The sequence below is a fragment of the Pseudopipra pipra genome, chromosome 2 (genome assembly GCF_036250125.1).
Source record: "Pseudopipra pipra isolate bDixPip1 chromosome 2, bDixPip1.hap1, whole genome shotgun sequence".
In the NCBI taxonomy this organism is placed as follows: Eukaryota; Metazoa; Chordata; class Aves; order Passeriformes; family Pipridae; genus Pseudopipra; species Pseudopipra pipra.
Window position 1 is genome coordinate 90,761,173 of NC_087550.1, and position 104,924 is coordinate 90,866,096.

General features: G+C 39.0%; 1 protein-coding gene across 3 annotated transcripts; it reads left to right on the plus strand.

Moving 5' to 3' along the window:
- Window positions 1-7,141: 7,141 nt before the first annotated feature.
- NCK2 (NCK adaptor protein 2) lies at window positions 7,142-91,144 on the plus strand. 3 transcript variants are annotated; one of them, XM_064646373.1, is made up of 6 exons: window positions 7,142-7,456; window positions 21,305-21,449; window positions 39,058-39,129; window positions 58,947-59,188; window positions 79,683-80,404; window positions 89,762-91,144. In XM_064646373.1, exons 4-6 carry the CDS (start codon window positions 58,963-58,965, stop codon window positions 89,954-89,956), a joined length of 1,143 nt encoding a protein of 380 aa, XP_064502443.1. In that variant the 5' UTR covers window positions 7,142-7,456; window positions 21,305-21,449; window positions 39,058-39,129; window positions 58,947-58,962; the 3' UTR covers window positions 89,957-91,144. The 3 variants fall into 3 exon arrangements, with proteins under 3 accessions (XP_064502443.1, XP_064502441.1, XP_064502444.1); XM_064646371.1 differs by lacking the exon at window positions 21,305-21,449; XM_064646374.1 differs by lacking the exons at window positions 21,305-21,449; window positions 39,058-39,129.
- Window positions 91,145-104,924: the final 13,780 nt, after the last annotated feature.

The window sequence follows — 104,924 nt, forward strand, 5'->3', positions numbered from 1 at the left end:
GTCTCTATACAATACTTGTATGTAATAGAGATCAGCTAAACAAATGGTAGTGAAGCACATCTGAGGTTACATATGCTCTGCCATTTGTTACTGCCATGTTGCTGTCTTTGCAATAGATGCTTAAAAAGGGACTGCTTTAAAGCTAAAAAGCCCCACCCAAACCCAAGAAATACCTAACTGTATTTTGAAACCTGATTGTTTTTTCCTAGCTTCTTTGTCACTACTAAAAAGTAAGTTTGTTCCTTCAAATACCTGATTGTAATACAATCAATATTTAAAATAAATTTTACTTTACCTTTTTTTCAGTTAACAACTCATATTTATAATTTTGTATAGTCAAAATTTTCTCCATCTCTGATTTAAGAACTCAGTGTTTCCAGATTCTTTTATGTAATATTTGTATTTGACCAGTAATTTTTATATTGTTGTCTGGTATTCAGTTTTTCTGTTATGTATAATCATTCAGCAATTTCAATTATAAATGATGGAGTCACAGGAAAATTTCTCTTTTACCATATTAGTTCTTCACACTATTTTTCTCTCAGCTAATTCTAATTTTAATTAGTTTGAGCAGCAATTGATTGTACTGATGTACTATTCAATTAATTCCACAATGGTGACTGAGGTTATTTGCTGAGTGACCGCAAAATACCAGAGTACACCGTATTTTACAATAATTACATATCAGTTCTACTGGAAACAGTGGTCCATCTTCTTGTATATCCAAATGTTGATTTTAAAGTCACACCTATTTACATCTTTTTTAACCTATTTCCCATTAGAAAACAAGGATGACTTCATTTGTTAAGTGTAGAGATCATAAGATCTGTAACATTAAGAAGGAACTTTAAAAACTGACCATACAAAACATTTTGAAGTGAATTTTTTCATCAGGAGCAGGTGGAGTCTTGGTTTGTTATTGCGTGTCCATTGTTTTTTGCCTCCCGTTATTGTAGATCATGCAGATACAGGAAAAACATCTAGTGATCACACTATTGTTATGGTCTTTTTTGTCTTTTAATTCTGGATTGAAATGTAAAACACAGACTACACTTCTGTATTTTCTGAACCAGAAAAAAGCAGATCTGGCTATGACCTATTTAGACTGTAGATGATGTTTGATCTGCATGGATTGTACATCTGTCTAGACTGAAGCCTAAAACCTTGTGTACTGATCGGTAAGAGTCTGCATTACCCATTCAAATAGGAAATGTTGCATGAAGGTAAAATTCATGCCAGCAGATAATAGCAGAAAATTACTTACACTTTCTGACCTAATTCAGAATTGTCAACCTCAAACATTCAAAAATTCAATCAGGACACCAATCATGAAACTAATGTAAAATCCTGATTTAAAAGCACATTGATTTTTCTTTTATCTACAGATTTTTAAGTTCACAGGGATCACGCTTCCAGACTTTCCCTGGCAGTCATGAAGGATGAAAACACTGTTTTGAAGGTTGCGCTTTTCACATAATCTTATGCCCCTTGGAATCAGTGCTCTAAGAAATACAAAATATTTTGTATAACGATTACGATAATTGGCAATACAGTTTTCAAAGGCAGGGCCTTTGACTAATAACTGATTAGTCATCAGTTATTAGAAAAGAATTGGGAAGGCTAACAGGGAGCATTTGTTTTCTTCTCTGCAGTAAACTACAGTACTGTTAGGTTGTGTAACTCTGACACCAGCTAAACCTCTAAAAATTGAAGTTGACTATTATATATGAAGTTGGTAACTAAGGCTATAGACACATAGTACAGAGCCAAGGAGGAACTTAAATCCAAGTCAGCATGATGTTACAGGATCGTTGTGTTTTCCCAACATCTTGGCCCAAATCAGTACCACCATCCCTCTTCTCCATTTACCCAGGCTCTTGGGTTGACAGGATCCACTAAGGCATCTATGGATTTGCAGCAAGTCACTTCGCCCATATTTCCAGACCATGACTGCCATGGGATAGGCCAGAGAAGATGTCTTGCCCATGCACACAAATGCTGCAAGGTTGTGGCTGGTGGGTCCCCAAGCAAGCTGCCATGGAGCTTGGCCAGTCTGAGGGCCCACAGGATGAGCTTTCCTCCATCAATAAACAACTACATACACTGGAAGACTGTTCCTCCCAAGCAAAGAAAGCACTGGCCCCTGGGCTTATGCAATCCATAAATTGGTGATGCAGCCTATGGGATCTCCAAGTAAGAGATAACTTCCTCTGTTTCTCTTCTGTTGCCTCTCCCTGTGTGTTTTTTTGCCCCTGAGAGGGGATGTAACCTACTGCTGATGTAACCTACCACAGCAGTGGGATGCTATATCCTGCACCACTGGCTCTGAACTGTTGCACAACCCTGACACATGTCAGGGAGTTCTCCTCCTCCCTTGAAATGGCTGCACCTCGTGGCGGGAAGATGCAATGCCTGTGTCTCTGCAGTGTGCAGAACAGCCAGCTCTGGACGGAATTTGGTATTTAAGTGCAAAATGGAGATTACACAGCAGAGTCAAAACATTTAACAGCAGTATTTTGAATTTCAAAACTGTATGAAAGATCAGTTTTAACCTTTGAACAGAGTTCAAAAGATGTCCCTCAGCACACTTCCACTTTTAAATAAACAGGAGAATCAAGGGCCCTGACATTTCCAAAGCCCAAAACACCAGTTTGTTTTCCTTACATAAATACTTTGAATCTCAGAAACTGTCTACAAAAGATAATGATAGAATTTGTCCTAGTAAAATGCAATCTGCTGAAAGATTTAGCTTGCAGTTTTACAGCACCTTTGGGGAGCTTTGGTCCATTGAATAGAAGAATTTGGATGTATTTTGAGCTCTAAGGACATGTTCTTCCCCTCAACGTTTTTCATAAATGTCACTGAAGATGCAGCAGCCATGCAGTAAGTGAGAAAAGCAGCTGCCTTACCGTCAGGCTGAATTAGAATCATAGTGCAAGTATACTTAAGTGACTCAGCAGTAACTAAGTATTTGGGATCTATTCTCCCTAGTAGTGGTCATGTAATTCCCCTTCATCTACATGGGAATTGAGCACATGTTTTAAGCAGAAACTAGATGTGTAGTGATGTAAATCCTTTGAGAAGGAGATTTTTTTTTTTTGAGAGAAAAAACACAGATGCTGCTTAACTGAGTTGTAAGCTGGGAAGTTTTCTGGAAGGTGTTATTAAAATCAACATTTTTTTCAGATTAGAGAGAATTAAAAATCACCTTTTTTTTCCCCGGAATACCCAGGGTTTCTTTACCTTTCCATTTGTTATGGCACAGTATTAACAATCCTATGTTTATAAATGGAATTTATTAGAATATCGATACCTTTAAAAGGCAGTTTTGAAATGCAGGAGTAGTGATTTTTAAAACAGGTTAATCACAGAATGACAAAATCAATTATGTTGGAAAAGACCTCTCAGATCATCGAGTCAAACCTATATTAATTTAGATTTAGGTATATTTTCTCCCCAGTGGGCTAACACAGAGTGACCAAACACCTTTACTGTCTACCTCTGAACTGGACAATGCTGTTTTCCAGATTTACAAACAACTTACCAGTCCTTCTGTCTCACATTCCTACTAAAATGTCTCCCAGTGTCCTATGGGAGCAGGTATTAGCTCATACTCTAGATAGAGCAGCTGGTGATAAAACCTGGAGCATCTGGAGAAAAGATCAGGTATTTGTGCAGAGGGTGGATGGAGCTGCATCCAGGAGGTGGTAGTCATCTTGCCACAACACGTGCAAATACATTAGTGTGGTTTGGGTCTGTAAGGCTGGAATCTGTGCTAGAGATTATGGTCATGTGTCCATCCTGTGGAAGACACCGCTCTGCCAGGTGGGTGGCAAAGCACAAGCAGCATCATATGGGGGGGTCAGAAAATGGGTAGTCATATAAAAAGAAAGGCAAACAAAAATAAAGAAATTTAAGCCAAAAGATATGATTTTTTTAGCCTCTTGTGCAAGATATGAACATCAAGATGAATTGACTGCCGTTATGTAATTGCAAAATAGGTCTGTCACACAACCTCTGGGTTTGGTGTTTACAAGTAACCCTGTTTGAAACAGCAGTATGAGGTAGGCTGTTTCTCTGCCAAAGACACAGTTGCATATTTTTATTGCTTAACAATTTTTTCTTTTATTTTTTTGTTATACAGTTATGGCCTTAGGCTGGGAAAAATATTCCTGTTCTTCTCTCCTGTGTATATATTTTCTAAGGACTGCACCACTCTTATGCATATGCAAAAGTGCATGCTTTGCATATTTACTTTCTTTATACAAAACAGTGTGCCTGCCACATCATGTAATGCTTTCACTTCTGTACAGATTCCCCCAAATTTATCATCTTCTCATATTTAGAATGTAATTCTCACTCAAATCACAAGCAGTTAGCTCTCCTTAATAACAGTTATTCCAGAGATAACAGCTAATTATGACATTTCAAAAGCCGTACATTAATATTTCAGTAGGCTCAATGTTTTGAAATACTATTCAGGGCAACATCTTGGTCACTTTTGCTGGGAAGGATGTGTTCAGCAGATAGGCAGTTAAAATATCTTTCAACATACAAACTCTTGGAAACCCTTTCTATGGTGTCTTCTGCTCATCATAAGCCACAGTGTGTGAAAAAAACAGCTTTAATGGATCGCTTTGTAATATTATATTTACATATAACATATATATATTTAACAACAGTATGCTTCAGAGTCCTTAAATTAGTCCTTTGCCTGAAGACAATGTATTAATCCAAATCCCTCCCTGAAACATTCTTCTTCTGTAAATCCTATTAGCATTAATCTGCTGAAGTTAGGTGCGCTTTATCATTTTTTTTCAGATATCTGGAAAGCTTTGAGATCTACTGCTCACTCAGTGGCTTATGGTTTCAAACACTTTTGGAGGTCTAACTTAGCCTGGGAACCTTGCAGGGTTCATGTCACCTTTCCTTGGACATCCTCAACTCAACAGCACTGTATGGAAAACAACAAAGTGGAGGGTTTACTGTTCGCAAGGGTGTGGTAAGAAGGGACAAAACTGAGACTGAAATCTGTGTATTATGAATGCAAAGGAGAGCGGGATAATTCACCTCTCCTTTATCACTCCCACAGTGCATTATGTTCCAGAAACAACAGAGACTTTTATCTGAAAGTCCTTGGATGACCGATTCCATTTAAATTCAGCCTAAGCCTCTGCAGGCTGGAGTGAGGCCTGACCATGCTGTGAGGCAGAGCCAGCAGGGACCCCAGATATTTTCCAGCTCTAAAAAATCATGGTCAGATTATTGTTTCAAAAGGAAGATTAACACCTCTTTCAGTCGAAGTCAAATGCATGCACAAAAAAGACAGGAAAGGGGCTTTCTGTTCCTCCTTGAGGTACATGCAAGTCTTTTTTGGAAGTAAAAAGTGGCCGCATTTCCCTTTCAGGTTTATCTCACAGGCATGTGGAAGGTGCTTGGGGCTTCCCAAACCATCATCTAAATGCTGCAAGAATTCGTAAAAGTTAACATAGGGAAGAGGGAGTTATTTGAGGATTTCTAAGCTATTTTAAGCAGGAGCATGGAAAGACTGCCAAGCACACATTTTTTACTCATCATATTTAGAGAGTATAAAGTCTTTGTCCCAAGATCTCCCTGATAGCTTTGGCTTGGTCAGAGAAAATAAGACAGTGGGGCTGCTGACTTTATTTTGGATTTGGAAAAGGTGGTGTTGCTTAGCCTTGGCACCCAAGCCAGGAAATGTCTCCTGAGGAGAGGCTGAAGCAATATGGGTAACGTGCCAGCCTACTCTTCCGGGAAGCTGCCAGGCTGTGAAGGGTTAATGGTTTTACAACGTTTCTGAGCAGTTTCCCGTCACCACCCCCACAGCACAGGCACTGGTTTATAATTCGAACTCTCCAGGTTACTCCAGAGGGATAATCCTTCCCTTTTCCCACAGCCCAGGGACACTCCTGGAGGGGGTAGTGTGCCCTGGGGAAGGCACGGGGGCCGGCAGGCCCAAGGTCAATGGCTTGGCTGGCACAGTGGCCATTCAACTGGAGACTAGGGTGACCATGGGGTCTCCTGCCTGCCATGTTTATCCATTCATGGAGGGGTGCAGGGGGCTGCCTGGACCAGCCATAAGCCCAGGTATGAGGCTCTATTTTGGAAGAAAAGGGTTGCTTACCCGAGGGAATGACCTCAAGTTGTGTCAGGGGAGGTTTAGGTTAGATAGTAGAAAAAGGTTCTCCACCCAGAAGGTGGTTGGGCACAGGAAGAGGCTCCCCAGGGAAGTGGTCACAGCACCAAGCCTGATAAGAGTTCAAGCGACATTTGGACAACGCTCTCAGGCACATGGTATGTACTCTTTAAGATGGTCCCGTGCTGGGCTAAAAGTTGGACTCGATGATCCTTGTGGGTCCCTTCCAACTCAGGATATTCTGTGATTCTGTGGCTTGGGGTGGCTGCCGTCCCCGCCGCCCTTTCACGGGGGCACAACACCTGAGCAGGTACATACCGAGCACCCGGATTACCAACCACTGACCGACCCCGTTGATACGCGGGGCGCTGAGGCTGAAACTTCGTCCCGGGGCGGGAGCGGAGAGAGGAGCCGGGAACAGCGGGGGTTGCGGGCGCCCCGCGGCCGAGGGGCGGTGGAGGCGCCCCGATACCGCGGCTGGAAATTCCCCAGAGGCAGCGGCTCCGCGCCCTGGTCCGTGGCAGCTCGGGGGCCATCCCTGGCGCGGCCCCGCCCCGGGGCGCTCCCCCGGCCCGGCCAGGGGCGCGCACGCCCCCCCATCCCCAGTTCTTCAAGCGCTCGCCAGTACTTTCCGTGGGCGCTCCCGCTCCCAGCGGGGCAGCTTCCCCGGGAGTGCCGGGTCTCACGCGGCTGGAAGGGGACCGTGAAGGGACAGAGGAGGTGGCAGGGCGCTCCTGCCGGGCAGGGCCCCCTTTGCCCCGCCCCGCGGTCCCGGAGCGGTCCTGCCGCAGAGGGGAAGGAGCCGCCCGGGCCGTCCCTACCCGTCCTTCCTGCGGTGGGGCGGGGAGCAGCGGCCCTCCCGCCGCGCGAGGGAGAACCCGGGGAGCTCCTCCCGCGCGATCCCGGCAGCGGCAGCGGCAGGAAGGGCAGGGCGAGGGCGGGGGCTGTGCCTGTGCCGGGGGGGCGGGCGGTTCGCGGGGGAGGGGCTGCCGCCGCCGCCGGGCGCAGCAGGCAGAGGGAAGGCAGGGAGCGGAGCTGCCGCCGTCGCTGCCCCTGCCGAGGGCCAGGGCCTTGGACGCGTCCGGCGAAGAGCGCAGGAGGAGGAGGAGGAACGGGAAGGGGGGGAGCCAGCCGGCCCCTCTCGGAGGACGCGGCCCGCATCCGCCCGGGGAAGGGCAGAGGGAAGCGGAGGGGGGAGCGAGCGGGCGCCACCGAGGAGACAAAGAAGCGGAGCCCGCCTGGGCTGGGAGCCTCCCCGCCACCGCCCGCCCCGCTCCGCTCCCCGCCGGCCGGCAGGAGGTGAGCGCGGCCTCGGGCGGGACGGGGATGGGGCCGGGGCGGGGGCCGGGGCCCGCCGCAAACTTGTGGCGGCCACGGGGGGCGACGCGGGGAAGGGACGCCGCGAGCGGGGGAGGGCGGGTGTCACCTGGGCGGCCGAGGCTCCGCGGCCACCTCGCGGACGGGGGGGCCGGTACCTGCCGGGGGCGTCACGGGGGGCCCGGAGCGGGAGGAGGTGTTTGTGTGCCACGTCCAGCTGCGGGGGGGGCTCGGGGGCGGCTCCTCCTCATCCTCCCGAGTTGCTGCTCCTGTGTGTGTGTGACAGCCGCTGCTTTGTGCCGCCCGCCGCTCGGCTGGGGGGCAGCGCCGGGCCGGGATACCCCCCCACCCCACCCCCTGTGGGACTCTGGAGAATGGAGACGGCGTATCCGGCGACCGCGGGGGCAGCGGCGGAGGAAGGCGGGCAGCGCCTCCCGGCCGGAGCGCGGCGCAACCGGAAAGTTTCCCGGGCGAGAGCGGGAGCGCCGCCGCCCCGCACGGGGACCGGCGGGCGGGCACCCTGGGCTGCGGAGGGGACGCGGACTGGTTCTTTTTTCTTTCCATCCCCGACTTGCGACTTTAGTAGAGCTAAGGCCGGGGGTGTTCTCGAGGAGCGCAGTGCGCTATGGCCCCGGTCGATGGCAGAAAGGCTATGAAGGTAAAATTACACTTTGTAGGGCAAAATTACACCTTTGGTACTGACTGTTCAGTGAAGCGCATCCCTGGGTGTTTTGGGAAGAAAATTACTGGAGTTCGTCCTGGTTTTTAATTAAAAATGTGCCCAGGCTAACAGCTACCCCTCGGTGGCAGGGTAGGCGCTGTGGCCCACCTCAGATGAGGTTGTCAGATCGGGATTCAGATTTGTAATTCAGGTCTGACCTGCGACTGGCTATTCGTGAGTGCCTCTCGGCTCTAGTTCCCATGTTAACATCACCCACGGTTGTTTTTTTTGCAGTGAATGTGTCCCTCTGCGTGCGTCAGGGTTATTCCGTGAATTCCGTGCAGCGTTTAACTCGGATTTGCCTTGTTTTTGTTACACGAAGTGAAACCTTTTGTTACTTTAAAAGTTGAATGGTGACTTAACGTCGGGAAGAATTTAAAACGTTTCTAGCTTGAACAATGTTTCTTCTCCTTCCCGTGAAGCAATTTTTGTTTCTGAGGAACATACTGCTACTGTTCTAGACGCTCAACGTGGGAGAATTAGACTTGCTTTTATGAAACGCGGTAGTGGCCTTTGTAAAAACAAATTTTCATGGCCTAACCACGCGTGGTTTGTATCATCGGGAGTTTGGACTGGGAACTTAATATGGAGGAATTTGAAAGGGCTCACTGGGTAGGAGATTATGAAGAATTTCTGTTTGAAAGTACTTGTTTTACCACTGCTTTTTAGGAATCTGAAGCAGTCAGCACCATATAGATGATGTTAATGGCACTGTGTTTTAATTTTTAGGATTTTAACCTCTGAAGTAAAGTAATGTTGTTGCCTGATTTCACAACTCTGGAAATTGAAATCCTCTATCTCACCAATGTCAGTTTAAGGAGTTAAGCAGATCGCTTTGTCTTTGTAATTGACTTTCTTCTTACGACTTTGACAAAAGATGTCACTTTTGGGAACAGTGAATAAATGTAGCGATAGAAGACACCTGTACCACGAAGAGCAAGGCTGTAATTAGCAAATATTTTTATATAGGCCATGAAACAGATACAGATTCACTATAATGTTAGCTCTTATTGCTGTTGTTCTGTCATTACAACATTAGCTATTGCATTTGCCTCCTACTTCTACCAGGTGACATTTCTAATTGCTGTTGTGATACCATGATACACAAACTCTTTTTTGCTATATTTTTCTGAAACCAACAGCAGGGTTAGTCCTTGATTGTCTGGATGATCCTTGTTATTACATCTTTATTACTGTATTATGATAAATTTAAAACTTCAACCTTTGCCTTCTTAACACAGTGGAAAGGGTATTTGTTATCTCCTCTTCCTCTCTTTTCTTTAGCTTTCTGGCTAGCAATCTGTAAGCATAAGGAAAGTGTTTGTTCTCTTATGTGTCACCTCGCATCTTCTATTAGCTAAAGAGAGACGAGGCCAGTGACGTCTGCTTCTTTTCCAGCCTTTGTTTCTTATGCCTTGTGTTGCTGTTGGTATGTTAATCCTTTGCAGCGCTCATGGCTTTCCTGTTATAGTAGAAACTATAACAGGAATGACTCAAAAAGTGATACCCAGATAGCTTTGTTTGCTGGTTGTGGTCTTGAGCAGCAGTAAAACTACGTGGAGTATCTGCATTTTTCATGCTCCTTGAGCATAAAAGCTGCTTCCAGACTCATGGAGACAGGTGCTGTATCAACTTACTTGCCGCAGGTTTGAAATCCAAACCAAGGCAACTTTGAATCCAAAGCGATTGTTCTAGAAAAATATTTTCTGTTTGTATCAAGAGACTGATGGTTTCTAAGACGCGGGTATTCCCAACCTCCCATCCCCACTGTGTTTTGAGGAAGGAGGATTGCTGGTGTGGATTTATTAGAGGTGTTCAAAGGAGTTTTTAGATAGCTGAAAGCTGTGAAACCGGATGCTGCCCTGTTTTGGTTAGTTTAGTCAGACCGGGCCTAAGGTGCTGGGTGCTCATCTCTGGACACACTGCTCCCCCAAAGTAGGTCATCTGGTGTGTTGAAGAGGCAGAGAGTTGAGGCACTCTGCAGGAGAGCTGCTTTCTGCTTCTAATGAAATAATAAACTTACAGGCAATATGCCTTTATTCGTGTATTTACTAGGTATACAGAAGTGTTGCAGAACAATAGTTTTGATGGAGTGAAAGTCAAGAATTCTTATTAGTTCCTGAAGTAGAAGACCTTCAGAGAGAGCTGGGATGGTGTTTGTAATCTGGAAAATAGCATTGTGTCTTCCTCCTTAAGCACAGAAGTGAGGCCTGCACTAATCATTTAACCTGTGCACTAATGTCCAGTCTTTTGAAAAAGCTAATACATGAGATCCCGATACGTTTCGAAAAATTACTTTTCTGTTTGTTTTGCTTTGCAAACTTATGAATGTTGGTGCAGGAGTCTTAGGCTTTTTTCAGTTTAAGCTAGTTCCAATTTAAATTTTTCTTGCAAATTAATCAGGCCCAATAGTTTTCTCATAGTAATGTAGTCATCAGTGTCCTGCCAATTAAACCGTTGCTCCATTCAGTGGTGGGTAAAGTAATTCTTCCAAGTGTTAAGTTTGGTGTGGGTTTTTTTGTTTGTTTTGTTTTTTGTTTGTTTGTTTGGTGTTTTTGTTTGGTTGGTTTTTGGTTGTTTTTTTGTTTGTTTGTTTTGAGTTTGGTTTTTTTTCCTGGAATAATCTTTTTTCCCCTATCATAAGGATTCTTAATTGTTTCATAAATGCTAATGACATGAGTAAATTGGATGTGCATTGAAATATGAAATACATATTTTTATATTCCATTAAATATATGTGACACAACAAATTAATTTGTTTCTCACCTTTATTGAAGTGAGTTCATATTTTAAACCCAGCACAAATAATAATTTTGTGTGCAGTGAGGTGGCCTGTCAGTGTATGTTTTTAAGCTTTAATAGAGTATTGTAAATTTTAAGAATTCAGGTGCAGAGGAATAAATCTTGATTAGAGAATAGCAGCCTATTGCATTTTAAATTAATGCAGCTATGGACAAAACCCTGGTGTCAGTAAAGTTTTAGAAATACTCATGCTAAGAAAAACGTCTGTTACAGTGGAAGCTCAGGCATGCTGGTATAGCCAGCATTTGATCACAGTTGTAGAAACAAAGTAGAAAAAAGCTTAGAGGCTTTTTCACTCTGTAGATTTGTTGTACTGGTTTTGGTCCTGATCTCTTGAACAAGTATTAATACGGTGATATGTAACTGCTATTGATTATTCAGTGGAACAGGCAGTGTGGTGAACATGCTGAGACTCTTGGCAGATCCCCGAATTCTCAAAAGTGTTGCTTCTCTCTTACAGTCATGACAAAATACAGATGCAAAATTAAATGCCATACAGGTGTGTTTTTAATCTAGACTGAAGAAACTTGATCCAGTTTTCCTCAGCTCATCTAAGATAGTGTCTGCAGAGTACACACAACCATGGAAATAGACACGAAAACAGATAGTGAGATATACCACAGATAGAATATAGCTGCAAATTCATTAGACAAAAATTATATGTGTGGTGTATTTACAAAATCAGGTAGTAACTTAGGCAATCTCCTTTTTTTTTTTATATTAATGAAATGCAAACTTTATTTCAAAGAAGATTTTTAATTAAAAATTGGAGAAATATAGTTAGATAGTAACTCTTGACTGTTGTGTTTCAGCAGGTTGTGCCATTTGGATAGGTGGGGTGCTGGTTTCCTCTGTCGCTTCAGAGATATCTATTGTGTGGTGCTTGGAGGTGATGTGGATGGTGTTTGCTGTACCAGAGCTGTGCTGATTAACTGAGATGGATCAACTACTAAAAATAAATGAGCAGGCTCCAGTTTATTACTTATTTAGTAATAAACTAAAAACAGTTTTTAGACTTCTGAGACATTTGGAGTTTCTGCATTTTAGAAGTGGTACAGTATTTATAAGGGCCTTAGTAAAGAGAAGTGACAGGAGTGTGAAAGCAGGTACTGAAGTTTAGCAAGAAGATAGAGGCTGCAGACACTCCTCCTGACACAGGGTCATGTCCTCTTACAGAGTGAGAAGCTGCTTTTAGCTGATTGCTGTCTCTTGGCTGTCTTTCCCTGCAAGTTAGACCAGATCAGCTCTGTGTAAATATGGAGGAGCCATCAGACCCTCTAGGAGAATGGGAGGAGGGTTAGCAAAAACAGGTGCTTTTTGCTCATGCTGGGGTGGGATTCTTGGTTCTGCTAGCAGAGCAGCATTTAAAAAACCTGTTTTATTTTTAAGAAAATAGAAGTAAGCTTTTGAAAAAAAAATTAGTTCATTTCTCTTTGGATTTGACTATATTGTCCTTATATATATTATTTTCAAAAAAATCATTGAACAGCATCTAAAGGGGAGCCATGAGGATGGTGAAGGGTCTGGAGGGGAAGCCTTTTGAGGAGCGACTGAGGTCACTTGGTTTGTGACCAAGTTTGTGACAGCCTGGAGAAGAGAAGATTGAGGGGAGACCTCATTGCGGTCTTCAACATCTTCATGAGGGGAAATGGAGTCCCCCTGGTCGTGTGACCAGTGACAGGCCCCAAGGAAACAGCAGGAAGCTGAGTCAGGGGAGGTTTACGTTAGATGTCAGGAAAAAGATTCTTCACCCAGAGGGTGGTTCAGGAACAGGCTCCCCAGGGAAGTGGTCACAGCACCAAGCTTGTCTTAGTTCAAGTAGTGTTTGGACAACACTCTCAGGCACATGGTGTGATTCTTGCAGTGTCCTGCATAGGACTTGATGATCCTTGTGGGTCCTTTCCAACTCAGCATATTCTATGACTCTGTGACTGTTTTAGAACCTTTTCTTCAAAATAAGATTAGACCTTTGCAGAGTGGGAAGCTTTAGAAAGGAGTGGTGGTGTTCTTTAAGCATACAAACTATAAATGAAACATACTGGGATTTTATAACTCATCCTGCCTGAAATAATTCTTCTTGTATATCAATTAAGTTAACTATATAGTAAAATAAAGTAATTCATGAGTGGTCCCTTGTATTGGGTCTGGCTGAGATGGAGTTCATTTCCCCATAGTAGCCCTCACAGTGCTGTGCTTTGCATTGGTGGCTAGCAGGGTGTTGATAACACACTAGTGTTTTGGCTGCTACTGAGCACAGCATCAGTGCTGTAACGTTCCTTCCCCAATTGAGGGCAAGATCCTGGGAGGGGACCCAAGTAGACCAGCTGACCCAAACTAACCAAAGGGATATTCCATACCATATGATGTCAGCTCAGATCTAAAAGCTAAGGCAAGGAGCAGGAAGGCAGGCGTTCACTGTCTCCAATGGCTGCCTGCTGAGGACCCGTCACCCATGCTGAAGCCCTGCTTCTTGGGAGTAGCCGACCATCGCTGCTGATGGGAAGTAGAGAATAAACCCTGCTATCTTTCGCTTTTGCACACACAAGCTTTTGCTGTAGTAAACTGCCTTATCCCAACCTACAAGTTGTTTTCCATCTTACTGTCTCCCCTGTCTGGGTGGGAAGGGGAGTGATAGAGCAGCTGGGTGGGCACCTGGCGTCCAGCCAAGGTCAACCCACCACATCCCTTCACAGTTTTAGGAGAGAACAGGAACACTAAATCCTGTTAAAACTTACTCTGTATGTGGAGAGTAAAACTGGTGTATTACTCTGAATTTTTTAGGGCATTCTGGGCTAATAAAACATTTCAAGGAACAGCAATAAATTAAGCCTCCTGTTTAGCAAACCCTGGCACCAATACCAGAGGAGGGGAGTCCCAAGCATCGATCGTACTGACCTCTTGGTTTTAATGCAATAGGAACATGCTCAGCGTACCTTGGCTGCAAGGTTTTTCCTTCCTGTTCTTACAGTAGCAGTGTGTCCATCGCACTTGGTTTCTCCCACATCTGTTGTGTGTTGGACTTGGCTCCCAGTGCCGTCCTGGGCTACCACTGTTCCAAGGGAGCTGAATTCTTGGTTGACATCCTAATGATGTTTCAGATGAAGACAAGGAAAGTATTTTTCAACCTTTTAATGCCGAATGAGAGATATGTGGCTCTATGATATGCTCTCGGGCTGAATTTTGATAGCTGTCATGACAACAAACGACACGTTCATTTCCCTGAATCGATGGTGTCCCTCCAGTCACACACAGAGTGTTATCAAATTTGACAGGTCTTGAATGATGACATGTCAAGGATTCTGGATTCCACCACAGAAGACTTGGGCTGCTGCAAATGCATGCTGCCACCTGTCTTAGCAAAACTTAATGCAGACTTTTTCTGGGGTTTGAGTTCAGGGTTTTTTTTCATTTTGTTTTTACAAGTATCCTTTGGGTTTTCATTTTAAATACATTTAGTGTTGGTTGAAAATTTAATTGATAATTTTAGATTGAAAAATTGTTTGCCAAATGGTAGCAATAAAAAGAAAAGGTATTTGGACTTTGTCTGGTCACTTAAAGGTGTATATGTTTTAGATGCTTTCAGTGTTTTTAGAAAAAAAATCAGCAAAATCAGAAGGATAGGTTTTGAGTATTTTTTAGGTTGAAAGCAAGCCCTTTATTCACTGATTTATTTTTTTTTTCATTTCGTTTTAGCACTATCAGTCAGTGATGATACAAACACCCCATGGTAGTTCAGCTGTGGAGTGCAGGGACAGGAGCTGACACCTGTGTAATTGGGCTGTGAACAGGGGCAATGAGTGGCAGATGGTTTCTTCAGTTTCTTTGTAACCTCGGCTGTTGTAACTTTAAAAATAAACAGTCTTAGTTGGCCAGCTGTTTCTGGTTTAACTAGACTGAATAAGTCCTGCAAAGTTGGGCAAAAACCTGTATATACTGATTTTTGCATGTTTTGTACTCGACTATTATGCTATATTGTGGTCTGTCAATATCTAGTGCTCTGGTAACTGACTCAAATGATCTGCAAAGAACAGTTTTTCATGACTGGTGTTGTATTTATTTATAGTTGTGAATTACTTTTGTTAACAATACTGTCTGGCTATACCTGTAACATAAGTGAATTAAAAATTCGTACCATTTAGGTGCTGGAAAAAACATACCATGTTTGTATCTTTAATTAGTCCTTCCTACCAGAACTTGAAATCCTGTGGATGTAGCAACTTTAGAAATGTAAGCTAAGAAGTATTTTTTAAAGTCCCTGCTATTTTTACAGCTTTGTGGTTTTAATTAAGAATGTTTTTGTTTGAATTGTAAAAGAGGTTGGCTACGGTATATCTTGCTTAAGTGTGCTTTCCTTTAATCATTGCATGTTGAATACAAAAATATGTAGGTTGCATTTATAGGTATAAAGATGTGTATTTTTACCTCAAAAAGGAGTGTAAGCCATTTAGAGTATAAACATACTGAGCTTCACCTTTTCTGTCTTTCAGAAAAAAGAGTAAAAGAGATATTGATGATCAATCTTCTTCCTTTACATTTTCAGGTCTGTAGGCAGTCTTACTGCTGGTGCTGCAGGGATAATATAGAAATAATTATATTGTGGACTATTCATAAATTCACACTGTTTTGAATTCCATTTAATTCCGCCAGAGAAAGAAATTAATGCTAATATCCCAAATAATTAATGCTATAATAAAGAATCTGCCTTCCACTTGGCACTAAATGACTTATGTTCCATTACGTCAAAAGATTTAAATCATTTTGAGCATTCAATATTAAAATTTTAGTTCATGAATATTAGAAATTTAATCAGATATCTCAGTAAGAACTGTGTGGATTGTATTGGGTTTAAATGCTGGCAATAACAAAGCTCGTGTTTAGCAGAAGTATCAAAATATGACACATCATTTTTATGAGCTTTGAGGCTCTTAAGGGATGCATGGGGAATCGTAATGAACTGAAATGTTATAGACTTCCTATGGCACAAAACTGTTAAAGTCTGTGTAATGTTGTTACTGTGGCAATGTGTGTCTTCCTCTGTTAGTCCTGTCTTGTAATACTCTTGGTTGTATTCCTTAAGGATATTTTCTGTTTTGCTGACAGGAGATCCTGGATGTTTATTTTATTCAGATATTCCTTTCTCCTCTCTGCAATGTGAGGAAGATAGAATGTCATAGCTTTGCCAAAATTTCATTCTTTGTTTTGTATCCCAGCTTTTCCCAGTGTTGCTGTGGCCCTGTGGAAATGCAAGCACATGTTTAGTACAGCTAGTGTTCCTATCAGAGTGGATGTCTTACTTATAAAACATGAAGTTGAGCCCTAAGTACATCTTTTCCAAGACAAGAACCACAGGTACTTTGGAGATCAACTCTTTTAGTTACACATTCTTTACTTGTCACGACATGTATATAGAATTATATGTTGAATTTCTTCTGTACTGACTCAAAGCCAGCTTATTTTTAGGGACAGACTTTGTGTCTGTACATTGTGTATTACACTACTCTGTTGGCAGTCCCATAAAGTCCGTGGGACTGCTAATAGTTTAGCATTGTTTAATGAATGATAATACTGAGATGTTACAGAGCAGGATTGGATTCGGCAGTGCTTGATATAATGCCTGCTTAAGTTGATGGGAAAAGAGGTTAGTCCCTCATGGAGAAAACAAGGAATTATTTAATTTGGTGCTTAATTTTAAAATGTGAAAACCTAGAATTTAAAACAGAAAACCAAATTTTATGAAAAAAAGGAAAAACTAAAATGCAATGCAAGAAAATCCCTTAAATGCATTGAGGGTTATAGTGCCTGTTTTGGAGGAACCAGGGTTTGAAGGTAAGTATATCAATGCAGATCATAGAAATTAACAATTTTTAAAACTCTTTACCCCCCATGTTTTAACTATAATAGATTGTTTAATGGTGCAGCTAGACCTAGTTTCAATATTCTGTGATAAAAGTCTTTGCTTGCCCTTGTGATTTGACTGTTGTGTTCTTTGAATTATTTTATTTTTTGCTTCTTTCCGGGTGGATAATTTTAGTGGTTAAGTAGTTGGTCATTTGGATTCCTTTGAGTTAATATAAGTGATGTACTTGTGGTTAAAAGAAGATACCATACATAACTGCAATCTGAATTAATGGCCATTGACTTACTCTTCTGCAGCAATGGCATACATACCATTACTGAGCGTACATAGCATTAGAAGAAGCTTAGTGTTTAGTACATTATACTATGCTTGCTAAGCAGGTAGTAAAATTTCAAATGCTTTGTTCTTCAAAAATAGCAATTCTGAATCTGATGTCCGTGAGTCATAAATGCAGGTGAGTCAAGGTAGAGAGCACCTTTTGCTGTATGATAAAGTCACTTCAGTGACAGAAAAACCTGGGAGGAGTCTCTTTCTCTCTAGACCATAGATCAACAAGATAATCATCAGTTAACTGCCCTTCTGTGTCTGCCTGGGCAGTGCTGACAGAGGAGAGCAGTGACCTCCTGCAGCCACCCCCCAGATCAGCTCTGCCTGCCTGCTGCCCACCTGCTGCCACCAAGGGCCTGACTGGAGCCCTTGGCTTGTGTTTCTGTCCCATTTTCTTGCCACTGGTATTTTGTACTTGAGGGGTGTGCCTAGCTAGCAAGATGCCATGCCTAGTGTTAAGCAGCTGGATTTCAATGGATTGTTTAAATTGCTGATGCTGTCCTTCTAAAATTGTGATGCCTACTAGATGCAAGAAAACCTCAACAAACACAACCCCAAAAAACCCAACAACAGTCAAAACTCCAAACCCCAGTAAGAATACTTGCACCTGGTATCAATATAATTCACAATTTTGGTGGTTGTGTAAATGCACCTTTAGATTTTATTATACAGAGTCTATAAATACTTACTCTTCATTCAAGAAAACCTTTGATTTAGTTGGTGCATACCTTGATTGTTGTGCTTTCTCAACTGATGGTGATCACCTCTGTTTCGGCTTTGTTAATCTTTTCCCTCGTCCTTTTCCATGTGCGGTATTTTGTAGATAGTTAGGACACAACTTGATTGTGAGTGGACATGTTTTTGCGTTGGCTGTAACCTATTCATATGGCAGAAATATTTCTGCAAAGAAAGTAAAATACATAAAACTAGAAAAAAATGTATCCTGTCTAATGTGACAAGATTTTTGTATAATTGTTTTTAACTTTCTTCTTCCACGAATATGTTCTAGAATGGTATTAGGGTATTGGAGCAGGCTCCCTCATGTTTCACTCAATAAATGCCTTGCCTTAAATAAAAAAAAAATGCTTTTACATTGAGAAATGTAATGAATGAATGTTTAGCATTGGTTTTGTATCATTTTCAGTGCAGTTGTTTTAAAATACTGTAAATTTATGGAAGGCTAAAATAAATGTAACTGTCTTGTGGAGAAATCTGTACATTCCTGCAGCTTCTGTGTGTGACTGATCATCGTACGTTGTCTTACATTGTGCAGCCCTCTGCTCTAATACCTCTTTCAAAGCGTTCGAATCTGCCTCCTTACTCCCATCCCCCTTCAGCTCTCTTTGCAGTACCAGAGGGCACTGGTCATTGCCTCAGAGATTCATGTCTTCTGGTTAATGCACTCTTTCCAAGCAGTGCAGGGTCTGTCAGGTAGCTGAATGGCATCCAGCTGCTGTGTTATGAAGCCCTTTGTCTAACGATCTGCTATTAAAGTTCCCGTGGAGGCTATTACTCATGTATTCTTCATGCTGGAAGAGTCTTTCCATTAAATTAACAGCTGTGAATAGGATTTGGATGGAGGTATTTTTTCGTTATTGTTTTTTTGACTCACTATTCTAAACATGTAGTTGCACAGAAATAGGGTTGTCTGTTTGCTTGTATCTGTTCAGAGTGGGAGTAAGTACAGGGTGCCTTACAGGTTATTCTGTTGAATATCATGTTCTCATTTTCTACCTTCATATGTATATACCTGCAACCTGGTATTTGAGAAATCTTAATTTTGAACTTAAAATACTTAATTGAACTGAATTTATGAATACTACTGTGGTCCAAATTGGGGTAGGATTTACCAGTTGAACTGGCTTTGGACTAAGATGAATTATATGAAATTAACACTGTACTTTCCTTCACTATGCCACATCCTCCTTCTGCTTGTCCACTCTTCTGTGTGGGAGAGCTGCTGTAGCGAGAATTGTGTGATGAGGTTCAGCACTGGATCCCAGTGTGATAGGGTGTTGGGGGAATAGCAGTAGCAATATTATTTAGGTTTTTCTGTTTTCCGATAGCTGGATAGTATCTTTTTTGTAATATTTCTCCAGAACATTGCTGTTATGAAAAGTCTTTGTTCTTCTGTACTGAGATGTAGCCTGGGGTTTTCAGCTTGTAGATGTGCCGTAATATACTTACTGACAGTTGCTGATTTTGGGGCTTTTGTATGCATCACCAATCTGAAACTTTTACAGTTTTAGGGGTAGGTAAAGGAAAGGGAGTGGGAAAGTAGAAGTCTTGAGTTTAGGGAGAATTAGACAACAGATCATGATTTATAGTTCGTAGTCATAAATGTACATTTTAAAAAAAAGTTTCATTTGGGCATACTTCCAAGATTGTTTTTTAAAGTCATTTTTTGTGCATATCAGCTTTTGCTGCAAAGTGGGCATAATGCAGATTGCTGAGTCATTGACCCTTATAACCAACAATTTATGGATCTTTAGCTTCCTACCAGGAAGCAGTAGAAAAGTGATTTTTATATGAAATCACTAGGTGAATAAACTTGTTCATGAAGGAAGAGCTTTAATTTTTCTCTGGTATGTCTAATTTTTTATCATTATGTATGGACTTACAGAATGTGCTTGGCTGAGATTGATCATTGGTGTGTGAAATGACCAAATTATAACAATGGAGAGTTTTCTGAGGTGGGTAATATATTTTCATATGTAGCTTCCAGCGATGAGTTTAATACACTGAAGGCCACACTTTCAATGCTTCTGTTATTGAAATGTAGTGCTCTGATCGTTTTTCTGCTGAACTTCAATTTAGAGCTTCATCTGGAAAACATCCAAGCATCAAAGCAAAATAATAAGAATTTTCTTGGAATGCAGGAAGATCTTTAAGTATAGAATTAAAATATGCATCAAGAGCTTGAAAAAGTGCACAGAACACCTTAAAGGCTAAATCTGTAAGTTAGAAAGGAAAAGAGATTTAGTGGCGTGTACATTGATGTTGTAATAGTTTGCTAACTTTGGGTACAAGAAGTAAACTTTTGCACTCTTCCTGTTTATAGCTTCATTTCCCATCTTGAATCTTTTGGCTTTGCTTTAGCTAAAGGATTGTTACCATTTTACTGATAGATCCTCAAGGAGTATAATACTACTTGCAGAGGCCTGAATTGGTCCTCTGCTCCACTTCAAAGCCACCAGGTGAACTCTTCCAAATATTTAATCAACTGAGTTATGATACTCAAGCCACTTATGAATATGTTTAGTTAACTTTTCTGAGGTTTGGACTTGGGACTTTGTCAAGAAAAGCACATATGTGGAAAAAAAAAGTATGATTAAAAGAAGTTTATGCACAGTTGAGAATCAGTTCTGGCTCCTTGGCATTTTAGGTATGACAGTGTAAGGACTGCTTTTCTAGATACTGTTGTCTATCTAGAATAGTTTTTTTGCCAGTGTAGTAGTAGTTGTGGGAGGACAGTAGAGTGCATGTGGTTTCAATAGCATCTTTTCTGTTTTTTGCACCTACAATTAAGGATAGTGTAAAAGTTGAATTTCAAACTGATTTTATTGAAAGAATAATGAAAGAAATTTCATCTATATTACCCAGGAACACCTCCATATATCATGCTGAAGTAATTATCTTTTTTAGGCTTCCCATGTCAGATTTTCCTTCTTTTGCAGTAGGTCTGAACCTGTCAAACACAGATTTGGGTAGTTCTTGAATTGTTCTGGCAGCATCAGCACGTGGTTTCAGTGCAATCTGCAAAATATATAGGAAGTTCTGTAAAGTGTAGACTTTCTAGGGCTTTTATTTGGCTTTATTCTGCCTTCCATGAATATTAAAATGTTCAGGAAATTTAGCATACTTTATTTGTCTCCTAGGCACAGTAAATTTTAACTGTAGCATGTGGAAGCTGTGTTTGATCCTACCCGCAAGCTCAGTCAGTATACCTGAAAAACCTGGTTACTGGCTGCGGGGGGGAAGGGAAAGAGATCTGCTCGTCAACTTAAATCTTAGCAGACATGGGGATTTCCTCCACCTCTTGTATTACAGAGGACTCTTCTGCTTGCTTTAATTTCTCCTCTGTCTTTTCAGCTCAGCCCACACATTTTTCTCGCTTTTCTAGGAATAGCTTCCCTAGATGGCAACACCAGCGGCTGACAGCTCTGTGCTTGTTACGCCTGGGGAAAAAGCCCTGGCTTTCTCAAAGCCCACTGCCTCTAGCAGCAATGAGCAGATACACTGTCATCGTTAGGAGATGTGAGTGGCAGGTATGTGGTAGTCTTGTCTCTGCATGGCTGAAACACTCATCAGCTGGAGCAGCTGAATGGATCCTGGTCTTGGATGAACATGATTTATTAGTACAGTGGAACAGTGTTTGTGCTATGTGACGTATCCTAGTTGATGCTGCCATGAATTGTTTTAGGTGCTTGCAAGTATTCTCTCTCAGTTAGGGAGGAAATGCTCTTGATTTTCTTCCTTATACACAGAAATTTTGCAGAAGGTCTGGATTGCAGAAGATCTGGTTGCAGAATCCTCTGTACTTCCTTGCCATCTTTTCCAAGTCACAACCCCATTATGGATGAATGGTGTATGTACACTGTCTCCTAAACAAATTTCGCTATGGAATATGCACATGTGAAGTTTGTTAGAGACTATAGGATCCACCCCTCTTGAGTAAAATTACTTTCCTGATTTCTATGTGTGTTTAAAAACACAATATCATGCGTTAGTTTTCATCCTAGGGGTAAGAAGGTGTGTGTTAGGATAACTTAGTTTCAAGAGGCGATATGAGGTTAAAAGACAATAAGGTAAAGCTGAGTGTACCAGCAAAAAAGGTAAATGGTTCTCTGTATCTAAGTCAGAAAATAACACGATCTGGGGTTCCATCCTTGAAAGGAAAAAGAAAGGAGGAAATTCATTCTGGTCATGTAATGTTGTTTGATTTCAGTTTGCTAATCTGAGTTTTCTGTCTTAGAGAAGAAAGATCATTTCATCTCAGATTGCAAATAGTAGAAAATAGACATCTCTGGAAAGTAAAAACTATCATAGAAGGATGAATTAGTTGCTTTCTACCTACGGCACAGGACTCATTCATTTTGGCAACAGCAAGATGTTTAGTTCAGCTCCGCCAATTTTTTTTGAAATTTCACTCTAATTTGCTGAGCTTAGAGAGACCGTGATTATTTCGACCAGCAGGAGAGCCTTATTTCTTTTTCAGGTTTAAAAGAAATCTGTTTGCTAATTCTTCTGTTATTTTTTTGAATGTTACTTCATCATGTGCACCATTAAATTTTGTATGCAGGAATGGTAATAAGTAATTATTTCTTCTTCAGTTGGTTCACACTGGAATAGCCATAAAATTCTTGATCCTGATTCTTTGCTGTTTTGCAGCTTGTAAATCATGCACTTTGTGCTCCAAGTGCAACGTGTTTGTAAAATTCTACTATTGATGTTGATGTATCATTTCTACTTCAGTCTCACTTAAGGCAAGTGTAAATAACTTTACGGAGTTGCAAAACAGTAGGGAAATAAGCCTGCACAAGCAAATGCATCAGATTTATTTTCTGAGGCAAATGAAGAGGTTCTTTGAAGCCTGATCAAAGCCCAGGCTCTCCAGTTGTGCGCAGTATAAAGCTAGTGGTGTTTGAGGAGAATTTGTTGGCTTCAGGAGTTTTGGTTTTGTTTTGTTTTTCTTTATTTTTTATTAGGGCTTTATATCTCTGGAACCCATATTCAACATATTTCTGGAAATGACAAGTGTACTGCCATATGGTATGCCAGATTTCAAGCCACTCTGAGGTGCATGTGTGAATTTTAGAGTGCCTGGAAGAAATGAATGAAAACCACATTCTCAATTTTATCTATTGCCGAGCTCTGTAGGCAGAGGAGGGGGGAAGCTTTGAAGTACATTCTGCTGGAGGGATTGTGTGCTTACTTCTGAGCCACCATCCTAATGCAGCAAGGTGTAGGTGTAATTTATGTTTCAAAATATGCACTAATTTCAGCTGGACTGTCAGTTTATTCTGGGAGATAAGAAATTCATGGCTAGGCTTCGCGAATGAAGATTTGGGAAGGGCTCTACCCACATTTGTTACAAGCGCGATTAGGGCAGAGTGACGCTCAGGACATCCACTATCTGCAGTATCAAGCATGGTTCTGATTATCAAGCATGGTTCTGATTATCAAGCATGGTTCTGATGTTCCAGCACCTTTCACCTGCTGTTTCGACCCTTACCCATCGCTACAGGGCTTTACAAATGTGGGTAAAACCTTCAAGCCTGCGCAGTGGATTTGTTAGGTGAGACACAGTATGCGCGGAACTGGACCCACCCTTTAATCTTAAGGTTCATCTGCCAGGGCCAAGCGAGCTTGAACGGTGGCAGTGAGGTCCTCAGGACGTAGGTTTAATTAGAGTATCCTTTGGTAAGAAATACTGAGCATCCTTTTGCTACTGGCAAGTGTTATCATTTTCAATTCTTCATTTCCAACCCTTTTTGTGCCTAAACCTCTCTTTCAGACTAATGCCTGAACTTAATTCTTATGTATTGTTTAACTGTTTTTTTATATGTATGCTGTGTCTCCTTAAAAGGTTCTGTATTGATCGTACTTCGAGTAGATTTTTTTAAGCTTTTGTTGGTTAGTAAAAGCTGAGGAAGCATTACTGAAGGTATTTGTACCAGGGTTATTTTTAATCCTGGAGACTTTATGAAAACTTTTTAAATGCAGAAAAGATGTTTGGGGAAATTGTGTCAGGTTTTAGTTAGAAAAAGCATCTCCTCCTTGCAGAGGGCAAACTAATAAGGTAGTTCCTTATTACGATCAGTTGTGTTCATGTAAGCTTACACAAATTCTGTGAATTTTCTCCAGAATCAAAGACAATTAATTTTGAAATTTTCTTTACATAGAAAGAGGGGGGGACCTACTTGTGAGGTAATTTGAATGATTAGTATTTTGCCACAGTATTTGCTTTGCTGGTAGAATTTGTTAAAATTAATTCTGTCTTCCTGTAGCAATAAGAGAGTGTTCACAGGGGAAATCATATTACTCTACTAAATCCTTTCCCCAGTTTTTTCTTTTAAAAAGTGTTGTACCTGGATACAGTAATTGTTCATAACCACTTCCAACCCACAGCCTTTATGCTCTTGTATGAAACCCCAAGGCTTTTGATAAGATTCTGTGTTTCTTCCTTGTTAGATCATCTCCATGGTTCGATTTAACTTGCTGTGTGCCAGTTAATTGCCATTTCTGACCTTGAATGAAAGCATATGTTGTGTACTCCACTTGTAACAAAAATGTGATGGCGAAGGAGTTGTCTTCAGTGATGTAAAGCAGCAGTTTTTACATGTGTTTATAATTACCAACATTTCTGATGTTCTCACATAGCCTTCTGGTGGAAAAATGTTTTCATTCTTACTGGAAAATACTGATACATTAGGTCTGTGTTAATTGATTAATTAGTTTGACAAGGATGAATCTTCTTGTGAGAGTCAAGGAGCAGGAACTCTGGTTCTTGCAGGTGGCAGGCAGGAGGGCCAGGAGCTGCACTTGGGATCTGTGTGTGTGCCACCCTGCTCCAGGCCATGGGGCAGCTCTTTGGTGAAAGGACATGGTCAGCGGCATGAATGGATACAGGATGGGAGCTTTGTGATGCTGATAGCATGTCCTTTTGTGGGGGACAGTGGGCAGCTGTTGGGAAATTCATGGAGTTTTGAAGGAGGTGAAAACTATATCCTTTCTTTCTGAATGTTAGTTTTGGGTTTTTTTCTTGGTGCGTGAAATATTTCCAAATGACCTTATTCTTTCTGAGACAAAGGATTCTTTCAAAATAATGTCAGCAAACTTTTTTTATACAAAACCTCAGTTCATATATGTATTCCACTTTAAGAGTTCGAGAGTATAAATAAAACAGCCACAATAATAATAATAATAAGTCATTGTTCTTTGCTTTTGAAATTCGGTAACACTGTATGTAACATTAAGCATGTATTCAGTGTAATGTTTATTCGAGATCAGGAATTTGGCACTTCTGAAATGCAATTTCTGTGTGTTTTGGTAGGAATAAAATAAAAAGACATTTTAGAGTTTTTAGCTTTACCTGCTTTACACACAAAACAATCTCAAAGCGTAAGGTTCTGTGTCAGAATGGTAATACGCTTCTCAAATTGCCATCCATATAGAAACTGATTTTGAAATGGTTTAAGAGGAGTATTACTACACTTTATTTGTTAGTCCTCTTTCTTCATACATTTGTTTGGAATCTCTTCTTCCACTTTTTTTAGAAATCCTGTGTATATTCATATAAAGAAACCTAAATAAGAGACAGTCACAAAATGGAACACATAGCGAACCATTTGAAGAATCCCTGTATGCTAAACCTTTTCATCGTGTGTCTCTGACTTGGATCTAAATTAGCAACAAACATTTCCCCAGTTCTTCCCTTCTGAAAGACTGGCTCTAATTCATTAGTATTTTATCTTTCAGGATTACAGTTTAAGCTGTCAAAGGCAAAACCCTAGCTAAAACCTGAGATCTTCTAGTGTAAAACTCAGTGTAGATGGACTGTGTTTCCTTTATTGTGTATAAATTTTCTTGAATGTATTATCTCTGAAATTTCAGTGTATCAAAAGCAATGTCTGCACCGAAGCTATTACTACCTAACCCTTATTTTCTGTCAAATTGTTCTGAATACTGTAATAATTGATGGTTGTTTGTCATCAGCTTGAGAAAACTAAACTCTGCATAGCTCTTCTGTTCGTATTTTTCCTTCCCTGTCTGTGCAGGGAATTGCTAATTGCTTAAAAACTTTCTGCATCGGTTTCAATTTTGTTAGTTTTATGTTTCAGCTGTTCTTGTCCTGCTTCTTTCTCTGCTTTTGACTGCTCAACCTTCTCATGTGAGTTGTCACACCAGTCTCCCAATCTGTATTGTACACAAGGCATGGAGTCTTTGCCAGACCCTTTCTAAAAGACTACATCTGCTATCCAAGCTCTCGCTTTGAAGACACCAGCAAGGAGCAATGTGGCAGATCCCTCTGAAATGAAATTAAGTTGTGATTGCATGTTCATCAAAGCTTTAAGCTAGATATTGCAGGTAATGACACTAATGAAGATGTGATAGCATGGTCTAGCAATCAAAATATATCCGTGGTAGATTCGTACTCTCATTTACATGTTGGTACTGTTTGGAGAAGCTCTGTAGACCTGAAGCAGAACTCTTGCTGCCCTTAGGCCATCAATTTACACATACTTCTAGTTCTGCAAGTTTTCTTTGAAATGATAGATGCATGTGGTTGGATTTTTTTGTTTTGGGTTGGTTCTTTTTTAGTGAAGAACTGTTTCATAACATTTGGCGGTAATTAGCCTGACTCAGTCATTGGAGCTGTGGGGAAAATCCTGCCCTGCTGAGAATCACAGAAGTCTTATGATTGATTTTTGAGGCTCTCATTCCATTTTTCAGTAAAGTTTTTGTATAGGTATACAAGATGTCTTTCAAAGTTTGTGGATGTGTGTGTATTAGTCTGATGGCTTATTCTTTAATTTGACGTCATAAACTTGACTAACGTGTGCCAGTGACTTTTTAAAGGTGGTGTTTATGTTGGGATTACCTACTCTTCTGCTTGCCTGCGTAAGTTGTCTTCAAGTAGCAGGTCCAGACAGTCTTCCTTCCTCTCCGCTCCAAGGAGAACATTGAAAGGAAAGAGAAGGTTTTTTTGCCTGTGGGTACATTGAAAGGCTGGACAAAGAAACAATTCTGCCCTCCTTTGAGGTGATTCTTCCTTCGAGAATCTGAAGCTTTATTCAAACAGGAGGTGTTTTTGCTCTGTGACAGCTTTGAGTTTGGTTCTCAGGCCCAGTGTGCTAATTTGAAGCTCTCATCGCATTGTATTCTGCAGAAAAGGGGAGTCATGTTTCTCTGGTGAAGCCAGTCAGTTTTTTTAGGTGGCAAAGCTGAAACAAAGTGTGTAACATTTATTCTTACGGTTTGTAAGTGTGACACTATCTTGTTTAAAACTTTGTTACTGATCAGCAATAAGTGTAAAAACACATGATAGGAATTTCTGTGGGTGTGTACTCTGGAGGGTGGGGGTTTTTCTGTCCTTTCTTACCTTTGCATTTCAAAAAGCGAGATAGTAACATGTCTTTAAGAAAAATAAACAGGCCTGAATTGCTTTGTTTCAGGTATATTTTGGGATGTTGAATATTGATTGACCTTGCCTGAGCTCATTAAGGCCTGTCATCAGCAGGAAGCATAAGGGTAATTCTAGTTGAACAACTAAGTTTGCACATGTAAAGTTACTACAAGTTAATAAAGCATAAGGTGAGAATAATTTTTTTTGGCAAAGAAATGAGTGGTACACCCATTTATGGGGACAGAACCAGTACTAGATGATGCATCAGGCTTTCTGTCCTTGATATTGTTTCACTGGGGTATGTTTACTTCTGACTGTTGGACCATCACCAGAATTTTGAATCCTGTTTGAACAGGATGTCTTCCTGGAGTGATTTTTTTTTTCCACCATATGTCAAATGTGCTAAGAATGTGAAGCTTGTTGTACTGCTTTCTTAAGGTACCTAGTGCTTCTAAAAATACAGTAGCTATAATTTAAGCACTTGCTATGTTCATAGTCTGTATATAGGTTCTATTTTTGAAAACACTTAATTTTACTGGGAACTGTTACTTTATATTTCTCAAGAAGAAAACACTTGTGGCATCTGTGATATCACTGACCTAAATGAAAGGTTGCTATAACTGATTTGTTTGAAGAAAAATTGTGTGTATGCTTTAGCAATTGACAGTGAGTTTCTGAGATTGTTACTCTTAGGCTTCACGGCAATAGACTTTGGGTTCTCAAGCAATGTGGGGTGTTTGTGCTCTTTTGCAGTTTGAGAGGTGTAACTTCTCTAGAGGATGTGTTCTTGTTAAAGGACCCATATTTGCCATCGTAGCCTATTGAAAGGAATGTTAGATTACAAAGAAAACAAATCTAATTAAAATCCCGCAGAAAGGAGATATCCTTCCACCTCCTTTAAAGTTAACTATGATTTAGAAGTACAATTTTCAGATCTTTATTAGTTTTAAAAAACTCAGAGATGATATTCTTAGCTTCGTTTCTGGGCAAAGACGTTTGGATCATGAAGCTGGTATCTTCATGTTTCTGTTAGTGAGATTTCTGTTCCTTAAGGTCCTTAAAGGCATTTTAAAGAGCATGCAGAAAAAACCCTATGGAAATACACTAGAAAAGCCCATGTGAGTAATATGCATGGGAAAATACCTCCCTCTTTTGTTTCCTTTTCTAGCAGAAAGAAAAAAACCAACCATCAATGCTGTTGTCTTTATGATCTCCTCCACACAGAGAAAGCTCTTGCCTAGATCTTCGGATTTTAATTGTGGAATTGGAGTATGAACCTTGGAATTGCTTAATTGCCCTCCTTTCCTCAATCAGTATCCTCTCTCCCTCAGCCTGGAACTTACCTGTTTCTCAGGTTGTCAGTAGGCATGTAAAGGACAAAATTTAATAAAATTGTAACTAAAATTGCTTAATGAAATGACTGAAATATTTAAAAGTCTGTTCTTGACACTTTGAACCTATCTGTCCTAGAAACAGTGTTTGGGGAGTATGTTTGAAAGTGGACAGCATATGTTTTTCTGGCTTTTGATTTTTAACAACAGATCATGTGTTTAAATGTCATCATGACATTTTGATTTCTAGCCTGAATGAGGAAGATGATTTAGTCAGGTCAGCTATTAAGAAAGAACTGTTCAGCAAGGCTTTTGCGTATCCTTCAAGGAGAGCTTTGACTGTGATGAGTGCTAACTACAAATGAGGGATTATTTATTTGTTTTCTTTGGGTTATCTATTCCCATAATGAAGGACAGACCTGGACATCTATAAACATCAGTTTTTGGGTAGTGGGATGAGATTTGTAAAGACTGTAATGAAGGTAGAGGGGCACGTTAATATATATCCATAAATGAAGTGCACTGAAGTGGTGAAGCATTCAGAGCTTCTGAAAGTTGTGCAAATTTACTTTGCAATATTTAGCAATGATAGTTTTTTACATCCAGATAGGATAGGAGCTTGTTTTTAAAAATACCATCATTTTTTCAGTATCCTTCAGATTAGTGGGGTTTTTGTTTTGATCTCCCCTCGCTGCTTTCCAGCCTGGTGTCACCCTGTGTCAAAGGATTCCTTACCCAGGAAATCTTTGGAAAACAACAAACAAAAGAAAACAGCACCTAACAAACAAGAATTCAACAACTGGGACACCATTTGAGTAAATGTTGAATTTGCTTGGTGGTTATTAGTAGGGTCTACATATGTTTTGAGCATTGAGACAGGAACACTTCTGTGCCACAGGCAGAAGGCACTGGTGTTTGAGAAGCATGAAATAGCAATGGCCAACCAGCTTCTTCAAGGGATGGTGGGAAGAAGAGGCATTTCCCAAGTCTTTCTGAAATGCCTGGCAGACAAAGAAAATTCAGAGCTACCTTTCTTGTAAATGAAATTTTATTAAGCTGTGATTGCTAGCTATGTCATACTGTAAAGGTGGTTGAAAAATGTGCCGATACTCATTTTGTTCAGTTTATTTTCCTACGGTAGGGATTTAAATGAGACCTAATAGAGTAATAATTGGATTTGCAGTGCCTGTGTGACATGAAGGAGGATTCATGGTACTGTGCTCAGTGTGTTCTAGAGAGTAAATGCAAAAATGAAGTCTCGTATAATAAAGAACTGGAAACAAATAGATTCCTTGTATATATCCTTAAACTTTAAAAAAGTGCAAAATTGTAGCTCAAGAATTTTTTTCTAGGCTTTGTCAAAATGTTTCTGACAGCCTCATTGACTGCATGAATCAGTTGGAAACTATTTTAAATAAACTATTATTTTCATTGTAAGTAAATACAGTAAAGTATATTAATAACAAGTTTGGTTAAAATTATTGTGTTTGATATTGAAAGTTATGCTTTAACAGCAGAAAAACACTGTGGGTTACTGATTTGAATTTGGTCCAAACTGATAATATCCAAAACTACTGCCTTGCAAAGGGGTCTCTGTGAATACCTCTAAAAAGGATTTTGAAATTAAGTGCCCTGAGCAGATGAAGATGTTAGCTGCTCTTCGTTGGCACTGATTTTGAATTAAGGATATCTTGAGTTCTGGAGTGCAACCCTGCATTTGTGTATTATCTGGGGGCTTTTAAGTTTCTTTTTGAATTAGCTGTACATTCTAGAACATACCACATTTTGACCAAAAAGAGTTCTTATTTTCAGACTTTTCTGAGTATCCTTTATGACTGTGATCAGGAAAAAAACCCAATCAAACAGGAACAGGAAACACTCACCTCTAACTATGTGAGTCTTGGTGAAAGAAGCACAAGCCTGGAGTAATCCTAAATATGGGCTAATTCATAATGAATGCTTGACATTCTCTTGAATTTTATATCATGTTGATAGCAGAAGCACTTATGATATATGTGAAGTGAGTTATATCCTCACTTTTGAAAGCATTCTCCATTCTGCAGACATATCAGGATTAGAAGCTTTGTCTAATCAGTCTGCTATTATTCATCATCATTCATTTATAATATATTTATATTTACTTAAAGGTTTACTCATAATAGAGATATGTTTCTAGGTAGAATGTATATACCAGTATATATTGCTCCAGTTACTTGGGATGTGCAGTTTTTATTTTAATTTCATAATATCTTTATTATTATTTAATTAAAATAATATCTATTTTAATTTCATATCTTGAGTAGTTTAATTTAAAAACCAGATAAACTTATGTTCATCTGTAGTTTCAAGAACAGTTATTTTAATATGCCTGGAAAGAAAGAAAAAAAAAATCCTTGTATTTTTTTCTTAGTTGAATTAAAAGACTGTTTCTGACCCCCTTCTACGTTGATCCTTGTCTGTTTTAAAACAACAAATAAACAGAATCCTATGGCACGGTTCAGCAAACTGAATTTGCCACATAATTAAGCACTAAGACAGACACTTGCAAGGTGAAAGGAAAATCAGCAGTTGAAACGGCTTAAGGAAAGCAGCAAAGTCAGTGACATATTGTACTCTTGAATTAAAAGCCCTGAATACCCTTTGTCAAAATGAGGGAGAATATTATTTTCTTTTATGTATATTTTAGATAAATTTATTTCCTGCTTCTGAGGAGTTGGCATGTTATACTACTGCTGTTAATGTTTTATTGGGAAAAAGAAGTTTTGAAACAAACAAAATGATAGTGGAGGATGTCGAAGTAAGCAGAAATATTTGTAATTACTTTGAGTCAATGTGTCTTTTTTCAAAGAAGTGAACCTAGAAGCTATTATCTTGGGGGGAAAATTTGGACAAGGTAATTGGCTTTGACCTTTTGCCAGATGTCTAACAGTTCTTTTTTTCCTCTCCCTTGTGTCCAGATAAATGTCATGCCTTTAGGTTTTTGGTCCCTTGTTCTGGTTTCAAGAGTGGAGCTGCTTATGTAGCTAATCTGCACTTAAAATTATTTCTACTTCTAACCCCAATAGGACTGTCTTTTGGAGTATTCAGACAGAATTGACATAATTGGATTTCTGCCCAGATACTGTACTTAGATAGCTTTGGAGATGTCATTAATTTGACAGCTGCCATAGGAAATCTTTGTTTTGACTACTGTTACAGGGCCTTCAATGTTTCTATTGCATTTTCATTTGTAATCTGGCACTGAATTGGCATGATTAAAATAAGTAGAATAAGGCACCATCAAATGGATATGAGACATGAAAGGAAGAAAATCACTGCTAAAAACCTCAGAAGGTAGGCTGTTGCCAAATTTTATTTGGGTATGATGAGATTTTGGAATACCTAGTTATCTTTCTAACAGCAGTAATAGCAGAGCCTGCAGCTAGAGCTGCTGTGTGCTGTGGTGGAACCAAAGATGTGTTAACGTTTCTCTTCTTGTTGTCAACCTAAAGCAAAATTTCTGGTGGTTCAGGCAAAAACTGCTTCAACTGCTTTTCTGATGGTTAACTTGGAATTAAAAATCAGGTGGTTTGGGGAACTGTGTTCTTGGGAAGTAGTGATCCTATCAACTCAGACATTTCTTCAGACTAAGGAAGAATGAATAATTTACCAGAACAGGAACTCTAATAAGGATTGCAGTCAGCCTTTAACTTTGAATTGCCAGTGGGCTAAGTCTGCCTTACCTGACTGTCTGTAGCCCCTGCTACAGTCCATTTTCTGTTACATCTCGCCCCAAAGCAAGTCTTCTCAAACTGTTTAACTGTGAGATTTATTTGCTTATTTTAAACTTAGTTGTCTTAGCTACGAGTGGTAACCAGCTGTCTCTCCCTAGTGTTTCTCTGATACTGAGTTAGTGTTACATCCTTCTGTGGCAGTTAATTCATTGGAGTATGTGGTTTTCACTTCTCCAAAAGGCATCTGTGAATGGCTTTTTGCAGTGGGGGTGTGCATTCTCAGTAATTTACATGTGCAGATTACTAGATTACTGTAAAGAGTATATTAAGATGCTTTCTGTTGTCATTTTTCACAGTTGTAAAATCCACAAGTATTAAATAAAAAGCTCAGACTTGAGTAAAGAGGTTTGGAAGAACTGGTATGATTCGGTGGATCATATATGTCTTTGCCATTAAAATGTTTTACATAAAGATGCAATAGGAAAAATAAATTTGGGAAGGAGCTGCTTGGGCTGATGAGTTGTTAACCACTGAGGTCATCCTCAAAGACTCTGAGCTGATTTTATATTTAATGGAAAAGACTGTTGTTGTGCAGTTTTTACAAACAAAACATTAAATTATCAATCAGAAAAAGGCTGAAGTTCAAATGGAACCAATTATTAGAATGTATGTACAAAATACTAGTTTATAAAATTCTGAAGAAAAGTAATTAGCTATAGATGCTAAGATGTTTCTAAAAATGAAATCTATAATTTGAATAATAAAGTATCCTATTAAGGAAACCAAAATAATTATCTCATGCTCAAACCATGGCCTGAGAAGCATGCTTAGTTAAGTATTACCTAAGGCTGAAGCCTAATCCTTACCTTTCCCTAGAGATACTTAGAGTTTATGAACAACCTTGGTACATATAGTTTGGTTTCTGCTTGTCTATTGGCAGTTATAATTGGTAATGCAGGTCTTTCAGGATACATTTGTAAGAGTTTTTGAGCTGGTTAGAGCTGTCCTAAGCATAAATCAGGACCTTTGTTGCTTCTCCTATGTGGGATTTAGGGATATTTATACATATACTTACATAGCCAGCTTCTAAACCCTTAAATAAAGAGAACAAGAAAGATTATGAGATCCATTTCCTTGCTGTAATGCAAAAGGAAAAATCAGGGAATTGGTATAAAACAGAGTTTGAATACTTCACCTTTCACACATGGTTCTTGAATAGGAATGCTTAAAAAAACTGGGGCTATCTTGGTGGTATGGTACCTTTGTTGTGAGCCTCTTTCAGCTAGCAGAGTGTGATTGGACACAGCTTGCACTTATTTTGGTGCTTAATTATCAGTCTGAACAACAGATACGTGTGGGTTTTTGGGTAGGGGGTGGGGGTTGTTTGATTTTGAGACTGCAGTATTACATGTCCTCTCAAAGAGTTTGTAGCCTTCCTGGGCAGGAAGCTTCCTGGCCTCCTATTCGTGATTTATCCACTCTGCTTTGTCGGTTTTTTCTTTTTCTCGTGCAGGGGTTGCCCTGGAAGTTTGCAGCTCGGCATAATCAAATATGAATTAGATCAATATCAACAAGTATCAAGATAGAAAATCCTGCTTAATCCAGGAATTAAAAAAATTGCATATTACAGTGAGTTTAGGTAGTAATTTGGTATCAGCATCAGCTGTTTTAATACCTTTTAATAGCTCAGACTTTTAGGGGAGAGCTGAAAGAATGTAAGAAGTATGTGATTCCTCTTAAAATAATGTGGATTTTTACAATATATGTTGTAGAATTCTTAGCAGATGCAGTCACTAACTGATGTAACCCTCCTCATTTCTTTCCAGTTTAAAAAGGTGCTGGTCATTCATGTATTTGGAGGATATACATATAAGGCATCTGGCACTGGTAGTGTTTATTTTAAATACTGATATTATTTAGACAACCAGCTACTTGTGTTTCATGAGTAGATCAGGAGTTGGTGGTTGTGCAAGCAGGTGTAAAAAATAGTCTTGTTTTTTGAAAACATCTTGTGTATACACCAGTCTGTAGAGAATATGCATTTGACTGCAGGAGTTAAATGAAAATATAGGTCAGCGTAGTCTCTTTGGTTGTATGTGATGAATGTGAGACAAGCATGTTTTCTCTGGCTGCATTTCTCTTCCTACCTGCCCCCCCCCCCCAAATAAAATAGTTATTTGAATGACCAATGATACGTGTCCAACTGCTTCCTCTTTGATACAAACAGCACAGCCGGGAGGTGTACTGCAGCTCTGGCATGGCAGATAGGAGCACAGAGAAGATGCACGTGTCAGAATTCTGAGACATGAATTTCTCAGGCTAAACTGTGCAGCCTCTGGTGATGGCTCCAAACCTGGACTGCTTAAAAAAGCCCATTTAAACACAGAAATTTGTCTTTGCTTGAAGGGCTAGTCTCATTTTTACAGCTGGCATACAAGTTCAAATATTTTCCAGTGTTTTAAGTATCTGGCAGTCTTTTCTGCATGCAAGGCAGTGAACCTCTTCTCGTGCCTCATTTCACTTGCTTCTTTGCTGTTAAAGAACCACAATCTTAAGAGGAGAAAAGCTTAGTTGTGTAGAGTACATAGCATAAAAGGATTTTAACTTGGTTGTTTCTTTTACGTGTATTATAATGCAGCATTGCAATTTGCTGCCTTTCTGAAACCTTAAATGTGATGTGAATCCAGTCCTCCTTTCTGTTTTCTCCATGTATTTCATACTGAGTCTGAAAGTGTAGTATTATTTTAATATTACCATTTTCTTAGCTTTAGAAGAAGGTAATAGTGAGTTTTGAGCGGACATATATGACAAAGAGGTTTAAAATACTGAGCATATAGTAGAGTCTTAAATAAGTGTGGTGGGTTTCTTTTCCCTTTAAGCAAATTCAGGCAAATTTGAGCTTTTGAGTACTTAGGCTGATCTGTTTGCTGCTCCATGAAACTGGATTGTGCTTGCCCAATTGTCTGCATAGTTAAAATATTTTGAACATAGCCTATTTTGATGTAACTTCGTTTGAAATATCTGCCTAATGGAGAAGTCTTAATGGAATGCTTTAATAGCCCAAAGTGGTTACCTGCAATTGCTCCAGTGTATTTCAGTCAATTACAAAGAAAGGCAATATTTAATGTTGGAGTGAAGCTAGATGGTGTAATGAACTGGCAGATTGCCAGCTTGATCTTCTCCACAGGAGAATTTGTATTAATGTGATGCTTTTCATTTGTTCTCCAGAAGGTCACCAGTAATACGTCAGTTGGAGTTAAAATTTCCACTCTATGTGGTACAGGTTTATGGTCAGATCATTCTTGTGTATTAGCATATTAAGTATCAAAGAGATTATTTTAGCTATTTCATGTCAGGAATAAATAGGAGGTGGTTGGGTATTGGGAAGAGAGCCTGAGAGAATTGTCATCGAAATAGGTGCTATAAGGTTGAATCTGGATTTTAACCATGGAGATAAAGAAAATGGGGCACATTAGAGCTATTAGTGAAAGGAGAGGCTGTTAATAACTGTGGGTGTTACTTGTAGCGCAATCATTACAAGGGCCCTAGTTTATTCTTTGAGGTTGTCATCTTTAAAGATTACACAGTGAAATATAAGGTGCTTAGATGTTATTGATATTTACCTTTTGGTGCTTGTTTTCAAGCCTCAAGGTCAAACTTTTATTTCTGGCTGTTGAAAAGGGCTTTTTACAGTGGGATTTGTATAGTTCTTGTGTTTGGAAGACCTTGGTCTAGAAAACAAATGAGTCATTGAGGATACTGTTAAGGTGTGGACAAATTTGTCTTTCTGCCTTGCATGTTTGTAATCATGTGTTCTGTTCCTTATCGTTGTCTTCTGTTCCTCTGCTGTGGGCCTCAAGTAAAGTGAGACTGTGAAGACTGTCATGAATGGTAAGGAACTGTGGCATTTTACATGCAGTAGGGCTGACATTACTGCAGTAGTATGTGTACTGAGTGAGATGTGACAAATGGGCATCATGCTAAAGGATACAGAATTGATGGGCCCTGGGGATGCCATGGGACATGACTGCCCAGCTCTGTGCCTCTGTTTGCTTTGCTGCCATTCAAAAAAAGTTGTTGATTTGATTTCCCAAGGTTTCTGATGGTGTGCCACTTTGTCTTTCGGGTGGACAGTGTTTGCCCCATAGGCTGCAAGGCTTTTGAAGGTGGTTGAAAATGATTATGTATTCTCCAAGTTTAACAGTTCGTCCCCCAGCAATCCCAATTTGCTATCAAATATTTCTGTCTGTAGTCCTGGCTGGTAGGACACAGCAGAAGAATCAGAAAACCCCATTTTTGGTGCAAACTCTGCCTGGCGGCAGGTAGTCCCAGACCCTAACAACTGTTTCCATTTATTGCTCTGTGAGAAGAAAGGTCCTGAACTTCTGTAACTGAAAGATTGTTTCAAGGAACATATTTTAAATATAAGTGAATATTTGAGGTCCAAGTTTCCATCCTGAATTTGAGTCACTTGGTAAGTCACAATGTTTTAGGTGAAGTTTTGGTCTGTTTTGATTAGTTTTTCAAGTATTGGTGATGAACATTATTGTTTTTGGCTCACTTTCAAACACACATTCAGTATGCAAGTGTGCATTTGTGAAGATGGAAGTAGTAATTGAGAGTGTGTTGGGTTTTTCTTTAAGGAACAAAACCAACCAAACAAAAAAAATTAGAGGCTTGGTATAGCTTTTCAGTAATAGATAGTACTGGGCTGTAGATAATTTGTGAGGTAGGAAAAAGAAAGCTAGTACTATTCAGAAGATTTTGTACCAAAAAATGAAGACTTTTATTTTCCTACTTTTCCCCATTAATATTAAAAAAGTCCTTGTATTATTGACAGGAGAAAAACACGTACTACAAAACATCCAGCCAGCAGGAAAATATATCTGCTCTGCCTCAGGGTTTTAGTGTTGCTTCATTTATTAAAGTATCTTTCCAAGTTACTTGATATCTGCCCTGTAATTTCAATAGAGCCGTTTTCAGTGAGAACACAGGTAAGGTCTATAATTGGTTAGGAAAACTGATATAGCAAAATGTGGTTGCCTGCAGTCTGTGTCTGCAGAAAGCTGAAAACACAGGTGAGGTGGCAGGTATTCCAGCCACCACCTGGCAGAGGAGAAGGGATTGGTCACCCTGCAGTCCTGTCTGCTTTCTGCTGTCACGGGCATATCTTCATTCAGGTGCTGAACTGGATCAGGAGGCTTTTCTGCTGGAATAACACTTCCTCATTATTTGCTACCCTCCCTCTTTTGTTGTTTGGGGTTTTTTTAATCTTGTGTGTTTTTCAGGAGGGCTGGAAATGTTTTGTCTCCCCTCGCAGGTGCTGGGGAGCAAGGGGTGAGCTGCCAGGAGCTGAGAGGCAGAGAGTCTTTCGTGCTTTACCCCCTAACAATATGTTTATGCTTAAATATCTGTCAATCTGGGGCTTTAATAGTTCTCTTACTCCACTTATTAGTGAGTGGAAGTCTCAATCTCCCTTTTAAACATCTGTGTAAGGTATTTATAATACCTTTGTTAATACTTTTTATTCTTCCCTTGCTTTGCTATGATGCATGGGATCATTGGATGAATTGCTCTTTTAAGTTTAATTTCTTCATAGGATGCTTTTGTAGAGTGACAACTGGTTGGAATCTGTTCAGAAAAGACTTTGAACAGAAATATTTGTGCATGAGTGCCCTCAGGTTGCGTAGGAGTTGTAACACATCCTCCTTTTGAGGTAGAGGCTGCAGCACAGGAAGTTGCTCAGAATTGTTTTCTTCTTTTTGAATTGGATCTTAATGGGTTTATGCTGCCTAATTTGTCAGACATCCTATGAAGTTAGAAGGGTCATTAAAAAGCAGAAAAAAAATGTTTAAATACTCTTAAGTCTCTTCTGAACAGTAACTTCTGTGGCTAGAAATACTTAACAGAACAATGGAGGCCAGGAGGGACCTCTGGAGGCTTGTACCGTCCAGCTCCTGGCAGAGCTGAGGCTGCAGCTGGGGCCATGTCCAGTAGAATTCGAGGCATGGGAAGAAGGCCCATCACTTCTCGGGGGGCATGTGGCTGTGCTTAGTGACCCTCATGGCTTCTTTACATCCAGCCAGAATTTCCCTCAACAAAGTTCTTAAACCCTACGAGCAGCTTCACCCCCTCTGTCAGAGCTCACTTTTGTTGGGTCGCTATCTCTTGTGCCAGGGGGCCCCAAGCCCCAAGGTGTGGTACTAATCCATCCAAATTACACATCCCAATGGGTGTGAGTGCCTCCTGGGTGGAAATACTCAGATGCCCCACAAAATTGCTGGCTGTGCTTTTGCTGGTGTACGTTCTTTCCACATGCAATGGCGTTTCCTTTCTCTTAGGAAATACAGACAAGTTAAACTGACTAATATGAAAGTGAAGATAATGGTGCTTTTTAAAATATAATCTTTCTAAACTAGGCTAAATTTTTAATTCCATTTCTTACTGATTTTTCTCAGTATTATGAAGGCTGACTTTGTAGATGGTTTGGATTGTTTGTAGTTAAAATGACCTTGTATTCACTGAGAGAAGTTAAATATGAAATGGAGTCTGTTTGTGCTAAACAGGTGAATCAAGTTCAAGCCATTCTGGCTGCTCTTTAGCATCTCATAGGAGATTTTGATAGCATGAAAACTAAATTACCTACTTGCAGGTCTTCTAAGTTTAGTGCTAGAACTAAAATACGTATTGTTTATTGTTTCAGACGGTGGTGTATATAACTTTGTCGGAGAGTTTTGCCTTTCACTGCCTGGATCCTTTTAACAGTGTGCCAAAGGTGAGTGATTCAAATTCAGTGGTTATTTTTGAAACTAAAGATAACAAGTGCACTGGATGTATTGCTTGGTTTCGGCTCCTATATGGCAGTGTAGTTGTGATATTTATTTTTTTTTTTTTGACTGCTGTGTGAATGATTAAATAGCAAGTCTTTTTCTGTCGGTGATCTGGGACAAGTCAGTTCTAGCTCTTACTTTCAGAAAAAAAACCAAGAAAAAATTATAGGCTCAGACTATTAATTAAGCACTAGATATTGTTTTGTGGCTCCTGCCTCCTGCTACCTACTGCTTTGTCTTGGGACATTTTCCCCTGAAGGCACAACATGGTGGTGTGGGAGGTATAGAGGACTAGCAGCCAGCCATAGTCTGTGGTGCAGCAGGCTTAATATTACTCTTTGATTGAATTCTAAAAACTAGGTAATAGCTTTAAGAGTGCTGAGAGTAAAGTATTGAGTATTGAAGGTATGGAGAGGAAAGAAGGTTTTTGTGTTTTCTCTGGGAGCAGAACAGAATTGCATTCAGTTTATAGACAGTATCTTAGGCAGGCACTGAAGACCTGACGTGGCCTATGGAAGCTGATGTTCCCATAGGATTCTTTTTGTGTTTAGTCTGGCTGTCTTCTTTCTGCTAATTTGTGTACCTTGCTGTAAATATCTAGTAACTGTAGTTGATCTCTGTGGCTTCACAGTGATTTACCAACAGAAACCTTTAACAAAATGAAACTCATTACAATTGTCCTGAAAAGTAAAAGCAAAATGGCAGAACACTGAATGAATAACCAGCATTGTAGTGGCTGCAGCATGGAGCAGAAAAGCCAGAATCTTAGCTTCATTCATTACTTTACCAGGTGGATTTATTATTTTTTACTCAAGTGCTCTGTTTATAGAATAAAAGTAATGTTACCTTCTCCAGAGGGAAGTTATGAAGTCCAATTATTGACATTTTGGAACCTTCAAATGAAAAGCAATATATGAAGACCTTGTGTGCCTTGATAGTTGTTGTGAGTTCTGTTAAACACTTGTTCAGTGAAGTGTTATGAGATATTGAAATTAGAATTAATTTTTCAATAAAGTACAGGTGAACTAGTTAGAATTAAAAATGCAATCCAGTCTTAAGTATAACATCTCTGTTTGGTTTTGCAAATGATTCGATTTCCTTCAAACTGAAAAGGAAATTCTGAAGTACTAGGGTAGAATCTGTGAGATAATGGGCTTTCGTGCTATATTTTCAACTTATCTGATATATATTTTTAAATGTACTAAAAAATTTTATAACCCTGGCCTTTCTAACTAATCAGAGTGTTAGTGTTTTTCTGTGATTCAGCATGTTTGTAGTTGTTAATTTTTGAGGGTTTTAAACCCAAGGAAAGCAATACTTCTTCTAAGTGTGTGATATTAGTTAGTTTTGGTAAGCTTTGATTCTGACAGTTATGAAGAGAATTAAAGGTATGTGCTGAGTAGATGTTTAGATTCCTTTCTCTTAAAAAAAATTGATCTTCTGTAATTATGCCAGTTATCCCAAGTGCCTAAAGTGTTGATTTTAAGCCTTTGAATGGAACTTTAGTATTACTTAAATACATTTACAAACATTTAATATAATAAATGAATTTATAGAATACTATCCATTATGTTATGCTAGTGGCATGACCTGTAATTGTGGACAGTAGGGAAGAACACTCTCAGCCCACTCCTACAGTTCCATAACAACAGGTATACACCCTAAATTAATTGATCTTACCTGAATTATGTAATTTTAGTACTTTCTGGTTTAGCTTTTTCTTTGCTCCATTTTTCTGTTTCTCTTTGTGATAATTGTAGTTCTTTGCTTGAAATACAGACATTTTTAATTTACTAATAATAGGAAAATTGATTGAGAATCAATTGTCTATTTTTTCCAGCTTTGATAGCTTCAGGTGCAACTCATGGCTGTAGGTATTGATAGTACATGTTACAGCCCACAAATGGCCTTTGCATTTGTGCTTTAACTGCAGTCCATGTGGATTCCTCCTCAGAGAACACTGTACAGCTTTCATCAATATGTGAAAATTCATTTCAGTTAAAATAAAACAATGACCATGTTTTCCTGATGCAAGTAGTTTTGTGGTATGATAGCCAGTATGGACTTTGGCTGTCTTGTCATCCAGAGTGTCCCTTTTTCTAAGCCGAAAATACTTTGCCTGCTGGAAAGAATCTAGCGTGTTTCTCATGAATATAGCTGAGTTAATGTGTGTAAAATAGTTACACTTGGGTACAAATTAGCTCACTCATATATATTAATGAACTGGGCATAAAACAGTTAGTGACCAACTTTGGTGTCTTAACCAATGTTCAGAGGAATGCCACTGACAGAAAAGGTTATTGAGCCCCTGTTTCTGTGGTTTCTAAATAGATATATCCAGGTGTTCCACCAGTTTCTATTAGAAGATTTAAATATGCACTGCACTTTTGAGGGACAACTGATGTGACTTAGAATATGGTCTTGAAAAACACTTAAAAATAGCTTATGCAGTTAAGCTACATCACAGGGAGGATGTTCCGATATGCTGAAAGTGTTTGTGACTTCAGTGAGTTACATAGAGTCATATGCTGGGGAAAGTTGGCTTGAGGCTTTTGGGATGTGGGGACCAGGAGCAGTCCTTGTGCCAGCACAGTGTAGTTCAATAGGTCTGTATTGGTGCAGGGGAGGGGTGGTGAACCCAAGTCCTCCTGAAGGAGGAGGCAGATTAGCAGCTGAGGCCGCTGAGTTATTCCAAGATGTGACTGCCCCATAAAGAAGCATTTGTCATCTGAATGCAGACACTTCAGAGAGGTCCCCTGTCTCTGGTTGCCATGCCTGTTTTGTAGCTCTTTAGGGCTGACTGCTTGAGCTGGTGCTTTGCAGCAGCGTGCACGCAGCTGGCATTGGTGTAGGTCACTTAAATCAGTTGAAGGCCATTTGATAATAGCTGGAAGGCAGTTCTTCTGGTGTGTAGGCTTTGAGGGAACTTTAAATGATTCATTGTTCATGTTAAAATTGTTATGTCATAGAAACACGGCTAAAAATGTAAATGTGTGTGTTTTCTATAGTGTTCTTAACATTCCATATGAATGTAACGTTCCATATGAATGTAACATTCCATATTCAAATGGTACGTATTGCATCAAATGTATTATGATGTTAAAAACAATTGGGCTTGTAATGTATGGGAAGAGACTGGACATGCAGTTCGTCTTGTTCAGTATCTGGTGAATGGTTTCGTGTGTGTTACCTAGTGGGACACTGGCTAACTGCTGAAATTGGTGAATTTTACAGAACAAGGTTAGTGTGGAATATTTCTTGTGGAATTCTGTTTCTAATAACTTGGTTAATTAATCTTGGATTACAATTGCTGTTTGCACTGTAGTAACAAAGCTCCAATTGTACTAAGCAGAGAGGACTGAGAAAATGAGCTTGTTCTGTTGTTTATTTTTTATGCCAGCAGCAACATGAAGCATAGAATAACATGCATATAGATACAAGCCTTTTACAGTCTATTTTTCTTTCCCTGATTTTAGGTTTCAGAGTCTCATTTGAAGATATCACAAGTTCCTTAACAGTCTTGTGGATTTAATCTCTGCTTTCCTTTGTGCTATCTCTTCACACCCTTTTGTTTCAGGGATCACCTGCAGCTCTCATCCCTCCTTATTTCGGAGGCTGTTGTCTGTGTCAGCTGCTCTTAGTTGTTCCACATAATAGAGCTTCTATGAAGCTTTTTTGCTACCTGCTCCATCACACTCTTTTATCCCCTCCTTCTTTCTTTTAAATGATCCTTCTGCTTTTTGATTCAGCAGCTGTATGCATAATGCTTCCAGCAGGTCCCCTGCTACTGTCATTGCTACTCACACTGGGTTTTTTCCTCACTAGTTTGAGTCCTTGCATTTTTTTAGCACGTCTTTGTCTTGTGACAGCTTGTTTCACGTCTTCCTACTAACAATTTAAAATTTACCTCTAGCCTGACTTTTTTTTTTTCTAATGTGCAATACTGGAGTTTTAGCAGACGTGTTCCTATGCACAAGTTAGGTATCTGTCTCTTATGCAAGTAGGTACAGCAGGTGATATCAGAGAGATCATTTCTCATCATGGGGGATCATCATTGGGGGATCTAGATTTTCCCAAAAGGCTGATTTTGAATTCTCTATCTTGCACCAAAATCTGTAGCTCTTAGCACATACCCTGATAAGCTCAGTTGTCTCATACCATTAATTCTCAAGTTATCACATACCAGCCCCAAAAATGCTGTTGAATGAGGGTTAGACATCTCTTCATATTTGATCTCTGAATTTGTTTTTCAAGATTAAACAGTCAGAGTATTAGTTTTCCTTTCTTAGTTCTCCCTGAAGATTACTGAATGGTATTTTCTGCCAGCCCTGGATTTGCATAGGATCTGGAAATGTCTGTCCCATTATTGCTAGAGAGAGTACTGGTTCATTTCAATGAAGACCTGGATGCTTGGTAAGCTAAAGCATTTATCTCAAAACAAAAGGGTGTGACATCTTGAGTTTACTTGAATGTTTTGACTAGAACTACAAACCGTGTGTGTGTGTGTGTGTGTGTGTGTGTGTGTGTGTGTGTGTGTGTTTATAAAACTGGTTTTGAAAGTAGCTCTCATAAGCAAGGCTTTGACAGTTGTGCTCCTTAGAAATTGAATTTACTGTCAAAGGGATAATGGAAACTTGCATTCTCAACTGCTGACTTGCACTTCAGGCACTCTTTAGGTGCATGGCTGCTGTAACACACTTTCTGATTGCAGTAAATTACTGAGACTTCCTGAAGTCTTGGCCTGTGAGCTGTAGGCCCTCTTCTGTGTAACATCATTTTGTGGCCAAAATGGGGGTGTCCCCATTGAGTGAGGAGAAGCTGCTGCTTTGTATTCTTAAGGAAAAAAGGTTGCAGCAGAGAGATCAGAAGCCTGCTGGTTGTTGTGACCTGCTCCCTGCCTGTGGTTTAGCAGAAGTAGAGGAAAATGACAGCTCAAAGGTCAGACTAAGGATTCTGGCCTGTAGGTGTTTTTTAGACATCTCCACATCCTGAGTCAGTGCCCTGAGTAATCCTGCAGAATTCTTAAAAATAAGAGAAACAAAAACTGAGGGCAGAATTTGATGCAATGACATAGTGCTGCTTACCTTTATGGACTATGGCTTGGTTTCAAGGTTGAGTTTCTTGAACCTAAATGTATTTATTACACACTAGAGGAGCAGGAACAAGGCATCAAATAACACTTCAGACCAAGACCTGTTCCTCAGAGCTTAATGTTCAACAAGAAGCTTAAGAACAAGAACAAATAAAATAAAAATGCTTGGTATTAGTCACTTGAAGCATTCAGAGGTTCTGTGGTGCAGGAAAGGAGAAGGGATCTCTCTTCTGTAAGTTCTCCCTGAGGTCCAGGGAGGGAGCGGATGCATATATCTTCCTTCTTCTCACTATTCTCTTTATTTTTTGTTTCTCTGTTTTCTATTTTATTCTGTATTACGTTGAGGTGATTTGGGAATTTTTATCTTCTACTTCTGATGAGTTAACGGATTGTAACTTGCTGCTCCTTTAATACGTTGCTCCATGGCTCCAAATATTTGTGTATGACTTTCTTTAGAAAGCCTTTTTCATTGAGGCCTGATGCAGAATTGATAACACTGTTGACCTCTTTGAGTAAGGTCTGAGATAAGGAAGAAATTGTCTAATTCTGTTGTAATATCACTTAGAACAGGGTTGTAGTGTGTTGCTCTTGAATATTGACTACAAGTAAGACAAGAAACTGTGAAATGTTTTGTATGGCTCTCAGCTAAACTGGCGTGTGGGACTGATGGCATAGTCATTTTTACTGAAAATCATTAGCAATATAAAATTTATAATTTTTCTTAATCTAGAAGGAATGAGAACTCTGTGGCTAAACTTCCACATTTCAGACCTGTGGTTTTGAATCTGATTTTCCTTTATTTGATTTTTGTTCTAGTCCAGTCTCTCTCCATGTCTGGAAATTATTTGGCTGCTTTTATTTCCCCTTCACATTTGTTGATCCATTTTATTGTTATCTGGTGGGAGTAAGGAAGAAAATGTGTCTGTAAGCATGTGAGGGCACAACTTCTCATCAGTGTTAAGAGTACATAACATTTCTGGATGAAAGGGAATGTGATGTAGCAGCCAAAGCCAGATGTTTAATTTTGAACCAATTTACTGCTGGGGAGATTTTATTCAGAAAAAGTAAACTGTGGAGGAATGTCTGACATAAGATAAAAATAGTAAAAGTTTTAAAGGAGTTTGAAAATACTCAGTTTTGTTCGAGCACTGGAGGTCAGAGTAGGAATAAAGGAAGATGAGAGTCCAGTGTCACTAGGCTATGTTGGTCCCTGTTGAATGTATATTTTGCTCTTAGAAATTGAGACTTTTCTAATTGCTTACTCTTGGTTTTGGGTAACTGTTTCTATGAAAAAAGTCAGATATTCCTACAGTAAAAGTTTAGTTTCAGAAGCTTATCCTTTTGAGCGGCAGTTCTGGTGCAGTGGAAAATCGTGTTGAGATAATAGCAGTGGAACAACTTTTTAGATTGTCTGTGTAAGCTGTCTTAGAGCAGCTGGCACCTGAACGTAAGGGTTCAGAATAAGGAGCATCTTCCTAACATGCTTACAGCAGCCTGTGTTCTCTGGAGGATGCCTGGCAGTAGGGTTTCAGAAAATCCTCTTTCATCCTTTCCCCTCTTTTGGTGAATGGTGTTTCTCTCTTGGCTTTGTGTCTCTCCCCATCGACTGAGGAATTAACAATAGCTAGCTGCTGTAATTGTGTGGCAGAGCATTCACAAGTACAATTTTTTGGAAGAGGACCTCATTCGAACTGGAGGAAGATATGTAAGAAATGATTTGATTGAAATAAATGAATGCTGCCAACATTCCAGACCAAAAATGTTGTCTTGATTTTAAATTTAAAGCATTTTTGAAAAGTTATAGGACAAGTCATTTCGAAACTTGTTTTATTTGGGAAAATGTGGGGGGTAGTGTTTCCTCTGCACTTGTGTTTTGGGAGCAGTAAGAGAGGATTCCTGTCTTGACTCTGAAGTGCTGTTAGATAGAATAGATAACTCTAGGGGAAGACTGGGATTGCTATTTCTTGCCTAAGCTTGTACTGTCTTGGTTGTATAGCTTTAGCACACAGACAGTGTGATGGACAAGAGACTTATGAAGCTACAGCATTCACTCGCATTTCATATGAGATCAAACAATGTTTCTTTATTTAAATTGTGCTTTTTCTTGATACATATCCTATCAGGAAATTAAAAGCTTAGCTTTTGTATAACTATCTCGTAGTGCAGCCTTCTTCAGGAACATGTACAGATTTATACAGGAATAAATGTAATGGTATTAGCTGTTTCTTAATGAAATCTAACCTTGTATCTCTCAAGCTGCCTCTTTGTTTACATACATAAACACAGAATCAAGAATGATATCTTATGTCTAGTGATTATTTTTAGCTGTACTATTCAAAAACCCTGCTTCTAGAAAGCAGCTTTTTGCTTCAGAAGCTCTCCAAGATATGAGCAAAATATGTGTTCATTAACCCCAAATTCAGGTAAAAATCTGTGAAACTTTGCCTTGAGATTTAAATTATCTTGAGAAGCATCTTAATTTTTTTTTTTCACTGCTACAATGCAGCTTTTTATATTGGATAAAAATTCTGGTCTGGGTGACCTGCTAATAAAAAATCCAAAAGTCTAAGAATTTATTCAATATTTGAAATTACATTAAACTGGAAAGCTCACAGGAGGAGAGTCTGAACAGGGCCTTTAAATTACTTAGTGCTCTGTAAGCTAAAAAGTTTAAAATTGTTTTAATAAATGTATTTTTCACATTTTCCTACTGTTATGAGGTAGATTGAATGGGGTTTTTTGAAAAGCAATTGATAAATTGCTTAAGACTATAAAGTGAACATTGTCTAGAAATGGACAATGTACTCTTTTTTTCTTTTTTTTTTTCCTTAAGCAACTTTGGAAATAAATGGGTTTTTGAACTGAACAAACATCTCTTCCTCTTTCTAGTTAAAAAGTGAATGTATGATTTTTCCATTGGGGAACAGAAGGTCAGGAGTTCAGTTTTATTTTCAGCATTTTATAGACAGTTTAAAGTGAAATCCCTTGAAAAGTAGGTAGCGGTGTTTCAAGGGATTAGCAGTAAAACTTAGCAATCCACAGTGATTCTGAGCTTTGTCCTTCTGTGCAGGATCAAGGTTAAACTTCTTATGTCGGAGGACTGTTCTTTGTTTATACAATACGTAAGTGTACTAACACTTCCAGTGAAGTATAACTCCTGCAGACCACTGAATGTTTGAGCTATGGGAAAAGAAGGAGCAATGGAAGCAAATCATTCAAACACTTTATTATTTGGAATCTTGAAAGAAAGTCAAGGATGTCTCCTTTACAAAATCTCATGGTGTTCATCATGTCCTGAGTGGCTGGCTGCTTTAATTTTGAGGAGAGAAGGAAAATTTATTGATAATGAGGATGAAAGTGCATAAACAGAGGTACATTTAAATTGTTCTTTCACAGAGTGTGTTTCACCAATCTGTCATATAGATAATATTACCTAAGTGTCCTCTCAGAAGAGTCTGGTTTTTTTCCTAACATCGTGTGCTTGACTCCCTCCTACCCCATTTTTGTAAGGGACTGTGGAAAGGTTGTTAGGTGTGAAATGGTTTGTAATTTTGTCTTGTGTAGGCACCTAAGATGTATTTTATTCTTCCTGGACTTTCCCTTCTCTTTTATCTTGTTTGTTTTTGTTTTCATGTGTTTCTGAATAGAGAGGTAAACTTAAATGCTGTCTGCCAGGAGGAATGGAGAGAGAGCCATCCAGAACACCACCAGCAAACGTTACGTTTATTTGTGCCTCTGACTTAGAAAACAAACTGCAAAGATGTGACCATTAATCACAGCTGCTGTTTTAGAGGCAAGATGAGATCTCTTTTCCAAAAGCCTCCTTTAGTGCAGATGAGTTGTGTATTAGCTATGTGGTTTTTTTCTGAAACTGCTTTTAAAAGAACTCAGGAAAAGGTGAGCTGATGCTCTTTTCTTACCCTCTTGCTGTATCTAAATGTGAGGCAGTTTGGGATTCTATTGGCTTGTTGCCACCTTCCTGTTTGTCTCACGTTGTTTGCAACCGAAGGGTCTGAAGATGTCCTCACTGCACTGTCTGGCTTTCCCCACTCCTGTCCCGTTCCCCATCACTCTTGATGGCAGTGCCTTCAAAATAAAGCAAGAAAAGTCTTTTTGCTCTAATAGCGGAAAAAAATCACCTCAGGTTGAGTCACCCATGGTAGCTGCATCTGCGTAGGCTGCTGATGGAGGCAGAACCAAAACTTCCAGCCACTGCCAGCACCTGCCTGAGCCCTGCCTGCTGCTGGGGATTGCAGCAACAGCTGCAGGGAAAGGAGGCTGAGGGCAGATGGCATGAGCACGTGGGGGCTAAAGGCTGGAGGGAGGGGTTGCTAGGAAGGGATGTTAGCTGATTCTCTGCTGTTGGAGTTGTTTATATTCAGACTTTTATTGTTTTTTCTCATCTTTCAACAAATTAAAACCAGCAAAATGATAGTTCATGTTCCTTGCGTTTTCTGGTAAGAAGGCCATGAAAAGGTGCAATTTTGTATAGCCTTCAAGATATGGGGAAATACTTTCTACCAAAAATACTGTCTGGATGGGGTAAAGTAGGAATAAAATCATCTAACTACAAAAATCCTTTTTCTTAGTGATTTTTTTGCTTGATCTCTAGCAGGTTTCCAGTACTGTCTGTTAATCTTTGTCCTGTTTTCTGAATGACATAAAAATACAAATTTCTTAAAAACAACATCCCCCCACAACACACTGCCCCTCAAACAAGCTGAAATATATTTGTTTGGGGTTTTTGATCCCTTAAGGTTCTCATCCCATGTTTATGGAAAGAGTTGAGCTAGGTTTTTCTTATAAGCCCTTTGCCCTTGGACTGTGACCATACTCAGTCTCCACTCAGTAGTTAGAGACCTGTTAGAGTGTTTTCTCTGTAACTTTTATTACTATTATTATCTATCTTTTAAGCATAGATAAGTTATAAGGCTCATAGTTAGTACTGTGAAACTTTAACATTAGTTGCTATAATACCAGCTTGTTCCTGTAAAAATACCAGCCTTTTGTCCTTTGAAATAGAATTTTAAATTTAAATCATCTGTGAGATGCTAAAAACGAACACTGCCTACTTTATATAATAGGCATGCTGTTCCAAAAAGGCTATAGAAATATCCTTTTCAAGTAAAACATCAAAAGATTTTTAAAAACTTAGCTTCCTGAAACAGCAGAATGCTTATCACATAAATAGAAAAGATAGTACTTCATATTATGTGTCTTAAAGACTTTCACATTCATTAAGCATTTGTATCTTGAACTGCCCCAGATGAGGAAATTTTGTGGCATAGCAGTATTAGTAATGAAATTTTAAAAAATATGGAATTGGGAGACTTAACTTGTGCGAAAGTCACAACATGAAACAAAAGTGAATAACATATAAAATTAGGGTGGTATTGCAAGATTAATAGAAGCCCAGAACTCAGAATTGTGTTCTACTGATGCTGCAGCAGCCTACCTTGTAACATCCTGGATGGCTTTCTCTTTCTACCACTAAAGTTAGCAGGCCAAAGTATCTTTTACTTTTCATAGAATCATAAAATATTAAGGGTTGGAAGAGACCTTTAAAGATCATGTAGTCCAACCCCCCTGCAGTGAGCAGTAACAACTTCAAATAGATCAGGTTGCTCAGAGCCCTATCTAGTCTGACCTTGCGTGTTTTCAGGAATGGGGCATCTACCACCTCTCTGGGCAACATGTTCCAGTGTTTCACCACACCCATGGTAAAAAATTTCTTCCTTATATCTAGTCTAAATCTACCCTCTTATTTTAAAGTCATCACCCCTTGTCCTGTTCCAATAGGCCCTGCTGAAAAGTCTGTCCCCACCTTTATGGGGGCCCCCTTTATGTACTGGAAGGTGCTATAAGGTCTTATCTTCTCCAGGCTAAACAACCCCAAGTCTCTCAGCCTGTCTTCATAGAAGAGGTGCTCCAGCCCACTGATCATCTTTGTGGCTCTCATTTGGACCACTCCAATGGGTCCATGTCTTTCCTGTGCTGAGGGCTCCAGAGCTGGATGCAGTACTCCAGGTGGGGTCTCACCAGAGCAGAGTAGAGGAGCAGAATTACCTTCTTTGACCTTCTGGCCACACTGCTTTTGGTACAGCCCAGGATGCAGTTGGCTTTCTGGACTGCAACTGGACATTGCTGGGTCATCCAGCCTTTCATCTAGCAGTACTCCACAGTCCTTTTCCACAGGGCTACTCTCAATTACTTCATCCTCCAGCCTGTACCAATACCAGGGGTTGCTCTGACCCAGCTGCAGCACCTTGTACTTGGCCCTGTTGAACCTCATGAGGTGCCCATGGGCCCACTTCTCAAGCTTGTCCAGGTCCCTCTGGATGACATCCCATCCTTCAGTTGTGTTGACTGTACCACACAGTTTGGTGTTGTCTGCAGACTTGCTGAGGATGCCTTCAATCCCACTGTCTATATCACTGATGAAGACATTGAGCAGTACTGGTCCCAGTATTTTAAGAGATCACTTGAAGCAGTTCATGCTTCATTTGGGCAGACTGATTTGTGTGATAGGATTCATGAAAACATTGGGTGGGCAGTTTTTTTACATTCTTATATAAACACACAAAGATTTAATTTTGTTGAATGATAAAATACTGTACTGACTCCTTCATGGGAACGATGTATTTTTGGGTGTTTCTAATATGTATTCTCCTTTTTCTTTGTGTCTTTTTAAAAGACTTCTAAGCCACTTAAAAGATAACAAACAAGCCTAACTTCTGTGCTGTATTGGAGCTATGCAGAAATTCGTTAACACTAAACTAATCTTGAGGTTTCCTGTTTGTAGTTCTTCTGCAATGCAAGATGCAAGGTACTGGCACGTAGCTGCAGATGTATTAGAGATTGGGATATCAGATACCTTGTGGGGCCAAGAGAGGCAAACATTGCTTAGCAGCTGTCAAAGACATCCGGCTGCAGAAACAAACCTCAAACCTAGCAGCATTGTGCCTGTGAACAGTGTCAGGCCACACAGAGGGGAAGGGGGTCTGAGGTGTGTGGGGTCAGGCAGCAAGGTCAAGTTACAAGTACAACTCTAAATTATCGGTTAATTAAGACTGATCCTTCACTTTTTTTGAAGGTGTACAGCCTGCTTATGTTTTTAACATGAAGTATCATGTAAAAACCTTGCACTTGCAGTGCCCACAGAAGTGGACCGTGGCAAGGCTGTCCAGCCTGGGTGCACGAACCGTAACACCTCTGGTGTGATTAGTGTTTCCACCAGGCTGCATCGCCCTCACTGTTTCATCTATAATTATGCCTTTCTGTTTTGATTTTCTTTTCCCCCCCTAAGTGACTGGAAAGGAAACCAAGTACTTTTTGCACCTAAGAAGAAATGTCCTGTGTGGTGTCAGAAAGGCTCATGGTACCTGCTGAGCCTGCCTTTGAAGTCACTCCTGCACTGCAGCTGGGGCTATCCCTCAGTTGGTTGTTACCTGTCCAGCTTTGATAGATGGGTAGGCTTAAACCAAAAATAAGTGAAAAATGTGCAATCTAATTTGTTCATGCCTCTCTTACTTAAAACCCTTTTAATAAATTGCACATCCGTAATCTTCTGGTATGCTGTGTAGGGTTTTGGAGGGGTCCTTTGTATCTTTATTTTTCTTTGAGGTTAGAGTTTGTCTGACTACTTAGTGGTGTTATCAAGGATGGTCCAATTTATGCTTTCAAATTAGTGGTGCAACTGTAACTCTCCAGAACAACTTCATTGCTCCACGTTTTCCTCAGAGTGGATGCAAAAATTGTGGTAGCTTTGTGGATGGTTTTGATATCTTGGGGTGTATTTGAACATTGAAAGTGTTTAACTTTTCTTATTACTTTTATATGCTAGTTAATGGCAGAGAAGAAAATGGTTGTCATTGTAAAATAATCCAATAGTGTAGAAATAAGTATTAAACATTTTTTCTCCTACATCAACCTAATATTCTAATTGCAGTCAACCTAATGTTCTATCTAATTCTCTACATATTCTTTTGGTAATAATTAATTTATTCCAATGCAATTTAATACCTTTTTTGTAGTTCTTGGTGAACTGAACTACACTTCTTTTGGTTCTTTCACTTTGCATTTCCTGCCTTGAGCTTGTTGCTATCAGTTTTTCCTTTTCAAAGAATGGACCAGGGAGAGGGGACACAGAAAACCTCTAGAGCTTTTTGCCTCACTTTTTGAGGTTATTCTTTTAACCATATAATACTTCTTTTGTAAATGCTAAATTGTCGGAGTAGGCTGGAAATTGTAGTAAAATGTTTCTCCTTCACAAAGGATTCATTTACTTACATCTTTGCTCACATTTATTTTTTACAGCTTCCACTCATCTTTGCTTTCAGCATTGGAAAAACTGACCCTTCTAAAGTACCGACAGCAGCATCTATTGATTGTGACTGTGTCTTCAGTTTGCACATCAAAGTAAACTAGATAATAATTACTTGCACTTACTCAGCTATCACTTTTAGTTCTCTAGTCAATGCATCCTAATGAGACCTAATAGTGAAATACCCTAAATTAATTGTCAAGCTTGTGTTAAAACAGTTGGCAATTTTAGGCTGTCCAGGTGTGTGGGGATTTTTTGCTCAGGTAGTGGTTTGACACCTTAGAACTGCATAGCTGGGTGATGAATGTTTGGTCACTACAGCTATTTAGTAAGTTCCTTTAAAATAGGGAGTAGTCTTACAATAATTTTTGTCGCTGTGACCTCTTTCCAAAGAAATGTGTCCCTTGGGGTGGATTGACACACATTATATGCAGAATTAAAGTGTTAAACTGCAGAAGACCAGTTGGACAAGGTGGCCTTTGTCATCCATCTCTATTTGTCCAAGCACCAGCAAATAGCTCAAGTAACAGAGCATGGGAAGGATTTTACTGGTTTTAACAAAGGCCTGTGATTTGCTATAATTTGGGGCAGTTTGTTTACTCTTTTTAAACCTCTGCATTGTGAGATTTTCTTGTAGCAATCATTAGAAATATATCTTTCTTGGTTTAGGTTAACTTTGGCCTTTGAATGAAAGAGATTATATTTTCCTGCTTTTTCAAATGTATGCCACTGGAAATAGCTAAAAGTATGTCCAAAAGGTGTATTCTTTTTCACGAGTGTTTGTTTGAATTCACATTTCTGTTTGTTTTAATGCCCGCTGAGTTCTGTCTTTGTGTTTGGTGTTTTACTGATACCAAAGAACTGAGTGAAACAATTTCAAATGTAGAGATGTGCTTTTTTGAAATCTTTCTGTATGTCAAAACTACTCATCCAGGCTGATTTAAAAAAAATAACCACACTCCCCCCCACACACAACAAAAAAAACAACTGTAAGTGAAAACAAAGCTGCAAACTTCCTGAAACAGTGGGCAGAGATTGCATCATCATAAATAAGAAGGCTTCAGATTTAGAGTGTACATCAGATTAAGTGATCTAATACAAGTTATTAATTGCAGAATACATTAAGTACACCTGTTTGCTATGAAAGAGACCTTGGTGAAAAGAGACTTTTTTTAATTTTCCGCAATTGTGCTACCTTAGAGGACCAAATCTTGCCTATTTGCTATAGCTTATGAAAGATTAACCAGGTGGACACCAGATAGCTGGCCTGTCAGCAGCACATGCTGCAGGGTTCAAAACCCGTTTTGCTTTTCAGAGTTTGGGGACAGAAAAAGGAAAGGTTGTTCAGCCTTCAAAATCTTAAGAGAAAACTGTATGTCGTCAGCTAGCTTTTTGTTCTTGCAATGCACTTAACTAGATATCATATAGTAATTATGTCTTATTTAATTTTGTATAGCCATTATGTGTTTTATGTACATCAGTGACATGTAAAAGCCTCTGTATCAATTTTGTCCCTTTCTTTCAGTGTGTCTTAGGAAGACATTCAATTTCAGAACAGTCTATTATATCAATTGGCACTGCCTATTAATAGAATTTTTGCTTGTTCCCTTGGTGAGGGATTAAATTTCAAGCATTACTGCCAGTAATTTTTCAGTCATGTTCCTTTTCGCAAAACAAATTGTGAACAAGGAGAGCAACTACTTCCTTTCTCGCTGCATCTTTGAAGCTCAAACATACCTCCTGTTTGCACTAACCTAACTAATCCTGACATAACCACGAGCCTTCCTCCTGAGGGCAAAGTAAAAAGTGCTGCTTTTCTACCCATTGGGCCAGGGCATTAATCTAGTCATAATGTTAACTTGTGTCAGTCTATAGGCAAAGATTCTAGTTCAGGTGGCATGCTGATATGGATCCTTTTTTGTTTATTGTTGTGGGAGAAACACATTAGTCCTATGTGGGGAGGGAGAAAGAGCAGGATGGTGAAATCCTGGTTTGGTAAGAGAGAATGAGATCTATGTAACAATTGTATATAGTCAAATATTTAAAATGACACCAGCTGAGCAAATCTTTCACATGAAAAATCACTAGTAGATTTACAAGTTTTTCAGAGCAAATTCTCTTAACAACCTCTACATTTAAGTTTCCATAATCTCCAATATTGCTTGCATGGTTTAGTTTTAAGCATTGCTTCAAAATGGCATAGTGGGGTTTTGTCTGTTTGTTTTTTTCCCCGGCACTGCTAAACTGTTGAATCATTGATAGTTTATTCGAACATAAACTTTTCCTTTCTGGACTTTCTTCTGATAGTCTATACAGGAGCTGCAGTATTAGATATTCCACTGATGTCTGCCTTTATTCTGCCATAGGGTTAGTTAATGTTCCTCACCTGTGTGAGCAGGTATAACTGACTTGACTTTTGCTGGGTTTTTGTTCACTACCTTCCTAGGCAGGCAGATTTTTCAGTTTTCCCCTTTCTCCCAAGGGTGATTTTGTGTAGGAAAGTTTTCATGTGTGCTTCTGCAGTAGGGCAGCTGCCACTGAAGACAGGACTCCTCTTGTAACAAAATCTGAACTGGAGGGGTGAAACAAAATGGCTGAAAATACCTGAGCTCAATCTAAACTATATTAGTTGTAATATTTCAGCAATTACCGACAATTTACAATGTCGGTAAAATAAATTAGTGTTTTACCGCTGCTAACAGTGAAGGAATTGCTTGGTTAAAAGGAGTTGGAGGTGTGTATTGGTCACATAGCTAATGTAAGAATTACCTTTTGAAGGTCTGGGTTGTGGAGTTTGCTCATTTAGTGTGGTGTCTTCATTTTGGGTTGTTTTTGTTTTTTAAGGTTGGGAGTTGGACTGCCATAAAATAAAGCAAATGGCTACTTGATATGGTAAGGTAAAAACCAGGGCTACGTGAAACAATATTGTACAGAGGAAAGCCTGTGTTGCATTTGATACATTTACAGTTCCTTGCAGAAGTATTCAAAGCTTTTCACTTGTGCTTTTTAAAGTGTGGAATGTTATCCCATCATGTATGAGGAGAAGACTGTATCTCAGTGCTAGGTTTTTTTGAGCTTTTTGAGGAGGAACTTTCCAGAAGGTTGTACGCTCTTTACAGTAATGGATTTTCATTTTCTTGATGTGAAGGAATCTCATCTTACCATCAAAATCTATGGGGACTGTGGTATTGTTCATTGTGCAGTCTATAAGCTGTACACTAAAGAAATTTCACATTTTCAGTGCATATCCGGTTTTATGTTTGGAAGGATTTGTTGTTGTTTTTTCCTTATGTTTTTCCCCAAATCTAGTTATTTGGCACACAACTGTGTTGCAGAAGCCTTTCAAAACTATTAATTCTACAGCCCCCCTTCTGGGAAACAAATGTGTCCTTATTCCCTTACTAGGAAATCTTAGCTCTGCAAATGTCACAGGAAGAACCATATTGTCCTTGAGGAAGAGAGTCTAATGATGTAACCAGAAGAAAATAATTTTAAGAACTTTAATGTATTTCCCCACATAAAAAAAAAACCCCCAACAAAATAAAACAAAACAAAAAACCCCAGTAAACAAGCCCCCCAAAATTCAAAACAAACATCTCCCCCAAAAAAACCCCAAAACTAAAAAAATATAAACCCAATACAACTAAACTCCACACACATACATACATTTTTAAATAGACAGATGCTTAGCTGCAATTATACTATGTATTTTGACTGTAAATCCTGTCCCCACTAGGGAAGAAGAGCTTGTGCCATTAAGCATCTGGTAAAACCTGGAGTACTTTACTGAAATGGGTTCTGTGTGAGCATGGCATGAAACTTGGCTTCTTGAAACATCTGCCAAAATTGCATCATGCAAGGGGTCTGCTTGTGAAATGATGTAATTTCTCAGGTGTACTGGAAGTTTTACATGTCTACAATGATGGGAATTTAAGAAATCAAGTAGCTTTGAGCAACCTGTCCTGAGTGAATATCACAGGACTGCAGTTGGTGTTGTCAGCCTTGATATGTGCTCTCTTCCTATGGTTCTGTCCTCACCCAGCACTCTGGGGAAAGACTTGGCAACCCCTTCAATAAGGGTCAGTTTTTTATTTCTTTTTCTTCAGAGATGTAGGAAGAGTTTAATAGTTTTCCATCAGTCACTAGTCAAATATTATACCTAATGTGTTTTTTTATTATTAATATGCTGTAATATTGTTAGATCATTTTAACTTGCCTGTGTTGTGAAAATAGCCTTTTTTAGAAGGGGAACCTATTTATTATCAACATCAACCAACTGCATTGATGATGTCTTATTTCTTTATGTTCTCCATGTCCCCAGGAACAGTAAGAATTGACCATTTTACAATCGCTGAGATAAAATAAACTAATCTAAATTGGAGAGATGGATTGTATTGAGAATGCCAGGCTTCAGAACACGCTTGATTGCAGTCCCCCTGTGGCTACATGAGCTTATCGACCTGTACGCTCTCTGTCCATTTTATGTCAGTCAGAAGGCAGAGCAGTTTATTGGAGACTGAGGTCCAAAGCTCAGGTTCTCCTCTGTCATTGCCAGATGGGATTATTATCTTAGTGGAAAAAATGGTTGAATGATATAGTGACTTATTTCTTGTAAAAGCATCAATTCCATGTGCATAAGTCACACCCTGTTTGAACTGTTTCTTCTCAATTGTTCAAAGCATGATAGCTCCTTTTAAAATTCATCATGTTATAATTATTGTATATTCTTTCTGTTTTCTGATTGGAAAATGAAAACTTAAACCTGTTGATCTCAGCTTCAGATTTTCAAAAATTATGTCCTGCATTGGCCATGAGGGGTCACATTGCTGGTGCTTGCTAGAGCTTTGCTGTCAAATGATTTAGCAACCATAGCTCAACCCTATATGATGTTCTCCTGGAAAGACAATTGATAAGAGGAGGCTATTAAATTATAATATAGTCCACTATCATGGTTTATGATTATAGATTAACTTTACCTGAGGAAAGTAGAGTAGACAAGCTAGGTTGTCTACCATGCAGTTTTCACAGTTTGTATTGTAGCTCAAGGGGGAAAGAGTGTGTGTGTGTGTGTGTGTGTGTGTGTTACTGTACATAAACTATTAGGTATCAGTACATGTAAGACCTAGGCAACAAGGTCAAATCATGTTACAAAGATCCTTGGACATTATTAGTTTGAAGTACTCTGAGACCTTTTCCTACTAATCAGTAGTTTGAAGGAAATTACACCTTTTACTAAAAAAAAAAAAATCTGCTACATTGATTTTCAATTATGTTCTCACCTCCTCCCACTCTCTCTCATCCTCCTCCACTTTCCTCCCCCCTAACCCTTCCTGGCAGCGATTAGAAACTTTTTGCTGACTTCTCAGAATTTAGAAGATAAATTCAAGATGTTTTGGTTGGCATTGTAATATGTTTGAATGTCACTGGTACTAGCATGGGATTTTTCTCTTCCTTGCACACTATTGTGCTCCCTCACATTTTTCCTGGTAATTGCTGGGACGCATAGGAAAACATGGAGGCAGCTAACAAATAGCTTTGAAAAAGTTCGGTGTTCTTACAGGTAACTGAAAGAAGTACAACTCGTTCGGTCTTCGTGGAACTCTGGATAGGCTTCAGATAGGGAAGAAATGAAATGCAGCAGGTATTCTTCTCTACCCTGCTGACTAATGCCCAGTGCAGGACTGTGCTGAGCTGGGACCTTCCTGGGAACAAATGGGGGAGTGAAGGCTTCTCCTAAAACGCAGTCGTGTGCCGCCTGCATAAAACATGGTGAACAAAAGCTTACTAAAGACAGTACCCTCTTCTTGATGTCAGATTTCCCTGTGAGTTACATCACTTCTTGAAGTATTTCTTGACTTTACACTAAAAAAAGATGGACAACCTTGTTAATTGAAGAAAACTTATATATATAATGTTAGTATGAGGATGAGGAACTGGGACAGAAGGAAAATATATTTTTGGAATGCAGCAATTTTTTTTCCCTTCTCAGATCAGAACTTGGAATGCCAGGTGTGGGGTAGTTTTATGATGCTATACGCAAAAATTCAATGGATTGTATAAATTATTTTCTGTTAATGTATATCTGGATGATATTTTATATATATTCAGAAAAAGTGAATATAATACATTATGATTAGAATGTACTATCAAGGTGTTGTCATATTTTAGTGGCAGAAAAAACGAGGTCAGTATGACTTCCCTTCTTTTTAAAAGAGGTTTTTCTCTATATAGCCTTCTTATTTTTCCCTAGCCTCTTCATGCTTATTTCAGAGGAATTCAAAGATAAAAATGAGTAAGAATTATATGACATAATTTACTGATGATTGTCATTTCATATTTTGTTGCAGAAGGACTCCATGAAAGATGACAGAAGAAGTTATTGTTATTGCAAAGTGGGATTACACTGCACAGCAGGACCAAGAACTTGACATCAAGAAAAATGAGCGTCTTTGGCTATTAGATGATTCTAAGACATGGTGGAGGGTAAGAAACGCAGCCAACAAAACGGGATATGTGCCATCAAATTATGTGGAGAGAAAAAACAGCTTGAAGAAAGGTTCTCTGGTTAAAAATCTAAAAGACACATTGGGTAAGTCCTTTTGTATTTTGGAAGAAGTTTAGTAGACTTGATGGGTGTCAGACTGGGAGTGTAATATGCGTATAAGTATATTTTTAACATGCCTGTTTGGATTTTCTTAATCCTTAGTTTGAGGTGACATGGTGAATTATTGAAGGACAGAGAGAAAGAGAGAGAGTGGGGCTTGGTGGAGAATCATGTGTAGAAATCTGTAACAGATTTTCTTGTTATTTTTTTATTCCAGTTTGTCAGAAATTGGGTATTTTCAGTGGCTGAAGAACTGTGTTTTCACAGAGATGCCAACTGCTGAATCTTCTCCTCTCATGCCAAGTCCTCTCACTTAGAAATAGATGGATATAAACTGGATTGTTCAGCATAGCTATCATAGCCAAAGCTATGAATGAAAGCTTTATGAATGGGTTTATACAATGTGGCTATGTACAAAGTCAGGAGTTAAGTTTCTGTGGTCTGAGATATTCCTTCTGTTTCCAAGTCTGTTTTATACCTGCACGTAAATTCTTCACAGCAGAGTATCATACAAATAAAATAATCTAGCATTGAAAACTGTTTATTTTGAAGGAATGTATTTCAAAGTCAGGTTAAATTAATTTTTCTCTATCACTTTTAATGATTGATTAGCAAAGGCTTTGTATATGGCTAGAAAAGGTTGAACATAGTGATAAGTGATCATTTTACATACGGAGGCCAAAAAAACCTACTAGTGGTATGTTAGGATGTAATTAATAAAATAGAAAAACAGGTACATGGAAGTGTTTTGAGAGGTCTTTGTGCTTGTGTTTTGTTTTTTGCCTGTGTCTTGCGAAGTCTTACATAGGGAAAACTTGTTGCAGACTGCTGTACAAAATGACTCTTCCACAGAAAAATTACAATTTGGGATTAGACTTGTTAGAAAGCTGAAAGGTTCGCTTAAAAATAACATGACTATAGCTCGTGTAGGTTTATCCTGTGCCAGTGTTGTGTCTAATAGGTTCAGTTTCTTAGTCACTTCTTCATTACTGTGTTCTCTACTGCTGAGCTGCCATGAAGTACATGAAAATTGAGGACTACAGGGCGGGTGGTGAGCAAACAAGGTTATCATAAGATTTACCAAGGTAATATTTAAAACCATAGTCCTTTCTACAGATATTCTTGGAATATACTCATTACAGTGCCAGCAAATGTGATTATGCCTTTTCAAAAATTTGTATAAAGAGTAAGCTCCAACATCAATTAACTGGTTAAAATCAAAATCCCAGGTGTGACTTTAAGCTCCTTTTATATGAATTTATGTTGTTTAAAATATATATTGTCTGCAAGCTATTTTATTAACAGATTGCAGTTCTGTTGTGGTAATATATCAAGAGTTCATGTAAAATGGGGGCAGTATTTACTTGATGTAAACATATTTTTATTTATATTCAACAGAAATGTTTAAGTGGAGGAACAGAGATGTGTCCTAGCATATGTGCATGTTTACCTTTTCAGTCTTAACAAAGCTGCAGGGTGCTTCCCTTCGCTATCGTGGTGAACTGTGAAATGGTGTGAGAAAAAAGCTTGATGGTTTCGTGGCTGAGCATTCACTACTGTCACATCATCCAAACCTCAGCCCTTTGCATGTACGATTTTTTAATTTCTGAAGTGCTGTTACAACAATCTACTGATTCCCTGTGTCTTTTTAAATGGTTTTCTCTGTGTGTTTGTTCATCTGAGGCTGAAACAACCTTGTGGTGGAGCCTGGCCTTTTCTTTTGCTGTGGCCACACCTAACCTGCTAAGCATCCGTGGTGTAAAGCACCTCTCATGCTCTTTTCTACTCATACATCCTGTGAGAGTAAGAAACGGCCTAAGCTATATCTAACTCACAAATTGACTCAGGATTTTTTGTCATCCCTTCAAAGGAGGTGATGCTTATGAGTATTCTTTTTTTTATAGTAAGGTCTGTGAATTCCTTAGCATAATGAAACATGTCTGCACTGTGCACCACATATCTGTGCAATTTTCTTTTTACCTTTCCTGAATCGGAATCCTCAACTAAACTGTAGTCTCTAAGTCTTGCTTGTCTTGCTGTACTGTAATTTCCCATTTAGAACAAACAGAGCATGTGTCCTTCCTTAGAAGATCCATTGTTCTGAGAGGCCATCAAAAATGCACTCCTTCTTTTCAAACAAAGGCTTGCAAATTGCAAGACTTATGCTTCATCTAGTGAAACAGCTTTTGAAAGTTTTTCTTCAACCAGTAAAGCAAGTTCTTAAGTTTTTTTATACAAATATGTCTAATGTCTCATCAAGCCTGCCTTTCCAAGTATCACAAGAAAATTCTTATTAAAATACCTGCTAAACTAGCACAGTTGGAATGGTGGTCATGAGTATTAGTTCTTAATCCAAAATATGTTTCCAAAAATATGTTTGATCTTGAAGCTATTGCCAAAATATCAGGTACTGAACTTAAGAGAAAAAAAAGTCATTTAATAATCAATCAATAATTAATCATGAGTCTTGGGAAATCTCAGGAGAGAAACAGGAGGCTCTTTGTTGCTTCCAGTGGCTCTAGAGAGCCCCTCTGACTTACAGGGATCCACCTCTCATGCTTACATCGCTGCAGCAAATAGTTGCTCCCATGGAAATACACTTTTCTCTACTTCTTCCTTAATAGACTAGATTTCCTTGTATTCAAACATATTTCATCTGAAAGCATTGTTATCTTGCAAATGATGTACTGTGTTGTCTGTGCGATTACCGGTAGCTATCTGCCACTCTTATGCTTATCCACAGTAATTACCGGTGGTTGATTTATACTTTTGTCAGATATTCAATAAATATGGAAAGTGCTAGCCATAGTTCAAATTGTGGCAGACCCTACAAGAGCTATAGCTATTTAATTAATAGTTCTCCTAGTTGGCTGTTGAAGATGCATCATCTGAATAGTTCTTCATCCTGCGTTCTAATGAAATTTTATGGCACCAGTTACGTTGGTGTCTTGTACGTAGAAACCCAAGTGCACCACGAAAGTTTACTGTCTTTCTGAAGTTGCCTGTATCAGGAAAACTTTTAATCTCATCAGAGAATGAAGTCATGACTGTTTGATGATAAAAACTAATTTTCCCAGAACTGTTGACTGTCATAAATTGAATTTCAATCCTTGAATACTTTATTAATAGAATCCCATCAGCTTTATTGTTGTTTGGCTTGTGGTTGGTGGAAGGTTAATGGGCATGTGGGTACCTAGAGCATACAGCTTGATGGTTTAAAATATCAACCTATTTTCAGCAATGTCTTAAGGCTTCTGAAATTTCCACTGTATTTTCAGCATTTTTTGGAAAGAACAGAAATAAAATATGTTCAGAGACAGCTCTTTTAAATGTGTTGGGTGCTTATTAAAATGGTGATTAACACTTGTTTAGCATATGTTCATTAAGCTGGTTACTTGTGGTAATGAAAAACAGCTCACCTCAAATCTCAAATGACTTCCACCTACACCCCCACTGCACACCTGAGTCACCCTACAACTTCATAGAAAACGATGGCCTTTTCTGCACCATTCACTTTTGTCTTTGCCATTCTAAGACCTTAACTCTGTTCTACTATGTCTTCTTTTAGTCCTGTCACCAGGGAATTTTTCCAAAACTTAACTTTAAATGACTTGCAGACATTTCGAGACTTGTAATTTTTCTATGGATGACTGTTTGTTTTTTTGTCATTTTTCTGTTTGATATACATTAACTCTGTGTTCTTAAATCTTTTTCTCAAGTGAGGTCTAATGGTTATGTAGCTACGATGGCACAGTTTTAATTATGGAAATGTAGCATATAGGCCACCTATTGAGTATTTTAAATGATTCATCTTTTCATTTCCTTTTTTGTCTTAACTGAGTGATACGATGAGTAAAAAGTAATGGCAATTTGGCCATTTCAAATTGCTGTCTTCTGTTTGCTCATATTGAATGAAATCTGGTAATTATTACTATTCTTAGGGCAAAAGCCAACTTCCAGGCCTGTAATTAAAATTTCATCTTCATTCATTATAATGAAGTTTAAAATAGTTTCCTTGAACAGTATTTCTTTTGCGAGGGGGGTATTTTTTACACATTTTGAATACATCTTGCTAAGCAAGAGACCTCCAGCGTGCATCTTCCAAACTGTAATTTTCTGTCATATAATTCTTCCCATGTGCTGGAGGTGGAAAGGAATTCCCATACCCATTTGGTTGGAGTGGGTGTGTGCCAGCCTCAGAGCTGTGCTGAGTGCCGTTCCACGGGTTTCCCCTCCTGCAGCAAAGATGATCTATGGCTGCTGGCTCATCTCAGTCATGCTGAACAGAAACCTTATCTGAAGGAAGCCAAAATAATTGCAAAGTCAGTTGTTTGTGTACTCAAAATAAAATTTTTGCATTTTTTCCATCCCTTTGCAAGTCATTTTCCTGGCTCCAGCAGAACTCCTCAGACAGCAGCATGCCACAAGTGACTGATGCATGCGATCCAGCAACAGGGTGCTGTTTTCATGGGAATCCATGATTTTCTGAATGCTACTGCGTTTTCAAAACCAGCACTGCATGTAGGGTTTTCTTACAGGTTTCTGGTCTTGTTACCTTTAGTGAACAACCAAATAAGAAGCCTTGAAGACGTTTCCCCTCAGCTCTTGGTGTTGGTTTTTGAACAGATGCCCATTAAAAAAAGGAAAGTTTATTAAAAGGTGTTGAAAGAGAGATTGGAGGAATACAGGAGATGTGTTTGCAAATCCATAGGAACAATAGAAACACTAGGTGAGTGTTAGCAGTGATGGCAAATAACAGTCACCTGGATAATGTTTCACAGAGGTGTTTGAGTTGCACAAGAGACTCTTCAAATCACTTCTTTATTAAGCTTCTGTAAGTCTGAAAAACTTCTCAGTAGCTTTTTAGTTTTAATTCTCACTTCATGTGCCAGATTTTCATGTGGAAAATAAGAATTGCCAAGTGAGATGTAATGTGTTCCTAGTATGTTGTTTCAGAAGTGTTATGAGTGTCCCGAAGTATTTCCTGAGTTCATCAGCCACCATGATGTGTGTTTTCCTGGGTCAATCTGCACATCTGTGCAGCGGTCCCTGAAGTACTATATATATATATATATATATATATATATATAATTGCTTCCAGGAATCAAGTTTTCTATGTCTCCCCTTCTCTCCTCGTTATTTATATGAAAATGTGAGGGGTTTTCACATTTATAACTTCACATTTTTGCACTATTTAATACCACCTTCTCCATGCCTTTTTGGAAATTGATGCAGAAGTTAGCTCTTTTTTTTCATTGGAGGGTCACTGCTTACTAAGAAGCATAAATGAGGAATTGGTCATTCTTTAATGCAATATTTTCTTTAACAATGGAAAACATGGGTTAAGAGGTTTAGTGTATTTCCTTTTTAGATATAAATAATTCAACTTAAATTTAAACTATAACCATCATAGTTTTGCATAACATAGTTATGAAATATCGTTCTCCAGATAAGTCATCAACCTTTAACTTCTGGTGTGTGTGTTAGTGGGCCTTTTTTTTTTTTGGTTTGGTTTTGAGGATATTTTCTCTTTAAAAATATCTTAGTGGGCCAATTTTGGTAGTTCTGATGTGGTATGTCTAGTAGATTTAATTGTACAAGATGATATTTTGACGTTTATCAGATTGTTTCTAGATCTCAAGTATTAAAATTTGATTACTGAAGTCTTTCACTGTTGAAAGTTACTAATGTGATTTTAACGGTTGTGGTTTTGAACTGAACATTATCCAGTTCTTCAGCACTAGTTTTAAAAAGTGCAATCATGAAAAGTATGCACGGTATTTTTAGCATAGTTATAGCTATAAGTTGAGTCTTACATATTCCCTTCTTGATAAATTTATGTTTGTTTATCAGCAAACTGCCTTAACCATATGAGCTGCAAAATCACAGAAAACACATTAAATTAGTAATATGACCAAGTACCAGTTTAAAAAATATTTCTGTTAGTTCTTAATTAGTTGTTTCCAATTGTAGTCTTCTCTGGACACCATGAGAGTGTAAAATTTACTACAGAATGAAAGAATGGTGGAAATAAGAATAAATATAATAAGTACACTGTTGTATAGCACAGCCTCTTAAGCCTTGTAGAGCTCATGTTAAAAAAACAGAACTGCTTTAATAAGACAAACAGAAGTTATTTTATTTTTTTTAAAACTTCAAGTTCCCTGTGTTTTTGGACTTCCTTGCCATAGACCTGTAAGAAATACTAGTCTTTCCATTCAAAAGCAGGCATTTAATAAATTTGATTTTAAAAAATAACTTCCTACAGTATATAGCTACTTGTCAAATTATTTATCACATATAAAGATTCCTAAGATAGAGCGATATTAACATTTCTGTTTAGCCGAACATCTCTATTGAAATTAGCAGTAAAATCAATCCCCTTTTAGGAATTCAGCACAATTTTTTCCTGTATCTTAATGTTGCTTTGAAGCTTTCTAGCTTGTCGGAAAATGTAGCAGTGGACTACATGACAGTAGTGGAATGTCTGTTGTGCCTCTTGGAGGACTGGATGAGCAAAAGTCATCTGTATTTACACTTTTAAGCAGTCAATATACAGGAATTTAAGTTCCTTTTCAGGGAGAGGAAGTAGTCGAGGTGTTTATGCACAGCACAAATTCTTGCTCTGTTTCCTAGAATCTGTGTTAAAATAGCTCATTCCATGGTTGAATTTCTTCAATAAAAGCACTTTGTCTGCTGTGCTTCATCCCGCTTTGTAGCTGCATTGCTCAAAGCAAGCATGTTTGTTTGTGGGACAGGGTGGCAACAGTGGTGACTCTTCACCAGTGACGAAATTGAGGAACTGATGGGAACTTCCTTTAGGTGTGGTGTCTTTGGTGGTTTGAGAGGAAAAAAAAAAGCTGGAACAATTGCGTTTCTTCCATATTCTCAGTAATAATAGATCAGTCTGCTTTGATAGATTGCTGAGAAAGGAGAAATGGGAGATGATCACAATGGTTTCAAACACAGGGAAGAGATTACTTCCATTCCTGTCTAGAGCATGTGGAGTTAGGAGCTGGCAGTGCTGATGCCACTGGAGTGTTAGCAGATGAATTGCGTAATAAGGAATTCAAACACTTTGCTACTTTCTGGAAACATCTGCCTCACGATCATCATTAAAACCTAGACTTAACTTGAGTGCCCATTTTCACTTCATTGATGATCTTTGAAGATCTAGACATATTCAATAGCAGTAGCTCTGCATATGGGAAATTATACAAGAAGATATTGCTGACAGGGTAGGGTCTGCTTTCTCACCATCAATTAGATACATACATAATGGCAAAAAAATACATATTTATTTTGAATTAGTGTTACTATTATACATGTTAAAATAGTTATCCAGAATATGAAACAAACTCACAAATGTATGGGTTTGGACATATTGTACATCCATAAATATTTAAATAACTTTAATATGGTTATCAACTGTGTCCACTGAAAGTAGCATTAAACAAATCCGAATCTCTGTGGAATTTAAAGCAGACTTTCTAAAAAATACTGTTATAGTTTTTAAACAAATGTGCCTAAGAAGGAAAAAAATCTGAAGTTCTGGAGCAAACTAATGCAAAACAAATTAAAAACCAAACCAAACCAAAAAAAACCCCAAACAAAATGAAACACAAACTTCATGCCTTTTAGAGAGTTGAAAGCAAACAAAACTGGTGAATATTCTGGAGAACTCAGGGTACAGAGTAATGCTTCTTTTACCGCTAAATAAGAGTTTCTCTGCTGCATGTATGCATCAGGCCCTTTATCTGCTCCAAGGTGAAAAGCCAAAAGCAGCAGTGAATGCAGAACCTGCAGCTTATTGCAGTGCTAGCTTGTGATGGGAGCAGAAGTTTGGGTTTTTTCAGTTCATATTTGTATTCTTCTGAAATTTTGTCTTATACACATTATTTATTGGAGTGAATTATTTAAAGGATTTGCTGCTTCAAGAGTTTAAAACAAACATATAATGGAAACCGTGATGTGTCCTACCTTTCAGCAGACTTTTCTACTGTGAGGGGCGCAGTAAAATGTTGCAAGGCTGAAGGCATAAAGAAATCTTCCTAGGTTTAGTCTATGTTGAGAGAATAAAGATCTTCTTTGTATTGTATTAGAAGTTTTATGTAGTAGGTACTTTTCTCCCCCCCTCCATGCAGTGTGTGTGTGCACAGAGGTACACTGACATTTACAGATGGAAGAATGAGCCTTTATTTTAGTCATAATTATGTGTGAAAAGATAAAAGGATCATCCTAACTCAGTGTGGCTGTGTGTACTGATGTCTTTGGTATTATTTCTCTCAACTGTCACCTTGGAGGACCCTGCTTTTCCCCTCTCTGAGCCAGTTATGTTTCAGCCTATAATTGTTTGGCCTTAGAGCAAGCCCAAAAATTAGCTCCGAAGGTAGTTTCACAGTTCCCTATTAAAAGAAGTCACCCCATTGCCAGTAGCTCTTCCTATGCTCTCTTCCAGCCATGGAGGCAGAGCTTTTTACTCTCTTAGCATTAAAAGTTAGTGTCTGAACCCTCAACTCTTTTGATGTTTAATTTTTTCCATAGAATAAAATCCTTTAAGCAATCTGCTAATTATGTCTCTTCTTCTGAGCCAGTGATAATAGACTGCTTTTATTCTCAAGTGGTGTCTTGTACTGGATTCCTTGCATTATGTTCCCTTCTGTCGCCCTTTCCCTCAGGTTCCTGGGAGGACTGAAGATCGCTGAGGCAGCAGAACTGGGGCTGCAGTGTGGGTCACTGCATTACACCCAGCTGCCTGGGTTGGACTCTTCCCATAAGCATGCATTTATGGGGGTACATGTACTTGTGTGCTCTGGGTACTGTCCTCCCCTTTGGCTTCACGTCCTAGCACACGAAGGTGGTAGCAGAGAGAAGAAACATGTAGCTGACAGTAGCTGATTTTGAGGTATTGTGTATACTTTGTTTGGTGTGTATAGCTGGGTTGCCCTTCTAAAGACCAAGCTAAGGTAGTGGGCAAAAATCGACAGCCGGTGTCTTGTACTCTTGCGGACACCGTTTTCCAAGGAATACCAGTGACTCAAAGGACAAATGATTTTTCCATATGGAAGTGACAGTGTCTGCACTTTCTACCATTTAGAATCATTGGGGAATTCTTCTCCTTCAGATGTGGCTATTTCCTTCAATATTCAGCCCCAAACAATTCTTTCAGTATCATTGTATCTCTCTTTTTGAGGCCTTGGGCTGTCTTAATTTTAATCCTTCAGGGTCTTTTCAAGTATTAATTTTCTTCTTTTTCTCTGTGTTTCACTTGGGTTCCATTGCTTTCTGTTTCTGGGGTTTTTTTGAAGACCTTAATACTAGGTAGCTATTCTGGATTGTGTTTTCATACCATGCAAACAAAATTTCTAAATTAGCATTCACACCAAAAAAGTTGGGCTTTGTCTCAGAATGTGCAAGGGAAGGTTTCCTTCCATTTCTGAGTCTCAAAAATGTTTTGTTTTGTGGAGTGTGTCCATAAAGCAAGAATTGAGATGTGTGCAATGCATGCAGACATCAAGCATAAAGTTGCTGTGTGAGAGACAATGCCCACCTCTGTTGTTTTTGAAGGGGAAGGGGAGGGTTCCTGCAGAGATGGCTTTCTTTGAGAGTCACTTCAGTGGTCATCATGATTGTTTACTGACAGTTCGTTTTTGTGGTCTCAGCAAATGCATTTGGACAGACACTGCTCTTAATGGAAATGGCTGGTCAGGTTAGCCAGGTTGACATTTAGGGTGCTCTTTCTAATAGATTACTATTTGTAGCTGTATTTTGCACTAGAAAATTGATTTAGGACTTAGGCTGTAAACCATCTAAACTGTATGCAATCATTGCCATCACACCTGTTTAGCAGTCTTTGGGACTTTGTAAATGAAAGAAAATGGGAAGTGAAAGAAAAAAGAAAGGGAAAGTGTATTTTGATGTAGTGAAAATGTCATTCTTCTTGTATATGGGCTCTACCAATTTACTAACCTGTAAGATATTTTCGTAATTGTTCGTTCAGGAAATTGTTCTCCAGAACAGGAGATAAATTTATTACTCTAGTATGTACTTGTTAATTATTGAGTTTTAATCTACAGAAGAAATTGTTTTGGTTTGTGTGTGAGTTGTGGGGTTTTGTGTTTTGGCTACAAGGACTAAACCTCAGAGGAGACAGGCTGTTTTGTTAAGTGAGCCATTTCTCCATTACTTCCCCTTTAGAGGTGGAGAGGTCTGGTTTTGTCTATATAATTGCAAATAACCTGAGAGCCCTTAATTAATGAAATTATGTGCCTTGAAATTTAGAGAATAAGTTAGTAAAGAAAGAGTTGTATTTACTTTGTTTTCCCTTTCGTAAAAGGAGCTTTGAATAAAATTGTAGTATCTATGACAGGCTTCTAAGGAGGTCAGAGATTTATGAAGAAAACAATGTAATAAACAGCTTGGATTTTCTTTTATTGTAACATGGAATTTAATGTTTGAAAACATTAAGATAGTATAACGTAAGCATTCTGGCCTTATGGTAGAATTACTAAGGCTTTACATCATGCTTGGTGTTGGTATGGGCCAACTGGAATAAAATGCAGTAACCTCAAAGAGTAGACAACCACGATATATTCAGGAGGGATTACCTTGAACTTTTGATGCTGAGATACTGCCCTTTATTCAATATTTGCATCATTTTCTTCTAATGCATTTCTTTGAGTTGAGATGATAAGCAGTTATAATTGCTGCTTTGTAGTGTATCTGTTCAGGCTTGGGCTTGATGATCTGAACTTCAATCTCTATTTGTAACATCTATTAAGTCTTTGATTTTCATGCACAGAATTGAGAGCAAATTTGAGCAAACAAGAACTGAAAAGACTAAGTTAGTACTATAGTCACATGTGTCTAAAATGGAATGATTCCATCTCAGTTATTTGGAAGAGTCTTTAAATTGGAGGGTCATCATCTTGCATTCAGGGTAGTCTACTTTGTACTTGCTGTATTTTATTTTTTTTTAATTGAGTGGGTTCATGTTAGGAAGTCGGGTTTGTATCCTGAGCTGCCCTGTGCGCCTCTTTTAACTCATATAAATGTGAGATAGCTAAATATGAATCACCTTTCCATCAGATACTGGAGGAGGTGAGGGCACATAAGCTATGATGTACTCACTGAGGGACAGGAGTATGTATTGAGGTAGACTGGAGCACCTCACACATATCAGGGATTTCTTTATCAATATTCTGTTGGTGTTCGTGAAGAAGAGGCAAAACGGTGTAGCTTTCCTTCTCTACATCAAGGGAACAGAAAACATTGGGAAGTCCTACAGGGCTACTGTACCTTCTCCCCATACCTTATAAATCTGTTCTTAGAGTTATGGGTCTGCCTTAGGTTTAAGGTAGTTCCAGTTATTTTCTCTTATCAGGACATTCTACAAAATCAAGAGTGCATCATTTATAAGTGAGGTGGAAATATAAAGTAGGTAGAAATATCTTTATCTGTGTTTGAAAGTAGAGATTTCTGCTTCATTTTAAATATGTAGATGGAAATTGGAACCGTAGGTCTTGAGAAACCCCATTCATTTTATATGCCCTCTATGTGAGACCAAGACAGCACTGTTCCTACTCCAGAGAGGACTCAAATCCCAAGACCATTTAAATTTGTCTAGTAGGACTACTTCTTCATTTTGCCACTGGGGTAAAAAAATACACGAGGCAGTTTATGAAAGCCTTCAGATCGTGTGTTTGTCTCCATCCACGTATGTTCCTCTATTACATCTTTCATTTTAACCTTTTGCTATAAAATGCTCTGGATACAGGAAACTCAAATCAGAGTTGGCATATGAATGTACCTTTCCTAATAACAGATAGGCATATTTAACACAGTGTAAAATGCAAGAATTAATGCAGTAGTTGATATGGTTGTTGAGTTGATTTCTTATGGAAGCCTCCATACCAAATAGTGTTTGATGCATGGAAAATTTTGACACTACTTTTTCCTGTATTGGAAAAACAGTGATAAAGCAGCCTGGTTGTTGAAATGTCAGAATTTTACTTTGACATTTAGAGAAGAGTTTCCACTTTTTAATTTGTTCTAGTGTGGCTGTTTTTGATATTGAGCTTCTTAAAGAAGATACAAAAAGTCATTAATAAATCTCTAAGGCTTCGTTTCTGTATCACAAATGCAGCTGAAGATTTCTGAAATTTATAGCACTGTCCTTTAAAGAATGCTGTTGATGGATATGTTGCTTCTAAAACTCTGACTATCCCATATGGATCTTGGCTTTTGAACATGTGCTTGGAAACTGGAAGTGTAGGTGGAGGGGGAGAAAAAGGAGTGGGGGGGTGCAGTCTGAAAATGTGCAGAAAGGTTCGGTTTTTCTTTCTGTGTAACAGAAGAAAGTTTAGTCTGCTAAATTCCTTAGTAATAAAGAAACAAACCCAAGTTAATTTAAAATTATAAAAATAAAAATAAATAACACAAAGCTAAATGCATGTTTGATCTGGACATTCCATCTGTCAGGAAGTTATGTGTTTATCTCTTTACTGGGTGGATAAATGACTTAATTTACATTGCATTACGGTGGGTTTTTTTCTGAAGAATTTTCCTGAAAAGTTAATTGCTTCTTTCTTAATACAATTTTTAGTTCGCTATGAAAAAGACACTGTATACTTTGCATACTTAATAACTGTATACATTAATATGCAATGCAATTCAGAGCCTTAGTATTCAGAGATGAATAACTTATTTGGTAAACAAAAAAGGATCATTGTTTTTAATTGTATCTGTATGAAGTCAGATGGAATTACAATTTTATTAGAATGCACAAGAAAAATAATAATATTAAGTATCTTAAATAAAAATTGGTTAAAATGTTGAATAAATGCTATCTCTAAATAAAAATGAGTTTTGAGAAACTTGCTTGTTTCTACTGCTTCTTACAGAAAACACTTGATTAGTAAATTGAATGAGAATTTCTGCTTGCTTTGTCTTTGAAGATTGTTAGAACTAGGAGAGCTATTCTGTAAAATTTGGGTTTATATTTGGAGGAACTAAAACATGTTCACATTTCAGCTGAAATGTATTAATTTTTATATACATCTCTGAGCTTAGCAGAAATTATGCTAAAAATATTTTTTCTGGCTCCTTCAGCTATTACAAGTATTATTTAGTATTTGAACACACTCTTGCTCTAGGTATTTATACTGGGAGTTCTCCTAACTTGTTTGTTTGACTTCCTTAAATTCATCAGCCTCAAACTTGTTTTACTTCAATGTTTCAGCTGTTTAATGGAAGTTGTTGTTTTAATAGATTATAATAATGTTAAATTTTTCAGCACTCTGGAGTGCTTTGTGTCAATTTAAATTTTGATAGGGTTATTTTTAAAGAACAAAACCTGTTATTTTAAAAAACTGGTTAAAATGAAAATATTTCCATTAAAAAATACACTGTGCTCATGCTCTTCGTGGTGGCTTCTGTGATTTTTTGGGGTTTTTTAACCATAAAGCAAATTGTATAGCTAAAAGAATTTTACTCTAGAGGGAGGGTACATACATTGAAATGCAGTAAAATTTCTATAAATAATTTACAGGTAACTGTTGATTTGGGTGGGAGGGTTGTGGGTTTTTTTGTTGGTTTGGTTTCTTGTTTTGTTTTTTAATTCAGAGAAGAATGGCCAGTAATATAAAACAATTTAATTACTGGGTAATTCATATTGCCAATGAAAGTTCCTTTTTTAAATTCTTCTTTTTCCAGAAATAGATTTTCAAATACTCATTCATGTTCTGTTTAAAACCCATGCTTTGACAGACTGTGTGAGGGTTGTGGCAGGATGGATAAGATTTAAGGCAGAAGCTGAAGGAACCATCTCCCAGAATTTTCTCCCTTTTTCCTCCTCTTTTCAATACCTTTGTTTTTATATGTTAGTTTGATAGCTGATAGCTGTGAACTCGAGCGCTGAAGTTGAGCATCATGCTGAAAGGCATTGCCTTTGAGTGTGAACAGGGAAGTTGGGTGAGGGCGTTGCCCATGGAAGGAGGGAGATTCTCTGCCCCTTGAAAGAACAACCCCAGCACTGTGGTCCAGTCCCAGGGGCACCACGGTGGTCCTGCTGACCCACCAAAATCAGCCTGGCATTGCATTCAACTCACTAAAATCATGCCAGTTAGTCAGCTTATCATAAAACTGTACGTCCTGGATTGATTTTTGGGTACTAACCTAAATACAGAGCAAGTCTGTTTGGGAAGGGCATAGCTGGTGTGGGCAACTTGGTGGCTGGCAGGAAGGCAGGGATCTTGGCTAGCCCTGCCCACCATTCCAAAGGGGCAGAGCATCACCTGTCAGTTTCTGGAGAATTAGAAAAAATAAAACATCTACAGAATTCAGTTTAGAGATGGTAAAAATTAAATACACCACTTTTTACCCACATTTGAGTTTGGCTGTACATGTGTCCTTTTCAGCTCTAGTATCAGATCCTGTGTTTTGACTAACCGATGGAGTGTAATTTCGTTTTTAATTGAGTAAAAGCTTGTTGTATTTCTAAATAGACTATGAAAGAAAGTACCTGTCAGTATTTGATGCACTATTAATTCAAGATATCTATTTGCTGACCCTTACCTTGCTCAAGTTAATTTTTTGACAATTTATAGCTTTGTAATAATGTACAATAGCTGATGGAAAACTAATTTCAAACATAAAAGATTGAATACATGATACAAAAATCAGTTCTGACTTGTTATGAAAAAGAATCTATTAAGATATGTAAATATAGTAAGAGATGAAAATGTACAAAAAGTTCATTTTCTAATTGCTATGGGGAGAGCTAACAGCTTTATTCAGCAGCATTCATTTTCACATTTCCAGCTGCTTATTTAGACTTAAAACTGACATCTCCAACACTGATAGAGGATATTTGAAGGACACCATTTTATAGAACTCTAGTCCCTTAAAGAGGAAGTAGTTTCCAAGAACTCAGTTGTTTTGAGACACTTTTGTTGTTGCTTTTGCAGTAGATTTTATAGTTCATAGGTCTCTTTTGGAGGAAGATGTCCTTCCTTAATTGCTCCTAATATTTGAATAAGAATTTGTTGGAAGCTTCTTAAGGAGTTGTATCTATCATATTTAGTGGTATGGCCTTTTTAATTGAATTCTGAAGTGAGGAATTCTGCTCTGGAAATTCAGTGTTGCATTTATGATTTCTCAAAGGAATACAGTTTGTTTATATTGCAACATTTTTCTGAAAGGGCTTTTTTTTTTCCTTCTGTGAATTTGATGTGTAGGTAAGCTGCTGAAAATATTTGCTCTTAAATTCAGAGAAGGTTTTAGAAAAGATAGATTGGGAGAATTCAGACGACACTAGTTTCACTTACCAACTATTTTTCAGAATTTGGCTTCTGGTATTGCATGATCTTTCTTGTATACTGGCTTTTCCATTCTCTCACCTTCTGTAATCTAAAGTATCAGATCGAATTAAAATCCCTTTGGAAAGAAATGCAGCTGTATTTAGTCTGTTTAAAGTTTAGCTACATACAAGATGTTACAAATTTAGAGAGCAGTCTTGGGAAGAGGTTGCTAGACAATTTGACTGCAAATACCTTCATGTTTAGTTTATGTTATTCTTAATCAGAACTTAAAAAAAATAACTTTGAATACTGATAAGGCTGCAGAAATTTATTATACAGCCACATCAGTGAGTCTCTTCTGGGGATGAGCAAGAGCAGTTAAAATACAAAATATAGTCACTTACCAGTTTCAGGCAAGGACACCACTTCACAGGAACATGGAAAGACTCATCAAATGAGCCTTCCTAAAATAAGGAAATTTTATCTTTTGTAAATAGGCTTTTTCAACTAAAGATAGTATAGAATATTAGACCATAATTAGCAAATGGAATCGAAATTTGTACTAGTGGCAAAAAAATCCCTCTATACAAGTGTTATGTATGTATTTCTTAAAGTATGTATTAAGATAATGTTTTAAAGATAACTAGACTCGTTTGTCCTATGAACAAATTTTCGGTACCTTCACTGGAAGCAGGAGAGAGACAGACAGAGAGACAGACAGAGAGACAGACAGAGAACCTTTTGTTTTTATCAGGAGAAGTCTGAGCAGTCACGACACCTGTGCTGTCTGAGAGGTGGCCAAGCTTTGGGCCAGGATTGTGGCCAACATGGCAGGAGACACAGGTAGGGGTAGGGGAAGCAGCACTACCTCAGCATCAGGCCAAAGAAGAGCAACCAGAAGGAAATTCCACCACTTTGAGGTTTGGGGGTGCTCAAGATGTTTCCGAGAGAAGTCTAAGGAGCACGAGATGGGAAGGCTGGAAGCACTGTGGGGAGAGGGCACTGGGAGAGGTGGGAGCTGGAGGACCTTATGGGTACAATGGGAAGGCCATTGCAGGGACAAGACGGTAACGAAAGGGTGCTAAGCTGGGCCTTGCACAATGGAAACTTAAGAGACAGGAAGCAAATTCATAGGAAACTGGTCTTCAGCCTGCTGCTCAAAAAATAAGCTATTCTTTAGAGCCACAACTGAGCTAGGAAAGGAAGCGGGAACACAGTGATGCAACTGGCATGTTTCTGAATTCCCTAGGACTAAACTTGGGGCCAGAGGATTTCTTTCAGTGCAGAGAAAAGGAGGGTTCAGAGTGGATCCCTTCTCTGGAAATGATGCTAACTAGTTGATTCTTTTCTTTATCTCAGCAATTTATCAGCCTAAAAATTAAACATGTTTACATCACTTGGCAACATGTTTGCCAAGAGTGAAAATGAACTACTTTATTGTAGATTAGTTGTAGACTGTGAACAGTGTTACTTCCTATGAATTGCAGTAACATAAAACAGGCTTTCTGCTGCTTTGCAATACTTTTTTTCTCCCACCCTTTTCCCTTCACTTCAAAGCTGATCTCTTGCTTTAGGTTTCTCCTTCTTGACAACTATTTGTGTTACAAAGGATTATGGCTTCAGGTGAACTGTAACCAATGAGTCAGAATGGGAAAAATACAGTTGTATTTCACTAGTAGGTAAGTTTTCATTAGAACAAAGATAATAAAAAATGCCAAAATTATGACTGCAATCGCAAATATATTTTACTTTTCTAAATATGACTCCCAAAGTGCTTGAATGTTTTGTTTTCCATGAAATTCTTTATTTGGATTTCATTCCATTCGGACATAAGAATAGGGATACCCTTACAAATAGTAGTAAGTGAACGTTTCTGTTCGTAGTAATGATGGTGTTTACTCTTTTTAGAGATGACTCATGTAGACTGTACTTTTGTTTTTTTAATGGAGTTGTGAGTTTTGTCATAAATGCATATACAAAGTTTACGATAATCCGAACTTTATTCTTGCTTAGCTATGACCAGCTCTCCTATTAAATTATATTTTTAGACTTGTTTCCTAAGGAAATGAAGCTTACACTAGTCATGCTGTCACAGTCAGCTGTCATCGTCCGTCCATCTGTCCACCCTTGATAACTCAGCCAATTTTAGGCAAACTTGACAGACTGGCAGAGATAAACTAACTAGTTTTCTCCAACTCTGTGCCTGGGAGGCACACTGCTGGTTTCCCTCACTGGAGGAGAAGCCAGAACAATCCCAGATCTTTGCTCAGTCCAGGCAGGGCTGAAAGGCAACAGTGTGCCAGGCATTGTGCTTGGCTGACCAGCCCAGCAAAGGTAGGGAGGAGGGCAGCACCAGGGGAGGTGAATTATGCTTTGAGGGCAGTTTGGAGATGGCAGTAGGGAACTGGAGATATGAGAAAGACCTGGAGATGTGAAGGCAGTCATATGGTAGGGGGGCTTATTTTAAATCCTGCAGGAGATGGAGGAGGCAGAGGAGGAATAGTGCGGCAGGAGGTATAAGGAGAAAAACAGGAACAGATTTCCTTCATTCTGCTCATGGAACAACTTGTTTCCTCTTCAATCATAGACGCAGTTATGAGTATTGTAACCTCACAGAAAAAATGATTGTTAGATAATTAACATGCCTTTCACTGTGCTTGACTGCAGCTAGGTTTCTGCATAGGTAGTTACTTTGGTCAAACCAACTGGAAACATACTCTTTAGTGCTCATTGCTGCTGTTGCAAAAGGTTAATCATTACCATGCTGTCAGCCTTAAAAAGTTTGTTCACATGAAATGTTAAACTTAAAATGAAGAACTCCAGCTGCCTTTATGGGTAAAAAAGCCCATAGTGAAGTTTCTAATTTCTGTGTTCCTAAAGTTGTAATGATTTGTGTTAAACAGGGAGGATAGGAAGGAACATTTGAAATGTCACATGAACAATTGGAAGGTTTGTGAAAAAAGATGAAATTTATGAAACTTCAAGTGAAAGAAAGTGCTTGAATTATAACCTTTTGATAAATGTTTAGATACCTTTATCAGACTCCAGAGGGTTTTTTTAGAAACTTGTTTTTTTCACCTGTTTATCAACTTTTTTTTCTCCAGATACTTCAGTTTATGGCATTCTCTTATCACACTGCATCCCCATCTCTCACAGTTATCTCTGTGCTCTGATTTTCAGCTAGTTTTCTCCTGGCCAGCTACTTCATCATCTACTGGGGGTTTTATGTTTTATTAGTTCTTCTGCTGTGATTCCAAGAAGTGGTGCTGCATATATTCATTAGAGAGCATATAAAAGCCTTAGCTTTTAATCTGCAAGGTTCAGTCTCAGTGGAGGGCTTTATGTAGAGTGAATTTATTGAAATATAGCAGCTTGTTTTCCATGAAGTTACAACAAGTAATTTCCCCCCTTTCTTGACAGAACAACCCTTAAGTTGTGTTTGTTTATATCACTGTAATTTAATGCTCGTTAGTTCTGATACATTCTTGTCTTTTGGTTAAAAATGATCTCTAAACTGATAAAAATTTCCAGTCTTGGCAGAGATCAGAGCCTGACCAGCTTCCGATTAGTGCTCGCTTGGACACTCTTTTCCTGTGATTGTCTCCTCTAGTACAATAAGCTGCCTTCCCTCATTTTGCCTGAAAGTGCAGCTGCCGGCTCTCGGCTGAAATGATGTAGTTAGAATGACATTAGGATGTAGCAGGCTCCAGCAGGAAGCAAGGAGCTGCTGGGGCAGGTCAGGAAACACTTCGGGATGATCAGAATTTTCTGCCATCTTCTGAGACCATAAGACTGTATTAATTAATGTATTTAACCCTTCTGGTCAACGATCTCTGCATGGTTGTATGTGTACTGTTTGTCTGTGCTGTACAGATAAGCCTGTGAAATAAGCAAAGAAGTTTTGTGTTGAATAAACAGCTTTGCTGAAGATACTCATAGTATATGCAAGTACGTGTATATCCATATATATTAAAACACACATTTTGGCAGTGGAGTGGCGAGATTGAATAGTACTGAATTGTTAAAAATGAAATACCATGCATCTCCTTATTTCAGATGATTTGAAGAAACAAAACCAAAGTACCCTTTTTTATTTTCCTTCCATTCAATCTTCCATAATTGGTGTGTGCACTCTTGTGTCTCAGCTAAGTATCTCACCTGCCAGCTGGGCTCTAGGACCATGGAGAAAAGTACAAATGCTCCTATTTCAGTATTGGTTTTGCTTTCTGCCCTATGTGTGACATTTTGGGTGTTGCTTGGTTTGTGCTATACTGAGACTTTTGTCTTTTGTTTTCAGAACTTTTATAAGCGAATTTTACCGGAGAAGGCTGCTTGTTCCCTTTATTGTTTTGTTTATATATGGGCTAAAGCAGTCCTTGCTGCAAAAGATTGAAAATACACTGTGTTGTGCAGTTTTTCTTCCATATTTGAACACTCATTAGCATGGTTCCTCTAATTAAGAAAAAAAAATTGCGTGTTTAATGTTGCTACTTCTGTGCATTGTATTTCACACTATAAAGCTGTGACAGTACATCAGAATTTACAGATTATAGGGAAACATATGCAAATTGTCTTCCTCACCGTCAGGTTTACGCTGTTATAGTACATGATGAAATGTAGATGAAAGAGGTGTGGATTTCAGAGGGGGGCTTGCAGATGGAAGGAGTTGCAGCTGTACCTGCTAGGGGACTGCCTGAAGAACAAAGAGAGCAAAACATAATCTGCAGACAAACTTTTGTTCTTATTTCTGTGCTTGCTAATTTTTGTAGATTTTCTTTCACTTGTTGTTTGAACCAAATTAAAGTCATCTCTAAAATTAAAGGACATGGTCATTTGGCTGGAATTTTAAGATACCTAAGATCAAACTCTGAAACATCTCAGTGACTAGCTTTTCTCCTAGTGAAGAAACCAGTGTGTTTAAGTGTGTTTAAACTCTGTTACTTCTGAGAAGAGAATAGAAGTCATTGTAACACAAATTGCTCCTTACCTAATGGTGCATCAGCTGGATGTTAATGAGAATCTCTTAGAGGTGTTGCTATTTCCTGACTACATAGTGTTACAGAAGAGATCTCCATTTAGCAGTGTTGTTAAAGTGATGGAGCAGCATGTCACCAAATCCAGTGTTTGCAGTCTGGGGACAAGCATTCCAAGTGACCACTTTACATTTCTGTCGTTTACAGGCTTGGGAAAAACCAAGAGAAAGACAAGTGCGAGAGATGCCTCACCCACTCCCAGCACAGACGCGGAATACCCATCCAACGGCAGCAGCGCCGACCGGATTTACGATCTTAACATTCCAGCCTACGTGAAATTTGCCTATGTTGCAGAGAGGGAGGATGAACTGTCCCTTGTTAAAGGATCACGAGTGATTGTCATGGAGAAGTGCAGCGACGGCTGGTGGAGAGGTAGCTACAACGGACAGATCGGCTGGTTTCCTTCGAACTATGTGGTAGAGGAGGTTGAGGAGGCAACTGCAGATTCACCCAGCTTTCTCAGCCTAAGGAAAGGCGCTTCCATGAGTAATGGCCAGGGCACCAAAGTACTCCACATTGTTCAGACACTGTATCCATTCAGCTCCGTCACAGAAGAAGAGCTCAACTTTGAAAAAGGGGAAACGATGGAAGTCATTGAAAAGCCTGAAAATGACCCAGAATGGTGGAAATGTAAAAATTCCAGAGGGCAAATTGGTCTTGTTCCTAAAAACTATGTAGTAATCATTAGTGATGGTCCTACCATTAACACTTCTCATCCACCTCAGATAAGCTACACGGGACCATCTTCTACAGGACGGTTTGCTGGAAGAGAATGGTATTACGGGAACGTTACCCGACACCAAGCAGAATGTGCCCTGAACGAAAGGGGAGTGGAAGGAGATTTCCTTGTTAGAGACAGTGAATCTTCGGTAAGTGGTGCTCAGCCCAGCGGGTTTGTAATCCCCCATGCATGGGGTACCAGCATGGCAGTGAATAGATCCTCTGTCTTTTCACCCTTAAAGAAGCAAGCAAGTCTTCAGAGCTACCAACCAATACACTTACTGCTTGTGAGAATCAGTCTGTTAGTGAAGTGCAGTGGCATTTACACTGAAATTTCACAGCTGTGGTCTGTATTACCCAGGGTTTTTTTAATTACTGGACAAGCAAGTAAATTTTCAAGTTTCCATTTGACTTTTCTTGTGTTTCTCATGCAATCCTCAAATTTACAGTGCTACAAGATAAAATAATTCTAGCTAATAGAAAATTTGGTCATTAATTTGATCTTAAAGCTAATATCAAATAGTCTTTGGATTGGTCCATTTCGTTCTTTTAATTGAATAACTACATAGATTCTTTATTGGTTGAAGTCCCATTTTAATGTATTTCTGATCTACTTAGATCACTTAGGTTTTAATAAGGTAAAGTTATTATTGTATCTAGGTAAGATTATGATATACAACAGGGAGGGTCAAGTCAGTAGCTCATATGCCTTGTAAACTGAGCCGTGATGGCATCAGAGGGATATAACTAATACTGATTATGGTTCACTGTAATTCTGAAAGTTCAAATTTAAAATTCATCTGAAAGGACTTCAATGTGTGCTGAGGCCAGAGAATTCACAGTTAAAGCACTCAAAATTTAATTATCCCTTGACTGTGATTTTGAAAAGATGACAAATTTTAATCTTACATCATATGTATAATTGACAAAATTGACAAAGTACAATTCTGTAACAATCTCAGATATTTTTATCTGACTACAGTATTGCCTGATTAAGTTTCAGGCATCTTTCCTTGACAAATTTGTTCTGCAGAAGACACGATAGCTATCAAGCTACCCTTTCTTTGAAACTCTGTGTCATTGAATTCCTATTTCTGCTTAATTGTAATCACTAAATAAAGGCAAATGTAAATAAACCGCAGCAGAACAGGAAGAAAAATAGTGATTAAATAAAAATAGGCCAGAGAAGGACAGGAAGAAAAATAGGAATTTAGAAATCATGACTGACTTACAGAGGCTGTTTAGTCAACAGAAGAAAAGACTGATGTGGGACTTGCGGTCTTCTAAAATGTAGAAAGTCACTGGAGGATTATGGTAGTCATTAAATTACAATAGTTCAGCTGTCTCTCCAAGGCAGCATCCTATCTGATAGGGGCAGGCAGAATACTGGATGCTGTGTATTCTTGGTGTGTCTGTCCAGCAGGTAGAAACTCACTTTCAGACCTGGATGCTGCATTGTGATTTACCTTGAGACTCTAGCTATCAACTTTCTTCTGCCTTTTGGGAAAGTACCAGAAGAACAGTTTGAAATACATTACTTAAAAAACAGTGACCACCATGCTATGGCTTGGGTTTTTTTGCTCTTAGGAGTCTACCTCTTATCTCTGGAGTAAATGAATTTCCTTGAAAAAACACCTTTTAGTTTAATATGACGTCATAACACTAAATGCTAGAACACAATAACCTTTTAGTTTAATATGATGTCATGACGCTGAATGCTTGTATTCAAAGCAGTTTCAAATTTGCTGCCTGCATTGTTGCTGGAGAGATCATTGCTTGTGGAACTCAAAAAGATTAATTCAGAATGTGGTCTTCAAACTGTTTCCGGTATCTAACACTTACTGGAATCCCAGAAAATTTACTCTATTCATATTACAGCAAGTTTTTTGCACACCCACAGAAAAAAAAAAAAAAAGCCGAATTGGGGAACTTACCTTTTTTCCTGATTTTTCTACTCTTGATCAGGTCTTGCAAATCCTGTATTTGGGGGTTGTTTTAGCAATGAGAAAACTGTAGTTATGCAGGTAAATGCCCCCTTTGTCTTAGTACTATTTGAGAGTTTTAGTTTTTATTAGGTTTGAAGGAATAATTTACTGCATCTCAAACTTTTGTCTGCTGTAATCTTTATGTGTCATACCATCATGTAGTTTGTTTATGTATGTGAATTATAAAACATTGGGGATTGCTAGTTTTTTCCCTGAAGTGCCAGGAATGATATAAGTGAATGGGCATACTTGATAGCATTGAGAAAAAGATCATAAAAAATCTATTTCAAGCTTATTATGTATGGAATGAAGGGTTTAGTAATAACCCTTAAATTCCTGAAGGTTGCTGTGTTTCACATGCATGACTACAGAGGGTGTTCATGCTGTGGCTTAAAGTCACCAGGAGTGTCTGCACAATCCAAACAAAAGGTCTTGATTAGAGAGACCAGACTGAATAGAGCCAAGTTGTCAGCTCTCCGGTTTGCTCTTTCCACCAGACAGCACTTCCCATTACATTGTGTTGCGAACCCACATATTAAAGCTGTGCATGCAGGGGTTATTCCTTTCTGAAAAGGCCCATAGATAAAACTGTGTATCATTCTGTTAATTCTGTGTCTGATTTTTGACCTCTTTTAGGGTTTTCTGTAGCCTTCCATCACCATAGTTACAAAAATTCATCTGTATAAAAGTTTTCCTTGGATTTCTTTGAGTTTTGCTCTTATTACTGAATTATGAAAAGCTCTCCTTGTATAGAGGAAGGTTTGTGTTATTCTGTATTCTCTTGATGAGACTGTCATGTTTTCCATTTTAAATGTTAGTAGTTGCAAGATTTTACAATGTTTCTCTAGGTTTAACTTACCAGATGTTTGTCTCACAGCTAGATTCCTTTAGCCAAAAATATTGTCTTCAGTTACACTTACATCTGAGGGATGCTGCCGTGGTGGAGAATATCCTGAGATGAACTCTGTAAGTTAGCTAGGAGCCTGATAATCTTCATTAATTACGAAATACTATTATTAGAACCATAAACTTGCTTGAACCATTTAAGCCCATGGTTTATGTAACAGGCACAGTTACCTACTGATAACGTTTTTGCATCTGTTACACCTAGGTAATGTCACCTTAGTTTTGGAGATCTAAAAGAACTGGCACATGCCTAGTTAGAAATACTGCTTGATTTGTTCTTTCTTTGCAGGCTGCTAGGTTGATGAAATTTATAGTCTTGTTTAAGTAGCACTCCTCGACAAAAAATGTAGATTTAACCTATGCAGTCTCTGTACAGCACCTTCTTACCCGTTTTGAATTGCAGGCTCTTCAGCGGTCAAATTTTTGTTCTCTCTGTGTAGTTCCTAACACAAGACAAACAGGTCTTGGCTGACACTGGTGGCCTACCCCACTGGGCCGGGTAGGTGATCATCATGCTTTGAAGATCTCAGGTTTCACTAAGTAGAGAATCAAATTTGGGTAGAAGAGGATTGTTTTGTTCAGATTCACCCTGGGAAACAAGTATGCTTGCTAGTGCTGTAGCTAACAGGAAGCAGTAGTATGTCAGCTCTAGCTTCTGAGCAGAGCCTTTGCTGCAGACACCCTTAGGCTTCAAAGGGAGCTTCTGTCAGAACTTGTGGGCCCCTTGCCCTCTGCTGTGGGTGGGTGCAAAACTAGTGATTAGACAAACACCAGTGCTTCGTAGTCCTATTAGGTCTTCTCATGAAGCAGAGAAGGTGTTATTTTTCTCAGAGTAGTTCTGTTTATTAGCACAAATGATCTATGCAAATTTTTTGATGATTTCAGGAGCAATTATTCATTAGGAAGTAATGGCTACCTTCTACTGGTATCATCACAGCTATCAAATAATAGTACCCCATCCTAAATGGAGTTTCAGGGTATAGTTTTAAGATGGCGCTGACAATTGGAGGTGTATTAAGAGGATACTGAGGATCGTGGGTGTGACTGGATTTGTGTCAGTTCTTTGAGATCATATTTAGCTCCTGTGTTCCTTTTCCAGCAATAGTGATAATAGAGGGAGGAGGCATAGGTTGAGAGTTTGTATGTTCTTCTGAGGTGCTAATTCTGTAGCATTCATGGTCCCATATTTTCCTGGGGTTTTAATCCTGCAACTGTTGGATAGAAGCAGTGAAATGTGACAACTGTTTAAAAACCAAAAATTGGTCGTGTTCTGTGACATGCAGTGATTGATGAGTGCAGCGGACACGAGGAGAAAGTTTTTGGGGTTTTTTTGAAAACCAGCATAAGGAAATATCCTAGTGGTTTATTTTAAATGGAAGAACAGAAATCTTATTAGAGCTATATTTGAAGATCAATGGAACCAATTCATGTTTCTGACCTGTGTAATAATGATTTCAGAACATGGCAAACATTACTTAGGGGGGAGAAGAGTATTTGGTTATGTCCAAATGAGGTAAAAGGGTTAGGAAAAGGAATTAACCCTCCCAGATCCAGATGGCTCTTTCCAAACTGACCTTAGATCTTTGGGCTGTGACTTGGGTTTTTTGGCTGGGTGACTGAGGAGGAGGAGAAGTGAGGAAAAACCTGGGTATGGAAGTGTTAAGAGTTGTGGAGCCCCAGGGCGGGCTCACAGATGGGAGCTCAAAGAGTCTAGAGTAGTTTGAGGAATAAGTGCATGAGAATATCTTTCTTGGAGAAAGAGCATTGCCAAATGGAATTGGACTGAAAGAAAAAATTTGAAATAAGGTATAGAATCAGTAAAAGGCTTTCAGGGGGAGCTATTTGTCACAACCTTGCCATTTATGACAAAATTATTGTTTAAATCTCAAATAGAGATTGTAAAGAGAGAACTCTCTTTTCCTGTTTAACTTGTTCTTGCTCTTACGTTGCTTTATAACTTGTTTTCATGATAGAGTTTTCAGTTGGGTTTTGGGGGGATTTTTTTAACAGATAATGAAGTTCCTGACCAAAGAAATAAAATTAAAGGAACATCTTCCTACGTGTTGTTCTCCACATGCTGTAGGCACCAGCTAGCTTATGGTCATCTTAGTTATAGGCGAGAGTTAAAATAAAGGAATTGGAAACAATTCAAAATAGTACTGCACCTGGGCTGCAGGTGTATTACAGCTAATCTTTAATTTTCTCTTTTAGGAATTGATTTAACTTCAGGTTTAGGTCTTTCCATTTATGATGGTGCAGAAATATTCACAGGTTCCCTGTCACGAAGCTATGCTCTGTAAATCTGTTGCAGAATCGTCAACTCTTCTATAGATTTCAGGGATTAAAGCTTACTTCTGATGTGCCTTTATTTAATGTATGTCTTTTATTCCTGGAAAAGTTAGTTTGCAAACATCCAAATGTAGCAATTAATTTAAGATGAAAAAGGAAGAAAAACTGGCCAGCAGTTGAAACAAAATAGCTTAAACAGTAAATAAAATAAGCAGTCTTGAAGCAAATCCAAGGAGGTCAGCAGGGAACCAATTTAAACTGCATCAAACCAGCATAGTTTGAATTGGCAATGTTAAGAGCAATAGTTTATTTAGAGATTTTTTTAATAGCCTTTTTAATGAATTTGCGTTTTTGTTAGGGTGGGAAGGAACCAAAATAAAAACAGATACAAGTCTGATTGCTTTTGCTGTTCGTACTTGAATCCTGTAGAAGTTACTACTCTGAGACCAATAAAGGGTTGCAGGATTTTTGCAACAGCTGTTCAAGCTCTTCCATCTCCTCGCACCGGATGCTGACTCTCAAAAGAGTTAGATCAGCCCTTCCGCTTTTTAAAGATTTTTTTTAATTAAATCAGACCATGAAAAGAATAAACTTTGTAACATATTCTACAGAAAATAAGTCATGATAATGTCTTCTATTTATGTATCAATCTAATCAGCAGCTCCAGGGCTGGGGAGAATAGGCAATAGTTCAGGAGAATGTTCATTCATTAAAGTTATAATTAAAATGGCAGGAATAGTATTTAGTGTGTTGTGTAGATCACTTTGTAAAGATCTAAGTCTGGCCAGTACCTGGGTTGTAGGACAGTCGCTCAGAGGTCCAAGAGCTATTCCTCTGTGTGTCATTAGCACATCCTTTCTAAAGGTCTAAACATAATGATCCTTAACAGATAAAAGGAGTTTTGGAAGCTCATAACTTTGACGTGCTGAAAACAACTGGTTTGTCAGAAAACGTTGAAACCTTGCTGAGTGCAAAGTGACTATTTCACTTATTTTTAAACTTTCGTCATAACTTCTTTCCCTGTTCCTAAAACAACAAAAAAATGTTTCATTCAGATTATGAACTTCCCATTTGTAAATTCTTCTGTTTTAAATGAGGACCTTTTGGTTACTGTCTTTTGTTTGACATAGACATCACCCATGGAATCAGCAGAACTTAGTCAGCAAGACTTGTTCTTGTTTTTTGAATCCTAAACAGCTAGTCTGCTGTAAGTGCCACCCTCAGTGCTGTCCTTGGAGAGACCCTACAGACCTGCCTGGTAGCCTGTGTTCAGAGCACAATGATCAGCATGCTGCCTGGAGCCCATGCCCTAAATTTCTTTTCTGTGAGCCCAGAGTCCCAGACCTTCTGCAGAACTTCATTTGTGCAGGCCTGTGCTTTGTTACTGTTTAATGGCTTCTGCCTGGGGCTATGGAGATGCCCACTGGATCAGGTCCTAGACCTATGTGGTTATGGCCGCTGGAGGGTTTGTCCACACTGTATTTGAGGCCTTAACCACAGCACAGTGTTGGTACAGCTGGGTTAACTTTAACCCAGTGGGGTAGGTGCTGAAAATAGGCCGGTCTTGGTGTGAGCTCTGTGCAGGCTTGTTTGTGATGCTCCTGAGGTAGGGGTTTAATATCAGAGATAGCTGGCTTAAAATAGCAGTTTTCAAACTTGGATTTAGGGATGGATGACAGGACATAAAACATATCTTGGGTGGAGCATTGGAAATCCCAAATGTTCTTATGCACATTTCTTTCCATCGCTTTCCCCCACCCTCCCCAGTCCTCTCCTCTTGGCAGACATGGAGAGTGTTCTGTCTGTTTTGAGCCAGTAGCTGCTCAATGCCAGAGGAAGCCTTCCTGACAGAGCCTATACTGACCCAGTCAAGGCCTGGTTATAGGTGGAAGAAGTCATTCTCCTACGGGTGTTACATAAAATTTTTTTAAAGAAGTGATGCTTGTTGATCTGGCACGTAGAAGAGGGTTAGTCCAAAGATATGAGGAGCTTGCTGCTGCCTTGAGCAGTATAAGAGGGGAAGAGCTGCTGAACAAAGCCAAGGTGCGAGTCTGGGGAGTTGGACCAGAGCCAGATCAACAGGCACACAGGAGCTTTGTTTGCTGTGAGCAGGTCACATGGAGTCAGAGGGAAGGCAGAGAAAGCATTAGAACTAAAACAGGTAAGGGGGGAGATACAAGGGATGAGATTTTGGGATAAGGCAGAACATGAGGGATGTGTAGGGCAGACACACTATTGCAGAATCAAGGACAGCATGCCTGAGAAAATGCTGTCCTACAGCTTATTTGAGTATGTACTCAGTGTATATCTGACCCCTGCAAATGCAGCGTAGAGGACTCAGTGGCTTTGGTTTTGTGAGCCAAAGTCTGGTGACAGCAGTAATGTGCGAGGGCTCCTGAGTCCCCTGCTTTGTCCTCTGCAATGCCACAGCTGTGCTCGGGGTGTTTCCTAAGGCGATGCCAGATGGTCCCTTGTGGGTTTTGTTTAGCATGGACAAGTTCAGGTTTGCAGTGCTGGCCCAGCTGGAGCAGCAGTGTGGCAGCGGGTTGTGTCTGAAGCCTGGCATGTGCCTTCAGTGGTTTGTGCCTGAAGTTATGCCTTCAGTGGAGTGAGACCCTGCAGCAGTACCTCCACAGTCACATCAGGCATTACTTATCTCCATTAAATGCTTGCTACAAACTCTAGTGTGTGCTTTTTATGTTTTCCTAGTGGCTGGCAACACCTGCCTCCATCCACCTATCACAGGACAAACCCATACTCCCATCGGTCACATCCCACTCCTATGGGGAAGGGACAACCCAAGATTCGTAAATGGCTGTCATCAAAAAAGGAATGGCAAAAACCAGAAGGATCCAAAAAACCTCATGAAGTTTTATTAGCAAGCTACACACTCGGCATAAAAATTCGTATATGTTTTGCCCCTGCCTTCTAATAGGAAAAGAAATAATAAAAGATATAAAGAGAAAGTGAAAGGGAGATCAGATAGGAAAAGAAAGGAGATCACTAGTCCTGGGTCTAGCATCAATCCAGCCAACAGGGTGTCCAGGATCCTGGGGGTGCATCACCAAGGCTTTGTGGGAGTGCATTATTCTAAGTAAGTTTTCCCCACCCTGGAATTAGGTTTCTTGCTCTTCATATAAATGTGTTAGCATGTGTAGTCTGTTCTTCTGGACCTTTCTGGAAATGGGTCCAGGGAGGAAGGGGGGGGCTTTGAGGGTCTTTTGGTGGTCTTGATCCCCCTCTGCTGGACTTGCCTGCTCCTTGACCCATTCCTGCACCTGGACTGTTCTGTATCGTGCAGTCTCCATGGACTAAAACAGGGAAGTTGGCCACAGAAATGTGCTGCCCTACCTCTATACATCCCCATTTTCCAGCCACATTCTTTTCTAACTTGCCTGCTTGAATGGTCATCGGTATTTGAGGCACAGCAACATGTTAAATCCTTATTGCCCAGGCTTCTACACTATCTCTGTAACCAGCCAGCAGTGGTTGATGGCTGGAGATGGAGTTCAGCTGGAAGCTGGGGACAGTGTGTCCTTTCTACCATCCTATGGTGGCATGTGAAGCAGAGAGTGGAATGGCCTCATCCTGGCTGTTTGGATGACAGTGCTCTCTTTGTTAAAGCAACTGATTGCCGAGATGAAGAGATTTATCATGAGAAATTGTTCGGTTCTGAATAACTTAATTAGTGCTTAAATTTTCTCTTTTGTGGGGGGAGGTGTAATGGTGAGATTTGTACTGTGTTTTTATTCTATAACTTTATCTTTTTTACAAAGAAGGTGTACTCAGTGGAAGAAATGATTCCCCATGCGTGTGTTAATGAAGATAAGAGGTGAATGTGGTTTTGTCTTTTGCAATGCAAAGCAAGAACAGCCCTCTAGTGGTCACGGCTTTAAAAAAAGTGATACAGGGAATTTTCTTCATCTCACCCAAGCAATATTGCAGTAATTGCATTCTCCAGGGCACTCTAGCAAGGAAGGCATACATGATAAAAGTTTTTCCCTTCTCTTTGACATTCTCGTGCTTCTAGATTGAGTAATTAAGATAATATTTGCAATTTAGTCATGTAATTGGCAACTTCAGACTGCATCTGGGGAGCTTTCACTTAACTGACTTAACTGTGCACGTTAATAACAATGGCAATTATTTATTGAATAATAGGCTATTGGGTTTCTTAAATAGCTAAAGCACTGAGCTGTGGAACAAAGACTAACAAATTACCGTCAACTGTATGACACAGTTTGTTCTTGAAACCACAAAATTACACCTACATTTTGTTCACGTTTATGTAATTATTTTTTTTTCTTTTTGAATTCTTCTCAACAGCCCAGTGACTTCTCAGTATCTCTAAAGGCGTCGGGGAAGAACAAACATTTCAAGGTGCAGCTCGTGGACAATGTCTATTGTATTGGGCAGCGACGCTTTAATACTATGGATGAGTTGGTGGAACACTACAAAAAGGCTCCCATCTTCACCAGTGAACACGGGGAAAAGCTATATCTTGTGAAAGCACTTCAGTGACGTTGAAGATGGACTTGGCCACCTGGGCCTCTTATAACTTACAAGCCTTAGGTCCTAAATTCACTTTTATAGAACAGAGCAATATCTGAAGCAGGCTTAAGGAATAGGCTCTTTCTAAAGTGTTTGCTCTGTCAGTTGCTGTTTGTCCTTTTCTTTTTTTGTTTGTTTGCCTCTTTTTGTGTTCCAGTTCTGTTAATCTCCGACCACCTCTCTTCAGGTTGAGAGTTTCCCTTGGGTGGCCGTGGTGAGCACTCACCTTCCCGGCTGAGTTCAAAACTCCCCTCTCTTGTGTACGTTTACATAGTTAGCTCAGATCAAGGAGGGGTGTTTTCAATTCAAACCAGTGTTAATCTGTTCAGATTTGCTCACACAGGCAGAACTCTCCGTTCAGAGACATCGGGCACAGTTTGAATGCACTGAAGCCGCAGCTGCTTAAGTGAGAGAGAGTAGACATAACAGTTGTGGCTGTGAGTTCTGTAGCTATATCGCTTACCGGGTAGGATATTACAAAAATTCCTAGTTCCTAGAAGCACTCTTTACACTGTACTCTGCTATTACATTGCCTCTCTGACTCTTTGTGAAGAGTACACTAATTAAAAGCATTTTGTAATAGTACTTCTTAAACTACTATGGTAAGATTGTAGTAAAAGAAAACTATCTAGTGTATTTTGGTCTGTAATTGCAACAAAGAGAAATTTTATTTGAAAGTTGATTACTAGAGAAAGAATAAATGAATCGTAAAGGCTGAATGTTTTGGTAATCTACAACCAAATGTGCCATCCACATAATGCTTTTTCCTCTTGCCCTTCTGCTTGTTTGAATTAAACGATTATGTATTTAATTCTCAAAGTAATATGTATCTGTAGCTGATTGTTGACACTAATACAGAAGATTAATAAAAACTGATCTTGGGACAGGGTGGGGCGGGCTACCAACACTATATATATATTTGCTTTACAGAAAGAAATCTTCGGGTTTTACAGAGGATGATGTGGTTGGTAGGAAGAGACACACAGAATGTTTATGAAGAAAATGCATTTTTCTCTTTTCTTTACATTTAAAGTCCTTTATGGTTTAAATATACAGTCTTTAGATGGCACATTCCTGAGATTGAAGAAGGGATCATGAGATCTCAAAATCTTGCATACTCAGTTTTTTGGATATTGTAATAAAAAAGATATTACGTCATGATGGAGTACTGGATTTATCCTTGGGTGGTAGTCCTGGTGTTACTTTGTCAACGTGAAATAGAGTGAATAATGAATTTGTTTGTCTTGGAATTTGTGTGGCCTAAAAAGGAAATGTCTGTGACTGCAGAGGACAGTTTTGATAAGAGGCAGTATCTAATGGGCTCTGTCTTTCTAGTTTCTGTGATAATTAAGTCCATTGATAGCTTTAATGAAAACTGCAAGATGGACCTGTTTTCTGGTACCTTTTTGCTATTAAAACACATTCCTTACCTATTCTGTATTTCAGCCAGTAGTAGTACAACTACCTCTGTGCATAACTCCAGTGCAGGATAAGCAGACACCAGCACTGTCTGACTTGCTTGGGGGTTAATCATGACACTGCCAGGAGACTGCACTGTACTTCTGTGAATGAATTGCAGTCTTGCTCAGATCCAAGAGGCAAGTACAATTTTTGAAGTTCTACGCATCTACTATTTTCCCACCACTCTCGAAATCTTATTTCTGTAAGGTTTTCTGAATTGACAACTGTATTTGAATTAAAAACTGTATTTTTCTGTATGTGCGTTAACTAAAATTTGGGCAGTGATACTTGTGCTTGGTAAAGCTTAATGAAGGAAAGCAGTGATTCAGAGCAATCCAAAATGATCATGCATTATCCTGAAGAGCACCTATCTGTGACTGTCTTCTAAGAAGATAGAAGTTTTCCTTAGGAAGTTGATGAGAAGTACCAGTTGTTTACAATCTGCCTACAGAGGGACTCCACAATGGGCTGCTTCTTAAACTTCATGAGTGAATTCTGCAGAGAATGTAGGGTTTTGCCTTCTAATACCTAGTTTTTAATTAGGTGAATCTGAGCATGTACCGGGTATGGCAATGACATTAAGAAAGTCAACTATATGTTGTATAAGCATTTTCAGGTTTCAGTGAAATGCTTTTCAGTCTCATTGTCTCTTTGTAGTATTTGGAAAAAGTATATATGGGAATGGTTTACCTTTTCAGTAAACTGATTATGCTAATTACTCTTTCATGCCCCTTGTTCATTTCTTTTCTGAAATATTCCCTAGTTTCCTGTCCAGCCTATGTATTCCTCTTAAAATTTTTTTCACCTTTTTCTATAGTCCCTTTTTACAAGCTCTCTTAGTTCCTAACCCCTTTCTAGTCTTAATAGCTTAGAACTAAATCAAATACATATAAATGAAGATTTAATTATATGCTTTATATTTTAATGCTTTGTTAAATTTTGTTTGGATTTGTTACCTCATCCTCTGTAAACAGCTTCTGTATCTTAAGGTGTGAATTGTTAAAGTTTTGGGTTTTTTTCTTTTTTGGAAGCTGTTAGTTAATTTATGACGAAGTGCTGTAAATTACTAGCTCAAATAATATTTTTCTTTTAAATAAGTCTCACCTGGGTTTTGCCCAGGTGCTGTATTTAATCAACATGGTTTCCATTCAACAGGCTCATTAATAGTTCTTCAGTTGTTCTTGTCTTTACTAACTGATATATATTGATGCAAGTTTTGCTGCTTTTTGCTGCCCTTTTGGCATCTTTTGTTGCATTTGGCCCGAGCATTAACAATCTTCAGTACTAACTGCTCAATAAAGGGGCAGTAGACATGGGTTTTATTTTTATTTTCCTATTTTATATGTACCTTTCAATTGTTTGACAAAACCTCACCCTTATTTTTTAACTATTTATAGCCTCTTTGTCAAAGCTTGGGGGAGGGGTGGTTTTTTTTAATATGAGTGGAGTCGTGGTGACCTCAGTTTCTTTGCCTGCAGTATTCATTAAAAGCTCAAATAATTTCTAATGGAGTAGAAGTGTTGATTTTTCTTTATGGTGTTCAGTCTGGCTTTTCCCGTCATACCTGGTTTGTACAGGTCTATAAGTTGTACCTCTAAGTATTATTCCTGTGCACCTGTTAGTGTTTTGTTGTCTTGTTTGTGACTGTAGAGGAATATAAGTGAGTTGTCTGAATCCATAGTAATTACTGTATTATCCATGCAGTGTCAGGAATTTGAGATCCATGTTTTTGATTTTAGGTCTGGGAGCTTGTTGACAAGTTCCCACTTGAAGTTATCTTGACTGTGGTATCACCCCTTTTGGTATCACATATTAGATGGGGACAAATTAGTAAAGGATTAATCTAAGAGTGAACTGAGAGCATGCCAGGCAAACTCACATGGATCTAGTGTGTCATATAAGCAAAGGATTTGCTTAGTCTTTGCTTTTGGGGAGAGGAAAAAGGCAATAAAGATGTTCAGTTGGGTATTTAACAGGAATGTGGGCTACATGGATGAACTGTAAAGTCCCACACTTGAGTGATTCTGCTTAGTGTTCTCTATTCAAATATTTTTGTCTCATAAATTTATATTAAATCCTTAAAGTTTATAACTGTTTTTCCAAGCTTTTATTGTAGCTTTTCTGGTACTATACAGTTTGGTCTGGTTTAATGGTTTCACTATGAGGAAATAGAGATCTTCCACACTTAGAATGATACCTTTTGTTATAACACAAAGTTGGAGTACTTTTAAAATGCCATCATACAATTTCACCTGTAAAAATGAGTCTGATTTTTGCCTAAATTATGAATCAAAAACTAGAAAATGGATCACAATTCTTTTGAATTAGATCTGGCAATTTACTTAGCAAAAGCTACTAAATAATTGTAAGGGCATTCGTTTCTTCTTGGTCTTAAAACTAATTTAATTCTGTGCTTTAGAGGTAAATTGAACTTGTGCAGTCTTGACAACCTGAATCTAACAAGTTCTGTTTTCATACTCCAGTGGGATGGGATGACTCATTTTTAAATGGAAACTCATTAACATATTTATAATGGTAAATTGTGAAAGTTGTATTGCTAAAGGAACTCTGAGTTCTTAAAATGCACTAGTAACCCTGAATCTTCCTTTTCTTCCTTTCTTCCTTCCTTTCTCTTCAGTACATTCAAAATTCACTGTTGTTTTTTATAAAGTGGGAAAGTGCAAACCAGGAAGAGCACAGGATGCACAGTCCTAAAGAGTGTTTAGGTCACACCTGGACCATGTGAATGAAAATTTGTAAAATAAAAGGAGGATGCAAGTAAATGTTGCTGTTCACTCACTGTTTGCACTTAGGTGGAATAAGCTTTTGAGTAATAGGTAAATCAGTTTTGCAATACTGTTCTAGAAAGTATACTGCAATTGCAACCCAAATGTGCAGCAGCTTTAGTATGTGCTAACAATGCCTAATGTATGTGTATGTTCCTTTACCAGTGTCTTGTGAAGCAGTAGCTTACTGTCTTTTTCTCTATTTTAGGTGGGTATTCATATCTGTAGCTGTTGTATATAGTTATAGTTTGTTGGAAAATCCAACACACAGAATGGTTTTTGACCTAAATTGACTTCACATGAAAAACAGCCTATATATAATATACTTAAAACTGTAGTATTTTATGGTCCTTTGCATGCTGCTGGGGCCATATGCTCTTTTTGTATTTCAAAATGCAAGTTTTTTCTGGCATATTCTTAGTGTTTCTTTTTTTGTTGGAAAATAGGTTGCCTCCCCTGTTGTTACTTGCAATATCCACCCAAGCTGATACAGAAGCTGACTAACAGAAGTGGCATGTAACCATTGACAGATTAGGCAAGTTTTTCCTTGCATTTTCTTTCCCATGTGGTAATATTAAACCTTTTAAGAGTGGGAGGTTAAACAAAAAGAAAAAAAAGAAGACTGTTTAACTTGACAGGGTATCTTCAGCAGTGGAAGTTCACAGTTATGAGAAAAAAGTAGCAGGTAAGAAATGTTCTTTTGTATTTTCTTAAATGGATTTAATTTGGAATTTAGCTTGACATATATGGCACTAGTACATGAAATATTACAAAGGTTAACAAATTAATGCTGATTTAGTCCATCTTACTGAAGGATTGAATGGATAAAATTGTTAATCTCAATGTCCTACTCTAAGAAAATAGTAGTTATCTTAAAAGGGGAGAGCTGGGATTTTGGGGACTTTTTTGTTGTTGGTGGGATTTTTTTCTTTTGATTTTTGAGGGAAGACTTCAAAAGTGGTGTCTTGCTCCAGTTTTCAAGCTATATTTTGCTTCTGAACTTCTTCCCAAGAAACATCTCTTGGGTGTGAGCCAGGCCACAGAGAATATGTTAACTGGAATTATTCTCCTAGCTGTAATTGAAACTGGTGGTGAATAATGGGTTACTTTTTTTTTTTAAATTTTGATCTCCATTAGATTGGATACGTACATCTATATGGTAATTAATTAGTGGGTTCTGTGGGTTCTGACTTAGTTTTTCATCTGGGTTCAACTCTCTAAAGTTAAAATAAGCTTGATGATTTTTTTCTTTTAATTTCTTTTTACGTCACAGAACCAGTAGTGCGTTCAGTGCAATTATAATTGGTTATGTAAAGAAGCCCTTCAGTTGTGGGCAGCTGGTATGTTTGGAATACTAAGTCCATATATGATGATGATGATAATACAACCATAAAGAATTGCAGGTAATGGCACCAGCAGACAGTCAGAGAGAACAGGCTCCTGGGATCATTAAGCAAGTATCTTGATGGTTTCTCTTTGGCGAATTAGGATGTTTATTTTCATTTGAATATAGATAGGTAATTTGTAAAAGTGAAACTTAACCCTTTTTTGGTGTACAGTGGGTTTATACGTAAATAAATTCCAGGAAATGGCACTGCAGGAGGAAATGTGAGTGTTAAGGCTCCAAGAAAATGAAGGGTACTGGTGTTTGTGGCAGCTTTTCCTACTGAAGATCCTTCTAGGTTTATATCCCAGTGAAAAGTGGAGGACTCCTTCGTGTTACTTGGTTTTGCACTGGCATCAGCCTGACTTTGTGCTGCCATGGCCTGACTTTGTGCTGCCATAACCTATCTCCACCAAAGACAGGATAAGTGTGATTATGTTAGAAGATATTTTCATAATGTCAGGGCTCTTATGCAACTGCCTTGGGCTAAGCACAGAGTGCAATGTGAAGAGAAAAACAAGTTGAAGAACTCACCAGAAATGGTTGGGTGTCATAGAGAACTCATTAAAACCAATTATTTTTGTCCTTTGACCTTACTAATTCAACAGTGAATGCTGACATTATCAGTGTTTGTTTCGTGTTAATAAGACTCAAGAGTTGTTTCTTGTGCTAGCTGGTAACTTTGATCAGATGTGCCCCTTCTCTAGCTTGTCTCTGTGAACTGTGAAATCATTCTGCTATGAAATTTAAAATGTTTTAAGAGAAATTATGTCTTCTTTTTAGCCTGCATTTCTGATGCACCTACATTGTCAACCTTCTCATGCTCTTTAGTATTACCTCTTCTGTAAAAATGAGAAGTCTGAGCATGTTTCAAAAGTTAGCAATCTCAGCTCAGTCCTTTGCCATGTGGCGAGCATAAGATGACCAGTCAATGGGCCCCTTGATGGCAATATCCTATATTGTTTAGCAGTGGTCTTGGAGACTTGTCTCCCTAAATTAACATAAGATTTGTCTTTTTTTTTGTCCTTTGGTGGTTTTTTTTCTCTCTACTTTTTCCTCAGAAATACACATGCTTCTGTCTTTGGCAGTCCTGTTACTTCCCAGAAAGTCTCCTTGTCCTTGGCTGCTCTTCTGGAACTTTTTGGCTCATTTGGAACAATGGTGTTTCCATCCAACATTGGCTTATTGGGAAACAGTACTCTTCTTTATGAATTACATGATCTTGTGGTGGGGAAAATAGGAGCCAAAGGTGCTTTCCAACGTTATGCTGTTTCTGGGAAGCACTTTATGCTGATAAAATGAATTCTGGCCATTCTTGAGAAAAGAAAGAAAAAAAAAAGGGTAACAGGTAAGAGTTCTGGATTAAATAAAAGAGCTTTGCAAATGCTTGTAAATCATTCCAAAAGTGTAAGAATGGAGGAGCTCATTATATAGTGCAATGTCAGGAACTACTTAAGTTACTGATGGAAAGAGGAGATGGCTTTCCTCAGTGTTAGCAGGACACTAATTCTGCAGTAGTCTTGGAATTTCTGAAGAACAAACCCAATCACCTTCAGGAACGTATCTGAAAGCAACCTGTGCATACTACAGTTCTGAACGCCTGAGGGAAAGGCACTGCACAGGCATCTAGCTTGAATTTTTGTTATTTTACTGTTAACTGCAATGATTTTACTTTTATGATGACTCAGATAAATCATTTTTCTTGTGTTTTTTTCTAGTACAGTTACACGTGGTCTGGCATTGTAATCATTCAAGCTGGTTGAGCTTCCAGAAACCCTGCTTGTCCTGTGCTTTGTTTAACAGCACTGCCATCCTACCCTGTTTGTACTTGGTTTCCTACTCTGCCTTTTTCTTTTCTCAGCAGTATTCTCTTGTGCTTCTTCAGTTTTTCAGCTCCTTCTTTTTGTCTTCAATTATTTCTACTCTCCCTCTATTGTTAGCCTTTAATATTTAGAGCCTACTTAATGAACAGGAAACTTTGCTGTACTCCACACTTCTCCCTTATACACCCAGGTTGCAGAGGAGCAGTCCCAATTCACAGTATGGAGCTCTATTTCTGCTGTGGGAACATCAAGGAACAGGCTGTCGAGCAACTTTATTGCTTGAGCAAACCTGTTCTTATTCACAGAGATGATTATTGGATGATATAATCCCTGCTTGAATCAGCAGCCTGACTTTTGGACTTCAGTGCACATGTTCTCACTGTGGCAGGCTTGGTGCTCAAACAGGCTATGCAGCTGCAATTCTGAAATAGGGAGTGGAAAATTACATGGTCAGTATTTCTGCATATTTACCCAAAATGCCACACAACATGCTCATCAAAACAGAGGCAGTGAAATTCTTTTGTTGGTATTTGGGAGTGATTGCCCATCCCTCCTTTCTTGCTGAAGTTTCTTCTTCCTGACCTACTGGATGATATTTTCCAGTACTGAACAGAGAGGGTTCCTACAAGAGAGTTGCAATTCAGCAGTAGCAATTTTTGTGAGATCTGATTTGCTTGAATTTGCATGGATGCATATTTAGGCTGATACAGTGGAGTTGTTACACTGGCATGTAACCACACCACTGTGTTATCGCTGTAAATGCCAGTTTGTGCTGTTTATTGGGGCTGTTATAATTATGGTGTGTGCTATAAAGTCTTCGTTCAAAACCTGGTATCATAAACAAAGCTCTTTAATTGAAAAAGGACAAAAAAAACAGCCCTCAGCCCACATACAAAAGGAAGGAACAGCTCAAACTGGAGAGCAGCCAAAATAATTGTTCTATACTGTACAGTGATGATGGAGAGCAGACAAAGAGCATACACTGAGGAGCCGTGGAAATGAAGCATCATAAAGAGACTGACAACAGTGCTATTAGGAGTGTGCTCACCCACACGAACGGAGTGATGCATATGTTGGCACCAGCAGTGAGCAAGAGAGGAGTTCAAAATGATCGCATGAGGCGTTTGCTGAGGGACTGGGCTCAGCAGGCCCAGGCCAGAGGAACTTCAGTTTTGTTCTGGAGGAGTTCATGCTTTTTCTCCCAAGATGCAGAGGCAGGATATAAATAGCAGTGATCTTGAATAAACAGTCAGCCTCTGCATCTGCAGCAGGAAATGAAGACATCTAAGGAATCCCCTTTGTCCTGATTAGATGTTGTGTGCACATGTTTACTTTCCCTCCATTTAAAAGACTTCTTCAGATTTGATTTGTTCCAGAACTAACTCGCTTCTCAATTCAGAATCAGCACACACCTTTCTGTAGCAGAATGATCACTGGGGAAAGGTTTGATTATATTTGAACATGAGTGCAGTCTTAAAATTCAAGTTATGATAAATTGTGATCTAGGCAGTTAGAGGTTTTCATGTTTATCTGAGATGATAGATAGGCAGGTACTGAAAAACAATAAGAGTTAATGAAGACATTTCTTTCTCTGAGTGTTTTCACCCTTCCAGTAAGCCTTTCAGCCAATAGGGAAGTTTGACAATGCTTCCTTCCCCTCTGAATTTCTTGCCCTGAAACTCAGGAAACTGGCCAGTCTTGGTACTGTCTTCTGGTAAATGCTTACAGTTTACACTCACCATGTGTTGAATATACAGGCTTGTTAACATATTTCAGCAAGATTCTTGTATAATTATGCAAGCACAAACACAAATCACTGCCTCTCAGTGATGCTGCCTATACTGATAAGTGCACATGTACCTTATCTAGCAGCCTGATTGTTGGTTTGATAATGCTTTGCTTTTTAATGGGCAGTGACCATGAACTGAGATGCAGAAAAAGGAAATTATTTGCAAAGAACCTTGCAATATTATGCCATAATCACAAAGAGCCTCAACATTTACTTTACGTGTTTTCTAAGGGCTTATACCAAGGCAGGCTGAAATTTAATGAAAAGATCAAAATGACTAGACTTGGCTTTGGATCAAACTCTAATACAATTAGTTTCTTACTGACTTTTGTTTGATATCAAAAAATATTAAGACTTGCCTTATGATTTTAAGAGGCCTAATTTTAGAGGATATAGGGGATCAGAAATGTTAATTTCCATTCCAGAGCAGCTAACTGAATTATACATCTGTGTTTTCTAAACTATCATAGGCGAGGCATATTTACTTTACCAATCTTGCAAAAAGGATAAAAAGTGGAAATGGTGCCAAGTCGGCAAAGAAAATGTCATATGAAAGAGGATTTCATGCTTACTTTGGTATGAACTATTGCACTGTTCTTTAACTGAACCTGACTTTCTAAGTTTTCTACTATAGAACTTGGCTTTTCTCAGATTTTCTGGTTATTAAAATTCATCCCTCCAACTTCACAGACCCCTTTCCTAATGTTATTTGATCCTAACTAGAGGAAAGTGGTTTAAATGATAGATATGTTTTGAATGAAGGAAACCTTAATAGTAAGGATTTAAAGAATCAAAGAATCACAGAATATGCTGAGTTGGAAGGGACCCACAAGAATCAAGTCCAACCCTTACCCCTGCACAGGACCATCCCCAGGAGACACACCATGTGCCTGAGAGTATCATCCAAATGCTTCTTGAACTCTGTCAGCCTTGGTGCTGGGACCGCTTCCCTGGGGAGCCTGTTCCAGTGCCCAACCACCCTCTGGGTGAAAAACCTCTTTCTAATATCCAACCTAAACCTCCCCTGACACAGCTTCAGACCATTCCCTCAGGTCCTGTCACTGGTCACCACAGAGAAGAGATCAGAGCCTGCCCCTGCACTTCCCCTCATGAGGAAGCTGTAGACTGGGATGAGGTCTGCCCTCAGTCTTCTCTTCTCCAGGCTGAATAGACTGAGTGGCCTCAGCCACTCCTCATACAGCTTCACCTCAAGGCCCTTCACCATCTTCATTGTCCTTCTCTGGACATTCTCTAATAGCTTAATACCTTTCTTATATTATGGCACCCAAAACTGCACACAATATTCCAGGTGAGGCCACACCGCTGCAGAGCAGAGTGGGACAATCCCCTCCCTCGACCAGCTGGCAATGCTTTGCCTGATGCCCCCCAGGACACGGTTGGCCCTCCTGGCTGCCAGGGCACTGCTGACTCATATTCAACTTGCCATCGACCAGGAACCCCAGGTCCCTTCCCATGGCACTGCTTTCCAGCATCTCATTCTCCAGTCAGTACATCCAGGGTTTCCCCATCCCAGGTGCAGAATTCTGCACTTTCCCTTGTTGAACTTCATATGGTTGGTGATTGCCCAGTCCTCTAATTTTTCAGGGTCTGTCTGCAGGACGTCACTGCCTTTGAGGAAATCAACAGCTCTTCTGAGTTTTGTGTCATCTGCAAATTTGCTTAGTATCCCTTCAGTCCTGCATCCAAGTCAATTATGAAGATGTTGAAGAGCCCTCTGGAACCCATATTATACTTCTTCCAGACTTAGAAACCTCAAGTTGGAGAAGAAAAGAATACTATTATTTTCTTATTTTATTTTGTTTTATTTCACCTTTCTATTAATGTTCCAGCTCTCCAAGGAATAACTAGGGTATTACTGTGCCTGTGCACTTGGAACTTATGTTTCCATCCCATAGGGGTTTCACGAGTTTTCTTCATCTATAGTAAACTGATATTAAAAAGTACATTTTGGATGTCTCATAGAATCACCAAATGGTTTGGGTTGGAAGGGACCGTAAAGATCATCTAGTTTCAACCCCCCTTTCATGGTCAGGGACACTTTCCATTAGACTAGATTGCCATCCAGCCTGGCCTTAGGCACTTCTGGGGATGGGGCAGCCTGTTCCAGTGCCTCACTACCCTCACAGTAAAGAATTTCTTTGTGATGTCTAATCTAACCCTACCCTCTAAGTTTAAAGCAATTCCCCCTTGACTTATTGCTACATGCCCTTGTGAAAAGGCCTCCTCCAGCTCCCTTGTAGCTCCTTAAGGTACTGAAAGGCTGCTGTAAGTTATCCCAAGAGCTTTCTCTTCTCCAGGCTGAACAACCCTAACTCTCTCAGCCTGTTTTTCATAGTAGTGTTGCAGCCCTCTCATCATTCTCAGGGCCCTCCTCTGGACTAGCTCAAATAGATCTATGTCTTTCCTGTGCTGGGCCACCAGAACTGGATGCAGTACTCCAGATGGGGTCTCACCAGAGCAGAGTAGAGGCACAGAATCACCTTCTTTGACCTGCTGGCCGCACTGCTTTTGGTGCAGCCCAGGACATGGCTGACTGTCTGAGCTGCAAGCACACGTTGCCGGCTCGTGTCTAGTTTTTCATTCACCAAAGTACTCCAGAGTTCTTCTCCTCAGGGCTGCTCTCAATCAGTTTTCTGCCCAGCTGGACTCTGCGCAGGTGCATAAAATCCTTCAGTCTTTGGAATTACAGAGGAGACAGTGTCCTGCACTCTCCCAGTTTTGGGATTTGTCTTTGGGATAGTCACTTGTTGCACTATCATAATGAAAAGTTTATCAATATGTGAATGAGCTCAAAAGGTAGGTTATGAATGGTTATTTCCTTCATCTCATGGGTTTTGATGTTTACCTTTGTGATGGTATAGCAATCTAACACAAACCGTAGCTGAAGATTGGCAGTTTGTTCTTCTTGGGTTCTCTTTCTTTCGGCTTCTCAGTCCTCGCTGCTTAGTTATGTTCCTTTCTTCTCTACTGGATGAAACAAGCTTCCAGTCCTTACTCTGGAATTCATTATAAGATATTTAGTGTTGGAGATTGGATACCTGAAAGAAAAGAGCAGCATGTTTCCAGGCAGGGATCAGGTCCTGACAACTGCTTGCAGAAGGATTTAGTGAGGTTACACCTGTTTATCTGCTGCAAGCTGGTCTTTTTTTCTTGCTGCCATTTTCCCACGTCTTCAGTGATTCACAGCCTCCTACACTGTGGTCCACTGGGACTGCCAGAGATGACTTTGTTATTAGTTGATGTTTCTTGGATGACCCAAGTTTTCCTTGTAATCTGATTCCATCAAGAGGATGGTGTTAGGCCTCTGGGATTTTCAGGAATGACTTGCCTTGCACACACTTAAGGAAAGCTTGTTCAAAGTGACCTAAAAACTTTAAAGTCTCAAAGGATTTACCAGTTTTCTGTTCTGGCCTCGAAAACGTGACTTCCTGAAATGCCCATGTTCTTTTGGATAAGTGTGCTTGCTCCATGCTAAACTCTTCTGCTCACCTCTTCTCTAATCCTAAACTCCTCTCTGCAGGCACGGTCACAATCCTGTGTGTACATGGGGCACCCATGTCAAATTACCCCCTGTGTCTATGTAACCCAACTGTTGTTCCTTCCTCTTGTATGTGTGTGCTTAGTATGTGAGATTTCTAGATCACACATGAAACTGAAAGCACAACCTTGAGCCCTGTTTATGAGATACCATTAAAAAGGCCTCTACACACTTCTGCTTGTCTTGGATGTGTGAAAGTCTGCCTTTTTGACAGAGTGGTATGTGATAATAAATCCCAAAATATCACAAGATTTCTTCTGTACACTGTGTACATTCTTTGTAGATTCCCCCCAAAATACAGGAAATTGAAAAAGGAATTATAAAAATAAGTGGTACTTTGTATTTTCTGCCAGTGGTTTAGACCTTCCGTTTCTTTCACGTGCTTTGCAGCACTGAGAAATATAAACACGACTAGTCTCTTCCTTTTTCAGCACTGCTTAGCCAGTGTATCCCTCTGCTGCTTGAATTCCTTGCCAGAGTTGCCAAGTGGCAAATCACATGGATTCATCACAAGTGGATGTTCATTCACATGAAATGGCTTGGTGCTGCAAAATTTTTCTATAGGTCACTGATTTGCCATCGTTCAGGTGATCAGCAATGTTATTCATCATTTCTTTTTGCTGTTGATCTGAGCTACACTTACTCTGTGAAGAAGGGTGCAGAGCATATTCAATATAAATCTGAACTGCGCAATTCTCTTTTAAGGCGCATGTCATAAAGATACCAAAGAATTACTTCCCTTGCTGTTTCTGCCACAAATAGGATTTAATGTAAGCCAAGAAACTTCAGCTGATGTTCCATGTTTTATTGCATGTCAGGCAAGCCTGGAAACTTTCTTCGTGAGGGCTGTGCATGCTCTTGACTGATGAAATATTTCACCCTCTACAACAGTGGAAGATTGCTTAATTAAAGGAAATAGGTAGTGTATACTATATCAAACATTTTAATACTGAAAACTTGGAAATGAGAATTAATAAATTCATGCAGAAGCGTGCTTACAAGGGAATTAATGACTGTTGTTATGCTGATGATTATTCATTTCCATTTTGAATACATTGGTCTGAGAATAATCTTAGGATCAAAAAAAAATTAAAAATGGAGATGTGGGGACTTGAAGATGGGAAGTCCAGGGCTGAAATGTTTTTCCCTCCAGTGACAGGGCATAAAAACCCACTGGCTGATGCTTCAGGTAACTGTAACTGTCATTTGAGTCCTGCATGTGGCCCTGGGACTTTTTGTTTGGATTTCAAGCATGCCATAATGCCGAGGCTAAGGCTTAAAGAGAGCTGAAAATAAAGGGGTGAAATGTTAAGGAAAGCCCAATTTCGTGCCAGTGGCTGGCAGGAAGCACAGTGAAGGTTTGCACGATCTTCATAGGGGCTTTGGTGTTATCCTTCTCTCACTGACATCCAGAGTCCTCCAACAGGCTCTGAGACTTGAATCAGACCTAGTTTGCCTGGATTATCAGTGCAACCTCTTTTCTCCCATCTCGCTTCTTCCAGAATAAAAGAAACTGCCTCCCAGTTCTAGGACTGGGATTTAAAACACATGAGCAGTATTAAGATACGTAAGTAAGCCCTTTATAAGAAGGTGCCCCATGGAATGGTGTTTGAAGAAAAACTGAACATGGGTTAGAACAAGAGGAAGCCGAGGTACCAAAGTGTGAGTTTTTCATGCAGCAAGCATGAAGTGGGGAGTGACAAGGAAGATCAGGATGAGGAACAAATCTCCACCAATACTCACATAGGAAGGGAAGAGTGTTAAATCAGATCTATTGACTGGCATTGGTACAAAAGTAATACTTTTCTTTTAAACACAACTCTGCTGTCACAGCTGTTTGGTTACTGATGTCTCTTCCCAATAAGACATTACCTTAATACAGAGAGGACACTTTGAGCTTCAGGAATAACTGAAACTGTGACATATTCTCAAGCATGGTTACGCAGACAATTTTTTCTAGTGCATTTTTACATATGTGGTTTTATCTCCTGAATGCTTGTTGGTAGTCAGACTTCCTGAATTGTTACTGCTCACATTAAGTGGTAGGAGGAAGGAAGAGTAAAAACCTGAACATTTATGACAGTAGGCTTCTTTCCCTCACTGTTGCAAAATTGTTGTTGGCAACAACTGACATCA

Bases quoted from the DNA above. Each gene is read 5' to 3' on its own strand.
- NCK2 (XM_064646373.1), top strand. From the start codon at position 58,963: ATGACAGAAGAAGTTATTGTTATTGCAAAGTGGGATTACACTGCACAG. The intron at 59,189-79,682 runs GTAAGTCCTTTT...TGTCGTTTACAG, and splicing joins AAATCTAAAAGACACATTGG to GCTTGGGAAAAACCAAGAGA. The intron at 80,405-89,761 runs GTAAGTGGTGCT...TCTTCTCAACAG, and splicing joins TTAGAGACAGTGAATCTTCG to CCCAGTGACTTCTCAGTATC.